The sequence below is a fragment of the Molossus molossus genome, unplaced genomic scaffold, assembly GCF_014108415.1.
Source record: "Molossus molossus isolate mMolMol1 unplaced genomic scaffold, mMolMol1.p scaffold_m16_p_19, whole genome shotgun sequence".
Taxonomy (NCBI): Eukaryota; Metazoa; Chordata; class Mammalia; order Chiroptera; family Molossidae; genus Molossus; species Molossus molossus.
The window spans coordinates 34437610-34543777 of NW_023425354.1; the positions used below are offsets into that span (position 1 = coordinate 34437610).

The 106168-nt window shown below is 46.2% G+C and overlaps 4 protein-coding genes across 10 annotated transcripts; 2 read left to right on the forward strand and 2 right to left on the reverse strand.

Annotated features, from left to right (window-relative positions):
- Nucleotides 1–6116: 6116 nt before the first annotated feature.
- UNC45B (unc-45 myosin chaperone B) lies at nucleotides 6117–36345 on the reverse strand. 2 transcript variants are annotated; one of them, XM_036269612.1, is made up of 20 exons: nucleotides 36278–36345; nucleotides 35789–35956; nucleotides 35315–35351; nucleotides 34045–34220; nucleotides 31828–31917; nucleotides 30587–30754; nucleotides 29866–30034; nucleotides 26044–26214; nucleotides 23207–23378; nucleotides 19840–20140; nucleotides 18519–18613; nucleotides 18230–18371; nucleotides 17365–17505; nucleotides 15338–15465; nucleotides 14366–14432; nucleotides 13258–13371; nucleotides 12783–12898; nucleotides 11686–11803; nucleotides 9378–9533; nucleotides 6117–7526 (listed from the first exon to the last, which is right to left on the reverse strand). In XM_036269612.1, the coding sequence occupies exons 2-20, from the start codon at nucleotides 35954–35956 to the stop codon at nucleotides 7266–7268; spliced, it is 2790 nt and encodes a 929-aa protein (XP_036125505.1). In that variant the 5' UTR covers nucleotides 36278–36345; the 3' UTR covers nucleotides 6117–7265. The 2 variants fall into 2 exon arrangements, with proteins under 2 accessions (XP_036125505.1, XP_036125506.1); XM_036269613.1 differs by lacking the exons at nucleotides 34045–34220; nucleotides 35315–35351; nucleotides 35789–35956; nucleotides 36278–36345 and adding an exon at nucleotides 32749–32784 and having other exon boundaries at nucleotides 6683–7526.
- A 4888-nt stretch (nucleotides 36346–41233) lies between these two features.
- On the forward strand, nucleotides 41234–51384 carry NLE1 (notchless homolog 1). Of its 4 annotated transcripts, none has more exons than XM_036268681.1 (13): nucleotides 41234–41272; nucleotides 41407–41550; nucleotides 42685–42902; nucleotides 43499–43578; nucleotides 44776–44852; nucleotides 45004–45101; nucleotides 45413–45605; nucleotides 46094–46229; nucleotides 46397–46443; nucleotides 47643–47845; nucleotides 50071–50230; nucleotides 50342–50412; nucleotides 51075–51384. In XM_036268681.1, exons 1-13 carry the CDS (start codon nucleotides 41255–41257, stop codon nucleotides 51085–51087), a joined length of 1458 nt encoding a protein of 485 aa, XP_036124574.1. In that variant the 5' UTR covers nucleotides 41234–41254; the 3' UTR covers nucleotides 51088–51384. The 4 variants fall into 4 exon arrangements, with proteins under 4 accessions (XP_036124574.1, XP_036124575.1, XP_036124576.1 ...); XM_036268682.1 differs by having other exon boundaries at nucleotides 41249–41272; nucleotides 42685–42819; XM_036268683.1 differs by lacking the exons at nucleotides 41234–41272; nucleotides 41407–41550 and having other exon boundaries at nucleotides 42647–42819.
- A 1982-nt stretch (nucleotides 51385–53366) lies between these two features.
- FNDC8 (fibronectin type III domain containing 8) lies at nucleotides 53367–60439 on the reverse strand. The gene is made up of 4 exons (XM_036267705.1): nucleotides 60240–60439; nucleotides 56168–56531; nucleotides 54044–54280; nucleotides 53367–53519 (listed from the first exon to the last, which is right to left on the reverse strand). The coding sequence occupies exons 1-4, from the start codon at nucleotides 60437–60439 to the stop codon at nucleotides 53367–53369; spliced, it is 954 nt and encodes a 317-aa protein (XP_036123598.1).
- A 1679-nt stretch (nucleotides 60440–62118) lies between these two features.
- On the forward strand, nucleotides 62119–84717 carry RAD51D (RAD51 paralog D). Of its 3 annotated transcripts, XM_036269785.1 has the most exons (10): nucleotides 62119–62311; nucleotides 62651–62712; nucleotides 62929–63047; nucleotides 73189–73270; nucleotides 73498–73632; nucleotides 74142–74237; nucleotides 80007–80097; nucleotides 80216–80286; nucleotides 82873–83037; nucleotides 83492–84717. In XM_036269785.1, the coding sequence occupies exons 1-10, from the start codon at nucleotides 62230–62232 to the stop codon at nucleotides 83573–83575; spliced, it is 987 nt and encodes a 328-aa protein (XP_036125678.1). In that variant the 5' UTR covers nucleotides 62119–62229; the 3' UTR covers nucleotides 83576–84717. The 3 variants fall into 3 exon arrangements, with proteins under 3 accessions (XP_036125678.1, XP_036125680.1, XP_036125681.1); XM_036269787.1 differs by lacking the exon at nucleotides 73498–73632; XM_036269788.1 differs by lacking the exon at nucleotides 62929–63047.
- Nucleotides 84718–106168: the final 21451 nt, after the last annotated feature.

Sequence of the window (106168 nt, forward strand, 5' to 3'; positions counted from 1 at the left end):
TATTCTCTTTACAAACTAATATTTGTTGTTTTCTTCCTCTAATTAAAGAGTACTATATTTTTAATTAGATTATTAGATTGAAGACCTCTCTGCCCTGGCTGGTTTGGCTCAGCGGTGGAGCATAGGCCGGCAGACCAATGAGTCGGGGGTTCAATTCTGGTCAAGGGCACATACCTAGGTTGTGGTTCATCCCCAGCCCTAGTTGGGTTGTGCAGGAGGCAACCAATTGATGTGTCTCTCTCAAATCGATGTTTCTCTTTCTTCCTCCCCCCCCCCCCATTCTCTCTCTCCCTCCTACTCTATCTAATGATAAATGAAAAAATATCCTCTGGTTAGGATTAAAAAAAAAAAAAGATAGATTTAAGACCTCTCACAGAAAGAAGCAGGAAAAGATAGAGAAATAGAAAATATAAAGGAAGGTTAAGGGATGTAGAGAATAAACACAAAAGGATTGTTCAGATAATGCAAGTCTCAGATGGGGGAGGGCTTTTTAAAGAAAAAGTCACTTCCACATGTTCTTACTTTTTCCTTTTCTAGTAGAAGAAAGAAAGAAATAATATTAGTGGAAAATTTGGTGAAATTCCAATAAGGTGTGTCTTTTAATTAATGATAATGTACCAATGTGAATGTCCTATTATTAATCATTGTACTATAGTTTTATAAGATGTCTCTATTAGGAGAAGCAGAGTGAAGGATATAAGGAGCTTTACACTATTTTGACAACTTTTCTCTGTCTAAATTAGTTCAAAATAAAAAAAATTTAAAAATTCAGTTACCTACATTTTCTTTCTTTCATTTTTAAAATTTTTCTCTTGTTGGTAAACCTATACGTTAATGTTTCAATTTTTGGAAATACTGGAAAAGGTTTAAAAAGGGAGGAAAACATAAACTTACCACCCAAAGACTGGATTTTTAAAATGTTTATTTTTACTGCTGATAGAAGAGGTAACTGTAAGATACCACATCGAAGATACCTCTGGTTTCTTTTCACACATTGTCCAGAGTGAAAATGAGAAATGAAACGACAATAGCACAGACCTCAGTGTTTGTGAAGAAGGGCTGCGGGCTGCCCAGTGCAGTAGCGACTAGGACACCAAGAGAGAAGCCTGCACCTCCATATTGAGCACAGCCAGCCGACCGGGATGTCTCCTTGTTGAGGGGCTTGCAGACTGCGAGGAGGAAGACCAACGGCTACTTGCTAGGAACAACCAAACTGAAGAGCAGAGGTGGCTCTGGGAGTTTCCTTATCTCTGGGCTGACAGCAGGATTGGCAAAGGAGACACAATATGTTTGAAATCACTCTTCAGGCTGAAAACATCTGTGAGCGACAGAGTCTAGCACTGCCAATGTTTAGCTTCTGAAAAGGGGAAAGCTACACCAACCCTCATAAGTTACTGTGAATCAGGGAAACTTGTGCACCAACCATTGCCCAGGCCCTATTCCCAAACTATACTCCTGCAAACAGCTTGGTCTAGGAGACAAGGATCAAGCCCAGGCCAGGGGACCCGGATACAAGGCCTGATTGGGTAGCTCAGTTGGTTAGAGCGTTGTCCTGATACACCAAGGTTTGATCCCCAGTCAGGGCACATACAAGAATTAACCAACGAAGTCATAAATCAGTGGAAAAATAAATGGATGTTTTCTTCTCTCCCTCTCTAAAAATCAATCAATCAATATTTTATTTTTATTTTTAGAAAGAGGGGAAGGGAGAGGGAGAGAGATAGAAGCATCGATGAGAGAGAACATTGATTGGCCGCCTCCTGCATGCCCCCCACTGGGGATCAGGCCCACAACCTGGGCATGTGCCCTTACCAGGAATCGAATGACCACCTCTTGGTGCATGGGTCGACACTCAACCAGTAAGCCACACTGGCCAGGCAATAAATATTTTTTAATTTAAAAAAATACATACACATAGATACATGGGAAGGGAGAGCCCAGCATGGCTCTCTGTAGACCCGCTCCTCAGCTCCAAGTCAGGATCCAAGAGCAGAGGGCTAAGGGGAATATATCCTGATAATACGAAATTATTGTTAACTGATGGTAATGTGTTTGATTAACAACAAATGTTCTTGTACGAGGCAGAGAGTTTGGAGGTAAATTCGTGTTAGATACATAGAAAACTAAACAAAAAGTCAGATGATTATAAAATCTTGAGCAAAGCAGAAAAGTGTACAGGAAATGAAATGCACTCACGGTGTACCACTTAGCACAGCTGTGACTGGAGAAGTATAACAAGGTAAACCCTGAATATTGTTCGAACCCAAAATGATGATAAAACCACTTTGGCAGGATGTGGGTAGGGGAAGATATGGTTTAAAAACAAAAACAGCCCTGGCCGGTTTGGCTCAGCGGTTAGAGCGTCGGCCTGTGGTCCGGAGAGACCCGGGTTCGGTTCCCGCTAAGGGCACGTACCTCGGTTGCAGTTTGTCCCCGGCCCTGGTTGGTCGTGCGGGTGGCAGCCACTCGATGTGTCGCTTTCACGTCGATGTTTTTCTCTCTCTCTCTCCCTCTCCCTCTATCTGAACAAAATATCGAAAAATGTCCTCGGGTGAGGATAAAAAAACAAACAACAACAAAAAAAACCTATCTGATTCCACTAGAAATAGCAATATAAGAAGAACCATAAAATCCCTACCACAGATGCCTCTATGCGTAGCGGTGCACCCTGCAGCTCCTGTTCTGTGTCCCAGCCTGCTGCTCTCAGAACCTGGGGAGGAGGGACGTCCAGAAGCTCTGGAGACCTGAGGATCCTTGGACCTGTTGGCCCTTCGTTGGTCCCGCCAGGCTGCCCAGCCGCGCCTCAGTCATTCTGAAGCCTCCCCCACAACGACCTTCCTTTTGTGCTGTCTGTGCTTCCCAGTGCACACGGGTGGGAGGGGGTGACATCTGGCCTGGCTACCTCCCCACTAGCCGGGCCCCCAGTAGCTCCGCCCTTAAGGCGGCCAAGGTGGACTTAGGGGGATGTGGAGGAATCTCTGCAGAGTCTGGAACTAAAAATAGGCCACGCCCCTCGGGGGCAGCCGCTGTGCTCCTAACAGTGATCAAGAGCGGACTACACCCCTGGGGAGTGGGGAGAACCGAGGCCTGAGGACCAGCTGGTTGAACCTCCCTGCCGCCCCGCGGCATCTCCGTAAAGCACCAAAGCGCTCCAGCCTCCGGCCTGTGTTCGCTCCTTGTACAGGACTGGAGGACGCCACCCGGCCGGGGTGCCACAGACGTGGGGGCTCAGAGCAACAACAGCATCTACTCGACCCAGTAATCCACACCTGGAAGGACGACGGCGTTGCTATCGCGGTGGACCCGTGGGTTTGCTTCTCCCATCCTCGCGCACTTCCACCTCCCGCTCTCCCACCCTTGGACCGGTGGCCCTGAGGCCCTTGCACAGTAAGTAGCCCTGAGCGATCCAATCCGGCTCCGCTGCTGCTTTCATGGGGTGCCCTTTGGCTACTCTACCTTGGAACCTCCCCATGAACAGGTGGTTCTCCATCTCACCACCGCCAGCTCTTCTGCCCAGAATCCTTCAGTTTCCTAAACACACTGAGGCCAGGGGGCCACCATTCCTTGGATGTTAATGTAGACTGTACTTCTTGCCAGTGACGCCCAATTCCCAAGTGACCTGTTGAAGTACGGATCCAGGAATAAGGGGAGCTCATCCTGGTATCTTATTCCAACATTAGCCCCAAGGAACAGGGAGTATCAGATATAAGGAAGGGAGCTAATTAATATTAGCTATTCATAACCTAAGATTATTTTATGTAATCCTCACACTCTACAAGACATTCACTTTTTAAATTGTCTTTAAAAATATAGCATTACACAAAAGTGCACAAATAATAAAAGTGTACACACCCAGACCAAAAATTAGAAGCTCTTTGTACCCCTACCCATCAATGTCCACTCCCTGCTTCCTACAAGTAAACAGAATCCTGACTGTTAATATCATAAACTTAATTTTGTCTCATTTTGAACCTCTGTAAATGGAATCATTTACTATAAGGTATAATCTGTTAGGTCCAGCTTCTTTCACTGAATATTATTTTGTAAGTTACCTTCATATTGTATGTAGCAGTCGTTTGTTCACTTACATTGGTGTATCAACACCAATGTGCTCATTTTCTGTGGACATTGGAGTTATTGATAAAAAATGTTCATTGTTGTACTTGTTTTTGGGCGCACATAAATACATATTTCTGTTGGCTGTGTACCTAGGATGTGCTGGCCATGCTTATATTCAATTTTAGTGGATACTACCAAACACTTATAGGAGATACTGCCAAATACATTTTCCTAAATGGGCTGTAGCAATTTACATTTCCACTTGCAATGTATAAGAGTTTCAATTACTCCACATACTCATCATCACTTGGTTTTTGTCAGTGTTTTTAAAATATATATTTTTAATTGATCTTAGAGAGAGGGGAGGGAAGAGGGAGAGATAGAAACATCTTGATGGTCTGCCTCCTACACGCACCCTGCTAGGGATTGAACCCCAAACCAGGGCATGTGCCCTGACCGGGAATCGAACCAGCAATGTCTTGGTGCATGGGTCGGTGCACAGCCACTGAGCCACACTGTCAGGGCTGTCAGTATTTTTAATATTAGCCATTCTGAAGGGTCTATGGTGGCCTCTCATAATAATTTTATTTTCCATTTTTCTGATGACTGGTAAGGTTGAGCATCTTTTATATACTTATTGGCCTCTTTTATGAAATACCTGTTTAAGTAGTTTGCTCCAAATTTTTTCTCCTTCAAGACAGTCATTAATATTCTTGGCTCTTTTATTTTCATGCACATTTAAGAAACAACTTATCAGTCTCTGTCCCCACAAAGGCTCAGAGTTTGATTGGTATTTCATGGAGTCTATATGTCAATTTGGGGAGGATTTACATCTCTATAATGTGGAGTCATCCAATCCATGGACATGGTACCATTTCTCATTTATGTAGGTTTTCGTTTTTTCTCTCAATAATATTTTATAGTTTTCTTTTTAATCCTCACCCGAGGACATTTTTCCATTTTTTGTTCAAATAGAGCAGGAGGGAGAGAGAGGAAGAGAGAGAGAGAAACATCGACGTGAGGGGACACATCGAGTGGCTGCCACCCGCACGACCAACCAGGGCCGGGGACAAACTGCAACCGAGGTACGTGCCCTTAGCAGGAACCGAACCCAGGTCTCTCTGGACCGCAGGCCGACGCTCCAACCGCTGAGCCAAACCGGCCAGGGCTATTTTATAGTTTTCTATGTAAAGCCCTTCAAAATCTTTCACATGATTTATTCCTAGGCATTTGATGTGTTCTGTTATTATAAATGGCTATTAAAATTTAATTCCCTAATTGATTGTTGCAGGTGTACAGAAACACAGTTGATTTTTTTTTTCAAAACTACTTTAGTTTTTTTTTTCTTTATTGATTATAGAGAGAGAGGAAGGAAAGGGGGAGAGAGATAGAAACATTGATGAAAGAGAACATTGATTAGCCACCACTTACATGCACCCTAGTGGGAATTCGCCCCACAACCTGGGAATGTGCCCTGACCAGCAATCAAACCGATGACTTCTTGGTGCCTGGGTTGATGCTCAGTCACTGAGCCACACTAGCTGGGCCACAGTTGATTTTTGTAAATTGACCTTTTATCTAAATTTATTTACTATTTCTAAAAGTTAATCTGTAGATTTATTTCAGATTGCATACATGGACAGTCTTGTTCTGTGAATAATTTGAAAGTTTTATTTCTTGGTTTTCAATCTTTATACTTTTCATTTCCTTTTCTTATGTTATTGCACTAGCTAGAACCTCCAGTACAAAGCCAATAGAATTGATAGTAGGAAGTATTGTTGTCTCACTCTTAATCTCAGGGGTATCATTAAATATGATGTTGGCTGTAGATTTTCATACAGATAATCTTTTTAAAAATTATATCCTTTATTGATTTTTAAAGAGGAAGGGAGAGGGTGAGAGAGACAGAAACACTGATGAGAGAGAACATTGATTGCTGCTTTCTGCACACCCCCCACTGGGGATTGGACTCACAACCCGGGCATGTGCCCTGAGCAGGAATCGAACCGGCAACCTCTTGGTGCATGGGTCGATGCTCAACCACTGAGCCACACCAGCTGGGTTAATACAGATAATCTTTATTAGACCAAGGAAGTCTCCTGTTTTTAGTTTACTGAAAAATTTTATCATGAGTTATTTAATTTTATCAAATGTTTTTCCAGCATCTATTGATAATCATATTATTTTTCTTCTTTATTCTGTCAGTGTGATAAATGGAAATGTGATGGAAGCTAGACATATCAGAGTCATCCCTGGGAATTTTGCTGGGTTGAGAATGGTTCTCTCTTCTCTTCCATGCCGTGAACTATAATAACTATGCAAGCCCGGAGCTTCTGTGGACTATCTTTCCTACCACATGGAGAGAAGCTGCCAGAGAATAAGGTCAACCCAGAGGAAATCAAAGCCAAGATATGGGGAGGGGGAATGAGAGAGAGAGAGAAAAAAGTAAAGATACCCACACAGAAAATAATGTTGGTGACAACATTTGAACCCTGTATCTAATAATATCAGGCCTTTCCCTGGATAGACAAAATAAATGAATCAATGAAACTTTTTTCCTTAAAATAGTTCGAGTTGATCTTATTTATATTCATCATGTTAATTTTGCTTGGAAAATTTACACAAGCAAATTTCAAAAATCATATCACACTGTTGAATATGAACTATATTTCCATCACAGTTGAGTGATGGGATGTGCTATGGGGCTTGGACAGGACACTGTAGCTGAAACATACAGTTCTAGGCAGCAAACAGTATGAGAGAGACAGTATGAAAACCAGCACAAATCAACATCCAGATACAATAGCACTAACCTTTATATTCACACACCCTGTGAGGTCTTACCTTACCACGCAATTTGTTTTCCAAAATATAAAGAACTTCAGCCCATTTTCCTGGCTTTGGAATGGGTACAGAAAGAATTATCCAACCTGTCTTCCAAATTACAGATAAAAATTATTCTAGAAATTTCCAACATGACAGATATAGGGAGACAGAGAGCAAGAAATCCAATGAAACAGGAAAACTTTGGGCTAAGGGGAAGATTCACAACTCAGGGAACAACCAAGTTTTTATTGTTTGTTTGTTTGTTTGTTTTACGGAAACTCCATTGTCACTGCTATGATACCTAGCTGAACTGACACTCCAGGAGTTCTGGCTCAGGACTCTGCACAGTACAAGATCAGCCTGAGCATCCCTGTGGGCTCCTAAGACACTGGTTTAATGAAGCCATAATCCATGCACTTGATGAGACATTCCCGGGCTGTCTGAATAACTGCTGCCTTCTTCTCGTCTGGTTCCTGTTTGCCCACCACAGTCAGTATCTCCAGCAGCTCACTCTCCACTAGCTTCTTGGCCAGCTCAGCATCGGCCTGCAGCAGGTTGTAGGCAATGACCAGGCCCCGGTGTTGGACTGACAGCTGGTCATGCAGGCAAAGCCGTTGTAGGATCTCCAACCACTGAGTTGTCTGGAAGGGGGGACAGTGAATAAGGAAAGATTGGAGGAATCAATGGATACACAGAAAAAGAAGATTTTGGACAAGATAAACAGAAGTCATTGGTCAGGCCCAGGTTCTGGGCTCTGAAAGGGCAAGCACATATCTGGTTATGTGTGTATGGGACTCAACATATGCCTACCTGGGCCCTTTGGGACTAACTTGGTGATGCCCATCTTACCAGAGCCAGGGCAGGAATCGGAGAACTAGAAAAAACTTGAAATAATCCAATGCCTTTCATTTTACAAGTGGAGGGACTGAGGTCCAGGGAGGGAAAGTAACTTAGCTATCTGTGGTCACACATCACCCATCTGAAAAAAGTAGAAAATTAACACCCACCTATCTATTTAAAAAAATTTTTTTTTTCCTTTATTGATTTTTGGAGAGAGAGGAAGGGAGATGCTCCCACCAAGTGACTCTTGCCCACCTTACAGTTTTGACAAGCTTGCCTTAGGGAAAGTAATGAAGCCCAGGGACCAAGCAGAATGAGCCACATCTCTGACACCCTCCCCTGGTGCCAGGACAGCATAAGCATTATAGGTCTCAGAGAACACACACACACACACACACACGCACACACGCACACACGCACACACGCACACACACCTGGAACTGAGTATCTAAAAGAGCCTGCCTTTAAAGCAGACTTGAGTACATTTGAATTGGGATGTTTACATTTTCTTCCATCAGTGGAGATGAGGGCCATGAGCTAAGTTCAGTTTAGTGAAATAAAGCTCCATTTTGCACCCCTATGTTTGTGATGATGCAAATATCCCTTTCATTCACAATGCTACCAAAGGAGATGAACACCATGTCTACTTAAGAAAGGTCCCCAAGCCTGGCTGGTGTGGCTGAATTGATTAAGTGCTGTCCCATGGACTGAGAGGTCCCGGTGCAATTCCTGGTCAGGGCACATGCCCAGGTTGCGGGCTCGATCCCCAGTAGGGGGCGTGCAGGAGGCAGCGGATCGATGTTTCTTTCTCACATCTATATTTCTATTTCTCTCTCTAAAAAAATCAATAAAAATATACTTTAAAAAAAAGAAAAAAGAAAGGTCCCCATCATCCTGGCCAGTGTGGCTTTGTTGGTTGGAGCGTTGCCCTATATACCAAAAGGTGGCTGGTTTGATTCCTAGTCAGGTCACATACCCAGGTTTTGAGTTCAAATCCCCAGCCAGGTCCGTGCTGGAGGCAGCTGATTGATGCTTCTCTCTCACATCAATGTTTCTCTCTTTCTTTCTCTCTCTCTCTCCCCCTTCCTGTCTCTATAATCAATAAAGCTTAAATCCTTTTTTAAAAGAGAGAGAGAGAGCTCCCCATGGTACCCCAACCACGTCCATGCTGCTCCTGGGAGCTCGAGGCTCCACAGCAGTACTTAGTGTTGTTATTATTCTTAAGTGATGAGTTATAAGTGAGGGATGAAACTACAGTGGGAGAGCTTTGAAGTGGAAAACTCAGAAAGTTCAAATAAGGGGGGGGGAGTGGGAAGAAATTAACCAAAGAATGTATATTCATATATGCATAACCCATGGACACAGATAATAGTGCGGTGAAGGCCTGGGGACAACAGGAGTGAGGTGGAGGGGGTCAGTGGGGGAAAGAAGGGGTCATCTATAATACTTTCAACAATAAATTAAAAATAAAAAAAAAGAAAGTTCAAATAAGGGCATAGACTCTTCTCTCCTTAGGTGGTAAGAACAAGGGGGCTGGGAGTGGTTACCTCGGGGGCGGGCCTTCCCCCAGAGGATCACACAGGGCAGTGTGGTCTGGAAGGGGAGAGGTTCCCTGGAGCTACCCCACCCTGGCCCCCAGGGCCCGCTCTCACCACTTGCGTCATCTTGAGGCACAGTTTCTTATGTGCTGCTGTCAGCATGGCCAGGGCCCCCGCGGCTGCATTCTGCACCTTATCATCATCCTCCCCACAGAGCAGTATCACGAGCTTTAGCCGGTCATTCCCGTCAGCCAGGAACCTCTCCTGTACCTAAGGAAGGAAGGTGCATGGCTCAGAGAAAAATGCCCTCATCAGCCCGGCCTGGGGAGGGAAAGATGCACCTGAAGCCACGTTCTCTGACCCAGGATCTCTTGGAGGTTTCCTTTGAGCAGCTCACCCATGCCAACTCTCCCAGGAAATCTTCCCTGATTACCTGGATGAAGGAGCTACAGTCTCCTCCAGCTAAAAGGTTAGAGAAAATAAGGGGTTCCCCAGCTAGAGTGCTCCACCCCCTCTGCTTGCATTCGCCATCCAGCCAGGGAAAGAGGCAGACACAGCCTACTCAAGGGTAGATGCTGCTTTAAGAGCCGTGTCTCACTTCCCTTTGGGGGAAGCCTGGAATGCTTCTCACACAACACATGGGCCCTCAGGGTCTGCCCTAAAATGACTGTGCAGTCCCTAAAGGCATAGCGACTTGGCAAGAGCAGGGGGCAGTTGGGTAATTTATTTGGTATTAAAGAACCGTCTTCACCAGGTGAGCACTGCCAGGAAGGTGAGGGATGAGGTGATCCAAAAGCAGGAGAGGAGCCTCCTGGGGCTGAGGGCCCTGACAGAGCCCACTGACCATCCCCCCACCCTTCTGCTCTATAGTAATACCTGGTTGGTCAAGTTCAAGGGCATTTTCTTGGGTCAGGTTTCCTAGAAATGGAGCTCCAAAAGGAATCACAGACCACAGCTGCCCAGGTTTGACCCTTTACCTGTGTCTCTCTGAAGCTGGATCAGTGGTCCTCAGAAGTAAGAATATGGCAGAGATGGTCAGTGCAGTCCCCTCTCATGGGGGACAGTTGTGAATGGGAAGCAGCTACACCAAAAGGAGTATGTTCCCCCACCCCTGCACCTAGATGTGGTCATGACTAGTTCTCAGCAATGGAACGTGAGTGGAAGTGATGTGTGTCATTTCTCAGCCACCATGGTAGAGTACTACAGGTGCCTCTCCATGGTCTCTCTCCCTATTCACCATCCAAGCAGAGACCATGCCCAAAGTGGCAGATGGGTAGACAGTTCCTGATGATCAGAGAAGCCTGGATCCCTGAGTCACTGCTTGGAAGCGAGCCACCTGATCCAAATGTGAGCAAGAAATGAGCTATTCTGTTAGGACCACTGTGTATTTTTATTTAGTTGTAGTTGGTGCTCCCACAGGCAAGGCTGCTGCCCTTCCCATTGTTTCTCCACTCCCCTTTCCCTGAACATACTCTCTTCTCCTACCTGGCTGCCAGGCCCCCAGCAGAGCCTTAGGCTAGCTCCCTGGCAGGCCCTGGTAGCTTTTGACTTTAACAGGATTTTATGGGTCAAGTTTTCTTCCTACAACAGTGAGAAGATCTGAGACGTAAGTTGAGGAGACACAGAGTAAATTCCCACCAGGCCCTCCATGAGTGCCCAGGAGACCACGTGGCCTGGCCCCCACGTACATGGGAACCTCAGAGTTATACCCTGTTGTTACCTCTGATGAAGCTATACGTTTAGGCACAGCAAAATACTTTAGCAGGATGGAAAAGAGAAGACATACATTCATCATATGGTTACAATTTATCCCATTACTGGACCATGAGGCCAGTGACAAGTTCTGAATTCATTTTATTGTTATAAACCCTGTGATTATTCTGTGAAGAGCACAGTTAGAGTGAAATGCAGTTCCTATGGAAACAGCGATGGTTCATTCATGTTAACATTTAAAATATTCTAAAATTGTAACTATTTTTGCATTTCTTCCATGTGTGTGTCTAGAGAGAGAGAGACATTCAATAAATGCAAGTGGTCTGGCCTCTCTTGACCTCTAATAGGTCCAGGTCTCATATCTCGCTTTGCTATGAGATTTATTTAGACCTACATAATTTAGGGAAATGGTCATTTCTACCTCATCCAGTGCAAGCTTTGGGGTCAAAGCTCCAGCCAGGGATAAAGCCACATTGTCTTTTCAGTGTTGCCTCCTTCGTGCATGTATTCCTCTCAGGGCCCCTACAGGTGTGTGTGGGGGGGGGGGGTGAGGGGCTATAATCTAGGAAAGATTCCGTGTTCCTGGGTTCTCTGGAAGAAATGTTACCGCAATACCACTGTAACAGCCCCCAATCCCACGCCAGGTGCTGGCCTATGGCCTGACTCTCCGTGCCCTGCTCACTCCCTGTGCCGTGCCGATCCCCCTCACCTCCTTGTTCAACACCATGTTACACATGCACTCGGTGGCCGCCTGCCGCAGCTGGTCATGGTTCTCAAACATGTAGTTCTCGATGTCTGGCAAGGCCCTCTCCTTAAAGATCTTCTGCCTAGGGCGGGAGGAGTGGAAGAAGAGAGGCCACTGAGCTCTCTGTCGTGAACATTTGGGGTCTGGGGCCACCCAGGTGCCCTTCCCCCATCCTGGGGCTGTCCCTCCCACGTCCTCAGCCAGCATGGTTTCTGTGGCACTGCTCCTGCCCCCAACTCCAGGAGGGGGCGCCAGTGGGCATACAAAGCTTAGCATCCAGGCCACAGTGATGGGTTCCAGGGTGAAAATGTTACCCAGCTGGAGATTCTTTTTTTTCAGCCTCACCCGAGATATGTTTATTGACTTTAGAGAGAGAAACATCAATGTGAGAGAGAAACCGATCAGTTGCCTCAGTATGTGCCCTGACTGGTGATCGAACCCACAGCCTTTTGGTGTATGGGACGACGCTCCACCCAATGAAGCCACCCAGCCACGGCTAGAGATTCTTTTGTATTATTGCTGGGGAATAGAAATTCTCTTTCTCTCTCTTTCCCGCTGGAGATGAAGATGAAGCCTTGTGACTGTGAGAAAGAGGAAAGCCCATCCGAGAGGTAAGCCAGGCAGGAGAGGTATAAGAACCAGGCCCCAGGACAGGTGTGCACCCCCTCCTTCAAGCTGCACCTGAATCCGGAGTACCAGGCTTTTTATTTACATAGCCAGTTAACTCCCTTTATACTTAAACCAGCTGGAGTTGAGTTTTCTGCCACTTGGCACCAAAAGAAACTCAACCCAATACACTCCACCACCCCCTGCTTCTGAGAAGGAATACACTCTCTCCCCACCCGCCCCCTGGGCATCTTTTTACAACTTCAGAAAGAAGTATTTCCTCTGGCTTGTACATTCACCGTGTGGTTTTTCCGAGTGCTAATTCAAATCCCTTCCACTGTGTTTCTCCCCACTGCCTTGGAGGAGAGCAGTTTGAGCACACGGTCTATGTGAAATTCAACCAAACACATCATGGGACACCTGCCTTCAGCCGGCTCCCTCCACACCCCACTCACCGGAGTTTGTCGCTCCGCCCAGACAGGTTGGTGAGGCCGAGGAGAGCCTCGTAGTTCTGCAGCCCGTCCCTCTGTGTGTCCAGGAGTCTCACAAGGGGCCGTACCACCTCATATACCTGTGGGGGAGGGTTTGGGGAGTGGGTCAGGTGGAGATCTGTTCCCCAGTTCCTGACGTTTATAGGTGTCCAGCTTTAGAATTTCCAAAGCACTTGTCCACTCATCGTCTGATTTGGACTTAACGAGGATTCTGAAAGGCAGGGTCATTTTCTTCCTTGCAGATGATGTGAGTTCCCCAGAGGACAGCCCTCAGTGGCAGGCAGAGCTGGGTCTGGAGTCCAGGCGCCTCCAATGCATTGCCCTCCCTGTGATAGCACCATGCCCCCTCCCAAGCCAGGAGCAGGGTGACAGGACGAAGGGCACCTAGGAACAGAGAAGACGCCTACCACTCTGCCATCCCACCCACCCAGACACCCACCCGTTCCCCGGGGAAGGCGATGTCCGGATTGGAGACAGCAGCAATCTTTGCCAGGGCATGGGCTGCCTTCACCTTGCCCACGTCGGTGCCCTCCAAAGCCAGGGGAATCAGGGCCTGCAAGAAAGGGCACAGTCACTCCTGGGTCACAGACATGCAGAGTCCCCTCTCCCCACCCTCCCTCTCCAGCTGCTGTCTGTTCCATCAGAAGCTCAGGAAGATTCTTCGATATAATCAACTCTTGAGCATCACAGAAAACAATTAAATACTTAATCACAGATTCACTCCCCCTGGTTCCCAGTGCACGTCAGGGATTCATCCCCACTCTCCCCACCATCCATACATATGTTCGGTTTTTGGAAAAATAAATAGATTGCCCTGGCTGGTTAAAGCATCATCCCAATATGCCAAGGTTGCAGCACATACAAGAATCCCCTCAGGGCACAAACAAGAATCAACCAATGAATGCATAAATAAGTGAAACAACAAATCAATGTTTCTCTCTCTCTCTCTCTCAAATCAATAAATGATAAATTTAAAAATAAACTGCTTCAGTTGTCTGTTTAAAAAACTAAAATAGATCAATACACTGATTTTTACTTTCTGTCTAAGTCAAACCTAATCATAACAGCAGCCATTTATTGAGCACTTACTATAAAATCAATACTTTAAGTATATTCTCTCTAATCCTTCTGCAATTCTGCAAAGTGAATGTGTGATCCCCCACCCCCACCCCCAGCTTTACAGATGAAGACACAGCAGCTCAGGGCGATTAAATAATTTGCCCAAGGTTATGCCGCTGACAAGGCGACAAGCAAGGACTCAGTGACAAGTCTTCCATTAGAAAATCCATGGTCTTCATATCTGCACCATGCTTCCTTCCAGTAGCCAGGAAGATAGATGGAATTCCACTGTCAGGCCCACGACACATCATAGAGCACAGTTACCTGAAGGAGCATATTCCAGGAGGTTGGGTTGGGGCAGGGGATACATTATTCTGGAGCTAGACAAAGAATCACACACACACACACACACACACACACACACAAAGTGTGCTCCTCCCCAGTACAGCACTTTCTAGGATGCTGAGAACCTCATCCTGCCCAATTACCTTGCCACCACCTTGAGCCACAATGGTGCCTCGGTCCTTTGGGTTGTCACACAGTGCCAGGAATACCCTGCAGAGGAAGAGGCAAGGACATTTAATGCACCAGCACACCCTTCCCAGGCATCAGCAGGCCGGTCAGTCAGGCCCAGTGAAGGCCTGGAAGGTGCAGCCAGTGTGCACGTGCGCCTTGGGAAGACACTGCCAAGAACATAAGTGGCTGCGGAGGAAGTGAGGCCAAACGAGGCTGCAAAGAGCCACCTCCTCCTTATTTAGGGAAACAATGAATGGCTCCTTGCTGCCCACCAATCAGAAGAAACACTTCAACATCAAGGCACCCAGGACCTCTCTGACCTGGCCCTTGTCTCCCTCTCTGGTCTTCCTAGCACTTCATACTCCCTCCTGTGCACTCCATACTCCAGACATCCTGCAGGAGAACCCCAAATGCACTCATTCTTCCTCCATCCTTGGTGTCTTTGCATATGCTGTTTCCTCCTCCGCAGCTGAGTGGTTCCTTTTGTTCCTTCAGGGCTCCCTTGAGTTGTCACATCCTCCAGGAGGCCTTCCTGGCTGCACACCGTCCTACCCTTCAGGCTGGCTGGTTGGGTGCCACTGCTATGCTGCAACCAAGGCTCTGTCTTCCCCCATCATGGCACCTGCTGCTCTGTATTGTACTGTGAGCCTGTCAGCCTCCCCTGTCAGGCTGCAGACACTGTACCTTTCATCTCTGAAATAGCAGGTCCCACACAAAACCTGGGGACCAGGGAACCAGACAGAGAGTGACCTCTTCCCTCCTGATGCAAGCTTCCCCTTGTGATGACCTGCCCGTCATGTCACTTCTCAATTCGATCCCCTTTAGGCTCCTCTCCGGGCCCCCCTCCCCCATGGCTTATTCCCTTATTTACTCCCTGCCATTTCTACCTCCCTGCCCAGCCTCCTGCCTCTGTCCCTCAGACCAGCAGCCCACGGCGGCCGCACCTGGCCAGCAGCTCCTTGGTCTGGTCGGTGAGGATGGCACTGTCTGCTTTCACCATGCAGGCCAGCGCAGAGATGACGCCCGCCTTCAGCAGCCGCCTCACCCGCATGTCTATGAAGTCCTTCTTGTCCTGGGGAGACAAAGGTGATGATGGGGAAGAAAGGGGGCTGGGCACCAGTCCAATCTGTACTGGAACTAAGATGGTGCATTTCTGACTTTTTCTCGTACTCGGACCCATCGCCAGGTCCGAGTGTCTATGGACGCATTGCACAGCCACCTGGAATTGGGGAGGGGGAGCCGCTGGGGAAGGGTGCCAGAGCTCAGGTCAGGACAGTGAAGCCATTTCAGTGGCCCCTAAAAGTGTCCATGTCCTAATCCCCAGAACCTGTGAATATGTTACCTTAGATGGCACAAGGGACTTTGTAGATATGATTAAGTTAAGAATCTTGAGCTGGGAAGATAATATTGGATTATCTGGGTAGGCCCAATATAATCATCGAAGGCTTTAAAAAGGGAGGCAGGCCCTGGTCAGTGTGGTTCAGTGATTAGAGTGTCAACCCACGCACCAAAGGCTCACAGGTTCGATTCCCAGTCAAGGGCACGCACCAATGTCAAAGCCTCTTTATTCACAAAGGAGTGAAATGAAAGAATGATAATCCAAAACACTAGATGACTCATATGTTAGTCTTTTTGCAAAAGGTTGGCTTTCCATTAGGGTATGTGGCAGGTGGGAGGGTAGGGAGATGTCAGCAAGAGAGGAGATAGGGAGCAGATAAAGTTGACATAACAATAAATTGGGTTTTGCTGGAAACCCAAAGTCAGCCCCAGGGTGAAATAGTCTTTACAGATAGTCCTCCGAGTGGCTGGGGAGAGGCTGACAGTCATAGGCAATCTCCAGAAGCCACGTTTGAACTTCACAGCAGCAGCACATGCTCTACACTCTTGCCAGCATGAAATACTATGCAGCTTTGAAGAATGATTCAGAGAATGACAGAGCCATGAAGTATTTTCCCAAATTGAGCACAAACGATAAGTACATTGTAATTATAACTATAAAAAGAGAAAAGGTGCATAGAAAAAAAATCCTCTGGTAGGCAAAGAAACATACCCAAATGCCAAGGGTGCTCGGGAGAGATGATATTGTGAGTGGTCCATTTCTTTTGTCTACTCCCCACCTTTTTGTTTGTGTTGCAACATGTTTATATTACTTTGATCATTTAAAAAATCTACATGTTTTGCCCTGGCTAGTTTGGCTTAGTGGTTAGAGCGTCAGCCTGCAGCCCTCTGGGTTTGAGTCCCGGTCAAGGGTATGTACCTAGGTTGCAGGTTCAATGCCCCACCCTGCTCAGGGTCATGCAGGAGGCAACTAATCGATGTGTCTCTCTCACACTGATGTTTCTCTCTCTCTCTCCCTCCCTCCCTTCCACTCTCTCTAAAAATCAATGAAAAAATATCCTTGGGGGAGGATTGACCAAAAAAAATCTACATGTTTTACTGGCAGGAAATATGATGCATATATATTCATATGCAAACTACATGTGAAGTATACCCTTGTGTGCAGGCAATCATTGGAGGAGGGCCCCAAGGGGATTTGTGACATCTTGGCTCCTGCTGATCCATGTTCCTCCTCTCATTTTTCCTGTTTAGCACCCATATCCTCAAATCCAGATATCCCAGAAAATAAAAGTGTTATGTGATGGGAACATAAAATGCAACTATCTGATATCCATGAAATCAACAACATAAATTGCAAAACGTTCATCATAGCTCTGTCTTCTCAGACTACAAAATGTTGGGTTCCTTAGCTCCCCAGCATTCTCCTCCCACCCTTGCCAAGATAAAACATTAAAACTAAGAAAAACATGGGCGCCATCTAGTGGGAGAAATTTGCCATTATTCTCCTCAGTTTGCCTTATGTCAAATTCTCCCACATACACCCACATAGCACCCTGACATCACTACCTTTCCTTTCCACCTCTCTGGAGGTCTGGTGGCACAGACCCTCCTCCCAGCCTGTCCCCATCCCCACCTTGGGGTGCTCCTCAGGCACGTGCTGCTTAGAGAACTTGGCGAGCTGTACAAGCTCCGGGATGACCTCCTTGACATCATAGCTGTTGGTGCAGTTCACCAGGATGGTGGCCACGGAGTACAGGATGGTCTTGTCAGAGGTCTAGAGGCATGGCGGGGAGCAGGGGGGCAGAAAGGAAACGTTAGAACAAACTTCTGCTTCCAAGAGGGCTCCCTCCCATGGCCCACAAGCTGGTTTGGCGGAGTGTGCGGCTGATGTGGTTCAGCTGGGAGAAGTTCAGCAGCACAGCGGGGACAGGGCGCACCCTCAACAGCACCCTGAAAGGATGGGAGTCCTCTGAGTACACCCTTGCTTTGTGCCTCTTTGAAATGTCCAGGCCAACACACTTTCACAGAGTGTGCCTACCTTCCCTGGGCGGGGATGGGATGGGGATGGGGTGGGCGTTGGACACCCTCTGGTCTGGCCCCGGGCAAACTTTCCCATACTTCCTCCCTTTGGTGGTGAAAGAGGAGGAAAGGAATCTGAGAGGGGCTCCAAAGAAGAAAGGGGGCCCAGAAGAGGTGAGATATTGCCTCTTGGTCCTTCAGACCTCACTTCCTGAGGATCCCTGGGGGGGGGGGGGGAGATACCATCCTCTTGTTCATCCTCCCGCTGCCTAGAAGGCATGAAGAGCCGCGAGCCCACTTTGTAGTCAGATAAAATGAGGGCGAGGAAGAGGGAAATGACTGATCCAGGCTGACGCAGGGAGTAGAGAGCACAGCCAGGCTGGGAACAGAGGGGTCCAATCTCCCAGGCTCAGCGGAAGGCCCTGTGAGCCTGAATCTAATAGATCTGTCCGGAGGCCAGAGGTCAGGACTCTACTTGCCTTGGCCATCTCAAACATGGCCTGCAGGGCAGGGATGTCCTGAACAAAGTCATCCTTCACATCAGCATCCAGGGTGAGGTAGGCCATACCCTCCACTGCCCATCGCCGGGTCCGGGTGTCTATGGACACATTGCACAGCCACCTGGAATTGGGGAGGGGGAGCCGCTGGGGAAGGGTGCCAGAGCTCAGGTCAGGACAGTGAAGCCATTTCAGGGTAGTGGTAGCAGGTGGGGGGCCTTTCACAATCTGGAGAGGAGATGGCAGGCCTGGGGAAATAGGACCCCCTTACTTGCGACACTGTTTGGCCAGCTTCTCCGTTGACCCTTCAGCAAACTGCCTGAGACCGTAGTCTGTGCCGCCTGCAGAGCCGAGCTTACAGAGTCCCTGTGGAGGAAGGGAGACCGTGGACATTTGAAAAATCAGACACCAAAGCTTGGGGACAACGCCTTGTTCAAAAAGGTCCCTGTGGCTGGAACACTTTGCCCCTTTTTCTTTGCCTGGACAAACCTCTATGCATACTACAAAACTCAGCTCAGGTGTCACCTCTTCCCAGATGCCTTCCCTGAGGTTTCCAGATGAAGGTAGATGCCCAGGAAGCTGGAGGCGTTTCCCTTAACCCCTTTCCTCCGCCATTGGACCCCACAGATGTTTTGTGTCTGCCATTTTTTAAAAAATCAGCACGAGATAATACTAATCATATCTGAAACCGCAATGGTGAGACTCATCAGAACGCAAAACCTGGCAGAGAAATCCTGTCTTGTGGGTAACGAATTCAGATGTACAGAATTTTTGCCCAGGAAATTTAGACTATTGTTAGAAAAATATGTCTTCCATAAGAGAAAACTCACAACGGCCGAAGCTAAAATTCGTTTTTAAAAAAATTGATACAAACAAAAAAAGATAAATGATTCAAATCCTCGCCATCACTGTTTACAAGAAAAAGGTCCATAAAAATAATTTCTGTAAAATGAAGATGGGAAAAATGACTGTGCCATGTAGAAACTGATCAATGAAACAAAATGACTTTTTGGAGTTTGTTCTAAAAATACTCTCTGGATAAAGCTCATCAATGTTAGTGCCATTCAAAAGCATGGAGGAGGTGGAAAAAAAACAAACTCATCCAGCCGGTGTGGTTCAGTGGTTGAGCACTGACCCATGCACCAAGAGGTCTCCAGTATGATTCCCAGTTGGGACACATGCCCAGGTTGTGGGCCCAGTCCCCAATGGGGGGCATGCAGGAGGCGACCGGTCGATGTTCTCTCTCATTGATGTTTCTAGCTCTCTCTCCCTCTCATTTCCTCTCTCTCTCAAATCAATAAAGGGAAAAAAACTTAAAAAACAAAATAAAAACCTCATAGACAGACAACAGTATGATGACTACCAGAGGGAGGTAGAAAAGGGGAAAATTTTTTAAAAAGCATGGAGGTGTCAGAGGTTAAACGGCAGGGTCCACCATTCTGAATCCGCGTTCTCACAGCCTCCTACATCACCCTGCCCTGCAGGGGCCTGTGCTGCCCTCAGAGCGTGGTCTCCCCAAGGATGGAGGCTGCACCTCACTCATCCCGATGTCCCTGGTGCCTGGAACGGTGTCCGGTACTGAGCCCACCTACCACCAGCGTGCGGATCTTGATCTTCTCATTTTTGGTGGTCTTGTAGATCTCTTTGAGCAGTGACACGCCATTGGTGATGATGAACGTGGCGCGGCTGAGCTTGGTGGAAGCGTGGATGAGGGCCTCCACGGCCACCAGCTGGTCGGCCTCACGATCCGAGCCGCACAGCGCTACCATCATCTCCATCACGCCTTTCAGCCCCAGCAGCTGATTGCCCAGGTCAAAGGGGCCTTGCAGGATCCCCGACACTGTCTGGATGGCAATCACGTTCTTGTCCATGTTTTGGGGGTCAAATTTGCCCCTAAAAGAGAAGGCAAGGGTGGTCAAGAGAATGGGCACACGGGGGTGGGAAGAGTGTGAAATTGGGGGGCAGACCGATTTAGATTTGCCTCCTGCAGTCACCACTGCTGTGCTGCTCTTGGGCAGTCACTGAACCTCTCGGAGCCTCAGCTTCTTGATCTGGAAAGTAAGAGTAGTACTACTAGTTCAGACTTGCGACGAGGGTAAGGGATATAACAGGTGTGCCGAGGGTTGTGTTGAAGCACACTCTGTGAAGGGAATTGATATGCAAGAAGTTTATTAAGGAGAGTTCTTGGGATCAACGCCTGTTGGGAAATGGAAGAAAGAAGGACCTGGCCCAGCAGGTGCGGCTCAGTGGATTAAGTGTAGCTCCATGGACTGAGATGTCCAGGTTCAATCCGGGTCAAGGCACATGCCGGGGTTTGGGGCTCGATATCCTGTAGGGGGCGTGGGGGAGCCAGCGATGTGTCTATCTCTCTCTCCCTTCCACTCTCTAAAAAATCAATAAAAAACATTAAACAACAACAACAAAAAAAGCAGGACCTGACTGAGGGAGACGTTGGGCTTCATGCAGTCATGACAAAGCCTCGGCTGTGAAGAGTTCTAGAGGGGAGACGCCCTCCAAAGTTGTTCCACGTTGGGATGAGGGACAAGTCATTGATGCTAGCTGCCCTGGGAAGGATGAAGCAGCTGTCCTCCGCTGAGGCAAGTCGTGAAGAGAGGTGACAGGTGAGAACTGTCACCCAACAGGCTTCCCAGCAGCAGGGGTGTCTGGTGGGTACAACAGCCTCCTCAGCACGAAACGGCCTCATGACGCTGGTGAACCGCATCACTCTGCAGTGTGGCTGAGTCACAGCACAGCCTGAGCCAGTCTCTCCCCAACCGGTCCCCATCCCTTCCCCTATCAAGTGCGGGTATGGCCTAGATGAGCCAGAAGGTTCTGCTTTGCTCTCACAATTTACTAGCCTCTACTCTGTAGAATCTCTGGGAGAATCTCTGTTTGGGGATGGCAGAGGTGACATGCCTTTTGATCCATCAGTGACCTGCCCAGGCTGGGTCAATGTGGGGAATCTGGGCAGATGTGCACACTGGACATGCAGATGTGTATAAATGACAGAAGGTAGCGTGGACTAGTCAGGAGAACTCCACACCCAGGGTTGGAGACCTGGGCTCGGGTCCCACATTTGCCTCTGGCTGGATTGGTGACCTGGACAATTCCCTCTGGGGAATGGTGTTCGCTTTGGGAGAGCTGAGACCCCTCCAGTTCTGACATTCCACGTCCTGGCCCTCATCTCCCCACTCAGTGCAGAGGGACCTGGAGCCTGCATAATTCGCTGCGGTCTGCCCTTTAAGTTGGTTCTGGTGCTCGAACCTCCACCCAGCTCCTGGCCCCTGAGGAAGTAGGGTAGGGACAGCCTCAGGTGCCATTTGTTGAAAGTATTGACGCCACCCACGGAGCCTCAGGTGACCAGCCTAGGGGCGGAGCCTGTGCAGAGGCAGCATTTCACAGGCTGACTAGGAAGAAGAGGCCTCAACCCAAAACCGCTCTCCCACAAGGACTAGCCGGGTGACAGTTACCCAAACTCAGAGGCCTCAGGAGAGACAGAGGAGTTGGCCACAACATCCGAAGCTATGGAAGAAAAAGGCCAGAAGAGTCGTAAAAAATTTTAAGTGAAATAAAGTCAGGAGACAGGAGAAGCTATGGGGTTGTGCAGGAGTCGGCGAACGTCAGCTGTGGACCAAACCTGGGAAACAGAATGGATTTCACAGTTTAAAAGTTTTTTTGTGTGTATGTGTTTTTTTTTAATGTGCAATAGAGACCCACATGTCCCACAAAACCTAAAGTATTTATTCTCTGGCCCTTTACCAGAAAAGTGTGCCAAAGCCTGGACTGGAGAAAGGAAAAGCAGAGCGAAAGCAGTGGGGTCTTTACTGTCCCGAGACTCGCTTGGGTGCATTTTGTTGTTGTTGTTAATCCTACCCAGTGGATATTTTTTTCATTAATTTTTTTTTTTTTTTTTTTTTTTAGAGAGTAGAAGGGAGAGAGGGAGAAAGAGAGAGAAACATTGATGTGAGAGAGACACATCGATTGGTTGCCTCCCGCATGCACCCCAATGGAAGCCAGGAATATGTGCCCTTGACTGGGAATCAAACCCAAGACCCTTTGGAGCACAGGTCAACTCTCTAACCGCTGAGCCAGGCCTGCCAGGGCTCACCTGCGTGCTTTTTAGACAAGCACTTCCTGAGCCAAACCCCAGACTACTGAGTCAAGGGCAGGTCCCAGAAATCTGAATCGTATACAAGTTTGAATGTCACTGGAATAAAAGGTTAAAAAGACATCTAGCAGTGGGAGAAGGGAGAAGACATAAAGAGAAACAGAGACGCAGAGAGAGCAGGCCCGGGAACTATAGCTGCCAAGGGCCTTGGGCGCCTGTCTCATCTCTGCAAGGCCACAAAGTTCTTAAAGTCTTCACAGAGCCAGGTCTCCTTCCTTGACAAGCTGAGGCTTATTTCAACTGCAGGAACCTGTGGTAGGTCTAATGTAGATCCAAAAATATTTTGACACCCTCCCCTGCAAAAGGTAGAGCCTAGTTCTTCCCTCTTAAACACAGATCAGACTTAATGACTCGCTCCTAATGAATAGAATGTGGAAGTGATGGCGTGTGACTTCCGAAGCCAGGTGATAGAAGACATTGCCCTTTCCACCCTGCTCTTTCTTGGAACATTAGGGGAAGCCAGCTACCATGAGGAGAGGTTCATACAGGGAAGAACTGAGGTCTCCCACCAACAGCCAGCATCAATGTGCCAGCCACATGAGTGTGCCACCTTGGAAGCAGGTCTTCCAGCCTCAGTCAAGCCTTCAGATGACTGCAGCCCAGGCCAACATGTGGCTATAACGTCAAGAGAACCCCAAAGCCAGAACCACGCAGCAAGCCACTCCCAAACTACTGTCTTATTATCATAAATGATTATTGTTGTTTTGAGCTGCTAAGTTTGGGGGCAATTTGTTACACAGCCATTGATAACTAATACAGAGAATGACCCACGAGGCCACCGGGAAACTCACGTGATGTACTCCTCACAGATCTTGCGGAAGTGATCACGCTCTGGGTCGCAGCGCAGGTCATCATAGAGTTTGTTGATGAGGATAGAGGCCAGCATGCGGGTGTTATCCGTCAGGGGCAGGCAGGAGGGCAGGTCTGGAACCTGCCCCACCACCTTCAGGATCTTCCTGAGGCCTGCAGGGCCAAGGGCAACAGCAAGTGTAAGTCCCCTGCTGGGCTCTGTCCTCACAAACATTGCCCTTCACACTCAGGTCTTATTACCAGTTACTCTCCAGCCTGCCTTTAGGGAGCACATGGCTTAACGGGAGTGAAGGGCATCGGAATGGGGCTGAGACCCAGGCTCTACACCTGACGCTGCCCCTACTTCAGCCATTGGCCTCCCGACTACGGGCCTCTACTTTCACATTTACAATATCAAGAATAATTGGCCCTGGCCGGTTTGGCTCAGTGGTTAGAGCGTTGGCCTGCGGTCCGGAGAGACCCAGGTTCGGTTCCCGCTAAGGGCACGTACCTTGGTTGCAGTTTGTCCCCGGCCCTGGTTGGGTTGTGCGGGTGGCAGCCACTCGATGTGTCCCTTCACATCGATGTTTCTCTCTCTCTCTCTTCCTCTCTCTCCCTCCCACTCTATCTGAACAAAAATGGAAAAATGTCCCCGGGTGAGGATAAAAAAAAAAAAGAATAATTGATCTCAGAGGACTCTATTAGTGCTAACATTCTATAGGTTGATGTATAACCTTCTTCAAACATTATTTTATCTTCTCTTTACTCCAGGCCTCAGTTCCTTTATTTGGAAATTGGGAATAATACTATCTCCCTCATTGAGTCTAAGGACTCAATGAAATAATCTACGGAAACCGCCTAGTACCAATCCACACACATCATTGTCAGTGAATAAATATTCATTGTTTATTTAGAATACCATATTTACTATTTATTGTTATTTTCTTCTGTGGAAGAATCTTCAGTGGCTTCCTATTACCCACCAGGCTAATTTAACCACCATATATGTGTTGAATAAATGAATGAACGAGTGAATAAGTAAGTGATCACCTTTTAGGTACTGAAATAAAAGAAACAATCTTGACCTCAAAAAAACTCACAATACAACAGGGAAGAAAGACATATTAAGATTACAATAAGGCGCAATAAGCACAGAGTGGTATCACCACAGATGGGGAGACTCGCTCCAACAAAGCAAGAATCGCAACTTATTTTCAGCACTTACTCCAAGAGCTTTATACATGTTGCCTCATTTAATCCTAACAATAACCCAACTGGCTTGGAATCATTATTCCCATCTTTCAAAGCAGAAAACCAGGACTTGAAGTCAGGTAGGTTGCCCAAGACCACGCAGCTGGCAAGTAACAGAGCGAGGACGCTTTCCCAGCACCGTCTGATTTCAAAGCCACGATGTTCACTGTGATGCTGCCTCCAGGACAACAGACAGCCTGGTTTCGGAGCCAGGTCTCAGAGGTGGCTGGGAGTTGGTCAGATCTTAGGTGGCACCGGGAAGCGGGAGGAGGAACTTTCAAGGTGAACGCTGGAAGGCATGCAATTCTGAGCGCTAAGAGGAAATCAACAGTGCTCGACAGCAAATGTTATGCTATGTGTATTTTACTACATATACAAAAGCACTGGCAGGACTGGAGAGGCATAGGAAGGGGCCTCATGAACCAACCCAAATCCCCCAGCCCACTTCTCAAAGACCCCCACCAAATGCACCTGCTCCACTTCCCACAACCTCCCCAATCTCATCTCCCACTGTTTCCTTTCCTCCCTGCCCTCGCCTTGAACATCTATCTCATTTATATTCTGCTAGAATACTGTGCACCTTTTGTCCATCTCTGCCCCTCCCTGAATCCCACAGCTCACTTCAGGCTTCACATCCTGATGGCTCCCTGCCAACTTCCCCAGCCCAGTCTGCAAAACATACAGCCTTCACATTGCAGCTTGTCATTAGTAACCAGGATTTTAAGTCCATATCATTTTTTCCCAAGTGCTATTCATTTGGATGCCTGGAATAAATAACCCACCTGACACCATAAACCGTGTGATTGGCCCTAGATCCTCGTGCAGAGAGAAGAGGTCTGCTGTTGCTGCTCAGCCTTTGCTACATAAGAGAAGACCAGAACTGGGGCAAAGGGTTGGGAGTGAGGCTTCAGTACTAGAGCAATCTGTTAACGTGCATTGTGCTGAGATCCGTGAAAACCAAATAAGGGGAGTGCAACATCGCAATGGAATGAATTTCAAGCTGGTAAAGCTGACTTGAATCTTTTAGAACAACGAATGGTCTAAATGTCAACAAACCTGTGAGAGAATTTTTCGTGGCAGATTCTAAAGCCACAGGTATGATTCCTGAACAATTAGAGAAGTTCATTAAGGAGAAGGTTAACACCCTGGAGCTAATAATGCAGCGACTATCTGCTAGAGCGTTGTCACTGGGCTTTATAAAATACCCACTTGATGCCCTTCCTCCCTTCTAGAAGGCCCATGAAGTAGTTTGCCAACCATGAAACTTCAGGAACGTGATCCTATGGTTGGTGGAGTCCTGTTTGTTCTTTAACACCCGCATTTGTTAGGAAACTCCACCCCGATGTTTTTGGGTGTGTTTGGACGTTTTCTGGGAATGATCAGGCCCTTAGTTCAGAGATGTGACCTACCCCTTCACCAGCCCACTGGTGGATCTTAATATACTAATGTTTTCTCCTGGCTTTTCAGTTGGGACTGAAGACTTCTCCCCGGACAAGAGCCACACCTCTTCCACTCTCTACTCAGTGCAAGGTACCCTGCTGCCCCCTGGAAGGGCTGAAGGGAGCCCCAGACCCATCCGCCTCCTCACCGTTATCTACCACATAGATGGTGCGTGAGTTGTCGTGAATAGAGAGGTCCTTCCTGGGGACGTTCTTATTGAGCAGGTTCAGGGCCTGATCCCTGCCCTGGCCAGACACCTTCTTACTGACCAGCATGTCGAGCAGGTGATTGGTGATCTGCTTCAGGTCCTTCTTGGTGTCTGAGGACGGAGAGAACAGAGTGAATAGAGAGCACTAGGGAGCCTCAAGTAATTAGGACCAGGAATGGACGAGGCTTCTAGAAGGACTCTGGAAATATCAAATCTACTGCTTCCTGGATATTGGAATTTCCCTGGAGAGTATAGTATTGTCCATCTCACCCCCAAAAAACAGAGAAATCCCTTGACCACACTTGGGGTTCCTCCAGCCACTCTGAGCACTGACCTCTATTGAACAACTCTGGTTCTTAGAAAGTTCTTCATTCCAGGTAATGATTGGCAGGGATTCAGGTATGCTTTGTGTAGTTTTTAATACACCGATGTAACAAAATATTTTCCAGAAAGGAAATTATATACTCCTTACAGACATCTTACTCCCCACAGATTCAGGAAGGCTGAGAGCTTGAATTCAAGCCTCTGTCTGGGATGCCTGGTCCTCCCGCCCACTGGGAACCTTAAAAGGCAAATGCCTTTTCCTGCTTTGCCTTGTTTGACCTCTCTAAGACTTGGAGACTTTTGTTCTAGGCTGGAGCCCAAAGTCAGGCAAACAGACAGGCGGGAAGGAAGGAAACCTCTCCAAACCATGTCATATAAATCAATGATGAGGAAATGAGGCTATCTAACTAGAGAAGGAAAGATATAAGTGGCCGTGATAGCTTGTTTTCAGATAAAGACATGTCATAAGGGTGAGATAACAGATAACAGTATTCTGTAAGGCTTCAGCGGGCAGATTTGGGACCAGAGGTGGGTAGATGCCACAGGGAGATAGATTTGAAATCAATTATAGAATTTTTTTTGCAGAGATAGCTAATGCCTCACTACTATGCAAGGAAGTTGTGGCCCCCAGCAAATCACACCTGTCATTATTCATGCTTTTGGGGGAGTCCCCTCCCACAATGGGTCTGGGCTGGTCATGTGACTTAGAGCACACCCAGAGGTTTAAAAATCACTTGCATATCAGGGTTTGTCCATTTAGAATCCAGCGGCCATGTTACATAGAAATCCAAGCTGCCCACTAGAGAGGCCACAAGGAGTGACACCAAGGTGCCCTGGCCAGCATCTCCAGTTCACCACCACCTGTACATAAGTGATGCCAATTTAGCCCCTCCAGTGATTCTAGTGCAGACAGGGAACATGACTTGCTGACCATTACAATAGTGAGTCAGAACCATATCAAGAATTCAGGACTCAAAAAAGTTAATATTATGCATCTACAAAGAGCTCTTATGAATCAATAAGAAAGCACTGATGTTCCAATAGCAAAAATAGGTAACAACATAAACAAACCATTTGAAGACAAAGACATCCAAATGGCTAATAAAGATGAAAAATGATGAATCTCACTAGTAATTTTTTTAAATGCACACCAGATCATTTTTACCTACTGACAAAGAGACTACCTTTAAGAATGATAGTATTCACACCCAGCCGGTGTGGCTCAGTGGTTGAGCATCGACGCACACACAAAGATGTTGCTGGTTCAATTCCCAGTCAGGGCACATGTCAAACCCCCAGTGAGGGCATGCAGGAGGCAGCCAATTGATATTCTCTCTCATCGATGTTTCTATCTCTCTCCTTCTCCCTTCCTCTCTCTCTAAAATCAATAAAGAAAATTTTTTTAAAAAAAAGAATGATAGTATTCACCCTCTGCCCACAGACCAGAGAATCGCGAGTTTGAGTCCAGTCAAGGGCATGTATCTCAGCTGCAGTTTGGTCTGGCCCTGGTTGGGGTCACTTAGGAAACAACCAATCGGTGTATCTCTCTCTCACATCCATGTTTCTCTCTCTCTCTCTCCCACTCTTGTCTAAAAATGAATGAAAAAATATCCTCAGGTGAGGAGTAAAAAAAAAAAAAAGAATGATAATATTCAAATCTGGTGAGAATGATTTGAGACTGAAACTCTGATCAACACTTGGGAAGAGTACAAATTGATGCACCCTCTCAGAAAAGAGTTTGAAAGTAAGATGGAGAAAGAACATTTGCTATGTGCGTAGGCTTTGACTTAGTATTCCCATTGCTCAGAATCTATTCCAAGAAAATAATCACAAATGCAAACATAGATTTATGTAAAGAATGGCTACTGAAATGTTTTACAGGCATGCAATTAGAAACAATCTAAATCTCCAATAATTCACAGCTGGTTGGTGAATTATGATACATCCATATAATGATATATAATCAAGTTTATTTTGAGTGGACCTGTTTCTGTGACCCTCCTAGACAGAGCAGAAACTTCTAAAACTGTCTAGGACCTGGATGTGCAGGAAGAAGCAAGAGACCATATGTGCATGTATATAGGAATGAAACAGATGTAAAATGAATAATTATTAAAGTCAAAAGGAATCCTTTTTAAGAATATTAAATGGGCCCTGGGCAGTGTGGCTCAGTTGGTTGAGCATCATCCCATACACCAAAAGGTCACTCACTGGTTTGATTCTCGGTCAGGGCACATGCCTAAGATTCGGGCTCAATCCCTGGTAGGTGGCGTGCAGGAGGCCGCTGATAGATATTTCGCTCTCATATTGATGTTTCTCTCTCTCTTTCTTCCTCTCCCTTCATCCCTCTCTAAAACATATTTTAAAACATATTTTAAACATATTTTTAAAAGAAGAATATTAAATGGTAAGCAATACTAACATAATACTCAGTAAAGAAAAAACACAAAACTATCCATAACAAAATTCAAATTTTGTTCAATAGATATAATATATATATATGGATGGATAGAAAACAGGTTATCTGGAAGGATAATTACAGAGTTTTCCTTCTTAGTTTTTTTTTCTTTATTGTTTAGAGAGAGAGGAAGGGAGAGAGAGAGAGAGAGAGATGGAAACATTGATGAGAGAGAACATCGACTGGCCACCTCCTGCATGCCCCTTTCTGGGGATTTGGCCCACAACCTGGGCACGTGCCCTGAGAGGGAATTGAACCTGCGAATGCTCAACTACTGAGCCACACTGGCCAGGTATTTTCTTTTCATCTTTACATATTTCTAAATTTTTTCAAATTTCTCCAAAAGCCTCTGTTACTTTTTTAAAACGTAGTAAAATATACATAAAATAAATATCATTTTAACCATTTTAAGTGTACAGTATAGTGGCATTAAGTACATTTCACATTGCTGTGCAACCATCAACACCATCCATCTCCAGAAATTTTTCGTCTTGTAAAACTGAAACTCTGTACCTGTTAAATAATTCCTCATTTCCTCCTACCCCATGCCTGGCAACTGCCATTCCACTTCCTGTTTCTATGAGCATACTTTTAGAAACTGCATATATGTGGACTCAAACCCGATTTGTTTTTTTGTGACTGGCTTTTTCACTTAGCATAATGTCCTCAAGGTTCATCCTTGTTGTATTAGTGTGTCAGAATGTCCTTCCTTTTTTAGGCTGAGTAAATATTCCACTGTATAACACACACTCACACCACATTTTGTTTATCCACTCATCCGCTGATGAGCTCTTGATTTGCTTCTATCTTTAAGTTATTGTACATAATGCTGCTGTGCATCGGTTACTTTTATAATCAGAAAATAAATATGAAAATAAAACCAGGCCACCTCCACATACAGGAAATTCCCAGTCTGAGGTGGTAACTGACTCTCCCTTGCCCCCTACCTCCCAGAACCAAAACTGAAGACTGTCTCCTACCTAGAACGAGGGCCTCCTCTTTCCCTTGATGCTCCCGCTTGTCCTCCCCAGACAGAGAGTCAATGATGGCCTGGAGCAGGTTGCAGACAGCCAGAGATACTTCCTCATTCTCCACCGCCATGAGGCTACAGATTCGGTCTATCCGGACTGAATGGAGAATCACGGTGGCCTGGACCCCAGCAAATCACAGTCAGCTGTGTGATCCTTCCTACCAGCCGCCATGCAGGTTAGGGAATTGGGATAGCCACCCCATGCAGTAGGGAAATAAGCCCAGGGAGCCAAAGCCTCCAGGCCCATGGTCTGGGAATGCCCTTGACACAAGCCACGCCCCTTTCCAGAGGTTTAGAGTCACTGGCCACACGGAGTCATTGAGCACTTGTCATGTGGCCAGTTCACATTGAAATGTGCTATAAGTATGAAAAATACACACTGGATTTTGAAGACTTAGTATGAAAAAGTGTAAACTATCATAGCCTTTGCATTCAGCTCTTCCTCACAGAGGACTTTCAATACTATCTTCACATAGACCCATTTCCAGCTCAGAGGAAAAACAGAGGAGCAATCTCTATTGGATCTGGGACCATACAACCAAATTTGGAGGGAACACTTTAAACTTTGTATCAGGATCCGTTTATGCCCAGCCTCACCCTGCCACATGTCACCCTTCAGGTCCTCAGGTGAGCAGCCATTTATGCCACGCACCCCACACCCAGGCTCTCACCCTAGCTCGGTGGCCACTGCACATGCCCGACAGGGTCCGCACAGCAGCCAGCACCAGCTCGGGCCTCTTAGTGTCCATAAGCTGCAGAAGCAGGGCCACTCCATTGTTCTGGAAGATCCTTTCAGCCCCTGCTTCTTCACGACCCAGTACAATGAGGTTGTTGGCAGCCTACAAGAGGGAAGAGAAAATGAGGGTCAGGAGGAAGGTTTGACTGCTGAGGCCTTGGTCACGGGCCAAATGCAGGGAGGGTCTAGTTCAAGAACTGGGTCTTCAAAACATCTTCATATTCTTTCGCCCTATAATCTTACTCCTGGAAACATAGCCCAAGAATATAATTCAAAAGAAAGACACAGTAATGGCCATAAATACCAACTTGATGAACTATATTGCAATCATTAAAGACATAAATAAAAAGACTGCCAAACAACTTGGAAACAAATAATGGTAAGCAGAATCAGAATTGTAGGTTCAGGAATGCAGACTGGTGCAGCCACTGTGGAAAACCCATGGTGTTTCCTCAAAAAGTTAAAAATTGAACTGCCATTTGATCCAGTGATCCCACTTCTAGGAATATACCCCAAGAAACCTGAAACACCAATCAGAAAGAATATATCTACCCCTATGTTCATAGCAGCACTATTTACAATAGCTAAGATCTGGAAACAATTCAAGTTTCCATCAGTAGATGAATGGATAAAAAAGCTGTGGTACATGTACACAATGGAATACTATGCAGCTATAAGAAAGAAAGATCTCTTATCCTTTGTGATGGCATGAAAGGACCTGGAGAGTGTTATGCTAAGAGAAACAAGCCAAGCAGAGAAAGACAAATATCACATGATCTCACTTATTTGTGGAATATAATGAACTGAACAAACTGCTGAACAAAATTAACCCAGAGACATAGAGGTGGGGTACAGACTGACAAGCCTCAGAGGAGAGGGGTTGGGGGAAGAAGAGATAAACCACAGAATTTAAATGCATGTAAGCATGACCAATGAACATAGACAACAAAGCTGGGGATGGGGTGGGGAGGGAAGTGGAGGAGGATGTCAATGGGGAAAAAATAAGAAATATTTGTAACAAAAACAAATTAATAAATAAATAAATTTAAAAAAAGAATTGTAGGTTCAACTTTGATTGCACTTATGTTAAAATAAAGCAGTGTATATCTATGCTTATGGGTAAGGATTTTTAAAAGGTGGAAAAGTGTTATATTAATTCAAGAGGCCAGCACTCACCTTCTCCAGCTTATCAGCATCACTGCTTTCGTCCAGGAGGATCTCAAACATCTTCTGCACCCTCGAGTCTGTGGAGAACTGCACATGGAGCTGAGGAAGGAGGAAGGAGTGGGGAAGGAAGCAGACAGAGGTTCATGTTTTAGTCAGCTCCACATGAAGTTCATCTCAGCAAACATTCAAGCACCTAGTCTGGGCCCCTGCACTGTCATTCATTCATTCATTCATCCATTCATCCATCCAACAATCATTTACTGAACAACTACTGCATGCCAGACACTGTTATAGGTGCTTAGATGCTAAGGATAGAATGGTGAACAAAATCAAGTCCTTGCCCCACAAAGCTTATGATCTAGTTATAAGTGTTATCCCATTTGGTCATTGCAAGTCTTGGAAGGCAAGGAATCATCACCCCAATTTTGGACTCTAGTAAACAGTTAGCTATTAGACATGGAAATATGGGCTACAGCAGAAATATACCTCCAGGATCAGCAACCTAAAGCAGTTTTTTTTTTTTTATCCTCACCCAAGGACATTTTTCCATTTTTTGTTCAGGTAGAGTGGGAGGGAGAGAGAGGAACAGAGAGAGAGATAGAGAGAAACATCAATGTGAAAGGGACACGTCGAGTGGCTGCCACCTGCATGAACAACCAGGGCCGGGGACAAACTGCAACCGAGGTACATGCCCTTAGTGGGAACCGAACCCGGTCTCGCGGGATTACAGGCTGATGCTCTAACCGCTGAGCCAAACCGGCCAGGGCAACCTGAAGCAGTTTTAAAGTAGCTCCTTAAGCAATTAAAACCATTTTGTTGACATGTGTCATCCCTCACAATCCCAACCCCAACCCCAACCCCAACGCTCTGAAGCTTTCATAAACTGACCAAATTGATCATCAACCCCCACCTCACCAGCTCCTTCTGTACCTCCCACTACTTTGTTGTGCTGGTCCACGTTCCTTCCTATGTCCGTCCTGGTCTTCAGGGAAGGGAGGGGTCTCTCTTTTTTTTTTTTATCCTCACCCGAGGATATTTTTTCCATTTTTTGTACAGATAGAGTGGGAGGGAGAGAGAGGAAGGGAGAGAGAGTGAGAAACATCGACTTGAAGGGACACATCGAGTGGCTGCCACCCACACGACCAACCAGGGCCGGGGACAAACTGCAACCGAAGTACATGCCCTTAGCGGGAACCGAACCCGGGTCTTTCCGGACCGCAGGCCGACGCTCTAACCGCTGAGCCAAACTGGCCAGGGCGGGAGGCGTCTCTCATGCAGTTCTTTGATCACTCCTCAGTATGCATTTCCTCAGCCCTGAGTTTACACTCTGGACAGTGGGTCCCCCAGAGGGGCCTACCATGAGGCTGCCCCAGGCACATAGGAGTTACTGAGTCTTGGAGCCAGGAGCTGAGTGATCAGTTTCCCTCCTGCTCCTCCAGAGGGGAAAATTGACACTCCAGAGAGTCCCCCAGAAAACTGGTAGCTAAGGCAGAACTAGGGTGCAGGACTCCTCACCTCTGATCCAAGTTCTCCCCCCTCCATTCCATTCCTCTAGAAAAGATTTCCTGTTCCTATTGGCTCTTGGCTCTACTCTATCTGCCACCAATACCTGGCCTCCATTCCTAGGTATCTCATGTTGCCTTTTATCCTCCTAGAAAAAGAGGAAGAGTTGCAGACAACCCTGGCCAGTTTGGCTCAGCCGTTAGAGCGTTGGCCTATGGACCAGAGAGTCCTGGGTTCGGTTCCCGCTAAGGGCACGAAACTCGGTTGCAGTTTGTCCCTGGCCCTGGTTGGGGTCGTGTGGGCAGCAGCCAGTCGATGTGTCTCTCTCATGTCGATGTTTCTCTCTCTCTCTCTCTTCCTCCTTCTCTCCCTCCCACTCTATCTGAAGATAAATGCAAAAATGTCCTTGGGTGAGGATAAAAAAAAAAAGAGTTGCAGAGTTGCACACATACTAAGTCGCAGTTAAATACAAAACAAAACACCAAAGCTCTGTCTGTAATGTAAAAGACCCATGTTCTAGCCTGGCTGGCTTGAACCCTTAAACAAGCATCACAGCATCTCTGATCACTCAGGAACAGGTGCAGCTGCTCAGATGTTCTGTGGTACTTGCCTGTGCCACGTGTTCACAAGGACTAGCCTTGCCCTGATGTCCTGCTTCTGTAACATGTCCCTGCCAGGAATGGGGGGAGGTGGCCAAGGCTCGTGGACAAGGGTCTGGCTCACCTTCTCCTGGATGCTAGTATTGAGCCTCCTCAGTGTCTCCTGGAAGTTCTGGTTCCGTGGCTCAAGGGTCGCACAGCGCTGCACATCCTTGAAGGCCTGGTCCAACTTCCCCAGGTGCTCCAGTGCCTGGCATCGCCGATACAGAGCCTTGACGTCCGAAGCGTTGATGTCGATGGCTGGTGAGGGCGACAGGCAGGTGCTTATGGGGCCCAGCTGCAGACCACCTTTCTTCCTCCCCTGCCATTGCCCCAATCTCTTCCTGTGAGATAACCTACCCATATGGACTATCTGGCCCAAAGCTCCCCTTTGTTAGTGAGAAAGTAAAAATCATAGTCTCGAGGTTGGAAGGGAGTTTAAGGGTCATCTTGCCCAACTCGATGCTGCAGAATCTGCTACATGATGATTCCTGCTAAACGTTCACCCAACTGGTCCTTGCATACCTCAAGCAGTGGGGAGCTTTCTCCTCCTCCAGGCAGCCATACAGCTCCATCATAAAGCCCTTCTCTTTTCCTACCTGAAATATGTCTCTCTATAACTTTGCCCTTTTATCCTACATCCAGCCCTGGAAAGTCTGAGATGAAATCCAATCTTTCTTCCTTGTGACAGCGTTTGCTTTTTCGAGATTTGAAGGCAGCTCTCCGTCCCAGCTGGGAGTTGCCTTCTCTGGGCTAAATATTGCCTCTTCCCTTGACTGCTCTTCACAGGATGCTTCCAGTCCCCTCTGCAGCTGCTCCCCCCCTTCTGAACGCATTCCAGGCTCTCTGCTTCTCCTAGAAGAATGGTAACCCGAGCAAACCCCAAACCAGACCTGCAGCCAAGACAATCTTCCCATTTTGATCACTTACGCCAATGTCGACTAATGTTTTTTTTTTGTTTTTTTTTTATGTTTATTTCTCCTACTGTCCGTGGAACAGGCTAGTGCCTCCCTCTTCCCCAAAAGAAGCCCAGCCCCTGTGGAGTGGACTGGGCTGATGGACCTAGTTTTGGGGATCCCCCAGGAGAAGATCCTAATTTACATCTAAGGGGTTGTGTGTCATTACCATGACAAAGATGTCCAGAAGCAATCTCTTAAGCAAAGAAACAGCTCCACCATCTCTAACGTGGGAGTCCCTTGGCAAAAATGTGACTTAGGGACTGATGGCACATATCAAGCCCATCCTAAGCCCCTGGGATGGCATTTACACAATCTGTAATTCCTTTGCGTGTCAAGCGCCTCTTACACCAAACAGAGATGCTGAGAGGGGTGAGGCAAGGGGGGGAGGCGGCTCACCTCTGGAGGCATCTGAAGCTGCCTGCCCATAGCTCTCCTGGGAAAGAGAAGGAGAAGGGGACCTGGTTAATGTGGGCCCAACGCAGACACAGCCTGAGATGGTCCCCATGGGAAAGGGGGCGCTCACTGGGAACTGTGAGCTGTCAGAGGCCCAGGGGAGGCCGCTGGCCTCGAGAGTCTTATCTGCAGTATGGGCATGACAGCAGCGGCCTCACCGGGCTGTTGCTAAGATGCCACAAAATAGCATGAAAAGCCCCCAGCTTGATGCCAGTTCCCGTTAGGCCGGTTCCCATCTGGAGGAATTTCTATCTCTCGGAGGAGTGGGTCAGGCAGTAGGTCTCGGAAAACAGTGAGAAGCACCCTTCCCCAGCCTGAGGGGTCCAGGCGAGGGGGCTGGGATGATGGGGATGGACGATGCCTGTCAGGATGAGAGGGGGCTGCCTCCACACCCCTGCATCCCAGCCCTGCCCCGACCGTTTTCAGGCCACAGGCTGCCCGGTTCCGGTAGAGCGTGGCCAGCAGGGCCTTATCCTTGGTCAGCTTCAGGGCCTGGCTGTAGCTCTTTGTCGCCGCCTTGTAGTCCTGGAGCTGGAAGTGCCGGTTCCCTTCCTCCTTCAGCTGCACAGCTTCTGCCTCCGCCATCTGTGGAGACAGGGCAGCTCGGTCTGGCCAGCACCCTCCAGTCCCAGGCTGGACTCCCGGCTTGAGGTCTGGAGGGTGAGGATTCTACCCAGAAGGGACCTACCCCCTGTACCCCCAAATCCATTACCCAGAACATCACAGCATTTGCTTGGAGCAGGGACTGAGTTGAGAGGGGTCTCAGAGTCCCTGTGCCTCCCACTCTGCCCCTCCCAGCTGGGCAGATGAAGCCACCACACCAAACCCTGAACTCTCATTGCAGACCTTCCAAGCCCTTGTCAGCCCTTCTCCCTCCCAGTCCAAGGGACATTCCGCCTGGCTCACTTTCTCACAAGGACAATGCTGCTGGTCTGTCCCGTGGCGCTGCTCCTCTGTCTCCGGTGTGAGCACCCAGCCAGTAGGCCTCAGTCTGCCCCTCCCAGACCCCACCCAGGAGACTTTATCGCCCCTGCCAGTGGCTCCCACACCATATTTGGCCACAGGGGCAGGTGCCCCTGGAGCCTGTCACTGATACTCAGGGCCCTCCCCCTCCCCAGACTGGACAGGCAGTACCACGTGGAGGTGCTGACTTACCTCCGCCACAGCACCCTGCTCAGGGGCAGTCCTGGGGGCTCAGGCACTTATACCCCACAGAGTGAGAGAAAAATCTAGAAAGTACGGGAGCCTCCCCAGATCTCCTTCCTAGGTACAGCTATAATGCCCCTTCTCCATGTCCATCCCAGATAAACAACCTCCTCTCCCTCCCCCAAACAGCTATTTTGGGAGCAGAGTGACAGCTGAGGGGCTGACAGACTTGCTCAGAGCAGCTGGCCAGGTCCCCGAGGAACTGGAGACTTCCAGAAATGCCCTTCTGGAGGGAGGAGGAGGAAAGTTCCTCCTTTCTTCCGCTTGTCCACACTTTTCTACCTCTCTGGCATTCACTTGTTGGAATGTCCTTGCTTTATAGAAAGACCAGCAGACTTGTCAACTCTCTGTCATGTAAGTGGGTTCTGAGGGAAGGGGGTGGAGGGAGGTAGAAGGGGGATAAATGGTGACGGAAGGAGACTTAACTTGGGATGGTCAACACACAATACAATATACAGATGACATATTGTAGAATTGTATACCTGAAACCTGTATAATTTTATTAACCAATGTCACTCCAATACATTCAATAAAAAAAATGTGAGATCTGGGTTTTTTTATTGTTGACACTATTACAGATGTCCCCCAATCCCCTCCACCCTTTGCCCTCCTTGGTTTTTTTTTTTTATCCTCACCCGAGGACATTTTTCCATTTTTTGTACAGATAGAGTGGGAGGGAGAGAGAGGAAGGGAGAGAGAGAGAGAAACATCGACGTGAAGGGACACATCGAGTGGCTGCCACCCGCACGACCAACCAGGGCCGGGGACAAACTGCAACCGAGGTACGTGCCCTTAGCGGGAACCGAACCCGGGTCTCTCTGGACCGCAGGCCGACGCTCTAACCGCTGAGCCAAACTGGCCAGGGCCCTCCTTGGGTTTTGCTTTGTTCTGCACATCTTCTGTTCCTCCACATTTGTGAGTGGATATATTTAGCCTCTCCTGTCTGGCTGGGAATTCTGAGTATGGGTTCTCTATATCCTCCACCAGACTGCAATCTTCTCCCATGAGCTGGGTCAGCCTTAAAGTTTCCAGAGACCAGGGACTGTACCCCCTATCTGACTGGGAACTCTCCTGGGACAAGCTGAGTCTCCCTCATCAGAAAGCGGTCTTCCTGAGATAAGAATTATGTATTCACCACTAGAGAGGGTCTTGGTGGGAGGAGCGGAGGATAGTGAAGAGATTGTTTCTCCCCATGTAACTGAGGGTTCCTGAGGCAAATTTATGAAGTTGCCCCCTTTGGACTCAGAACTCTCTCACCTTTCAATGTCTCCCAGTGTAGGCTGTGAGCTCCCTCTGGGAGGTGAGAACAGCATCTCATGTAGTTAGACTTCCCCGAGTGCAGTGCCTGGCAGAGTCAGGGCCCAGTGAGTGTTTCCTGAATGGATAAATAAATGAATGAATGGTGTTTTCATGCTGATGCTTTGCTTCATTTACCACTATTGTGCCTTTTTCCCCATGTATCTTCAAACTTACCTGACCCAGGCTGAGAAAGACATTAAAGAAAAATCATAAGTGGGTTACCCACACTAGATTTTGCTCCTGGCTCTGTGACCTTGAACACACAGCTATGACCTTGGACAGGTTCTACTGCTCTGCTGAACACAGGGCCCAACCCTGACGCATATTTGTCTGATGTATGTTTGTTGAGTAAATAAATAAAGTGGATGGATGGATGGATGGATGGATGGATGAATACCCTGAGCTCATTGTGTCCCAAACCCTGGGTTCCTTTGTGGGGCAAGTTCTATGTAGCAAGGAGGTAATATGATAAAGGATCCTGGCACAGAACTGTGGTTCTGTGACTTAAGGTCTAAAGAATCCTAGATTCAAATGCTGATTCAATAATTCATTCCACAAGCATTTCTTAAGCATCTACTATGAAACTGTGAATGATCATGAAAACAGAGAACACTTTTGAGGAAAAGGATTTGTATCTATTTTGTTCACTTAAATATTCCAAGTGCTTATAATAGTGTGTGGTATGTAGTAGGTGCTCAAAAACATTTGTTGAATAAATGGATGAAATAATTCTATATATCTGCAATTTTAAATATGAGGAGTACCTGGATGTTTTGAAAACATATAATGGGGAAGCATAACATTGTTTTAGAGAAGGTTTCCCTGAGTAAATGATTAAAGTAGTTAATATGTAGAGAGCTCCTAGAACAATGTCTGGTAGAGAGTAAGTGGTCAATATACTTGCTGAATGAATGAATGAATGAATATTTAAGGCAAGACCTGAAAAATGTGAAACTTCCTATATTAGTGTGCTGGGGCTGCCATAACAAAATACCACAGACTGAGTGTCTTAAACATCAGAAATTTATTTTTCACAATTCTGGAAGCCAGAAGTCTAAGATCAAGGTGTCATCATGGTTGGTTTCTGATGAGACTCCTCTTCGTGGCTTGTAGACAGCCAACTTCCCACTGTGTCTTTACCTGGCCTCTTCTCTGTATGAGTGAAAAGATGGAGAGCTCAGTGTCTCTTCCTCTTCTTATAAGGACACCATTCTATAGAATCAGGGTCCCATTCTTATGGCCTCCCTTAACCTTTATTACTTCCTCATAGACCCTATCTCCAAATAGTAACACTGAGGGTCAGGGCTTCAATATAGGAATGGGGGGAGGGTGTCAAAATTCAGTCTATAACAGTTCCAGACAGAAAACTGCATGTGCAAAAGCACTGATGCAGGAACGGTCATGCCTTGGAAGAACTAAGAAAAAGCCAGAAGGATTAGATCTTAGAGAGAAATGGCTGGAGAGGTAAGTAAGGCTGAATGGACTAATATCAGGAGTTTGAGTATTTTTCCTGCATGTAATAGGAGCCACTGTAGGGTTTTAGGTGGGGAGAAACCGACCCGGTTTTTGGTTTGAAATCATCACCCTGGTTGCAGTATGGAGAATGCATGGGAGCAGGAAAGGGTGGAAACAGGGAGGCAAGGGAAGAGGTAGTATAGGCAACCATGGTGACTCAGAGCAGTGTGGCAGTGAGGATGGGGAGAACAGATTCAAGACAGGTTAACTGGCAGAGCTGACAGCTTGAGAATGCCTGGATGTGAGAGGCTGGGGAGAGGAGAGCTGACAAGGAAAACCCCAGGTTTCTGGTGACAGCACTCATGTTCTTTGTGCTCTGCTTCAGTTCCTCGTCTATAATATGAGGAGAAAAGGGTTGTGAGGATTAAGAGTTATATGTTTAAAGCACTTAGACCCTGGCCAGATTGGCTCAGCGGTTAGAGTGTCGGCCCAAGGACTAGAGAGTCCAGGGTTCGGTTCCCGCTAAGGGCACGTATCTCTGTTGCAGTTCGTCCCTACCCAGGTTGGGGTCGTGCGGGTGGCAACCAGTCGATGTGTCTCTCTCACACATCGATGTTTCTCTCTCTCTCTTCCTTCCTTGGCAACCAGTCGATGACACATCGATGTTTCTCTCTCTCTCCCTTTCTCCTTTCTGCTCTATCTAAAAATAAAAATGCAAAAATGTCCTCTGGTGAGGATAAAAAACAATAATAATTAAAAATAAATAAATAAAGCACTTAGAACATTGCTTGACACATTGCTACCATTGTCATTATTATTATTATTATTGTTGTTGTTTTACAGTATTGAGAACTGTAGACATTTTCTGCTTTTGTATTCATCAATTACTAATTGATTTGATCATTTTATTTTATTTTATTTTATTTTATTTTATTTTATTTTATTTTATTTTATTTATCTTCAGATAGACCAGGAAGGAGGGGGGAGAGAGAGAAACATAGATGTGAGAGAGACCCATTGACTGGTTGCCACCTGCATGACCCCAATCGGGGCGGGGATGAACTGCAACCGAGGTCTGTGCCCTTAGCGGGAACCGAATCCAGGACTCTCTGGTCCATGGGCCAATGCTCTCACCACTGAGCCAAACTGGCCAGGGCTGATTTAACCCATTTTTAAAAGAATAATAAGGGGAAGGGGCTAGGGGGAGATTGAAGAGAGTAAAGGAGGTCAAATATATGGTGATGGAAGGAGACTAAACTGGGAGATGAGCACACAACTCAATATACAGATGGTGTATTATACTTGAAACTTATAAAATTTTATTAACCATTGTCACCCAATAAATTAATTTTTTTAAAGAGTGATTTATTTCTGAGTGGATAAAGTTATAGTGATTTTTATGTTATTCTTTTCTTATCCATATATTCTAATTTTTCTAAATAAACATGTATAATAAAAATACAATAAAAGTCACTTTTTAAAATAAAACCAAAGAATAATAATTTTTGTCCTCAACCCAATAGCATATGGCTTTGTAAGTCACTCCCTACCCCGACCGCCCACCCGCCCCAGGTGGCTGTTGCCCGGAGCCCATTCGGTCTTTGTCCTTTTCAATCTCTGATCTTGGGGAAAATCAACCGCTCAGAGCCTGAATTTCCCCATCTATTAAGTGGGACAAGAATCCCTGTTCTGAAGAGACAAAACGCTGTTTGCATCCTGCAAGGCACTTGGCGGCAGCTGGCTGTCCACGCGAGGTCGAGAGGTGGGTACTAGGTGAGCCCACTCCCAGTGCGGAGACCGGGCGCGGAGTGACACTTTCCCTCCGCAACACCAGGGGGCAATGTCGCGGGCTGAGGCACCACCCGACCACGGGAGCGACGCTCCGTCCCTCTAGAGTCTTTCTCCTCCACGTGGGGACGCAGGATGGCGGCGGCAGTAGCGGTGGGTGTGCGTGAATGGGGGTGGGGGCGCCCGACCGGGCGCTGGGGCCCGGGGTCCCCGATGCCGGAGGGAGGCGGAAGTGGGGACCCTCCGCCCCAGCCGCGTGGCTGACGCCGCCACGCTTGTTGGCGCAGGACGAGGCGGCGGCGCGCGACGTGCAGCGGCTGCTAGTGCAGTTCCAGGATGAGGGCGGGCAGCTGCTGGGCTCCCCGTTCGACGTGCCGGTGGACATCACCCCGGACAAGCTGCAGCTCATATGCAACGCGCTGCTGGCCCAGGTGAGCGGAGAGCGGTGGGCGGCGCCGCCCGGGTCGGGCCCGCAGGGGAGCAGGAGGTCGGGAGCTCCAGGGTCCCCAGCACTCGCAGACAGTGGATGGTACACCCCGGCGCCAGTCCATGGAGTGCCGCCTACCCCGGGGGAGGGTCCGAAAGATGCTTCAGTGTGAGAGCGCTTTACACGCCCACCATCGCGGTCCACTTGCGGAGACCGCGTTTGCAAAGCATAGGTGCCTTGTCAAATGATTCCTCGCCACAGCCCCTCATTAATTATCTCCGTTTTACAGTGTAGCCGGAAGGCATTGCTATTCGCCCGATGCCACTCAGTAGATGGTGAATTTGGAACGGGAACCCGAATGTGTCAAACTCAAACCCCTGCCTTTTCAACTTCCAAGCCAGTGTTTTCAAAGTGTTGCCCTGTGTTGGAGTGGGAGGTGCTTTAAAATGCAGTACTTGGACTCCACTCCAGACTTCCTAACCAGATTCTAGGGTGAAGCAGAGTCTGCATTTCCAAACAGCTTTTGGGATGTTTCATATGCTTTATAAAGCATGGTGTGATGATTTGGGAAATACTGCATAATGGTATACACTAGTCTTGAACACTAAAGAGGCCCTGGCCAGTTTGGCTCAGCGGTTAGAGTGTGGGTCCTTAGACCCAAGGGTCTCAGGTTTTGATCCCCAGCCCCAGTCGGGGTCATGCCAGGGGCACCTTATCAATGTGTCTCTCTCTCCCTCCCTCCCTCTCTCTTCCACTCTATCTAAAAAATCAATGGAAAAATATCCTCAGGTGAGGATCAACAACAGTAAAAGAACACTCAAGAATCTGAATTAGTTATTAACAATAGGATGTTGGGCTAATTACGTAGTTGTTCAGAGCCTCGGTTTCTTGTTTTTTTTGTTTGTTTTCATCTATCCAATGGGAATATTAATGCCTACCTCCGAGGGTTGTTGTGGGATGCAGAAAAAGGATTTTAAAGTACTTTGTAAGCATCCTATGGTTGTTCTTCAAGGATTAAAAAGGTCTTAACTCAATGGGGAATGATGGGGAGGTACTTCAAACCGGGTGGCTGAAAAGAAGGAAGCTGGCCTCTGACAGTCTTTTGACGGGGGAGTTGCCCTTTGTCATTGCCCTCCAGGAGGATCCTCTGCCACTGGCTTTCTATGTCCACGATGCTGAGATCGTCTCCTCACTGGGGAGGACGCTGGAGTCACAGGCGGTGGAGACGGAGAAGGTCCTCGACATCATTTACCAGCCACAGGCTATCTTCAAGGTCCGCGCTGTGACCCGCTGCACCAGCTCCTTGGAGGGTCACAGTGAGGCAGTCATATCTGTGGCCTTCAGCCCCACAGGAAAGTAAGGACAGCTGCAGAATTATGGAAAGGAGTGTATGTATGCAGCCTCTGGCTGGGGTGAGGAGGGTACCCCCAAGTTATGATCATTGTGACTTCAGGCTGCCTACCATAGACCCAGCCAAGCTCTGGGCTCAGGTTGCAAGTAAGGGACTTAATGAGGGAGGTTTGGTTCACTAAGACCAAGGACACCTGCCTAGAAAGAGTCTTTCCTGGACTTGATCTCAAGATATCTGAGCTGCAAGTTCAGCTCTGCCCCTTCTAGTTGCGTGATCTGTGCAAGTCACTTAGCCTTTCTGAGTTAATTCTTCTTCATTGTGAAACTGGGTTTCTTTGCTTCTCGTAGTCCTATGAGGATAATGAGAAGCTTTAAATGTGGTTATAGCTATGGCCATTACTTTTGGGAAGGAAGAGAAGAGAAATGGTCTCTTGGGGTCTTCTCCCAAATGGCATCTGCGTTACATTTCTTCTTTTCAGGGCAGAGAGAAAAATCTAGTCCCAGAAGACAATTGAATAGACAGCAGAAATAGACAGTGTTTCGGGGTGGGCCCTACCCCTTGTCCCCACTGCAGAGGTCAGGCAGCCTCTCTTCTTCCCTAGGTACCTGGCCAGTGGCTCTGGAGACACCACTGTGCACTTCTGGGATCTCAGCACAGAGACACCGCATTTCACATGCCAGGGTCAGTATGCAGTTAGCCATTTAGGGAGTCTTAATGGTGGGTGGGTGATTCGCTCAAGCTCTTTTATTCCTGAGAAAACCCAGAGTAGATTCCAACTCCTTCATATCCGTTTAGTGACTGCTTGTTCCTAGGTAGAGACTTTACCCTTGAGCCTAGCCAGCCATTTATAAACAAGCAAACCAGACCAAAGGGTGAGTGTGGTGTTGTGTGAAGAGGCTGACTGACTAGTAGTAAGGAGAACCTGGATTAAATCCAGCCTCTGCCATAGCGATTCTCAAACTTAAATGTGCAGCAGAATCACCTGGGGGGCTTGTTAAACTAAATGCTGCTGGGTCCCACTCCCAGAGTTTCTATCTCTTTAAGTCTGGAGTGTGGCCTGAGAATTTGCATTTCAAGTTTCTAGGTGGTGCTAATGCTACTGGTCTGGAGACCACACACTAGCTGGGCAAGGACCCTATGTGTATAGGGCATACTCCCCCCCCCCCTTTTTTTTAAATGTTTTTATTGATTGATTTTTTTATTTTTTTAGAGAGAGGAAGGGGGAGAGAGAGAAGAGAGAGAAACATCAATTGGCTGCCTTCTGTATCCCCCCGCTGGGGATCAAGCCTGCAACCCGAGCATGTGCCCTGACTGGGAATTGAATCAGGACCTCTCAGTCCATGAGGCAACACTCAGTCCATTGAGCCACACCAAGAGTGTGGGCATACTCCTTTTCTTTTTTTTTAGTTTTTTTTTTTTTTAAGAGGGGCGGAGAGGGCCAGGGGTAGGGGCAGGGCCAGGGCGGGCGAAATGGGGAGGGAGAGAAGGAAAGAGGGCGGGCGAAAGCCCGGAGGGGGAGTCCATACTCCTTTTCTAAGCTTCTTTTTCCTCTTCTGGAAAATGGGAGTGATAATTCTTGCTTTACTTCATACCTTAGAGCTGTTGTGAGAATTTCAAGAAATGACATGTATGGAAACACTTTGTACCACGTGTCATGTAAGGAATTAATTAGAAAGTGGCAGTGTTATCTGCGCAGTGAGATGCATGGCTCTAGAACTTGGGGTGTATTCTCTCTCTGCCTAGAAAACTTTCTCCTTTTGTTCGGTCGTTCATTTATTCAGCAACTAGTTTGTAGTTCCTGCTATGTGCCAGGCCAGTTTGCCAGGAGCTGGGGATAAAAACGGATGTTCCTCCTTTCTCCCTCTCCTTCTTTCTCAGGACACAGACACTGGGTCCTTAGCATATCCTGGTCCCCAGATGGCAAGAGGCTGGCCTCAGGCTGCAAGAATGGCCAGGTAGATGGTGATCAGGGTAACTAGGCAGGGACTCTGGGGCTACCTTTGTGGAGCTGGGTCAGAATCAGGTTCTGGGTCTTCAGGGGTGGGGGACCTTTGGTGGAGCAGGGAAAGGTTGGGGAGGGTTATTCTGTGAGCTTCTTTCTTTCAGATTCTCCTGTGGGACCCAAACACAGGCAAGCAGGTGGGCAGGACCCTTGCCGGCCATAGCAAGTGGATCACAGGCCTGAGCTGGGAACCCCTCCATATGTAAGTGACACTGATAGAGCTGGGGTAATGAGGAACAAAGGGTTCAAAGCTGTCCCCTTCCCCACTTGGTGCAGGGGGGATAGGTGAGCAGTCTGATTGTGACTGTGGGGAAGGGCTTGTGCATCTGTGTTGCTGCTCAGGAGGGAGCCTTTCATCAGGGCCTGGGAGTCACCTGGAGGTCCAGCTGGATCTTGGGGTTGGGAAGCTGACTAGACATTGCCCCTGACCCTTGAATTGGGAATGGGGAGGCGCCATGGGAAGACAGGCATTGCCAGGTCAGAGTGAGATCACATCTCCCTTCCTCTCTCCAGGAACCCTGAGTGCCGCTACGTGGCCAGCAGCTCCAAGGATGGTAGCGTGCGGGTCTGGGACACAACCTCCGGCCGCTGTGAGCGCATCCTCACCGGGCACACCCAGTCAGTCACCTGTGTTCGGTGGGGAGGAGATGGGCTTCTCTACTCTGCCTCGCAGGACCGCACCATCAAAGTCTGGAGGGCTCACGATGTAAGAGCTGGGAGGGTTCAGAAACCAGTCAGGGCAAATCTCAGGCCACGAGGTGCCAGCACTAGAGGGAACATTGACCAGTGTTTCCTGAGCATGTTCTGGGAGCCAGGTCAGAAGACACTTTGGGTACAAGGGGTCCTGTGGTGGGTGCTGCACTATAGGGAAGGTTTCTGTGTCCATTAGCATGGGCAGGCTCTGGAAATTCCTGCTGTAGGAAACCCATTTAGCTTTATTGGACCTGCCATATTCCAAACTTACTTGACCAGAGCCTTTTTATTCTGACATACTTAACTTCCATATTTTAGAAACATTGATCTGGGCTAAGGCCCTCTTTTTACAAATGAGAGACTTGAGGCCGTGAGGGTGATGTGATTAAGATCACAATGAACGATGGTCCTGATTCTGAGTCTCCTGAGGCTAATCTGGAGGTGCAGGCTCCACAGGGTCGAGAGTGGTGTGTGTGTCTGACCTATCTCCTTCTCCCCTAGGGCGTGCTCTGCCGGACTCTGCAAGGCCATGGCCACTGGGTGAATACCATGGCCCTCAGCACTGACTATGCCCTGCGCACAGGGGCCTTTGAGCCAGCCGAGGCCTCGGTTAACCCCCAAGACCTCCAGGGGTCCTGTGAGTGAGTGGGAGAAGGAGGGGGAGAGCTACTTAGTAAAGAGCCAGTTCTCTAGCTTAATGTGTGAGAGTCGGACCTAGGCTGGGGGGTGTTTGCTATGTGTGTGAGATTTTCTAATCAGCCTTGTTCCTCATCTCCTTCTCTCCCCTCCGGTGCGTGGACACAGTGCAGGAGTTAAAGGAGAGGGCTCTGAGCCGATACAACTTTGTGCGGGTACGTGCCAGCTGCCAGCTTGCCCAGCTCTGTACTCTTCCTCCGCCAGTCCCTTCGCACTGCAGGCGCTCAGCCCCTCTGCCTCTAGCCCCTCCCAAGGAAGGACCTTTCCTGAAAAGTTGTTCTTAAAAATTCTAGTTTATACTCCCAGGATATTAATGGGCTAGGGATCATTTTATTTCATTTGCTTCTGTATTTATTGCATTCCCAAAGTACCTCTCTTTTTTATTTTATTTAGTTTGTTTAAGTAACATTCACATGATCTAAGGTTCAAAGAACACAAAAAGGTAGAGAGTGAAAACTCTCTCATCTCTGTCCCACGCATCCAGTGCCACTAGTATCTTGCTTCTCTTTCCAGAGACTTCATGTATACACAGTCATGTGCTGCCTAATGACATTTCAGTCAGCAAAGGACTACATATCTGACGGTCCCATTAAATTATAATGAAGCTGAAAATGTCCTATTCCTAGCGTCCTAACGTCCTATCGCCGTGCGTTTCTCGTGTTTGTGGTGAGGCTGGTGTAAGCAAACCTGCTGCTGGTCGTGGAAAAGTACAGCATATCAGTTATGTACAGTGCATAGTACTTAATAATGACTACTACTGGTTTATGTATTTACTATATTTTCACTGTTATTAGGGTGTCCTCTTTGTACTTGTAAAAAATAGTTTGCTGTAAACAGTAAATCGTGTTATACTGGCAGCAGCCTCAAAGCTCGTGTTCACCGCGTCTCTGATTGAATCATTTCCTCTCATGCTTGACTTAACCCTGTGTCTTGTACAGTGACATGCTGTGCAGGCTTCTTGCCTAGGAGCAGTAGGTTGTACCGTCTAGGTTTGTGTAAGTGCACTCTGTGAAGTTCACACAAGGACAGAATTGCCTCGTGACACATTTCTCAGAACGTGTCCCCGTTGTTCAGCAGCACAAACCCACATGTAAACTCCTTCCCCTTTTAAACACACCATTCTGTACCTTGCTTTTGCATGTAATTATATATCTTAAAAATTGTCCTGGCATTCATAAAGTTTCCTTTGGGGGAAGGAAGGTAACTCGTTGGGGTTCGTAGCTGGCCCAGGCCTCATTGCTCCGAGCCCTGGCCTCCATACTGGTGTTGAGTAATCATTGTGTGTTTGCTGCTGAGATCAGAGTCTCCTATCTGAGATCATGTTCGACACACAGTGTGCTTTCTGCCCCACTAGGGCCAGGGCCCAGAGAGGCTGGTGTCTGGCTCAGACGACTTCACCTTATTCCTGTGGTGCCCAGCAGAGGACAAGAAGCCCCTTGCACGGATGACGGGACATCAGGCCCTCATCAACCAGGTTCTCTTCTCCCCTGACTCCCGTGTGGTCGCCAGCGCCTCCTTTGACAAGTCCATCAAGCTTTGGGATGGCAGGACGGGCAAGTGAGTGGAGGTATGGGGAGGGAGAAGGCCTCTGTTCTCTGGAGGGAGCCTGGCTCTGCCACTTACAGCTGTGTGGCCTTGGCAAGTGTTTGGATTTTCTGAGCCTCTGTGTCCTCTTCTGTGATAAGAAGACACCTTACCTGTCAGCTTTGTTAACAAGGTTTGATGAGATGGTATATTTAGCAGCAGCATTAAGTGGGCACTGAAAATGCTAGTTCATTTCACATCTAAGGAGAGAGACTATCTTAAAGCTGGCCTTCCTCAAAGTGTGGTTCATAGAATAATGGCGGCAGCAGAACCTGGGAGTTTGATAGAAATTCAGAACCTTGGGGCCCACCCCGGACCTTATGAATCAGAATCTGCATTTGTAAAAAAACTTTTTTTTTAACTTATTTTGTAGAGAGAGAAACAGACCATCATTTTGTTGTTCCACTTAATTTATGCATTCATTGGTTGATTCTTGTATGTGCCCTGACCAGGGATCGAACCCACAACCCTGGTGCATCGGGATGTTGCTCCAACCAACTGAGCTACCCGGCCAGGGCCAGAATCTGCATTTAAAAACTTTTTTTTTTTTTCTTTGTTGATTTTAGAGAGAGGAGTAAGGAAAGGGAGAGCGAGACAGAAACATTGATGAGGGAGAACATCGACTGGCTGCCTCCTGCATGCCCCTCACCGGGGATCGGGCCCACAACCTGGGCATGTGTTCTGACCGGGAATCGAACCGGTGAGCTCTTGGTGCATAGGTTTATGCTTAACCACTGAGCCACATGGGCTAAACTAATTTTTTTTAATTAATTCATTTTCTAGTTACAGTTGACATACAATATTATGTTAGTTTCAGGTATACAGCATAGTGACTAGACATTTATGTACCTTATTAGGTGATCACCCTAGTAAGTCTAGTACCCATCTGACCCTTATGTGGTTATTACAATATTAATGACTCTACGCCCATTGCTGTTCTTTACATCCCGTGACTATTTTGTAAACAAATTAGTGCTTCTTAATCCCTTCACCCTACCTCCCAACCCTCCTCCAATCTGGTGACCTTTAATTTGTTCTCTGTATCTATGTGTTTGTTTTGTTTTGTTTTGTTTGTTCATTTATTTTGCTTTTTTAGATTCCACATATAAGTGAAGTCATATGGTTATTTGTCTTTCTCTGTCTGACTTCACTTAGCATCATACCCTCTAGGTCCATCCATATCATCACAAATGGCAAGATTTTGTTCTTTTTTTATGGCTGAGTAATGTTCCATTGTATATATATACCACATTTTCTTTATCTGTTTGTCTGTCAGTGGACACTGAGGGTTGCTTCCATGTCTTGGCTATTGTAAATAATGCTGCAGTGAATATGGAGGTGTGTGTATCTTTTTGAAGTAGTGTTTTGGATTTCTTTGGGTAAAGACCCAAAGTGAAAATGCTGGGTCATATGGTAGTTTTATTTTTAGTTGTTTGAGGAACCTTCATACTGTTTTCTGTAGTGGCTGAACCAGTTTATATTCCCACTAATAGTGCATGAGGGTTCCCTTTTCTCCACATTCTCACTGACACTTGTTTGTTGATTTATTGATGATCGTCACAGAGTCTGCATTTTAATAAGGTCGCCAGGTGATCCTGCTTGTCATTAAGTCAGAAGCACTGCTGTAATGAGGCACAGTGCCCTTGGGTTAATCAGGAGGAGAGGCAAGGGCATGGGCAGGGAGGAGGAGGGACCCTTGGCACCTGTGTGTTCGTTGTGTGTTTTTATACAGCAGCCCTTTGAAATACGCATCTAGTTCCTTTTTAAGGTAAGAAAACAGTTTCAGGGATGCCTAAAAGTTGTCCCAATAGACACAGCTAATCTGTATTGATCTGAAAGTTACAGGCAGACCTGGCCCAGTATTACTCCATGCTACCCGTCAGCAAGAACTGTCACATTGGGGGATGTCAGGCAGATGGGCTAAGCAGGTGGCTGCATTGCAGTCTAAGACATGCAGAGTCGAGTGGGTATAGAGGCCTGACAAGAGACACCCTAGAGGCAGCTCGTTTGCAGAAGTTTTACAAACATAATGGGCAGTAATGATTCAATTGGACTGGGGTGGGGCTAGGCAGTAGGATTTTGTGGAAGTTCCCAGGTAATTCTAACATGCAGCCGAGGTTGAAAACCACTGCTGTGGGCATAGAAGGCGTGTTTGAAGATCTAATCTGCATCATCATCGTCTTCCTCCCTTGGCCCAGATACCTGGCTTCCCTGCGTGGCCACGTGGCTGCCGTGTACCAGATTGCGTGGTCAGCTGACAGCCGGCTCCTGGTCAGTGGCAGCAGTGACAGCACATTGAAGGTGTGGGATGTGAAGGCCCAGAAGCTGGCCACAGACTTGCCAGGCCACGCGGATGAGGTTCGTCCGACCCTGGGGGCAAGGGGTGGGGTGGGTATGGAATTGAAACCTGGCCCCTCTCCTTCACCCTCCTCATTGCCCCACTTCCCCTCTTCTTCCTTTTTGGTTTAGGTATATGCTGTAGACTGGAGTCCAGATGGCCAGAGAGTGGCAAGTGGTGGGAAGGACAAATGCCTCCGGATGTGAGTTGGGGGAGGTGGTGTGCCGGGCTCCTTGAGTCAGTCACTCTTTGTGACTTTCCCTTCTGGCATAGAATTCTGTGGGTTCGCCAGGTACCCAGACTGTCCTGAGACAGTGTGTGGAGCCAGGTTCTCAGTGGGCAGTGGGAGTGCTGTGGGAATTGCAGGGATGTGGGAGACCCTGACAGGTCTGAGGCCACTCTCCAGAGGGCGAGTCCAGGGTTGGTCCAGTGTGAGGCATTACTTCTTTGCTAGCACTAGACGTGGGAGTCCTAAGACCAAGTTCAAGTCCTGGTTCTGCCTTTCAACGTGCAGTCCTGGAGAGCTTGGTTAACCTGTCTCTTGGGGGTCACTGAACTTCAGTAGACAGGAATCTCAAAGATAGAAAGGGAACACACCTTGGAACCTGAAGCATTGTGTACTTGTAAAGGACTGTCACTGTTCGTCATTGGACAACCGTGGTGGGCATCCCAGGGGCTGGGCCTTGGCCTGAGGCCCTGGTGAGGCAGGTGGTGGGTACCCAGCCTGAGTGAGGCAGACGGTTGCCAGGCTCTGGATGCCTGATGGGAAACCACACATTTTCCCCATAGTGGGCTCCTGGGATTACATGGCAGCCTTTCTTTCCTGCGTGGACTACCCATTCCATTCCCTCCCCTTCTCCACAGATGGAGGAGATGAGAAATCCCACAGTGCTCTCTGACTCCACCTGGACTCAGCCTGTGCCAGCTGCCTGCCCTGACAGAGATCAGAGGCTGGGGTGGTGACCTGGAGAACAGTGTGGCCTGCTGTCCTTGCACAGACCCCTATGGGGTCCCTCCCCAGAGCAGGAGATTGGAGGGCACAGGTGGTTACCACGGAGCTCAGCACTTGGCCATCGCTGTAGCTTTCTGGTGCTGCCAGGGGTGGATAGAGGCCAGGCAATGGCTAGACCCTTGCTGCTGCCCCCACCTCCTTTCCCAGGATCGACCCCAGTTCTGTGACCAAATAAATAACTTATATTTTGTGTGTTTGGGTTATAATCCCTTGTCTGGAATCCCAGGGCTCAACCAAGGTCTGTGCTAAGCCAGTCTGTAGCTTCCTGTGCACTGGGCTACATGAAAACCATGCTGGCCAGGAAGTCGCCTTGCCTCTCCCCCCTGTGCCTGCAAGGGAGGGGCCAGGTGAGGCTGGAGAGGCAGGCTGAAGTCCCTGTGAGTAGTCAGAATAATCCAAGGCTGTGCCGTCTGATGTGGCATGCACTAGCCACGTGTAGCTATTTTCATTAACTAGCATTCCATACCGTTAGAAATGCTGTCCTCAGTCACACTAGCTCAAGGCTATCTACTGTACATATTAGCACTATCATCACAAGGAGTTCTCAGCCCCTCACCCAACACACTTCTCGAGGCCTTGCCATGCACTGAGCACTGTGCCAGGCTCTCGGGGTACAGCTGGGAAGGTGATGGCTGTCCTGAAGAACTAGTGGGGCACACAGTGGTGCGAGCTGTAGCAGAAGTGGGTGTAGTGTGATACGGAAGGATGGTTCTCTGTCCCGTGAGGACTTCACATAGTGAAGGGATCCCCCACCAGGACGTCCACAGACCCTTGACCAAGATCTTGCCCTCCATGCATCCTGCCTCCACGTTCTGTTCCAGTGCTAAGGTGGATCGACTGAAGGTTGAACTTCTAAACCACCCTTATATGGACTGCTCAGGACCACAGCATTTCTTTTTCTTTTTTTTTTTTTTTTTTTTAATTTTAGAAAGAGGGAGGGGGAGAGAGAGAGAGAAACATTGATAAGAGAATATTGATTGGCTGCCTCCTGCATGCCTCCCACTAGGGATCGGGCCCACAACCTGGGCATGTGCCCTGACGGAATCGAACCAGGGGCCTCTTGGTGCATGGGTTGACGCTCACACACTGAGCCACACAATCCGGGCAGGACCACAGCATTTCTAATCTTGTGTTCCCTCTCACTCTCCCCCACCCCCATCTGTGCTGTTACAAGCTTACACATAGCTAGCTGTGGTTCTCAGCTTCCACCTTGCAGGTCTCTGCAATGATGCTATGGGAGAGGCAAGGAGAGGCAGCAGCTGCTGAGTTCCTGTCTGTGCAGGTACTTTGTGTGTGCTGTCACAGACCCTCAGTAACCCTGCAGCCATGCCTGGAATGGTCTCATGTCCCCATCTATATATATTTTTTAATCCTCACCTGAGGATATTTTTTTATTTATCTTCAGATAGAGTGGGAGGGAGAGGGAGAAAAACATCGACTATTTGCCTCCCACACGGAGGGAGAAGGAGAGAAACATCGACTATTTGCCTCCCACACGACCAGGGCCGGGGATGAACTGCAATCAAGGTATGTGCCCTTGATCGGAATCGAACCTGCAACTCATTAGTCCACAGGCCGACGCTCTACTGCTGAGCCAAACCAGCCAGGGCTCACGTCCCCATATATTAGATAAGGAAACAGCCCAGAAAGTTGGAATGGTGTGCCCCTGCCCTCACATCCAAGAAGAACCAGAAGTAAATCTGACTCTGCCCCAAAGCTTGTGTGATTTGCACCATGTTCCTCCAGAGCTCATCTGATGCTGACAGCGTGCAGGCTGCCCCTACCTTTATCCAACGTTGCTGTTTTTCCGGGTGCATGTTTTAGTCTGACTACCAGCCTCTTCCTCCCACGGGGAGAAAGGGGTGGTGCTGGCAGAGCCAGGCAGTGGGTGGCATCTTATTGCCCCACCACCCTTGTCTTCTGTTCCTCACCCACCTGGACTCTTGGTCCTGGCAGGAGCTCCAAAGATGGATGTCAGCGGTCCAGCTGAGGCTGTGCACCACATGAAGCAGAATGTAGGGGTGCTGAGTGACCTGCAGTTCTTTAATAAGGGACCTGGACCTAGCCTAGATCTGGGGATGAGATGCCTAGGCAGGTGTGGGCAGTGGCTGACCTGGCCTGCCAGTATCCTGGAACCCTCTCCCCTAGTAGGGAAATATGTTTTCCAGATTTTCCAGTGTCCGCATCTCATCAAGCTTCATGGTCACTGTTTTCCGCTGGGATTCCTTGCGCCGCACAGTGATCTGGATGGGGTTGTTCTCAGGGAAGCTGCTCAGGTCATTGGCCACGGTTGCAAACTGAAATAACATGAGAAAACCTCACAGACTTCTTTCCCAGACCTGACCTGTTTTTGCCACCCCTGGTTTGTTTGCTAAATGGAATCTTAGCATTACCAGCCTACCTATTGACACCAAAAACAGGTACAAGGAGGCATGATTCAAACCTGTGATGTTTCCATTCACAGGGCTGTGTACTTGGGCCTCTCCCCCTTCCCATGCCCTTACCCACCCACTCCCAGGCTGTTCCCTTCAGTCCAACCTCTTTCCTGTATCTGTCAATGCCCTTGACTTCCTGGCCCATTCACAATTATTGGTACCAAGTTGAAAGATGAGCATTATAGTAATGCTGATGAGTACATTAGTTTGCATTCCCAGTGGGCACCAGAGTGACTTAATCCTTAAACCTCCCAGAAGAGAGCAGTCTGGAATTGTGTATTTGCGCAGGTAAAAGGAAAGCAAGCAGGGAGATGAGTAGCAGGGGTATATAGGGGTCCCCAGGCTCCAAAGCCCCGGTGCAGACCTCTCCCTGACCCCGGGCTCACTTTGTAGGGCTTGCACCACTTCCCCGCCCCGGCTGTGTTGACGGCACGGACGATGAGGCAGTAACTTGTGTTAGGCTTCAGCTCCATCAGCTTGACGGTGGTACCCAAGATCTTGTGGAAGATCCACGGGCAATTCTTTGTCTTGAGAGGTTCATTGTCATTTTTCTTGACCACCTCCTGCAACAGGACCTGGTAGAAACTGACTGGTTGCTTGCCCAGGGCATAGGTCCAGGAAATCTAGGGGAAGAGAGCCCCCGAAGCTTCCTCAGACCTGGCCCGGCCTGTCCTCCTCCCTCCCCGACCCCTACCTCCAACCCCACATGGGTGGGAATGCCCCACTTCCATCCCCTGCCCCTGCTCCTAGCCCCTGCCCCACCCCCCACTCCCATCCCTGCTGGAGCTCAGGCAAGTCTGATGGGAAGTGTAAGGTCCTCCAGCTGGATGTGGAACCACCAGTCCCAAACAATATGCTACTCTCCCTGCACAGCCCCACCCACCTCAGAGAGTGTCTTTATTCTATTTCTTCTAGCGCGATTTTCAACCAGTGTGCTGTGGTTGAGATTTTTAAAACATGTAATACCTGACACTCAATAGTCAACTGGTATGCTGCAGCACATGCATGTTTTAAAAATTCCCGTGGCACACCCGTTGAAAATCGCTGTTGTAGACTGTCAGTCACCTTACAGATCGTCTTGTCTACCTCATTCATTCAGATGGGGTTAAAGTTTCAGAGAGGGTAAGTGGCTGGCCCACGGTCACATAGCAGTTAAGTCACAGAGTAACATAGCAGTTAGTAGCTCCAGAGCCCATATACTTTGTACTACAACAGTGGTTGCCAAGCAAGCCTGACTAAGGATCCGAGGGAATTTTAATAACACCGCAGATTCCTGGCCTGCTGTCTCCTGTCTGATCTCCTGTTTCTAGTTTCTCTTCCATCTAGGCCAGTAGTTCTCAAACTGGTGTGCATGAGAATACCCTGGAGGACTTGTTAGAATACAGATGGCTGGCCCCTGCCCTGACAGTTTCTGATACTCAGTAAGGTGGGAGCAGGGACAAGAATTTAAATTTCTAACAAGCTGCCATGTGATGCTGACCCTACAGTTGGTCTGGGAACCACGCTTTGAGAAACGCTGCTCTATGCCTTCCAACAATGGGGCATCCAGATTTATCTAAAACACAGCTCAGGCCCTGGCCGGTTTGGCTCAGTGGTAAGAGCGTCGGCCTGCGGTCCGGAGAGACCCGGGTTCGGTTCCCGCTAAGGGCATGTGCCTCGGTTGCAGTTTGTCCCCGGCCCTAGTTGGGTTGTGCGGGTGGCAGCCACTCGATGTGTCCCTTTCACGTCGATGTTTCTCTCTCTCTCTCCCTCCCACTCTATCTGAACAAAAAATGGAGGAATGTCCTCGGGTGAGGATAAAAAATAAAATATAGTAAAATAAAACACAGCTCAGATTGCATCCATCACCAGATATAAAGCTCTACAAAAAGCTGTTCCCTATTGCTTATAGAAAAGTCTGTAAAATAGCCTAACAAGGACTTCTGGAAAATGCTCCCCCCCCCCCCATTTCCTTTCATTACCCTAGGACAGTGCTGGGTCATCAGTACCACCTGGGAATTTGTTAGCGATACAAATTCTCAAGCCCACCCTCCAGACCTACTGAATCAGAATCTCTAGAGAGATGATCAGATCTGCAGGCACAGGAAAGTGAAAAGCCCTGGATTGGGTCTGGGTGTTTCCTCCCCACGTTCCCACCTGTGAGCCTTGGCTAGTGTCAGCCCATCCAGGCAATGCCTTTCCTTCATCTCTAGATGTTTAAATCCTGTATCTGTACCCCAGTTCAAATGTTACCAAGAGCCACCAAGCTAATTCCTGCTCCTGGAAGTAATGTATTTCCCTCTGACTTCCTTGGTGGCACTTGATCAGAACTCAACTCTTCCTACAGCAATGAGCCCTTTCTAGCTTGGGCTGGAGTTCCTTACAAACATGCCCTCTCTCCTAACCCATGAACTTGAGGTCAGGATGCAGGTGGTAGGCATCTTCACACTCCCCACAGAGCTCAGCTCAGTGCCTGGCTCATTAGGAGTGGCCAGTAAGCCTTTGCCAAATGCATGAGGAAGAAAACGTACCACGGCCGTGTAATCGCTGACTGTGTGTTCACAGATAAAGGGCGCCTCTGGCACGTCCGTGACCACGGAGGACTTCGAGGATGTCGAGGTGGTGTCTGTGTCCAGCTCAGGGTTGTCAAGGTCCAGCAGGCCCCCAGGGGCTATTTGGAACTTAGATTTGTGGGGGCAGAGGGCCAGGTCCCCATTTTCTGTATTCTTAGGGGAGATGCTGAGTTTGTTCAGCTCGCCTTCCAGCAGCCCTGCAAAGAAGCTGCTGTTGGGCTGTGTCACGACCAGTTTGATGGGATTCAACAAAGTGGATGAGATGGGGGAGATGCTGGTGTCATCGGAGCTGCATTCAGATTCCTCCCCTGGCATCGGCTTCCTGGAGTGCGAGGGGAGACAGATGAGCACCCCAGCCAGCCCACGCAGCCTGGAAGCTCCCTGGAGGCCAGGCCTTGGGCCTGGCTTACAAGGGCCCCAGCTGCTTCTGAACAGCTCAGAACATCCTACTGCTGTGCAGCAGTGCATCTACCCACCAGGGCACTTATTAGTGGAAATGCATATTCCTGGGCCCCAGTCCCTGGTTGGGATGGGACTGGGGAAGCTGCTAAAGTTAATAGGATCCTCAGATGATTCTGATGCAGGTGTTCTGAGAAACACAAATTGAGAAACACTGCTAAAACTTTAAGTCCTCCCTCCAAAGTGAGGTGCAAATGTCCAGGGGATGACCATAATGATCTACTGGGGTATGGAAAAGTATCTAAAAGAAAAATAAATTAGTCCTGGTCGGTTTGGCTCAGCTGTTAGAGCGTCGGCCCATGGACCAGAGAGTCCCTGGTTCGATTTCCGTAAGGGCACGTACCTCAGTTGCAGTTTGTCCCCAGCCCCAGTTGGGGTCATGTGGGTGGCAACCACTTGATGTGTCTCTCTCACATCGATGTTTCTCTCTCTCTCTCCCTCCCGCTCTATCTGAAGATGAATGCAAAAGTGTCTTCGAGTGAGGATTAAAAAAAAAAAAATTTTTTTTAAGAAAAATAAATTAAGCTTTACTAATATACATTCACTATTTAATGTTTAATGTAATTATTTACTTAGAATTTACAACATTTAACAATATTAATATATAACGTGTAAAATTAACAGATAAATATACATATATTGAGATGGAAGTTCAAAAACTATTTCTTCCATTCTAATTTTTTAAAATCATGAACTATTTTAGATATAACCGAAGATATCAAGAATAATATATTAAGCCCTGGCCAATTGGCTCAGCCGTTAGAGCATCTGCCTGCAGATGGAAGGGTCATGGGTTCAATCCTTGGTCAAGGGCACATACCTGGGTGGCAGGTTTGATCCCCAGCTCTGATCGGGGGTCATTCAGGAGGCAACCAATGTGTCTCTCTCACATCCATGTATCTCTCTGTCTCTTCTTCTCTCCCTCCCACTCTATCTGAAGATAAATTTCTCGGGTAAGGATAAAAAAAAAAAAAGAAGAAGAAGAATATATTAAGCCTTTATTTAGCTATTATCCACCTTCAGAACTAAAGCCTCATCAGTATAGTTAAAGCCCCCTGGACACTTCTCTCCCCACCTCATTCAGAGGTAACCAGTGCAGTAAATTTAAAATTTGGTGTTTATTATTCCTTGTATGTCTTTATAGGTTTGTTAAATATGTATGTTATCCCTAAGCAAGATCTATTTTGCATATTTTTAAACTTTACATAAATAAATGGCATCATTCAGTACATATCCATCGGCAGCTTGCTTTTCCACTCAACATTGTATTTTTTTTATTCATCTGTATTTTACATGTAGCTCTGGTTCAGTCATTTTAACTGTTGTTTAGTTTTTCATTACAGGGATATCTGTGTTGTTTACTAATTATTTGCTACTATAAAGAAAAACCTTGTACTGGTTTCCCACTATTTAAATCTTTTTTTTTTTTTTTTACTGAAGCACAGAACCCCCCAAATTGGCTTTCAAATATTTTTTTTTACATTCACCCAAAGTATGAAATACATATTACATGGCAACCTAGTGCACTCGTACATATACATAAAACTTAAACACACTGCATAAGCCCTGGCTGGTGTGGCTTAGTTGTTTGAGCATCATCCCATGCACTGAACGGTTGACAGTTCAATTCCTGGTCAGGGCTCATTCCCGGGTTGCAGGCTTGACCCCCAGGAGGGGGTGTGCAGGAGGCAGCCAATCGATGTTCCTCTCATATTGATGTTTCTCTCTCCCTCTCCCTTCCTGTCTCTAAAAATCAATAAAAACCATTTAAAAATTAAAATACACTGCACAAACCAGTATTTACTCTATGTGTGATGTGCTCTGGCATTTTTTATGTTTAATTTCATTTTTATGATACTGGTCTCCACCAACTAGAATGAATTCCTGACCCATTAATGGGTCACAACCCACAGTTTGAAGAGCACTTGTCTAGAGAGAGCAGTCAAGGTCACACGATGGAGCTGATGGCAGAGGTGGAACTACAACCCATATCTCTTGGGCCCTAGGCCTGCCCCGTGCTATGCACTTCCCATCTGCCTCTGGTACTTTCTGACTCTTCTCATTTGCTTCCCTCAGCTGCTCTGGCCAAGTCCAACACCCAACACAAATCCCTGGATCCCTTACTCCAGGGCAGCCTCTGACTTTATGGTTGATGGGCCAAATTTTCCTCCCTGAACTCCAGCACCACTGATCTCTTCCTAAGAGACCCTGATCAGCCTAAACCTCCTATGCTAGCTCTTGGTGGACATTTAGAATATATGGTTCCCCCACCAAGATCACTTGTAGGCTGAAGAGTCTGAGTATTGATGCCATTTATACTTCCAGTTGTCCTAATGAATCTCTGTTTTAGATTTACTTTTTCAAAAGACCAGTGCTGAAGTGGGCATGGAAGGCAGCTAGGCACCAGGCTATATACTGGACATCCTCTCTTCTGATCTTTACAATAGCCCCAACTTCCAAATAAGAGACTGAGGGTCCCAGATCTTCTTTACAGCCATATACCTAAGTGGTAGAACTTAGACTTGGACCTGGACTCATAGGCCTAGACCTTCCGGCTATAGCATAAAGTTCCCTATAAGCATCTATCACTTTAACTACACCTGCTACTTACAGGTCCCTTAAAAAATGGACACCATATCATCAGGACCAGCTGCATAGTTTGTGGGTCCCCTTCTTCAAAAATTAATAATTTCAAGAGAATGACAGCAGAACATTAAACTAAGCACGGGGCCCTTCTAAGTGTGGGGTTGTGTGTGGCTGTAAATGTCACACACCATGAAACCGCCCTGCAGATAACTCCCTATGCCCACATCAACCCGCACCACCTCCCCTTCGCTGGCTCACTCCTTCCCTTTTCTAGGACATTCAGCTCACATATCACCTCCAAGAAGCCTCTCTTAACTTCAACCTCTCCTAAGCTATACTAAGCCTCCTCCATTTTCCACAGTCTCAAGACTGTCCAGTCTTAGCACAGACCATGCTGTATTGTTCTTGATCCTTCACACACACACACACACACACACACACACACACACACACACCAGGTGGAGCTCCTTGAAGACAAGGACTGTGCTTTTGAGCTCTCCATTCCCAGAGCTTAACACTGGGCCAGACACCTTGCAGGAGCTCCAAGAGTTTTGTGGCATGAAGTAAAGGGAATCCAGAATCACTGAAGAGAAGCAGTTAACTTCAGTCTGAAGACAGGCTATTGGGGGGACATAATCAGGAAGGAGAAGGTACCAAAAGTAGGGATTGAGAGAAAGGAGCCATGTAGGAGGGGAAGGGTCTGGGTATCTGAGGGAGGAGGTGAGAACCCTAACTAGACTAAGAGGATGAGGAGCACTGTTAACAAATCTCTGACTAATCCCAGAAGGCCTCCTGGAATAGGAGGCCTACATGCGTCCAAGAACCGATTTGGGCTCAGAAACCATGGTACAACCTGCACACATGCTCTTTCCTGGGAATCCAGGGCCCAGGTTATGACAGGTCCAGGAAGTACCTCTTCTTCAATTTCCTCCCCACCCTCCAACTCAGTCTTAGAAAGGAGGAAAGGACCAGACTTGTATCTTACGGTAGATTGATGGTATCTTCCTCCATGAAGTTAATCAAACTGCCCCTTGAGGAAAGAGGGAGTCCTTTGGTAACAACGGTCCTGTTCATAGACTTGGGGTTTGGAAAGGGCTTCGACATTTGATTCAAAACATTGAGAGTTTCCTTTTTCACCATGGCCTCCTCCCCATCTCCCACTTTACAGAACACCTCTGATGCCATCTAGTTAGTTTGGGACCACAGCCGTCACCATGCAGGACAACCAAGCTGACAGGAAGTAGAGAGACTGGGGGCAGTGGACCCACCCTTAGTTTGGTTGGGATGGGAGTGCAATGAGCTGACTTCATAATCATTGCAAAGTGTAACAATTAGGGGACAGTCTCCCCCTTGATCTGAGGCTGCTCTGCCCAGGGCCAGGGTCAGGGTCTGGAGTGGGGTACAGCCAAGGAACAGAGTCCATCACCCTTCCAGCTTTGATGATCTGTGGTTCAGCAGCCCTGCCCTTCTCCAAAGATCTCAAAATGCTTACCACCTATGAATGCCTTTTGGCACTGCCCTGGGAAGGAAGAGGATGATGGTGGGAGAAAGGCACCTGGGCGTGGAGGGAGGTGGCATTGGAATGGTCTCTGGGAGTGCTGAGGCACCATGTCCAGAAATTCTAGACAGCAAACCCCCAGTATGTCCCGTCTGTAGACATAAAGCACAGATGGTACATGGGATTCATGGCTCACACATACCCAGGTTTTACTGCTAGAATGAACATGCCACACTATTACCCCAAGTGGCTTCATGTATTGAGGGACAATGGAGGGTGCTGCAGAGGGATACAAAGATGGACCAGACATTAATTTCTGTTCTCAAGGCAACCACTCTACAGTAGGAAGACATATCACAACTTCGGGGCTGGGAAGAGAGGCCGGCCAAGCAACACTGGCTTTGCACTTAGATGTGGACTTGATGCTCTAAGTCCAGTTCTGCCCTTACAGGCTCTGTCATCTTTGGCAGGTGACTTCACTCCCCAGTTTCCTCATCTGAGAAATAGGGATAAAAATGGCACCTACCTCATTGGATTATGAGGAGATACCTTGTAAGGTTGTTTTGTTTCTTCCAGAGGATGAGGCAAGCAAAGGACATTTAAACATAACAAATCCTATATTTTATGTTCTATATAGTAGTCAGGTTTTTTTCAACATTATTCATAAATGTTAAATATAGAGAAGCAACCCTGACCAGTGTGGCTCAGTTGGTTGGTCGGGCATTGTCCCCTGCACGGAAAGGTTATGCGTTTGATTCCCAATCAGGGCACATGCCCTAGTTTTGGGCTCCATCCCTGGTAGGGGGCGTGGAGGCAGCCCATCAATGTTTCCCTCTCACATTATGTTTCTCTCTCTCTAAAAATAAATGAATAAATAAATAAATACAGAGAAGCAGGTGTCCTCTCTATGTTGTGCTGTTTCTTAGCACCCGTCACAGAATCTGTAATATCCTATCTGATTGATTTAATTCCTCTCCACTGTCCTGCCCGCACTAACAGGCAGGTGCCCTGAGCGTGGGGACTTGTGGAACTTGCTGGCCTAGCGTTTACACCAGGGTCCAGGTAGGTCTGCGTGCGTGTTTGGGAAGGGGGTACAAGCGAACGCGGACGCCGGGTACGTGCGGCTCCTGCTGGCGACTTGCGCCCGGGTGCGCGCGGGGCTCGGGACACAGGAGCCGGGGCGGAGCCGGGGCGGAGCCGGAGTGCGCAGTGGCCCTGGCGCCAGGGGCTTGTTTCCGCCCCGGCCGCTGCGCATCCGTCCCGCACGGCCAGCAGATGGCACTGCCGGCCGCTCTGGAGCCTGGAAGCCGGAAGCGGCGGCGCGGCCGGGGCAGGCGGGCCCTGGGCGCAGGAGGCCCGGCTGGCGGCCCGCACCCTCCGCGCCGCCCGTCCCCGCTCCAGAAAAGAGTGCCGAGGGGCGTCCGGAGAGGGACCTGAGGCCGCCCACGGGACGATTGGCCCCAGGTCCCCGGAGAACATGGGCGTGCTCAGGGCCGGCCTTTGCCCAGGCCTCACCCAGGACATGGTCCAGCTTCTGAGGAGCCATGGAATCAAGACAGGTGACCGTGTGTGCGTGCCGCACAGCTGGGCACGCCGCGCGGGCCGGCCCCTCGGCCCTGGCATACCCGGGAGCGGGCCGTCGCCTCCCTCCTCTGCTCCACACCCCTCTGGAGCGAGAACGCGGGATGGCGGGATTGGTTGAGCCGAGCCCCAAGCAGGGCAGAACCCCTCCTGTGCGCCGGGCACCACGCCAGGTCCTGCGGCTCTGTTAGTTCCCGCGGGCTTCCTCAGATGGCCTGCCCCAAGATAGAATTGTCACCCCATTTTACAGCGCAGGAAACGCCAAGCACCGGAAGGGCCGCCCTCCCTGCCAATCAACTACACGGTTTTGTTTTCAGTGGTGGACCTGGTTTCCGCAGACCTGGAAGAGGCAGCCCAGAAATGTGGCCTGTCTTATAAGGTGAGCTGATGATCTCGTTCCAAACCTGAGTGTCTCTACACGCCTATTCCTGAGCTAAGGGAGCAAAGGCGTCCAAGAGATGAATAAGGAGGGGGCATATGGGACTCTGGAATGCCTCCTCCCCAGCCTGGTCATTGCTCATTGCTGGGTACTCTGGTCAGCTTTGGGTTGAAGTAGCCCAGGCCGCACCCTGAGTTGCCCCCACCTCGTTGGCAGGCCCTGGTTGCCCTGAGGCGGGTGCTGCTGGCTCAGTTCTCAGCTTTCCCCTTCAATGGCGCTGATCTCTATGAGGAGCTGAAGACCTCCACTGCCATCCTATCCACCGGCATTGGAAGGTTTGTATACTTGGGGAAGAAGGTGAGGCGCTGGAGGACATGGATGCTTCCAGCTTGGCATCTGATGCTTAAGTCTAGAGAGAGCTGGGTTTTTCAAACAGAAGTGAGGGCAGCATGGACTGATGGTCAGCACTTCTGAGTGCTCTTACCTTATAACCTCACACTCGTAACATTTTAGATGCATACTTATTTGGTGGGGGAGGAGGATGTCTTGTGGGCTGTAGAATGTTTGGCTGCACCCCTCACCTCTGTCCACTAGATGCCAGTAGCACCTCCCTCCTCTCCAAGTTGTGCCATCAAAAATGTCTCCACATAGTCCTGGTTCAGTTGGTTGGAGTGCTGTCCCATACACCAAAAAGTGGGAGTTTGATTCCCAATCAGGACACATACCCAGGTTTTGGATTCGATCCCCTGTTGGCACATGTGTGGGAGGCCACTGATAGATGTTTCTCTCTCATATCGATGTTCCCCTCCCCTCCCTCTTCCTTTCTAAAATCAATTATAAAAAAAATGTCTTAGTCGTTGCCAAAGGCCCCCCAAGGGACAAAATGCCCCTGATTGATAACCACTGTCCTATAACACAAGAGGTCAGTATTTCATTATTATTCAGCAGATCAGAGCAACTCTTCTCTGGCCCTACTTCCTATTTCACTTAAGGCTAGGACAAGAAAGAACATATGGGACTAATATGTATTGAGAGCCTACTATGTGCCAGCCATTGACTGACTATAGGTTATATAATCTCTTCAGTGAACCCTGTGAATTAGTGATTATTAACCCACTTGAGTTTAGCCCAAGAGGAGCAAGGGGTGGAGGTGGGCCTCAAGCCCTGGGGTACTTGACCCAGAACTTGGTTTATGCCCCATACTCTGCAGCAGAAGGGGACAAGAAAGCTTTCATAAAGGAGTAGTTACATTCCGCCTTGTTGTTTGGAGAGGGAGAGAGTTGGAAGACAAAGGCCACTCTCTGACTGAGGGAGTCTGACCTCTTTACTGGCCTGTTTGTGTGGACTTTGATGCTGAACTCCGCCACCACAAAGGTCTTTGGATTGGTGTGGCCCTTGCTGCTTCCATAACACATTCTCTTGACAAGGTTCACACAGCATGGTGCTTGCTCCTCCTGGGTGGGGGTCTGAGTCTGTTATCCATCAAGCACCGGCTGAGTGCCTACTGGTGGCCAGATAGATGCAGCTAATAAGTGTATGAGTGAGGCAAGGCTCCTGCACTTAAGGGGTATGGGATCCGGTGGGTAGAGAGAAGAACAGGTGAACCCAGTAGAGATGTACAAAAGTGTGGAGGCCGAATAAGGAAGGGGTGATTGACAGGAAGGCAACTTGGCCTTTGGGTTTAGGGAGCTTATAAAACCAACATACTCAGAGGAGGCATTCAGGGAGCAGTCAAGTGGTAAACTGGCAGGATTGCAGCTGCGGTGGGTCACTGCAGGGGAGCTCGGAGCAGTTCAGGAAAGCTCTGTGAAGGAGGCAGGCCTTGGGCATTGCGGACCCAGTGGGCTTTCCCTGGGTGCTGACCAACAGCCAGGCACTTCATAGTGTGTTACTTTATTTGTTTTTTGCAACCACTGATGAGCGCATTACGATGAAAACCACCATTCTGCAGGTGAGGAAACTGGCACTGAGGTTAAGTGGCTTGCTCAAGATTGTGCAGCTCTTATGTGACAGAGCAGGCACTTGAAGCCACGACTGTCACATGCCTAAATCTAGGAACCTAACTTGCCCTCGTCTGCCCTGTTGCCTCCCTCGAGGCAGGAGGCCATATTGTGAAAGTAGGGCTACAGGCAGTGTGTAGGGGTGTGCAAGGTGGATGGGACTAGGGAGGCTGGCAGGGGAGAGGCCAAGGAGAGGTATAGCAGTGGGGGGGGGGGGTTCCATCCAAGGCAGGTGACAGTGGGAGACATGTTGAAGAGGAGATGTGACAAGCCTTAATACCAGGTGAGATATAGGTGTGAAGAATCAAAGTGACCCCCTAGGTTTCTGTGTTCCTCACAGTGGTCTGTGGACAGTTAATGGATATGACTTTTCAAAGGAATGAGGGAGGGGAGTTCTTTGGTCACAAATTTGGGAAATGCTCCATTAACCCAAATTAAAGAGGTTTCTTTGTCATAGGCCTTCTCAGAGCCTTTAGTGCTCATGTGCAGTGTGGATCTTTATAAGGACAGTAAAGCATGTAGTGGACCTTGGAAGAAGCTGTATTGATGGGGGGAGATAGCTGGTTCCTTACAGCCAGAGCAATGTCTTGTTTGTCTCTCTGTCTTCATCATTTTAGAGTAAGGCCTTCAGGAAATGTGGGGCATTCAGACAATGTTTGAACGAATGGCTGAAAGAATGACTAAAGGCCAAATCAATGGGAAATGTGGAGGATAAATCCCAGAAATCATTTGTATTCAAAACAAGTGGTAAAACCCAGGTGTTCTGCTACACAAGGCAGGCTGGGTTTTCCTTGTGAACTTGCCCAGCTAGAGATGATTGGCAGGAAGGTCCTCTAGATGGTGGGAGACACGGAACAAAACACAGGTGAGCCCTGGCCGGTTTGGCTCAGCGGTTGGAGTGTTGGCCTGTGGACCAGAGAATCCCAGGTTCGGTTCCCGCTAGGGGCACGTACCAAAAAAAAAAAAGAAAAAAAACACACAGGTGAGATGGTTGCTGGGAGATGGATTTGGGAATTCCTTATGCAGAGTGGTCCTTACTGCTGAGAATGTGCTTGATTCTTTTGTTGTTGTTTGTTTGTGTTTTAATCCTCACTCAAGGATATTTTTCTATTCATCCTCAAACAGTGAAGGGGAGGGAGAAACATTGATGTGAAAGAGACACATCGACTGGTTGCCTCCCACTCAACCCTGACCAGGGCTGGGGACAAACCTGTACGTGCCCTTGACTGGAACTGAACCTGAGACTCATTGGTCCTCCAGCCCGACATTCTAAATCGCTGAGCCAAACTGGCCAGGGCTGTGCTTGATTCTTGACTACAGAGTCAAGACTAGCATTTAGAATCATCTGGAAGCTTAACTATTTATTCCTAAGTCCCACTTTTAGAAATTTTTACTTCACTGCTTTTTTTTTCTTCTTTATTGATTTAGAAGAAGAGAGAGGGAGAGAGAGAGATAGAAACATCAATGAGAGAGAACATCGATTGGCCACCTCCTGCATGCTCCCACTGGGGATCGGCCCACAACCCGGGCTTGTGCCCTGACCGGGAATCAAACCGGCGACTTCTTGGTGCATGGGTCAACGCTCAACCACTGCGCCACATCGGCTGGGCTGACTTAACTGCTTTAAGCCAGTGGTTCCCAAATTTGTCTTCATATTAGAATCACCTGGGAATTTTTTTTAATGGACAAATTTTTATTACTGATCTGAATGTTAGCAGAGCATTATTAAAAACATTTAAGCTGCCCAGCTGGTGTGGCTCACTGATTGAGCATTGACCCATGCACCAAGAGGTCGCTGACTTGATTCTTGGTCAGGGCACATTCCCCGGGTTGTGGGCCAAATCCCCAGTGGGGGGTGTGCAGGGGGTGGCCAATCGATAGTCTCTCTCATCGATGTTTCCATCTCTCTCTCTCCCTCTCCCTTCTTCTCTCTCTAAAATCAGTAAAAACAAACAAACAAACAAACAAAAAGTTTAAGCTGCCCAGGCCAGTGTGGCTCTCAGTTGATTGGGCATTGCTGGTTCAATTCCTGGTCAAGGTACATACCCAGGTTTCAGGGATGATCTACAGTTAGGGTGCATATGGGAGGCAACCAATCGATGTTTCTTTCTCACATTGATGTTTCTCCCTCTTTCTCCCCTTCTCCTCTCCTCTCTCTCAAATCAATAAAAAAATATTTTTTAAAAAATGTTAAGCCCTAGCCAGTGTGACTTAGTGGATAGAGCATCAACCCTCCCACCAAAGGGTTTCAGGTTTGATTCCCAGTCAAGGGTACATACCTGGGTTGCAGGTTTGATCTCCAGCCCCTGTAGGGACACATACAGGAGACAACCAATCAATGTGTCTCTCTCACATCAATGTTCCTCTCTCTCTGTCCACCCACTCCCATCCACACTCTCTAAAAATCAGTGGAAAAAATATCCTCGGATGAGGATTAACAACAAAAAAACAAAATAAAAATGTTTAAATAACATTTAATGCCCAGCTGGAGTGGCTCAGTTGGTTAAGCATCATCCTGTGTACCAAAAGGTTGCTGGTTCAATTCCCAGTCAGGCCACATACCTGAGTTGTGGGTTCAATACCCAGTTGGGGCATGTAAGGAAGGCAGCCAATCAATGTTTCTCTCTCACATCGATATTTCTCTCTCTCTCTTCCTCTTTCTTAGTATGTCCTTGGGTGAGGATTTAAATAAATAAATAACATTTAGTGTTTTCCCGATTATAAAAGTAATACATACTCATAATAGACAATTTGCAACACACAGAAACACAAACAATGAAAACCACCTCAGCCTGGCTGGTGTGGCTCTGGTTGAGCATCGACTCATGCACCAAGAGGTTGCTGGTTCGATTCCCAGTCAGGGCACATGCCCAGACTGTGGGCCAGATCCTCAGTGGGGGGCATGAAGAAGGCGGCCATCGATGTTCTCTCTCATTAATGTTTCTGCCTCTTTCTTTTTCCCTTCCTCTTTCTCTAAAAATCAATAAAAAGAAAGAAAGGAAAAAAAAAACCTCAGTCAAGAATTTTAGCCTTTTTGTGTTCATACATATATTTATTTTATCAGACTCATGTTAGATAGTGTCCACATTGTTATCATCCCTTTTTGCTTAACATTCTCTCCAATGTCTTAACATTTCCCCAATGTCATTAAAAGGTCTTCAAAACATTTTTTTTTTTTTGATCCTCACCCGAGGACATTCTTCCATTTTTTGTTCAGATAGAACTGGAGGGAGAGAGAGGAAGAGAGAGAGAGAGAGAGAGAGAGAGAGAGAGAAAGAAAGAGAAACATCAACGTGAAAGGGACACATCAAGTGGCTGCCACCCACACGACCAACCAGGGCCCCGGACAAACTGCAACCGAGGTATACGCCCTTAGCAGGAATTGAACCCGGGTCTCTCTGGACCGCAGGCCAACGCTCTAACCGCTGAGCCAAACCAGCCAGGACTTCAAAACATTTTAATGGCCATATAATATATCTGTATAAACCACAGTTTATCCATAATTATTCAACCAGTCACCAACTTTTCTCCTGTAATTTATTCTTTCAAGGATATTTATTGAGTGCTTACTTTAAATATGCCAAAGTCCAAGCTTCCACAGACATTTTTGTTGTTGATGATAATCCTCACCTGAGGATATTTTTCCATTGATTCTTTTAGGTAGAGGGGAGGGAGAAAGAGGCAGAGAGAAATATCAATTGAGAAAGACACATGAACTAGTTGCCTCCAGCATGACCCCGACTGGGGCCAGGGATCGAAACTGCAACCCAGGCACATGCCTTTGACTGGGAATCGAACCTGCAACCTTTTAGTCCACAGGCCAATGCTCTAACTAACCACTGAGACAAACCGGCCAGGGCAATAAAACGCCTTTGGTGACTTTTTAAATTTTTATTCCTCACCCAAGGATATTTTTCTATTTATCATCTGATAGAGTGGGAGGGAGGGGGAGAGAGAGAGAGACAAAGAGAAACATCAATATGATAGAGCCACATCAACTGGTTGCCTCCCACATGACCCGACAGGGCTGGGAATGAATTGCAACTGAGGTACATGTCCTTGACCAGAATCGAACCCATGACTCATTGGTCTGAGGGCCGATGCTCTAACCAGCCAGGGCTGGAAGCCTTTTTAAACAGGTGCTTTCTAAACAGAGACAGGAGGAACACAGTTGTCCCAAGACACTGCAAGCCTGCAGTGGGAACCAGAGTGTTTTGATTGGCAGGGGCCTGTGGCTATAATCACGAGGTTCCTGGAATTGAAGTAGATGGAGTGCTTACTAAGGTGCTACTTGGCATGTACAGAGGGGTCATGGGAGGTCTTCAAGAATTATTTCAGAGGACTGGCACCTGTGAAGGTAATTGCAGGGTGAGATAAAGGATGCTTGGAGTCAGGACATGGAGGCATTGGTATAAGCTCTGGTGCAGGAAGAGAATCTTCAGCCTGTAGGCTGGGCAGGACATGATGGTTCAAGGACAGAAGGTGGAATAGGAACTGGCCATGTCTTGAGTTTTATCCCAAGGTTTCCACAGCTGCAGTGCTGACAATAATAAAACTAAATAGCACCGTCTGTCGCTCATGTCTCTGGGAACATTTATTGTGCGTCTTCTGTGTTTCAGGCACTGTGCCAGTGTTGGGGATGTAATAGTGGACAAGGCCCAGTACTTGCCCCAGGGTACTCTGGGCCAAATGGGGAAGACAGATGAAAACAAACAAATAGAAAATAACTCCAAACTCCCAGAACTAATAAGTGACTTCAGCAAGGTTGCAGGACATAAGAGTAACACAAAAATCAATTGCATTTCTATATATTCAAATTGAACATGTAGAAATGGAAATTTAAAACAATACCATTTAAAATTGCTTCCAAGAAAATGAAATACTTAGGTCTAAATCTAACAAAACAGATATAGGATCTGTAGGCTGAAAATTAAAAATTGTTAATGAGCCCTGGCTGGGTAATTGAATTGGTTAGAGCATCATCTGACATGCCAAGATTGTGGGTTCAATCCTCCGTCAGGGCACATACAGGAATAACCAGTGAATGCATATATAAGTGGGACAACAAATCAATGTTTCTCTCTCTCTCTGTCTTCCCCCTCCCCCTTCCTCCCTCTCTCCCTCCCTTCCTCTTCCTCACTTTAAAAAGCAATCAATCAATAAATTATATTTCAAAAAAATTGCTGATGAAAGCAAGAAGACTCAAATAAATAGAGGAGCATACTGCATTTGTGGATTGGGAGACAGAACATAGCAACAATATCAGTTCTCCCCAAAATGATTTATAGATTTAATGCAGTTCCTACCAAAAATCTCAGCAAGGTTATTTGTAGAAATAGGCTTATTCTAATAATTTTATGGAAGAGCCAATGGCCTAGAACAGCTAAAACAATTTTGAAAAAGAAGAATAAAGTTGGAGGAATCATTGTAGCAAATGTTAAGGCTTACTATATAGCTGCAGTAATCAAGACAAATAGGGTATTGGCAAAGAGATAGACATACAGATCAATGGAGCGGAATAGAGAACTCAGAAATAGACCCCAGATATGTCCAACTGATTTTTGACAAAAATGCAAAAACACTTCAGTGGAGGAGGAATATAACCTTTGAACAAATGGTGTTGGAGCTATTAAACACCACAGGTAATAAATAAATAAACCTAAAATTGAAAATGGATCATGGACTTAAATGTAAATTTTAAAACCATCACTCTTTTAGAACAAAACAAGAGAAAAATCTTTGGGAACTAGGACGAGGCAAAGAGTTCTTAGATTTGACATGAAAGTAAGTACAATAAAAAAAAAACAAAACTGATAGCCCTGGCTATCGGTTTTGCTCAGCGGTTAGAGCATCGGCCCGCAGACTGAAGGGTCTCAGGTTCCATTCTCAGTCAAAGTCACATACCTGGGTTGCAGGTTCAATCCCTGGCCCTGGTCTGGGTTGTGTAAGAGGCAACCAATCGATGTGTCTCTCTCACATTGATGTCTCTCTGTTTCTCTCTCCCTCCCTCCCTAACCCTCCCTCCCTCTCCCTCCCACTCTATCTAAAATTAATAGAAAAATATCCTTGGGTGAAGAGTAACAAAAAAAAAGGAAAAGGTAATTTTTTAAAATAAAAAATGAAAAATTAATAAAAATTTAAAACTTTTACTCTGCAAGAAAGGATGAAAAAGACCAGCTATAAAGTGGGGAAACTAAATTTTTTTTCTGTATGGATTTTAGAGAGAGGAAAGGAGAATGAGAGAGAGATAGAAACATCGATGAGAGAGAACATCAATTGGCTGCCTCCTGCACACACCCCCACTGGGAACTTGGCCCACAACCTGGGCATGTGCTCTGACCGGGAATTGAACCAGTGACCTCTTGGTGCATGGGTTGGTGCTCAATCACTGGGCCACACCGGCTGGACATTAAAAAATTTTTTTTCTTTATTGATTTTAGAGAAAGAGGAAAGGAGAGGGAGAGAGAGAGAAACATCAATGAGAGAGAACATCAATTATTTTAAAGCCACATACTCAACAAAAAACTTGCATCTAATATATAAAGACTTCTTAAACCTCAACAGTAACACAATCCAGTTAGAAAGTGGGCAAAAGACATGAATAGACACTTCACCAAAGAGGACATACATGTCGCAAATAATCTCATAAAAGGATGTTCAACATCATTATTCCTTAGGGAAATGCAAATTAAAATCACAATGAGGTAATAATGCACACCTACCAGAATGGCTAAAATAAAAATGGTGATAACACCAAATGCTGGGAAGGATGTGGAGAAACTGGTTTGCTCATACATTGCTAGTGGAAAAGTAAAATGGCATAGTCACTCTGGAAAATAGTAGTTTTATATAAAATTAATATGTATGCACTTACCATACAACCCAGCAATGTATTCTTAGGGATTTATTCCAGAGAAATAAAAACTTAGGTTTACATGAAAACCTGTACATAAATGTTCATAGCAGCTTTATTCATAATTGTCCCAAACTGGAAACCACTAAATGTTTGTCAGTGGGTGAATGGTTAAACAAACTTGGTACATCCATACCATGGAATACTACTTGTACATAACACAGAACAAGCTATCAGTATACACGACAACTTGGATGAATCTCCAGGGAATGATGCTGAGTAGAAAAGCTGATCACAAAGGTCACATACTTTATGATTCATTGTATATAACATTCTGTTTTATTTTTTTGAGAGAGAGAGAAACATCGATATGAGAGAGAAGCACTGATTGGCTGCCTCCAGCATGCCCCGTCCCTGACCAGGAATGGAACGAGGGACCTTTTGGTGCACAGGATAATGCTCAACCAACTGAGCCACACCAGCCAGGGCTATATAACATTTTTGAAATAACATAATAGGGATAGAGGACAGATTAGTGGTTGCCAGGATTAGAGACTAGGGGTGGGCGAAGGGTGTGGTTATAAAAGGGTAGCCCAAGAGAGCTTTGTAGGGATGGAAATATTCTGTATCTTGATTGTGGTAGCTACATAATCATACATGTAGACATGTGATAAAATGGCATAGAACTATACACACAGACACATGTAAGTAACACTGGCAAAATCTGAATAAACTCTATGGACCACGTCAGTGTTAATTTGTGATATACTATAGTACAATTCATCTTAGAGTGCAGGGTACTACCATTAGGGAAAAGTAGGTGAAGGGTATGTGGGACCTCCCTGTGTGTGTGTGTATACATACACACATACACATATATATATATCGTTTTGAAACTTTCTGTGAATCTATAATTATTTCAAAGTTTAAAAATGATAAATTAGCCCTGGCCGGTTTGGCTCAGCGGTTAGAGCATCAGCCTGCAGTCCAGAGAGACCCGGGTTCGGTTCCCGCTAAGGGCTCGTACCTCGGTTGCAGTTTGTCCCCGGCCCTGGTTGGGGTCGTGTGGGTGGCAATCAGTCGATGTGTCTCTCTCACATAGATGTTTCTCTTTCTCTCTCTTCCTCCTCTCTCCCTCCTGTTCTGTCTGAAGATAAATGCAAATATGTCCTCGGGTGAGGATTAAAAAAAAAAAAGATAAATTATGGGAAATGCTATCAAAGAAACCCACAAGGGGCTGAGATGGAGAATGCAAGGAATACCTTCTGATGGGGTGGCAAAGACCCCTGTGGAGAGATGATATTTAGGCTGAGAGAGAAAGAATGAGAAGGGCTTGTGGAGGAACATTTAGCCATGCCCTTTCAGAGAATCCCCTTGGCCAGAGACATTGAGAACATTGTTAGACAGAACCAGTGCTAGAAAGGAATGTCTTGCTTTTCTTTCTTTTTTTTTTTTTTTTTTGGTACATGCCCTTAGCAGGAACCAAACCCGGGACTCTCTGATCTGCAGCACAGCGCTCCAACCGCTGAGCCAAACCGGCCAGGGCTGTCTTGCTTTTCTTGTTGGCTACTAATTCCCTACTCTGTAGTCCCCTGGGTTAATTCTCTCCTCTTCTGCCATTAGCCTAGACAAACTGCTTGATGCTGGTCTCTATACTGGAGAAGTGACTGAAATCACAGGAGTCCCAGGTAGCGGCAAAACCCAGGTAACACGCAGCCTGGAGGATTGGGGAAGGTGGGTCCTGGATCCCTGGGGAGGTTTCTGCCAGTAGCTTGTGATTCAGAGCTTGGGAGAGAGAAGATGGGTGGTGAGGAGTAGGCCTTGAACTTGACCCATTCGTGTCACTGGGATCTGAACTAGATTTGGTGAGGAGCTCCCATTCTGTGCAATCTATGAGGGCTCAAGTTCACCCAATGCCTGGTCTCTACTCAGGTATGTCTTTGTGTGGCTGCAAATGTGGCCCATAGCCTGCAGCAGAATGTTCTGTACATTGATTCCAATGGAGGGCTGACAGCCTCCCGCATCCTCCAGCTACTTCAGGCCAGAACTCCAGATGAGGAAGAGCAGGTAAGGGGCAGGAGTGTTGGATTCCCTTGAGGCTCTGACACAAAGATGTCATTACATTGTAAGAATTTTGGCCATTGGGATGAATGGTTCTTTCTGGCCTTGAAACTTGCTGTTCTATTAATATTTCCTGTATTCTTCAAGCCTCCCTGTTATGATGTCATCCCAGCTTGGATGCTACCCACACTGTCCTCCCAGGAAACCCAGCTCCTTGCATACCTTAATTTAGGGCTGGCAAGTACCCAGCATCAGTATTTCTACCCCACTTCTTGCCAGTAGCAGACACCGATGATCAGTTCAATCACTCTGTCCCTGTGCTCTGACTTGGTGTTACAGCTCAGCACCCAAGCAGCCACCACTGTGAGAACTGCCCCGTTGGACAAAGCCCACTTGCCATCCTGGACCTGAGTCCTCGTATCCACATGTCTCTTCTTACTCACCTTAAAATCCCCTTTTACCTTGCTTGACCCTGCTCCCTCCAAAGCCCCTCCTTCTCTTTCCCACCCCTTCAGGCAGAAGCTCTCCAGAGGATCCAGGTGGTGCATGCCTTTGACATCTTCCAGATGTTGGACGTGCTGCAGGATCTCCGAGGTGCTGTGGCCCAGCAGGTGAGTCTGCTGTTCTGCCCCTCCCTGCTTCGCCCACCTTGCCAGGTGCTATCTGTATGTGGGCAGGTGTCCCACTACAGACTCTTTGGAAATGCAGATGTGCAATCTGGTGATTCCAGCTGTGCTTGCCTCTCCCAGGATGGGATTCTGAGTGTTTAATTCATTCCTGAGTGTCTCGTTGTTTACATACTCATCTTCCCCACTAAACAGTAAAACCCTTGAGTGCAAGGATCATGTCATATTCATTTCTGCATTCCCCCGTGGGATCAGTTTTCAGCTGCAAGTAATAGAGTATGACTGACAGACACTTAAACTTTGAGGATATTTAATTATCTCATGAGTCTGGAGGTTGGCAGGGCAACATTATTAGGGCTCTAGGTTGGTGTGTCTGATTCTCTTGCTCTTTCCTCTCATCATTGCAAAGTGGCTGCTATTGATCTAAGCCTCATCTTTTTATATACACACATCCATAGTTAGGGCAGTGAGAGTTGTTGCCTCTTTTTTGTACTTTTTCCCTTTATCAGGGAAGAAAATCTTTCTCTAAACCCCGCTAGCAGACTGCCCATTTTACCCTTACATCTAATTGGCCCAAACTGAGTTATATGTGTATCTTAGACCAGGGATTGGGCCCACCTTCCCTGATGTCAGAAAATCTCTGCCCAGTACCTGACCACATTCAGAGTTCTGTTAACAAGCAAGAGGGGTTCGGAATGGCATTTGGGTTGTTTCCCTGCTAAACCTGCTAGGTGTTTAGACAGGATTTGGTGCACTGATTTATAGACCATTAGATTTGGAAGACACCTTAGAATAGTTAAATTAATCTGAAGTGTTTTCTTTCACCCCAGAGTATGATATGTCCCCATGGGCATACTCAGGATGGTGTATCATTTTTATTTATTTATTTTAAAATCCTCACCCGAGGATATTTTTCCACTTATCTTCAGATAGAGTGGGAGGGGGAGAGAGAGAGAGAAGAGAGAGGAAGAGAGAGAAACATCGATGTGTGAGAGACACATCGACTGTTTGCCACCCTCACAACCCTGACCAGGGCCGGGACCGAACTGCAACCGAGGTATGTGCCCTTGACTGGAATTGAACCCACAACTCTTTGGTCTGTGGGCTGACGCTCTAACCACTGAGCAACTGGCCAGGGCATGTATCATGTTTACAAACTTTAGAAAGTATAAAAGAGTTGAACAACTACTTGCCATAGGAGTCATAGCTACTTATGTTGTGTTGAGACATGAAGTCATGTGGCCCTGATCTAATCCAACCCTCTCCTTCTAGAGATGAGATGAGGGCCAGGGAAGTTTGGTGAGTTGCCCAAAGTCACCACATATTTAGGATAAGAACTAAGCTTATAATCAAATCTCTTTACTCCCAGGTCAAAAGACTATACTTTTTGCCTTGACCAGTGTGGCCCAGCCAGTTAGAGCATCATCCTTTGCACTGAAGGGTCACAGGTTCCATTCCTGGTTAGGGCACATACCCAGGTTTTGGGTTCCTTCCCTGGTTGAGGCATGTGCAAGACGCAACAGATCGATATGTCACGCGCTCTCGCCCCTTCTCCCTTCCTCTCTCAGGAATCAATGAAAAGCATATTCTTGGGTGAGGATTAAAACAAACACACACAAAAAGACTGTAGTTATTACTGTGGGACCATAAGATATTATATATTCTATGATTGCATAACAAGTTATCACAAACTTAGTGACTTAAAACAACATATATTTATTACCTCACAGTTTATATGGGTCAGGAGTCTGGGCACAGCTTGGCTGGGTCCTCTGCTTAGGGTCTTAGTAGACTCTAATCAAGGTGGCAGTTGGGCTGTGTGTGTTCTCATCTGGAGACTTGCCTGGGGCGAATCTGCTTACAAGTTCACTCAGGTTATTGGCAGAGTTCATTTCCTAGAGGCTTCAGTTTCCTGTTGGTAGTTGGCCAGAGGCCACCTTCAACTCCTAGAGGCTGCCCACTGTTCCCTGCCATGTGGCCCTTTCCATAAGTAGTTCACAGCATGGCCATTGGCTTCTTTAAGACAGCATGAGAGTGAGAACAAAATTTTTTTTTTAATAATTTTTTTATTTTTCAATTACAGATGATGTACAATATTATATTAGTTTCAGGTGTACAACCCAGTGATTACACATTTATATAACTTACTAAGTGATCACCCCAATAAAGCTAGTACCCATCTGACACCACACATAGTTATTACAATATTGTTGACTGTATTTCCCATGCTGTACTTGACATCCCATGACTATTCTGTAAGTACCAATTTGTACTTCTTAATCCCTTCACTTTTTTCACCCATCCCCTCAAACCCGCTCCCATCTAGTAACTGTCAAAATGTTCTCTGTATCTATGAGTCTGTTCCTGGTCTGCTTGTTCATTTACTCTGGGTTTTAGATTCCACATATATGTGAAATCATCTGACATTTGTCTTTCTCTGTCTGACTTATTTCATTCAGCACAGTGCCTTCTGGTTCTATCCATGTTGTTACAGATTTCATTCATTTTTTTTTTTTTTTTAATGGCTAAGTCATATTTCATTGTATATATGCACAACTTCTTTATCCATTCATTTATTGATGGACACTTAGGTTGCTTTCATATCTTGGCTATTGTAAATAAAACTGCAATGAATATATTATGCATATGTTTTTTTGATTTAGTGTTTTGGGTTTCTTCAGATAAATACCTCGAAGTGGAATCGTTGGGTCTTTCATTGTTTCATGTAATAGACTTGTTTTAAAGTCTATTTTGGGCCTTGGCTGGGTAGCTTAGTTGATTGGAGTGTCATCCCAATATGCCAAGGTTGCAGGTTCACTCCCCAGTCAGGGCACATACAAGAATCAATCAATGAATGCATAAATAAGTGGAACAACAAATTCATGCTTCTTTCTCTCTTTCGCCCTCTCTCCCTCCCTCTCCCCACCTTCTCTTGTAGACAACATATGTAAGAGTCTTGTTTTGTTATCTATTCAGCCACTGTATGTCTTTTTATGGAGCCATTTAACCTATTTACATTTAAAGTAATTGTTTTTAATTAATTTATTTTTTACCATATTATTATTCATATTTTTATCTTTTTTTTCTTTTCCTTCTTAAAGAAGATTTATTAACATTTCTTGTAATACTGGTTTGGTCGTGATGAATTCCACCAGCTTTTTCTTGTATAGGAAGCTCTTTATTTGTCCTTCGATTCTAAATAATAGCTTTCCTGGGTAGAGTAATCTTGATTGTAGGTCTTTGCTTTTCATCACTGAATATTTTGTACAATCTTTCTGGCCTGCAAAGTTTCTTTTGAGAAGTCAGCTGACAGTCTTAGGGGAGCTCCCTTGTAGGTAACTAACTGCTTTTCTCTTACTGCCTTTAAGATTCTCTCTTTGTCTTTCGTCTTTGGCATTTTATTTTATTTTATTTTATTTTTTAAAGTATGTTTTTATTGATTTTAGAAAGATTAAGGAAGAGGGAGAGAGAGATAGAAACATCCATCGGCTACCTCCTGCATACCCCCTACTAGGGACCGAGCATGCAACCCCAGTATGTGCCCTGACTGGGAATAGAACCAACAACCTTCTGCTGCATGAGATGATGCTCAACCAACAGAGCCACATCAGCTGGGCTAATCTTTGGCATTTTAATTATGATGTTTCTTGGTGTGGACCTCTTTAGGTTCATCTTATGTATGTCTATTTCCTTTACCAGGTTAGGAAAGTTTTCTGTCATTGTTTTGTCAAATAAGTTGCAATTACTTACCCTCTCTCTTCTCCTTCTGGTACCCTCATGATGCGAATGTTGGTATGCTTGAAATTGTCCCAGGGGCTCCTTAAACTATCATTTTTTGGGATTTTGTTTTCTTTTTGCTGTTCTGATTAATTGTTTTCTGCTTCCTTATCTTCCAAATGCTGATTTGATCCACTGCTTTATCTACTCTACTATTGATTCCCTGTAATGTATTCTTCATTTCAGTTAATGTATTCTTCATTTTTGACTGATTCTATTTTATGTTTTCTATCTCCATTTTTATGGAGTTTCCTGTCTCTTTGTTGAAGTTCTCACTGAGTTCATCTACTCTTCCCCTAGTTCACTGAGCTTCCTTATAACCAGTGTTTTGAACTCTGCATCTGTCAGATATTGCTTATCTCTATTTTGTTTAGTTCTCCTTCCTGTTGCAGTTGAGCCTTGATTGCTGTTGGCACATCAGTGGGAGGAATTTACCCCTAGTCCAATCAACTTCGAGGACTGGTCATGACTACTGCATGTTGCTGCTGTGCAGGAGCTGACCCCACAGAGCAGGACTCACTTCAGCAAGGCTCTGGTGCCTGATGAGTCCACCCCTTGAGTGTGTCACTGGTGATTGGGTGGTGCTCCAGAGTGGTCTGAAGCTGGTGACTGGGTGGCAACATGCTGTCTTATGTAACATAACATAATCACTGGTGTGATGTCTCATTACCTTCACCATATAACATAGCCTAACTAAGAGTGGCACCAACACCTATGATATTTTATTAGAAGCAAGTCACACGACACATCCATCTTCAAGGGGAGGGTATTATACAAGGGCTTGAGAACCTAAAGGGAGGGATCATGGGGGCCACCTTAGGGTCTGTCTGCCACTGATGACCTGATAATTCCATAGTTACAAGCAGAGACAGGCTTGCTGTCCCATTTTAGCCAGAGATTTCAACCTGCTCTCTCACAGTACGGAACTAAGCCAATTTTAGCTTTTCTCTTTTTTGCCATCCTCTCTTTGGTAAGCAGATGACTGGTCAGGAGTCAGTTAGTGGAAGATGAAGGAAGTCATTTCAAAGACAGAACAGGTAATGCTGAATATCCAAGACTCAGTTGATATAAAGTGAAAAACAAGTTGAGGAGACAGAATCAGCAAATGACTTGGATATAAGAAGTAAGGGATAAGGGAAGCGTTAAAGACAATTTAGGTCCAAGAAACCAGGAGGGTGCTAATACTTGTGTAGAGATAAAAAAATTATGGTTATAACAGATGGCTATCTGTATAGTCTATATTTGGAACCATTTTAGATGAGCTCCTAGAGGCATGATCTAGAAGGAGACAGTGAAGTTAAGAGAAAGCTAAACTCAAAGGAAGTTAGGGATTTGGGAAGTAAACAGGAGAGGGGAAAGAAGGGCCTGACAAGATTGTGGGGAGCTGGCCATTAGGAGAAAGATGGCCACTAAGAAAATTCCTGACCAGGGAGCCGTAAAACTCTGAACAGGGATTTCTCAAATTTAATTGTTTTAGCCCTGGGTGGTTTGACTGAGCAGTTAGAACATTGGCTTGCAGACTGTAGGGCCGCAGGTTCGAATCCAGTCAAGGGCATTTACCTGGGTTGCAGGTTTGATCCCTGGCCCCAGTTGGGAGGCAACCAGTTGATGTGTCTCTCTCACATCGATGTTTCTCTCTCTCTTTCTCCCTCCCTCCCTTCTACTTTATCTTTAAAAAAAATATACATATATATATGAATGGAAAGATATCCTTGGGTGAGGATTAACAACAACAAAAAAATTAAATTGTTTTAGGGTATCTGGGATGTCCTGTGATTTAAACCCTCTCTTGTCTTTAGTAAAATATGCTATACATACAAATGGGGTTGGGGAAAAAAAGACATTGCTGAAATTCGGTGATGCCGGCGCCGCTCTATTTGATTAAGGAAGGTTCTTACCAGCTTGTAGGAGCAAGCGTGTTCTGTAATGGGAGCCCCCTAGAGGCCAAGTGGTTTATGGCACCTGCTTCTCCCTTAGGTGAGCAATTCTTCAGGGACTGTGAAGGTGATAATTGTGGACTCTGTCACCGCCGTGATCTCCCCACTTCTGGGAGGTCAGCAGAGGGAAGGTGAGTGATGTGTGTGGCAGAGCCCAGGGTCAGGGAAGTGGTCCTGTCTCCGAGCTCTGGAGTCCAGTCTCCAGCCAGCCAGTCCCTGCTGCCCTCCACCCTGTTTATCCTCCTCCAGGCTTGGCCTTGATGATGCAGCTGGCCCAAGAGCTGAAGACCCTGGCCCGGGACCTTGGCGTGGCAGTGTTGGTAAGGAAGTGGACTTGGCCAGCGTGCGTGTCTTACCTGTGATCCCTGGGCTTCACCAAGGGAAAAGATGAATACGATTTCTAGCTGTAGCAGCTTCTGAACCCCCAAAGTGGCCCTTTAGGAAAGAAAGGGTCATAGCCCACCTTCCCTGGGTCATCTAGAGCACTGGGCCATGAGGGGAAACTGTCCTAAATAGCCAGGGGATCAGGGACAGCCTTGTCTTTCATTTTATTTTCTCTAAGTTAGGTAAATTCACATAGAATAACTTTCTTCTTGTCTGAAGTTTGACTAACAGATATTGTTGTATCCTGCCTTGTTACCCCACTGCAGTCAAGACACAGAATATCTATTTACTGATCTGGTTTCTGTCACAACAGTTTTGCTTTTTCCAGAGCTTCATAGAAAGGGATCTTCTGTTTTTAAAATTACCTTTTCTGCTTATGGAGTAATTTCTTAAAAGTCTGCATGCTTCTCATAAAAAGGGTAAAAAATAGTTAAATATGAGTCAAATTTGTAATCAATCACATCTGCATTAACCATATTTTTATATACGTTCATAGAATCTTTTTTTCTCTGCAGATATATATATATATATGTTTTTTTTAACCACTTTTCAACTAAACTGTAACCAACCTTGTTAAAAAAAAAAAGTAATGTACAAGCCCGGCCGGTGTGGCTTAGTGGTTGAGCATAGACCCATGCACCAAGAGGTCGCCAGTTCAATTCCTGGTCAGGGCACATGCTCAGGTTGTGGGCCTGATCCCCAGTGGGGGGCACGCACGACCAACCAGGGCCGGGGACAAACTGCAACCGAGGTACGTGCCCTTAGCGGTAACCGAACCCGGGTCTCTCTGTACCACAGGCCGACACTCCAACCGCTGAGCCAAACCGGCCAGGGCCCTTTCCCATGTCTTTAAAAAGATTCTTTAAGAATGCCTTTTTTTTTAGCAGTTACATATTGTTTAATACCTGTGTTACAGAGTTTTTCTATAAAGGGTCAGATAGTAAATATTTGAAGCTTTACGACCATATGGTCTATGTCACAAGTACTCAACTTTGCCTACAGAGCATGTGAGCATCTGGAGAGAATGCCTAAATGAATGGGCAGGACTATATTCTAAGAAAATTTGATTTTCAAAAATAATTTTGGGGCCAGATTCGGCCTGTGGGCAATAGTTTGTTGACCCCTGGTGTACCATAACAATCTATTTCCTGATTTGAGGTCTTTAGATCATTAGTGGTTTTCCTCTATTATTTTTTGTTTTGTTTTCCCCTTTTTTTTTGTTAACACTCACCCGAAGATAAATTTTCCATTTATTTATCTTCAGATAGAGAAGGAGAGAGGGAGAGAGAAAGAAACATCAATGTGAGAGAGACACATCAACTGGTTGCATACCCCAGGACCCTGACCAGGGCCGGGGACGAACCACAACCAAGGTATGTGCCCTTGACCAGAATCGAACCCGAGACTCTTTGGTCCACAGGCCGATGATCTAACTGCTGAGCCAAACTGACCAGGGCTTTCCATTGATTTTTAGACAGGGGGAGAAAGAGAGAGAGAGAGAGAGAAACATCGATATGAGAGAGACATATTGATTGGTTGCTTGAGGCCAGGCATTGAACCTGCAACCCAGGTATGTGCCCTTGAATGGGAATCAAGCTCCAGTCCGTGGTCCTACGCTCTAACCGCTGAGCCAAACAGACCAGGGCTTGTTTTCTTCTATTTTAAACAAAACTATAGTGAACACCCTAATACCTAAATCTCTTTGTACATCTCTTATTATTTTCTCAAACTCCTAAAAATATAAAAGTGTAATTACTGAGTCAGGGATACACGTATTTTTAAATATCTAGATATGCCATTGCCAAATTTCCAGGAGGGCTTATTAATTAATTGCATACCCACCAACAGTGTAAGAGGATCTCTTTTACTGTTCTTCAGTTCTCATACTGGGTTCCAGGGCCTCCCTCTCCTGATTTTAGGATATATGTGATCACCTGCTGGGTGCCAGGCTCTGGCTTAGGCAGTGGGGATTCAGTGATAAACAAGTCACAGCTCTTGCCCTGGGGGGGATGGAGGGTGGGGAGAACCTCATCGAGAGGATACTGTGAGGCTTGGTTTGCTTACCTATGACTAGCCTGGGTAGAGTAAAACTGACAAACCAGGTTAGGAACCCCCTTCCAAAATTCCTCCACATCCCATAAACACAAGTGCACCCCTTGACACAAAGGGCTGGATGGACATGGTCCCAGGATTCCTGTCTGCTGAGTTGGGGACTATAGTAGGCTCAAGCCCACCACTGGCCTCCCTTAGGAAAGTGCAGACAGTACTGTTTATTCCCAGACACATGCCCCATCACCTTCATTGGAGTCAAGCCTGAGGCATCGTGGTTTAGTGGAAAGAGCTGTGCACAAGCCAGGCACCCAGGGTTCTAGTTCAGGACTGCCATGGATAGGTTATGGAGCCTTGGGGAATGCATTTCTCCATGCTAGGTCTCAGCATTCTCATCTGTAAAATGGAGTAGAAACAGATGTCTACTCTACTGACATTATGGATCTGTAAGTCTTTGATTCTTTCTTCCACAGGTGACCAACCACATGACCCGAGACAGGGACAGCGGGAAGCTCAAACCTGCCCTGGGCCTCTCCTGGAGCTTTGTGCCCAGCACCCGGATTGTCCTGGCCACCAGCGAAGGAGCGGGAGCCCCAAGCAGTCAGCGCACAGCATGTCTGACCAAATCTCCCCGTCTGGTGAGCCAGTCCCAGGGGAAAATAAAACTAATAATAATAAATAAAAATGAAACTAATAATAATAATACTAAATAAAATCTGGGTCTTGAGGGTAGTGTCTATGCCCATGGATGTCTTATAGAGAAATTCTTGGATGCTGAGACCTTGCAACTAAAGAGGCTGCCCACTGGGTTACTTAGCTCAAAAACTTACCCTTTCCTGCCCAGCTGGAGTGGTTCAGTGGATTGAGCATTGTCCCATGGACTGAGAGGTCCCAGTTTAATTCCTGGTCAGGGCACATGCCCAAGTTGTGGGCTCAATCTCCAGTAAGGGGCGTGGTGCAGGAGATAGCCGATCGATGTTTCTCTCTTACAACCATGTTTCTATCTCTTCCTCCCTTCCTCTCTCTCTAAAAAATCAATAAGAACATATTTAAAAACAAAAGCACTTACCCTTCCCTCCTGTCTTTTTCCAGCCAACAGGTTTCCAGGAGACGGTAGACATCGAAACCTGGGGTACTCTGGAGCAGAGTCCAGCGTTGCAAGGAGATAAAATATGACTGTGCTGTTGATTGGGAGCGGGAGGAGCATCAAGGCCCCAACTCTCCTGTGCAAGAATACCTGCTGTTCACTGCCAACCAGCACTCGGGACTGTAGGAGAAGCTCTCGGGCCAGGCAGAAGAGACACCTCAGTTGCCTTAGCTTCTCTCTCTCTGGAAACATGCAGGACTCCTGATGAGAGAGGATGCTGTAATGGAAGAACCCAGCAAGTCTTGCTGGAGCCTGGTTTTCTTCCCTTGTTTCTACCACATATATTTCTAGTGGGAGCCAAGATCCCCCTGGCTTGGGGCATCTCTGAAGAGACACACTGGTGACTGGATGGGTAACCCTGTGTGTCACCATGATACCTGCACTCCATCCTAACACAGGGGCTGAACCATGAAACCTGCCTTTGCTTCTCTTGTTGTTGGTTTTTTGCCTCCATTTTTCTATCTGTAAAATGAGGCTCTCTTCCCCTTACCTCTGTTTTTGAGTTACTGAATTGAAGTAACCTTGTAAATACAAAACTCCTCTTCATCTATGTCCTGCTCTTAAAAATATAAAAAGGAAATTCCCTGAGCCCAGATACACCTAATTTCCCCCCAAGAAGGTCGTTTTCAGTTTCCCCCAGTGAGGCCCCAAAGAACGGTTATTCCTCTTTTGTTCTTGCTGATTTGGTTTCACACACCTGCGTGTATCACCAGGACTAGGTGAGACGGGGAGCTCGCTGAAGTCCCAGGGATATAATCTAAAGAGGAGAGGATGTGACCTGCTCCTAGTGAATCTAGACACTTGCTTAATATGCATGGTGCCCTGTGGGGCCCCTCCACAGTAGGGAGTAACTAGAGGTGCTGAACCATGGCCTTGCCCATAAACAGACACAGGAGAATTTGCTCAGTAAATAGAGCCAGCTGGGAAAATTGATGCTGGCATAAATAATACATGGCAAATCTAGTCTTCATGCAGAAATTCATTGCCAGTGGCTCCAAGATGCAATATAATTACCCTTGTCTTCCTGCCAGCTGTACCACAGCCTAGTGCCCTAGTGTTTGAAATAACCCCCTGTCTGTTACCAGCACTGTAGCCATCCGTCTGAGAGCTGTCACCCTGGCTAGGAGGAGAGGACACCAGGGAGAGGAAAATAAAAAGCAAAGTAGAGGAATTATCGGGTTGTTTACTGAACACATTTTTAATGTTATTTATTTGTTTGTTTATTTATTTATTTATCCTCACCCAAGGATATGTTTTTAATGATTTTTAGAAAGAAAGGGAGAGGGAGAGAGAGAAAAAGAGCAACATCTATCAGTTGGCTTCTGCACACACCCGACTGGGTATCGAACCCTCATTCTAGACATGTGCCCTGACTGGGAATAGAATCTGCTACTCTTTGGTGCACAGGATGATGCTCCAACCAACTGAGACACACCGGCCAGGGCATGCACGCATTTTTTGTTTTTTTCTTTATTGCTTTTAGATAGAGAGGAAGGGAGCGGGAGAGAGATAGAAACACGGATGAGAGAAAACATCAATTGGCCACCTCCTGCATGCCCCCCACTGGGGATTGGGCCAACAACCTGGGCATGTGCCCTGACCGGGAATTGAACTGGTGTCCTCTTGGTGCATGGGTTGACACTCAACCACTGAGCCACACCAGCCGAGCATGAACACATTTTTTAAAGGAAGGTTGATTTCCTCGGTTAGAGAGCCTGTTGTGTAATTAATTAGTTGTGTCTCTGCTGCAGGAAAAGGGGTGTCAGAGTTAGAGATGGATGATATGACATTTAGAGATGATAAACGCAGCAGGGATAGAAGCAAGATGCACGGAGCGTTGGGAATGCATGGCACACTGGCTCGAGGGTATCTATCTGCCTGAGAGGACAGGGTTGGTGAGCCCAACTGTGGGAACCCTGGTGCTGCTGCTCTCACAGAACACCCCAGAAGAAATTAATCTTCAGTATCCTTATACTGTGAGTGGTTGGCACGTTTCTGCAACCGTGGTGGGAAACAATACTTTAAGCTAGAAATAGCAAATCCCTGCCACTTACCATTTAGGCATCTTGAGCCCACACAGACATCACCAACCCATCAGGCATTGTTTTTTTGTGGAGCTAGTAGCCTTTTGCAGTTTTTCTCCACATTGCACTCCAGGTAACCACAACCAATCAGTTGAACTTGGCATTCAGCATGGGGCCTGGTTGCCATCTCTGCCCTGGGGATATCTGCCATGTTTCCAGGTGCTCAGTTCCTGACTGAGGACCTTTGAATAATGTGGTTTGAGAGGACTATAAAGATCATCTGGCCCATCCTGTTATTTGACAAAGAAACAGACCCAAAGAGGCACAGTGACAGTCCCAGTGGTAGAACAGGGCTGGAATCCAGAACTTCTGATTCCCAGGCCAGGACTCTCTGTTCCCAATTGCCTTTAATTTCTAATCCGCACAGTTCTATTCCCACTGGAGTATATACTCCAGCTGAAGGCATCACAGCCCTCACCCAGGTGGCATCTCTGGCCATGGGATGGTGGCTCATTCACTGCTATGCCAGACCACCTGCAGGACCTGGCATTGCTGCGGGACCTGGCCTCTCACACTTGCTTCCTCCTTGGGCTTTGCTCTGAGACCAGGGCTTTATTGCCGTGTGCTGCCACTGCACACTCTGCTCTGGGCACACCACACTGGACAGTTAGTTACCCATCATGCTTCAGGCCAGGCTGGCTCTTCTACCCAAGTGCCCTTCACCCCCTTATATGCTGCCTCTGCCCACCCCCACACTCCACTGTGGCTGGTGCACCTACTCTGACATCCTCCCTTTCTTACTCCTCAATGGTGGTCCAGATGATGGTTCTTATAACCCTTCTGTACTGTTCACTTGTATTTTCCATTCAACTTGTCTGCCCATGAGCCCAAGATCCACTTTAAGGGCTCCCATGTCAAATTTTCCTTTGTTCTTTACACATTATGGGAGCTCAGTAATTGTTAAATATGTGAATGGGTGGGCTATAATGCATTTGAAAGATGACACAGGAAGAATTCAGGAATGTTTTCTCCTGACCTACATAGTCATTGAGTGCCCAGAGTGCCTTTTTACATACTTTTTTTTTTTTTTATCCTCACCTGAGGACATTTTTGCATTTATCTTCAGATAGAGTGGGAGGGAGAGAGGGGGAAAGAGCAGAGTGAGAGAGAAACGTCAATGTCAGAGAGACACATCGACTGGCTGCCACCCACACAGCCCTGTTGGGGCTGGGGACAAACTGCAACCAAGCTACATGCCCTTAGCAGGAACCGAACCCAGGACTCTGCAGGCCAACATTCTAAGTGCTGAGCCAAACTGGCCAGGGCTACATACCTTTCTATAGAGGACTGCTGTATGTCCTTGGTTTGATATTAGAAAAAATTAATTAATAATGAGTACCTACAATGTGCTAGCACTTGATGACTTTAAGTCAGACACTTGAACTCCCAAAGACTCTCTCAGGCAAAAGGTCCATGTATCATTGAGGCTATTTTCAGCTGCAAGTAATAAAACCTTGCTTAAAGAGGCTTAAACAGTAAGAACATTTATTATCTCTAGGAACATAAAGTCGAAGGTTCACTCTTTACTGGCTCATTGCCAAGGGGTGTAGTAGGACTTTTCCATCTTTCTGCTATGCTCTCCTTTTGTGTTGGTTTTGTCTTCAAGCTCATGTGCTCATCAAAGTCTGGCTGAAGTAATCAATCTAGATAACACATTATCAATATACAGGAAAGTGGACACCTCCTTGTTGTGTGTGCCCTTTAAGAATCATGAAAAATTGCCCTGGCCTGTTTGGCTCAGTGGTTGGAGTGTCGGCTCACAGATATAACTGGGTCGCAGGTTCAATCCTTGGCCCAGGTTGGGAGGCAACCAATCGATGTGTCTCTCTCACATGGATGTTTCTCTCTCTCTCTCTCTTCCTCCCTCCCTTCCACTCTATCTAAAAATCAGTGAAAAAATATCCTCAGGTGAGGGGAAAAAAAAGAGTCATGAAAAATCGCCCTGGCTGGTTCGGCTCAGCGGTTAGAGCTGTTGGCCTGCGGACCAAAGAGACCCGGATTTGGTTCCCGCTAAGGGCACGTACCTCGGTTGCAGTTTGTTCCCGGCCCCAGTTGGGGTTATGTGGGTGGCAACCAGTTGATGTGTCTCTCTCACATTGATGTTTCTCTTTCCCTTCCTTTCTCCCTCCCGCTCTATCTCAAGATAAATGCAAAAATGTCCTTGGTGTGGATAAAAAATTAAAAATTAAAAAAAAAAAAAAGAATCATGAAAAATCATGCCCTGATGCGTGGCCCGTGTGGCTCAGTGGATTGTGTCATCCCATGAACTGAGAGGTCCCGGTTTGATTCCCAGTCAGGGCACATGCCCGGGTTGTGGGCTCCGTCCCCAGTTGGGGGTATGCAGAAGGCAGCTGACTGATGTATCTCTCACATCGATGTTTCTATTGCTCTCCCTTCCTCTCTCTCTAAAATATCAATAAAAACATATTTTTTTAAAAAGCCATGCCCTGGCTGCTTTGGCTCAGCGGTTAGGGCATCAGCTCATGGACCGAAGGGTTGAGGGTAATTTCAGTCAAGGGCATGTACCTGGTGCCCTGGATTACAGGTTCGGTCCCTGGCCCGAGTTGGGTTGTACAGGATGCAACCAATCAATGTGTCTCTTTCCTGATGTTTTTCTCTCTCTCTCCCCCTCCCTCCCTTCCACTCTATCTGGGAAAAAAAAATTTAATGGAAAAATATCTTCAGGTGAGGATTAACAACAACAGCAAAGAGTGTTTTCCCTGATATTTTTATTGTCCTATTGTTTTGGCTAGACTAACTTCCAGTGCTAAATTGAATAGAAGAAACAATAGCCATTGTTCTTGTTCCTGACATTAGTGGACTGTTTCCAATATTTTATCATTAAGTAAGATGTAGGTTCCCTGTTTAATCAAGGTAAAGACTTCACTGCATTTCCAGTTTGTCCTGGAGAAGGGAGCTCAGGTCCTGCCATTATATTTGTCAGGCATGGAGTTTTCTTTCCCAGTCAGTGGAAGGTCCACGTGTCCTGTAGCTATACAGCTGCACTTCAGCTGCTGCACAAGTTTGATTACTTGAGTAGCCTTTGAATCCTACCTCCCCCTGACTCTGTAGTTTCTGGGTGTAATAGCCTTAATTTAAGCTTAGGTTTTGCCAGAAGACAATGAGCCTAACTGAAAGGCTACAAAGGCAAGGAACAAGATTTTTTTTACATCTCAACTAACTTGGTCTTAGCCTGATACTCACTTGCTCTGCCATTGGGTGACTCACTTAGCCTCTTTTTTTTTTAAATCCTCACCCAAGGATATTTTTTTGCATTTATCTTCAGACAGAGTGGGAGGGAGAGAGAAGCATTGATGTGAGAGAGACACATTGATTGGTTGCCACCCTCATGACTCCCACTGGGGCCGGGGATGAACCTCAACCCAGGTACATGCCCTTGGCTGAATCGAACCCAGGACTCCGTGGTCTGTAGGCCAATGCTCTAATCACTGAGCCAAACCGTCCAGGGTTCACTTAGCCTCTTTAAGCCTCAGGTTTATGTTATTTCATTTATTTATTTTATTTAATCCTAACTCATGGACATTAGAGAGAGGAAGGGAAGGGGAGAGAGAAATATCGATTCCATACTTGCCCTGATGGGAAGTTGAACTGGTAATCTCTTGGTGCACAGGACAACCCTCAACCGACTGAGCCATTCCAGGTGGGTGCTTCTTTTTTTTTAATGGAGAGAGAGAGGGAGAGAGAGAGAGAGAGAGAGAGAGAGAGAGAGAGAGAGAGAGAGAGAAAGAGAGAGAGAGTAGTTTTTCCACTTATTTATGGATTCATTGGTTGATTCTTGTATGTTCCCTGACTGGGGATTGCACCCACAACCTTGATGCATCTAGATGATATTCTAGCCAACTGATCTATCTGGACATGGCCTCTTTAAGCCTTAGTTTTATCCTTTGTGAAATGGAGAAAATAAAACCTGTTACATAGAATTGCTTTAGGGTCATATAGCTTAGGTAAAACACTGAATGTTTTTCCAGCAATTCATAGGGACTCAATCTCATATCATTGTGAGGCTGATGATGTCTGGGAGATACTGGTGACAACTACCTTCCATCCAGGCAAGGCCAGCTTCATGGTAGTGTGACTAGTGCAGTTGCACAGAATCCTGTGCTTAGTTTAGTGCTATGCTGTTGCCATCCTGAAATTCTTAATGCTTTTTGAACAAGGGTCCAACATTTTACACTGTCCCCCACAAACTATGTAGCCTTCTTATCTCCAAGAATGAATAAAACTCTTATACTTGTCCTTCTATTTGGGAAATACCTCACCACAGATTTCTTAGGGAATAACTTCCCCCAGAGAGTAACTTCTCATAGAAAAACTGGGGTTAACACCCTGTGTCTGTTTACTTCTAACTGTTCCATTCTGGGGTAACTTATGCAGTCTTTCTCAGAAAGGAATACTTTATATTGTACAGATATTACTATATTCAGGATTTTGGAATCAAGATCTAGGTTCAAGACCTTGCTGGGCCCTTTATGGCTGATTTATTTAATCAAGGTAATGTCTATCTTAGTGGTAAAATCTATGTTGCAGGGGCATTAGATTTTCTTTATTGGTAAAATCTATGTTGCAGGGAAATTAAACATAATTAATGTAAAGTGCCTTTCACAGGCACATAGTAGGTGCTTGGTTATCATTAATTCTTCCAGCTCTTGCCAGAACGAACAAAAATCAGGGCACTAGGATTTACAAGCCATGCTGTTGCTAATAAAAGAAATAAGATGATTTATTTCACTACTGTTTGGGGAAAGGCATGTGCTTCATAAATATGTATTGGAAAGTACTTAGCAAATGAGTAGAAATAATAAAAATATGTCAAAGTAAATAGCTCCTATAAATATGTCACTTGGTAGACAAATTAGTGTTTTATTACTACTAAAGACTATTGCTTGTTGAAAAGTATTTCAGATTACTTACACAATGGGTACATTATTGAGTGCCTCTATGGAAGGGCACGATAAAGATGAAAAATAGTGATGGTGATAATGCTAAAGGTGGAGAAAGGAGGAGTGTGGGTAAACGCAGCTCCGGGACCTCCTTGCTTCAGTGGTATGCACATTATTTAGTACTATTACAATGTTTTAGCTGTAATATAGACCAGAGGACCCAGAAAAACTCATTTCCACAGGATGTCATGAATCCAGACTTCAATGATTGGGTTCAATAGTAGATAAAGCACACTCCTTTTAGAAACTGAGCACTCAGCTTGTAAACTTAAGTTTACAGAAAGACATCTCTCCATCCCACCCCATCCTTGTCTTGGACCTAATAACTTTCTATGACTATAATTAATATGGAGAGAAGGAGAGATCAGGCAGAGAATGCTGTGTTTTAATCACAGATAACAAATCCCTTTCAGAAATAAGAGAGGATGCACAAGGTCCTGGCATCTCAAGAAACAAGGAACCAGAGAGGGGAAAAGAGGAGACAGTTGCCTTTATGTGGGAAAATAAAGCCCTGGAGAGAAGCAGAGATGACAGGGAATTGCATCAAGGAAAGTTACTGAAATAGCCAGGTAGGAAAAAGACAGGCACATTTATTTCAGGTGCAGGACATGTCCAGAAGGCCAGTCATTCCATCCGTTCCTGATGGTGGAAAGACCCAGTTTCAAATTCCAGCTCTGCCTTTTTCTGTGTGGCTTTGGGTAAATACTTAATCTGCAGATCTTCATTAATAACATGAGCATAGCCTGGCTGGTGTTTCTCAGTGGTTGAGCGCTGAACCATGCACCAAGAGCTCACCAGTTCGATTCCTGGTTAGGGCACGATTCCTGGGTTGTGGGCTCCATTCCTAGTCGGGGGCATGCAGGAGGTGGCCAATTGATGTTCTCTCACATTGATGTTTCTATCTCCTTCTCCTTCTCCCTTACTCTCTCTCTAAAAAAATCTATTCAAAAATATAAAAAAAAAATAACATTGGTATAATACTACTCAGTTTGCTGGGTTTTGGGAAGATTGGAAATAATACTTGTAAAGTGACAACCTGCATGTAAAAATATTTTTACTTCACTTTTCCTTGTGATATTCCTTATTTTAAAATGCAAAATACAAAGCAAATTGCTCAGAACTCTGGGAGGTCTCCATAGGAACCTAAAGCATAAGAAAATTAAGTGTCAGTGGACACCAGTCAGAAGAATTCAAATTTATATTATTTTCATGACTAGGCATTTTCTTAGGCCATGCTGGCTAATGATTCTCCAGGCAACCCTGGTGCTTTATAGTTTACTAAACCTTCTGTGCATTAGCTCATTTTAATCCTCATACCAACCTACATTTCAGGGATGAAGAAATGAGTTCAGAAAGGTTAAGTACCCCACTAAAGGGTACACAACTGGTGAATGGCCAGGATGGGCTCCTCAGCATCCAGCCATTTTCATTCTATGACCTCCTTCCTCTGAACAGTTTCCTCCCCTTCCTAAGGTGAAACTAGCTAGTCCTGGGGGTCTAGACAGGGAAATGCTAGATAAAGGAGATGCTACAGAGTGAGTGGGGACAAACATGGGTTTTGACATTGACAAAAACAAAAATTCTGAGCTGTTCGAAATGAAATTACAGCGGGCTGGAAAGTAAGAGAAAGACACAGAGCAGTTCGCCTGTTAATAGCTGGGGCCTGCTGACAGACTGCTCACTTTCCTGAATGTCTGTTGGAACTTGGAATCAACATCCAGGCCACTAGATGAGCCATCGGATCTTGCACGTGCATGAACTTTCAGGACTATTGCCTGGAACCAGTTTAAAAGTAGTATTTCTTTCTTACAGATGCTCCTATCATAGAACTGCTCCCACACTTCACCTTATCCCACCCCCTTATCTATATAGCCAATGTAAATTCTTTCCGAACAACTTACAACCCCTCTACTCCCACCCCAGATATAAAAAGGAGTCCAGTCAACTCCAGGACAGCGGGACCTGTTGCCCACCTAGCGCTGCTGCTTATGGTTTAGATTTCATGCCTCAGGACCTGGTCCTTTATGGCCCAATAAGCCCTTTCTTTTAAAAAGGCTTTCAGCCATGCAAGTTAAATGTTTTGTTTAACAGTGTCTTATAGATAGATCTAGCTCATAATACCTCCCCGCTATGGGGCCTTGAACAGGCTAGTGAGCCCTGATGGGCCTGGGTTTCCTCCATTGTAATTTGGGAACCATCACCTGCTTTTAGCGTGGTGAGGAGCTAGGAGATAAGGAAGGTGAGGTCACTTTCAAACCATTATGAAATGAGTTCGGAGACGTTAAGGGACTCGTCCAAGGTCACCAAGCTGGACCATGGCCCAGCGGAGACTCAGACCTGGACCATTCATCTCCTCGCGCAGAGGCCGGTGACCAACGCAACGAGGAGAGCAGACGCCCTGGCACCAGGCAAGCGATGCTTTGCCCCAGCTCAGGCTCCCCCGGCCCCTCCGTCCGCCCGCCCGCCTCCGGCGGCCTCGGCTCCGCCAGGGGGCGCGCGCGGCGGCCGCGCTGTAGCCCGCTGCGCGCCTCGCCCTTCTCTATGGTGGCTCGAGCGCGGCGGGCACGGAGGCGCGCTCCCGAGAGGGGGCAGGTCCCGCTGGGGGCGGGGCCACGCGGGGGGTGGGAGCGGCGGGGCCGGTCGGCTGGGGATGGATGGGGGGGGCCAACTTCCTGGGGCCGCCGATGAGGATGTCGCGACCGACCCCCGGCACCCCTCAGCCCCGGAGACGCTGCCGCGGCGGAGCCTGGAGCCCCCCTGCCTGAGGCGTCCACCGCCCGAATCCGGCCCCACCCCTCCCCTCCCAGGTGCGGGCCGGGCAGGCGGCCGCGGCAGGTGAGGAGGAGGTGGCGGCGCTGACCCGCGGGGCGCTCGGCCTGGGTTGGGGTCCAGGGGAGGCCGGCGTGGGGCGCTGCTCGGCCTCGGGTCTGTCCAGGCTGTGTGGTCTGGGAGCGCCTCCTCTGTGCCGGACGCGGCCTGGGACTCTCCTGCCCTACGCGGCATCGGGGAGCCCCTGCATCGCTGGAAGTCTCATTCAGGGGGCCCGCACCTGTCCTGTGGGAAGTCCCTTCGAAGAGAGCATTTCCCCCGTGTGGGCAGTCACCGGGGCCGGGTCACCTCAAATATCTCCCAACGCCGTGCAGACAGGCGGGTCTCGTTAGCTTGTGGGGACAGATCCCGCTTCACGGCAGAGTAAACTGAGTCAGGGCCGTGGCGGCCTGCGCCCCCCTTAAAGAAACTAGCCTGCCCCTGCTTCTCCGTGGAGGAGCCCTGCGGGCTTCTTGGAGGAGGCGGCGGCTGGAGTGTGAAGGCTTGATGAAGTTCGGAAGGTGGCTCTTTCCCCCAGGGCCCGTGTCCCCTTTTGAGGAGTTGCCCTGTGTGCGGTTGAGATGGAGCGTGTGAGGTCGCCAGAGGCTCGGCAGCGAGGGAAGTGGGGCCTCTGCAGCCGGCTGCGCAGGAGACATTTGACCGGGCGTGGGGAAGTAGGGCCAACCCGAGCCAGAGCCGCGCGGCCGCGGTCTGCCCAGAGCTGGCTTTCAGGCTGGCCGAAGATAACAGCAGCACGTTTTCACCGTGTTGTTGCTCTGTCATTCTTCTTGGGGGAAAGAACTGCTTGTGTAATCAAGGGAGAGTAGACCACGCTCTTCCCGGTCTACCCTGGGAAGGAATATTGTTAGCTTGGAAATAGGGCTTTACCGACAGCTGTCACTTTGCACCCTGGCCAAAGGCCAGTGATGTGATGAACAAACATCCCAGGTGCATATGACCGTCTAAGAAAGCAGTAAGTACCGTATACATCCGTTTTACAGGTGGTTTGGAGGACAGAGAAGACTTCCGGTCGCCTCTGTTGCTACAACTGTGCGGAGGAACTTTGTGGTGTTCCCAGTGACGGTTCGAATTACTGAAATGTGGTCAAGGCTGTGCGTTTTATTGAACCATTTTTCTAGGGACAGTATTAGGGAGGGGACATGATACGGGGCTGAGTTTGTATGTAGAGTTCTAGGGTTGGGAGCTGGCAGTAACAATACTTCTTTTCTGTTCAGGAGATTTCAGGTTAAACAGCTTATTTATCTTCCTTTTCCTGATTACATTCTCTTTCACATTCAAGGAAATAGATAATGGCCTGTATTTCTGAAACTTGGTTAAATTTCCTAATAATTCTGGATTTCAGAGTACAATTCAAAAATTACAGTTTATTTAGCGGTGTTGTTTGAAAATGTTTGAAACTTGTGTATAGCAATCGCAGATTGATGTGGCAGGGCTAACTAATAACTTGATTGTGCTTGAAGGAAATTATTGTGTAATCTAGGCCACCCCCTTTTTAATGTCTTTATCTAATTATGAAGAGCAACTCACTATAACTTTCATATTGATCAGGTAGACAGCTGTTATCCTGACTGTTTACACTGGAACCAAGGGTTGTAAATTCTGTAAGTTGATTTAATTTAACCAGTTGCTAAAATAATACACGCAAAAAGAGAGAGAGAGCCCTTCTCAGAATGCTTAGAAATTAATTTGTTTTCAAACTTTTTCATAGCCCAAGCCAATTGACATAACTCTGCTTAGCACCATCTAATAGGAATGTCTCTTTAAGGGCCTTTAAAAAACAGTAAAGGAAAAGGCATTTTCAGTTACCAGCATTTAAGAAGACAAAACAGCAACAATAGCAAAAAAGGACAGTTTTTCCCCTAATTACATGTTCATTGTGATTTGTTTCTTATACGATATATTTTTTATATTGAATTATCATGTTGGTGGAATTTTTACATCCAAACCATGAGTCTGTTTATTGCCCAGACTAATTTCAGTCGTATTGATTGGAATCACTCCCATCTGTAAAAGAGTTGTGCCTAAGACTTTCTGAAAGCACCTATATAACCTGAGGTGTGCTTGGGGAACTAATTCCAACTTTATTTTTCTATCCTTATAATAGAACCTTTAATAATACTCTTGTTTTAATGGTAGATTAGAAACGTCAAATTTGTACTAGCCATAGTGTATGTTTTGCGAGGCAAGTTTGAACCTCTGTACCTTAGAATCTCAAAACCTCTGCAATACAGAGCTAAAATTTAATTTAGAGTTTAACGAAACTATATAGTTTAAATTGCTGTTGAAATCTCAAGGGATGAGCTGCTTCATCATCATTATTATTGTTTGGTAATGGTTACTGACTATTATTTTTGTGTGGTTACTGGTTTTTGGTACTAGTTACTTGTGTTTATGTAAGAAAGATTTTGTCAATTTTAAGGACAATATTTTTATATCCAAACATACAAACTCCCATTTCTTCAATGGGAAAATGGTCTGGTCACTTTCATGTTTTGACTTTTATTCATGGAGTTTTAAAATCCTAAAACCAGTCGGGCTCTTAATAGGATATCCTATTACATCTCACATGAAAGCCATCCCAAGTAGGTAGGAGTCCTTAGCTTCGGGTGTTCAAAGACCTCAACTCTCCCGTTTCCAGGTTTTCTCAGTTGCCATGGTCAGGGCAGGGGTTTTATCTAATCCTGTAATACCATTCTTAGTTTAAACTCATTGTCTTCCTTTCTTTTAGTTAAAACTGTCTTGACGTTTCTCTGCTGTGTCTTATTCAGGCTGAATATTCCACATTTTTTATGCCTTTGGGCATACTCACATTCTGAATTAGGGCTACGCAGTTGGTTAAGAGAGTCCTACTGCATGTTTTTAAACATTTTCCTTTTTCAAAGCAAGTATAAAATCTACATTTCCTCTGGGGGAAAACCAGTTCTTTGAATCTCATAGAAAAATAAAAGCTGGTTTTTCTAGCTTTCTACCAATATAAAATCTTAACTTTCCTTTCTTTCTCATTTTGCCAGTGTAGTGATGAAACTGGAGGCACTGGGAGAACCTGTAGTCTCCTGAATCATCAAAAGAAGGTTACATTATAGTCAGTGCAGCTCTAGCCTTTTTAGCATGTTTTATTGCCAGGAATTCCCAAAAGGCAGTGCTCCTTGAGAGATCAGTACCTAGCCCTTTGCAACTGAATCACTGAGGAGTTCCTTAGAAATACAGCTTTTCTAGTCCCACCCCTGGATATTTTGATTTAGTGGATAAGTGATGACCATAATCTACATTTTAAAAACCTCCCTGGCATCTTTCCCCAAAGCTCCCCAGGTGATTCTGCATTGTAGCAGGTTTGGGAGCCACTGTCGTATTGCTCTGAAATTCTTTATAAAATGGTAGTCCCTTTAAAAGCATCATGTAATTCAGGATGTTTGATTTGCTAGAATAGCCCATTTCCTAGTCATGACAGATAACAAGGAGCTTTTATGACTTTTATGTAAATTGCTTTACAGAGAGGCCCCCTCTGCTGTATTATCTGGAGTCATGAGAGAGGGTTGATGAAAGTAGCTTCCTTTATTTCCTGAATGGACAAATGAATGATAATGTGGAAACAACTGGAAGCCTGAATGGTAGTCAGTCTAGTTATGGTTGGTGTTGGATAGGAGAGATGCCTGGGAATTCTCTGTAGTTAGGGTTTAAAAATAAAGCCAGCTTGCCAGATTTTCATTTCTACATAGCTGAAGTGCTTATTGAAAATAATAATATGCTATTTAGTAGTCAATAAAATGTAGTCACAATAAAATGTAGTACTTTTGCTGAGTTCATGGAAAGAAAAAAATTGCTGAATTACAGAACCATCTGAGTTAAAACAGAATTAGGGAACTAAATATGTTACAGAATTAAACCTGGGAAAAGCCTAACAATTTAGGAAATAGACCGCTGTGGTTTTAAATCCTAGCTACTCCATCTCCAGGCCAGCCTCCCTTAGACATGTTACTTAACTTCTGTGAGCTTCATTTTTCTACATCTGCAAGGTGGAAATAATGCCTGGTAGGATGTTACGTGGATTCAAAGAAAGAAATATGTTCCTTTTACATTGTAGGCAACTCAATGAATGTCCTTTTCTCCCACTTTCTCATAAGATTTTTATTCTGTAGGCCTAAGATGTCTTTCCTTTTTTAAAAATAGTTTTCTTTATTGATTTTAGAGAGAGAAAGGGAGAGGGAGAGAGAGATAAAAACATCAATGAGAGAGAACATCGATTGGCCGCCTCCTGCACGCCTCTCACTGGGGATTTGGCCCACAACCTGGGCATGTGCCCTGACCGGGAATCAAACCGGCAACCACTTGGTGCATGGTTTGACCCTCAACCACTGAGCCACACCGGCTGGGCTCATATCATAAACATTGATATGAGATAGAAACATTGATTGGTTGCTTCCTGCATGCACCTGACTGAACCTGAAACCTAGGCATATGCCCTGACTGGAAATCGAACTTGAGACCTTTTGATTCATAGGATGACACTCCAACTAACTGAGCCACACCAGCTAGGTCTTCCTTAACCTTTTTCACACAGTCCTCCAAGCCCCCTTACCTCTGACAACCATCAATCAGTCTGTTCTCTGTATCAGGATCTTTTTCAATTTCGTTTGTTTTGTTCTTCAGATCCAACGTCCAAATGAAATCAGATGGTATTTGTCTTTCAGTTGGCTCTTTTAGAAGGTGTATGAAAGAGTGAGGACTAAAATTAAGAACTAGACAATATGGATAAGAAGAATGAGTCATAGAGCACTTAAACTTTTTTTTTTATTTAATCTTCACCCAAGGATATTTTTACTTTTCTATTCAGATGGAGTGGGAGGGAGAGAGAGGAAGAGAGGGAGAGAGAGAGAGAAACATCAACGTGAGAGGAACACATCTACTGGTTGCCTCCTGCATAACCCCAATCAGGGCCGGGACGAACTGCAACCAAGGTATGTGCCCCTGACCAGAATCGAACCCGAGACTCATTGGTCCACGGGCCGATGCTCTAACTGCTAAGCCATACCTGCCAGGGCTTAACACTTTTTTTTTTTTTTTTAACAAAGTGTGGAGTGTAAGCTTATATCCAGAGTTAATGTCTGCAGGAATAATGTAATAACACTATCCACATTCTGCCTCATGTGTTTGGGTGGTAGTTCCTGAGCTCAGCTTAGGCCAGGAGGCTTTGAGGCTGGCCCCATTAGGTAGCACCTGATATCCAATTCCTTTCTTCGGCTTCCTTTCTTCCTTTTGGTCTCTTTTATTTCTTTTTCCCTCTCTCCTTTCTTTCTCTGTTTCAAATTGGCCTTGCTATCCACTTGCCAGTCATGCCACAATTATCGAAGGCCAGGCCACTGGAACTCCAGGCTAAGAGCTTGCTGGTTGCTAACACCTGTCTCTCAGCTAAATGAATAGGCTCTTTTGTAGGCAGGATGTTAAAGCTGATTAGTACAATACTGGTTGAAAGGACCTATTAAAGATACAGCATATGTAAATTACGGAGTGACTTAAAGCTGTTCTAGAGATTTGTTTCTTATACGATATATTTTTTATATTGAATTATCATGTTGGTGGAATTTTTACATCCAAACCATGAGTCTGTTTATTGCCCAGACTAATTTCAGTCGTATTGATTGGAATCATTTATATTCTAAAGAAGTTCTACCCTTAAGGGCCTTTGTTTTGTTCCACAAATGTCTAACTAGTGTGTAATACAATTAAAGTTTTGTTCACTGTGCTGCTGACATAATTAGTTTAATTTCTGCTCCTTATATATTTTGTTGGCTGTTGGGAAATTAAAATACTAGATGTTGCATAAAACTGCTTTTTTGAGGGTGATTTTACTGTCAGTTGAATGGACGTAGGCCCCAGGGTAGGTACATTTTTAAAGATGTCTTATTCAACTTTTCTGTAATAGTCTCTTTCTCTATATAGAATTAATGTATTAAGACACATAATTGGCTATTTAAGCATTCAAAAGAGACAGTGTTTGGCTTTTACCCTGTGATTATATTTTTCCTTACAGCTCTTGAGGAAATATATGTGATTTTTGGGAACCCATAAGTATATTATAGTTACACGAGCATGTGGACTTTTGCAAAGACTAGAGAATGGAGTGGTTTTCTCAGATAAGCTTTATTATTTAATTCCCTTCCCAAATCACTGCTCTGTTCTTTTTAGATTATAGCGTTTGCAGACCTGATATGAAAGTGGAAAGGCTATGATGCTTAGCAAATCCACTTCACAATTTTTCTGTGATACAGTTCACAGAATCATAAGCTCTAGTCTTCAGGAACAGAAGTTGCTCTCAAGGAAACTTGACATTTAATTACTCTAATCTGCACTTAATTTCCTACAGGATTTTGGAGAGATTCTCCAGGCTTCTGATTTCATGGAGTAGTTATGATCTACACAGGGTTTTTTTATTATTATTATTATTATTATTATTATTATCTGTTGAGGTTGCTAACCGTTTTTTTTTTCCTTCAATGGAAAGCGACCTTGGTCTGGTAATTTTTCCATTGTCCTCTCCTACAGAAAGATACATTGAAACCTTGCTCTCTGCAACCTTTTTTAGTGGCTACCACTGGTGCGGAATTTGAACTTTAAAAAAAATTTCGTTAAGCAGGTGTTAACTTGACTTTTAAAATCTGATCCTTTCCAGTGCTACAGGTTAGCCTACATCTTCTAGTTTAACATTCACATGCCTTTTCTAGAATTGCATATAAAAATATGATTTCATTATCTCTGGGCTGAGGAGGCAGGCCCCACGGCTCCCTGGGACAGCCCTTTGTTTCTACCAGGCCAGTTCTGAGAGTAGGGGAAAGCCCACCCCCATTTGAACTGTTTGGAGCCTCAGCGGTTTGCTGAAACATTTTAACTGTCTTGATCCTCTTTAAAGAAATGCTGCCTAGTCATCCTGAAATTTACAGGAAATTTGAGCCAACTGGAGGCTCTGCTGGTCTCTAAATGGTTAATTGTAATTTGCTGGTAATCAGCACCATTGTTTATTTGTAACTGCTGGATTATGTTAAGAACTGGGGGGGGGAGGGGGGGAAGCTTTTCTTAAGGAAATGGAATGCCCTTGCCTATCCGGTCCTCTGCTTGTTTCACTCTTTTTTGCTTTGGAAAATCCTCCCAGATTTTTTATTTATTTATTTATTTATTTATTTATTTTTTATCCTCACCCGAGGACATTTTTCCATTTTTTGTACAGACAGAGTGGGAGGGAGAGAGAGGAAGAGAGAGAGAGGGAAACATCGATGTGAAAGGGACACATCGAGTGGCTGCCACCCGCACGACCAGCCAGGGCCGGGGACAAACTGCAACCAAGGTACATGCCCTTAGCGGGAACCGAACCCGGGTCTTTCCGGACCGCAGGCGGACGCTCTAACCGCTGAGCCAAACCGGCCAGGGCCCAGCCTTAGTCTTGATGGTACAGACTTAAGATACATGAATCAGTACTTTTTATCCTACAGTACACAGGAAAGCGTGTTGTCCGGCCAGCATTTTCTTAGAAACCGTATTTCTTTTTTTTAAAACTTTCATAATGATTAAGATGTCTGCTTGAGAAATAACCAAGCCTCCTCCTCTATCAGCTCCCAACCTTTTCCTAGGTATTGAGTGAGTGGGCCCATAGCCAATTAATTATATTCTTTGTGACCAGGCTAAATTATTATTTTACATGGCATGGAAGAAGATTCACTAGAGCATAAGCCTTTATTTGAAAATGCTGGACAAAAGAGGCATCCTAATTTGGGGAAAGAGGGCAGAATGTTTTCTAGGGCTTTAGCAGGAGTGGATCAGCTGGAGTTCTGTTTGGGAATTGTTTTTGCAGATTAGCAATCATTGTTTGGACAGTTTGGATTTTATGGAGATGGAGGGAGAATAAGTTAGGGGCTAAAATTTTGTGCAAGGGGCATAGGTTGGGAAGGAATAACCACAGGGACTAGGACTTGCCCAGCAGTCCACAGTGGAAAATTCTTAGTCTTTCAGGTTCTGTCACATTTGTTTCTTCTATTTTCTACCTTTTGGGCATGACTAGATTCAGGTTCCATTTATGGTCATTTTGCCATATACTGATAGAAGAGTTTGCATAATCTTTCTGTGTCAGAGTTGACGTTTACCATGGGGAGGGGCATGCCAAAATATTCCCAGAGATCTTGTCAAACAGGCAGTCTACTTTCCTTATTGCCCTCACCATATGGTTAGACTCAGTGCTCCAGGTGACTATGAATTATCACACCAATGCCCATTGATCTAGCTCTGTTTCCCAACTCTGACTATTGACACAGTTGCAGACCAGCAGCTGTAATAGGGACAGTGAATCAGGTGATTAGTGGGGGACACAAAAATGATAATCTTGCAGCTTTATGTCCAGATGATCTTCATCAGATTCCTAAATTTCATTTATTTAAAAAAATTTTATACGGCACATCAACATGTCTCGTGTATAACCAAAATAAATAATAAAAATGAAAATACATTGATAATTATATCTAGTTTTGTTTATATTTGAGATACAGGCTAGCCACAACTGCACTGTTATTTGAGAACACACTTGCAAATGGTAGCCTTGTCTCTTTTCTCATCTTTTTGGAAATAATAAACATGAAAATAAGCCATGAGCCCTGGCCAGTTTGGCTCAGCGGTTAGACCGTCAGCCTGCGGACCAGAGAGTCCTGGGTTCAGTCCCTGCTAAGGGCACATACCTCTGTTGCAGTTTGTCCCCAGCCCTGGTTGGGGTTGTGTGGTTGGCATTCAGTGTGTCTCTCTCACATCGATGTTTCTCTCTCTCTCTCTTCCTCTCGCCCTCCCACTGTATCTGAAGATAAATGTTGCAGTTTGTCCCCAGCCCTGGTTGGGGTCCTGTGGTTGGCATTCAGTGTGTCTCTCTCACATCGATGTTTCTCTCTCTTCCTCTCGCCCTCCCACTGTATCTGAAGATAAATGTAAAAATGTCCTCAGGTGAGGATAAAAAAAAAAAAAAAAATAAGCCATGAATTTTGTTTAGGAGGGATTGGTACAAAATTCAAGAGTTCTGAATATCATGTCAGGAAAGCAGTTTTTGATGCCATAGCATATAGTTAAATGTTTATGTGTATTTTAATAGATACATTTGATCTTTTCAACCAAACTATTTTTTAAAATGGGGAAAAGTTTAAATTTGTTATTACACATTACAAATATTATAAAAGCATATAAAAATATGCATTGTGTTAATATGGTTATTTAAAAATATTTTTTACTTAAAATAATTTCTTTATTAAATATTATATACAAATTGTGACCTTTTCATTATTCCTAAAGGCATAAATAAGATTATATATTACTGTAATAGATGTCAAATTTTAGTGTGTATAGGGATCTCTTGGGTGCTTGTAAAAAAGACAGATTCCTGGTTCCTAGCCTGTACCTATAGAATCAGTGTTGGGGAATGAAGCTGGGATTCTTTTTTTTTTTATCCTCACCCCGAGGACATTTTTCCTTTTTTTTTGTTTTGTTGTTGTTGTTGTTGTTCAGATAGAGAGAGAGGGAGGGAGGGGGAGAGGGAGAGAGAGAGAGAGAGAGAGAGAAACATCGACTTGAAAGGGACAAATGGAGTGGCTGCCACCCACACGACCAACCAAGGCTGAGAGAGAGAGAGAGAGAAACATCGACGTGAAAGGGACACATCGAGTGGCTGCCACCCACACAACCAACCAGGGCTGGGGACAAACTGCAACTGAGGTACGTACCCTTAGTGGGAACCGAACCCGGGTCTCTCTGGACCGCAGGCCGATGCTCTAACCGCTGAGCCAAAAAGGCCAGGGCGAAGCTGAGATTATTTAGCTTATCTGCAGACCATCCTTGGAGAAAGTATTACTGTGAGAGGGAACTATACATTAAAAACTAATAATAATAACAATAACAATAATAATAATAATAGTCCTGGCCAGTTTGGCTCAGAGGTTAGAGCATCAGCCCTCAGACCAAAGAGTCGCAGGTTTGAATCTGGTCAAGGGCATGTAGCTCTGTTGTGGTTCGGTCCCCAGCCCTAGTCAGGGTTGTGCAGAAGGCAACCAATCGATATGTCTCTCTCCCATCGATGTTTCTCTCTCTTTCCCCCCTCCCACTCTATCTGATCAATATAAAAAAATAAAATAAAATTTTAATAAGGTTGAGAAACATGGATATTAGTGGACTGCCTTTATTTTGTAGAGGAGAGAAGAGACTCGGACTCACGCAGGGTCTTCATCTGCTTAGTTGGCTTTTGCAGAGTAGCAATGAGGTCTTTTGACTCCCAATTTAATACTCTTTCCATTGGATTTTACCATGGTATCTCTGTGTTGGTTTCTGTAATTACCTTCAAACCAGAAGCTATAGAATAGTGAGGGCAAGGGTGCTTTGATAACTTCAGAGCAATAAGTGACTGAATTGGCATTTAATAGTGTGAAAAGGTAGTGTTTCTCAAACTATCTGTGGAAGGACCAGCTTTATAAAGTTTTTTTTTTTTTCCAGTCTGTTGCCAAGAAATATTGTAAAATACAAGAAAAATAAATTACTGAAAAAAATCATGCTCTCTGAGCTCACAGCAATGTCAAACAAAGTGCTGTAAAAGTTCCTATGTACTTACTAGGATTTTTGTGTGTGTTTATCTTGCCATGGACCTCCCTTGACAGTCTGTGACTAAACACTTTGAATAGCATTGCTCTAGGTGGTTCTGAGGCTGTCTTAGGAACTTGATATCAGAGGTCTTTGATCATTTTCTTCCTTGTGCTACCTGTAACTGAAGCAACCAGCCGAGAATTTCCATTCCTTCCTGGGGAGAGAAGTGCCTTCACTTGGTGATTTGCTAGATCAGAACCACAATTTTTTTTTTAAATCTTCACGTGAGGATAATTTTCCATTTATCTTCAGATAGAGTTGGGAGAGAGAGAAAGATTGATTGGTTGCCTCCCGCATGATGGCCGGGGACTGAACCACAACCGAGGTACGTGCCCCTGACTGGAAGCAAACCTTGACTCTTTGATCTGCAGGCTGACACTCTAACCACTGAGCCAAACCAGCCAGAGCAGAACTATAATTTTTTTTTCTTTTCCATTTTTGTTCAGTTAGAGGGAGAGAGAGAGAGAGAGAGAGAGAAACATCGACGTGAAAGGGACACATGGAGTGGCTGCCTCCTGCAGGACGCCAACCAGGGCCGTGGACAAACTGCAACCGAGATACATGCCCTTAGTGGGAACCAAACCTGGTCTCTCGGAACTACAGGCTGACGCTCTTACCGCTGAGCCAAATCGACCAGGGTAGAACTACAGTTTTTTTAAAATCTGCTTTTATTGATTTCAGAGAGAGGAAATGAGAGGGAGAGAGAGAGAGAAACATCCTTTAGCTGCCTTCTGCACACCCCCTACTGGGCATCCAGCCTACAGTGGGGCATGTGCGCTGACCAGGAATCAAACCAGCAACTTCCTGGTGCATGGGAGGGTGCTCAACCAATTGAGCTACACCAGCCGTGTCAGAACCACAATGTTAATATTTGGGTATTGGGTGAGGGATAGTTACCTTTAATATATTTCACATTAAATTGATGGAACTTGTATTTGATACTTTAATCAGGAGAGATAGTTATCTCGTTTATCTAAACTTTTTGACAACTTTACTCATAATTCACAAAGATGCTTAAAGGTGGGAGACAAAAAATAAAACATGGGAGTTGTGCAGTTTCTTTAAGGCATTTCAGTGTTTTTTTGTTTTTTTTTTTTTGCTTTTTAGAAGCCTTTTATAAGTAGTTTAGGAATAAGCATAATTAGTTTGTGTGGCTATAATGTCAAAATGACTGTTGATTTGGAGCAGGGGAAAAAATCTCTTCATGTATGCTTTGCATCCTGGTTTAATTGTTTAGTTGGATGAAATGTCAAATTTGATAGATTATTAGAGCTATTATTTTAGTGGTTAGACAATAATGAAACTGTTTGGATGTTTGCTAGGACACACTGCTCCTTGTGTCTGGACTTCGCACTGGAGAAAGTTTCAATTGTTCAGAAGCAGTACTTGCTCAAAAATGCAGCTCTGTGACTCCTAGCACAGCTGTCTAAATTACTAGCTATATTGAGGCCTTTAGACAAGCATTGTTTAACGCTTTTGGAAACAATTTATGTTTCTGATTCCAAAATGTCTATGGTTGTTCCCTGAATAGTTGGGAAACCTCTAAATGGAGGAAGATTTTGTTTGTGTCTAGGTTAATCAAGTCAGATCTTTTTTCTTTAAGCATCTCTAGAACAGACTCTATCTTTCTAACTGGGGCAGGGTGGAGGTGGGGGCTATTATGTGACTGTTAACTGCCAGAGCCTTTTTTCTGTAGTTAGTGACTATTCATTCTATAGGATAGCATGTTGTTGGGCTGTGTGCCAGCCTACAGAGCACTTGGTTTTTATAACCTTGATTAGGAAAGAAGGATGGGAAACATGAGTGAGGGTACAGGTGTTTTTGACAGTCTCCATGTCTGCTATGTGAAGTCTTGAATTTTCATTTTGAACATTACATTTGGTGAAGGATGTAATAAAACCATCTTTACAAAACAGTCCCCTTTCCTATTGAAATCATATGTTGCCATCGGAGGTTGGGAAGCGATAAGCGTGTTTAGCAGGGTTTATTTTACTCATTGCATTGTGTAAAATGACACTTGTTTCTGAATGAAATGGTATGCATTCGTTAGTGGGAGTTAGGGGAGGCTTATTTGTGTCTAAAAGTATGAGAGAATTTT

Coding starts and splice junctions, on each gene's coding strand:
- UNC45B (XM_036269612.1), bottom strand. CDS start 35,956: ATGGCGGAGGCAGAAGCTGTGCAGCTGAAGGAGGAAGGGAACCGGCAC. Junction 30,035..30,586: donor GCAGTGGCCACCGAGCTAGG/GTGAGAGCCTGG, acceptor GCTGGGGTCCAG/GCCACCGTGATTCTCCATTC. Junction 15,466..17,364: donor TGCCTGAGGAGCACCCCAAG/GTGGGGATGGGG, acceptor TTGTCTCCCCAG/GACAAGAAGGACTTCATAGA.
- NLE1 (XM_036268681.1), top strand. Junction 43,579..44,775: donor ACCGCATTTCACATGCCAGG/GTCAGTATGCAG, acceptor CTTCTTTCTCAG/GACACAGACACTGGGTCCTT. Junction 44,853..45,003: donor CAGGCTGCAAGAATGGCCAG/GTAGATGGTGAT, acceptor TCTTTCTTTCAG/ATTCTCCTGTGGGACCCAAA.
- FNDC8 (XM_036267705.1), bottom strand. CDS start 60,439: ATGGCATCAGAGGTGTTCTGTAAAGTGGGAGATGGGGAGGAGGCCATG. Junction 56,532..60,239: donor GAAGATACCATCAATCTACC/GTAAGATACAAG, acceptor CTCGCACTCCAG/GAAGCCGATGCCAGGGGAGG. Junction 53,520..54,043: donor AGTGGTGCAAGCCCTACAAA/GTGAGCCCGGGG, acceptor ATGTTATTTCAG/TTTGCAACCGTGGCCAATGA.
- RAD51D (XM_036269785.1), top strand. CDS start 62,230: ATGGGCGTGCTCAGGGCCGGCCTTTGCCCAGGCCTCACCCAGGACATG. Junction 63,048..73,188: donor CTATCCACCGGCATTGGAAG/GTTTGTATACTT, acceptor TTCTGCCATTAG/CCTAGACAAACTGCTTGATG. Junction 73,633..74,141: donor CTCCAGATGAGGAAGAGCAG/GTAAGGGGCAGG, acceptor CCACCCCTTCAG/GCAGAAGCTCTCCAGAGGAT.